Source organism: Erpetoichthys calabaricus, chromosome 4 (genome assembly GCF_900747795.2).
Source record: "Erpetoichthys calabaricus chromosome 4, fErpCal1.3, whole genome shotgun sequence".
Classification (NCBI taxonomy): domain Eukaryota; kingdom Metazoa; phylum Chordata; class Cladistia; order Polypteriformes; family Polypteridae; genus Erpetoichthys; species Erpetoichthys calabaricus.
The window spans coordinates 10,820,335-10,964,513 of NC_041397.2; positions in this window are offsets into that span (position 1 = coordinate 10,820,335).

Consider the following 144,179-nt stretch of genomic DNA (forward strand, 5'->3'; position numbering starts at 1 on the left):
ATACTTTGCCCATACTTTGTGTACAAGACAGTCAGGGAGGTCTAAAATGTCGAGATTAACATCATATCTTTGGATGATTACAATACTTTGCCCGTACTTCGTATATGAGAGAATCAGGGAGGTTTAAAACGTTGATATTCCTCAAAATCTCGACATAAAATCTTTGGATGATTACAGTACTTTGCCCATACTTTATGTACGTGACAGTCAGGGAAGTCTAAAATGTCGAGATTGACATCAAATCTTTGGATGATTACAATACTTTGCCTATACTTCACATACGAGATAGTCAGGGAGGTCTAAAATGTTGATATTCCTCAAAATCTCGACATCAAATCTTTGGACGATTACAATACTTTACCTATACTTCGTATACGAGAAAGTCAGGGCAGTCTAAAACGTTGAGATTCATCAAAATCTTTGGATGATTATAATACTTTGCCCATACTTTGTGTACAAGACAGTCAGGGAGGTCTAAAATGTCGAGATTAACATCATATCTTTGGATGATTACAATACTTTGCCCGTACTTCGTATATGAGAGAATCAGGGAGGTTTAAAACGTTGATATTCCTCAAAATCTCGACATAAAATCTTTGGATGATTACAGTACTTTGCCCATACTTTATGTACGTGACAGTCAGGGAAGTCTAAAATGTCGAGATTGACATCAAATCTTTGGATGATTACAATACTTTGCCTATACTTCACATACGAGATAGTCAGGGAGGTCTAAAATGTTGATATTCCTCAAAATCTCGACATCAAATCTTTGGACGATTACAATACTTTACCTATACTTCGTATACGAGAAAGTCAGGGCAGTCTAAAACGTTGAGATTCATCAAAATCTTTGGATGATTATAATACTTTGCCCATACTTTGTGTACAAGACAGTCAGGGAGGTCTAAAATGTCGAGATTAACATCATATCTTTGGATGATTACAATACTTTGCCCGTACTTCGTATATGAGAGAATCAGGGAGGTTTAAAACGTTGATATTCCTCAAAATCTCGACATAAAATCTTTGGATGATTACAGTACTTTGCCCATACTTTATGTACGTGACAGTCAGGGAAGTCTAAAATGTCGAGATTGACATCAAATCTTTGGATGATTACAATACTTTGCCTATACTTCACATACGAGATAGTCAGGGAGGTCTAAAATGTTGATATTCCTCAAAATCTCGACATCAAATCTTTGGACGATTACAATACTTTACCTATACTTCGTATACGAGAAAGTCAGGGCAGTCTAAAACGTTGAGATTCATCAAAATCTTTGGATGATTATAATACTTTGCCCATACTTTGTGTACAAGACAGTCAGGGAGGTCTAAAATGTCGAGATTAACATCATATCTTTGGATGATTACAATACTTTGCCCGTACTTCGTATATGAGAGAATCAGGGAGGTTTAAAACGTTGATATTCCTCAAAATCTCGACATAAAATCTTTGGATGATTACAGTACTTTGCCCATACTTTATGTACGTGACAGTCAGGGAAGTCTAAAATGTCGAGATTGACATCAAATCTTTGGATGATTACAATACTTTGCCTATACTTCACATACGAGATAGTCAGGGAGGTCTAAAATGTTGATATTCCTCAAAATCTCGACATCAAATCTTTGGACGATTACAATACTTTACCTATACTTCGTATACGAGAAAGTCAGGGCAGTCTAAAACGTTGAGATTCATCAAAATCTTTGGATGATTATAATACTTTGCCCATACTTTGTGTACAAGACAGTCAGGGAGGTCTAAAATGTCGAGATTAACATCATATCTTTGGATGATTACAATACTTTGCCCGTACTTCGTATATGAGAGAATCAGGGAGGTTTAAAAACGTTGATATTCCTCAAAATCTCGACATAAAATCTTTGGATGATTACAGTACTTTGCCCATACTTTATGTACGTGACAGTCAGGGAAGTCTAAAATGTCGAGATTGACATCAAATCTTTGGATGATTACAATACTTTGCCTATACTTCACATACGAGATAGTCAGGGAGGTCTAAAATGTTGATATTCCTCAAAATCTCGACATCAAATCTTTGGACGATTACAATACTTTACCTATACTTCGTATACGAGAAAGTCAGGGCAGTCTAAAACGTTGAGATTCATCAAAATCTTTGGATGATTATAATACTTTGCCCATACTTTGTGTACAAGACAGTCAGGGAGGTCTAAAATGTCGAGATTAACATCATATCTTTGGATGTTTACAATACTTTGCCTATACTTCACATGCAAGATAGTCAGGGAACTCTAAAAGTTTGAGATTCATCAAAATCTTTGGATGATTACAATACTTTGCCCGTACTTCATATATGAGAGAATCAGGGAGGTCTAAAACGTTGATATTCCTCAAAATCTCGACATCAAATTTTTGGACGATTAAAATACTTTGCCTTTACTTCGTATGCGAGACAGTCAGGGAGGTTTAAAACGTCAAGAGTCCTCTAAATCTCGACATCAGATCTTTGGATGATTACAATACTTTGCCTATATTCATATACGAGATAGTCAGGGAGCTCTGAAATGTTGATATTCCTCAAAATCTCGACATCGAATCTTTGGACGATTACAATACTTTACCTATACTTCGTACACGAGAAAGTCAGGGAGCTCTAAAACGTTGATATTCCTCAAAATCTCGACATCAAATTTTTGGACAATTAAAATACTTTGCCCATACTTCATGTACGATACAGTCAGGGAAGTCTAAAATGTCGAGATTGACATCAAATCTTTGGATGATTACAATATTTTGCCTATACTTCGTATGCGACACAGTCAGAGAGGTCTAAAATGTTGATATTCCTCAAAATCTCGACATCGAATCTTTAGACGATTACAATACTTTGCCTTTACTTCGTATGCGAGACAGTCAGGGAGGTCTAAAATGTCAAGAGTCCTCTAAATCTCGACATAAGATCTTTAGATGATTACAATACTTTGCCTATACTTCATATACGAGATAGTCAGGGAGCTCTGAAATGTTGATATTCCTCAAAATCTCGACATCGAATCTTTGGACGATTACAATACTTTACCTATACTTCGTACACGAGAAAGTCAGGGAGCTCTAAAACGTTGATATTCCTCAAAATCTCGACATCAAATTTTTGGACGATTAAAATACTTTGCCTTTACTTCGTATGCGAGACAGTCAGGGAGGTCTAAAACGTCAAGAGTCCTCTAAATCTCGACATCAGATCTTTAGATGATTACAATACTTTGCCTATACTTCATATACGAGATAGTCAGGGAGCTCTGAAATGTTGATATTCCTCAAAATCTCGACATCGAATCTTTGGACGATTACAATACTTTACCTATACTTCGTACACGAGAAAGTCAGGGGAGCTCTAAAACGTTGATATTCCTCAAAATCTCGACATCAAATTTTTGGACAATTAAAATACTTTGCCCATACTTCATGTACGATACAGTCAGGGAAGTCTAAAATGTCGAGATTGACATCAAATCTTTGGATGATTACAATATTTTGCCTATACTTCGTATGCGACACAGTCAGAGAGGTCTAAAATGTTGATATTCCTCAAAATCTCAACATCAAATCTTTGGACGATTACAATACTTTACCTATACTTCGTACACGAGAAAGTCAGGGAGCTCTAAAACGTTGATATTCCTCAAAATCTCGACATCAAATTTTTGGACGATTAAAATACTTTGCCTTTACTTCGTATGCGAGACAGTCAGGGAGGTCTAAAACGTCAAGAGTCCTCTAAATCTCGACATAAGATCTTTGCATGATTACAATACTTTGCCTAAACTTCACATATGAGATAGTCAGGGAGGTCTAAAATGTTGATATTCCTCAAAATCTCGACATCGAATCTTTGGACGATTACAATACTTTACCTTCGTATACGAGAAAGTCAGGGAGCTCTAAAACGTTGAGATTCATCAAAATCTTTGGATGATTACAATACTTTGCCCATATCTCGTATATGAGAGAATCAGGGAGGTCGAGAAAGTAAAAAAGAAAATAATAATTTAAAAGAATTTGTCCTCTGGCAAAAATGGGATTTGTTCTCATAATTTGCATTGCTCCTACAAGTTCTGGGTGGCACAGTGGGAAGGGGGGGGGTCTTTAAAAAGTCCTCACCCCTTGGACGTTTTCACTGTTTGTTGAATCCCAGTGAATTTCATGCTGCTGTTCTGATGCTGATCAGCAAAAAAAGTGAAAACAGACCTCTGCAATTGGTTGAAATTTGTTAGAAATGCAAAATTATTGATTGCGTGAGTCATTGGTTCTTAAACTACAGATGGCGACCCATTTTGGGTTGCGTGTCGTCTCAATTTGAGTCATAGTTCACGAAAGTGCGTCATGGGTGAGAGTCGAGAACAGTTTGTGTCGTATCTTCTGAGGGGTCGCCGCAGGCAGTTACACCAAACACCATTATGACCTGCTGATTCTTCAGCAGGGACCTCCTCCTCAGGTATGATGGTCTGTGGTGATTCTCCAAGAGGGAAATGGAATGAGAGTTGGCACCAATTCTCCATTTGGGAAACAGGATAAAGGTTGGTGGCAATTCTCCAAAGTGGGAAATGGGGATGACAGCAAATGGCAAAAGGACTGATGGTCAACGGCGATTCCCCATGAAGGCTGGCGGTGATTCAACAAGCAGGAAATGGGACAATGGTCAATGATGATTCTCCACTGGGGAAAAGGGATGAAGGTTGGTGGCAATTAAACAAGTGGCAAATGAGCTGATGGTCAGCGGTGAGGGAAATGGGATGACAGTTGGCACTAGTTTTCCAAAGGAGGAAACACAGTAAAGGTTGGCACTGATTCACCATAGGGGTTAAACAGAATGGTGGTCAATGGGGATTCTCCAAAGAGGTAAATGGGATGATGGACGAAGGTGATTCTCCAATTGGGAAATGGGATAAAGGTTGGCACCAATTCTCCAAGCGGGAAACAGGATGACAGTTGCCACCAATTATACAGTTGGGAAACGGGACGAAGGTTGGTAGCAATTCTCCAAAGTGGGAAATGGGATGACAGTTGGCACCAATTTTGCAAGGGGGGTAAGCGGGGTAAAGGTTGGCAGTGATTCGCCATGGGGGTGGGGGGGTGGGGAGCCGGATGATCATCAATGGCGATTCTCCAAAGGGGTAAATGGGATGATGGTCGACGGTGAGTCTCCAATTCGGAAATGGGATAAAGGTTGGTGCTGATTTTCCAAGCAGGTAACAGGAAAACAGTTGGCAGCAATTCTACAATTGGGATAATGGGATGAAGGTTGGCGCTGATTCTCCAAACAGGAGAATGGGAATATGATGGGCAGCAATTCAGGGTCCTGGAGACACAAAAAAGTCATAATTGGGTTGTGTGAAGAAAAAAACAACATTTTAAGACCCACTGGCGTAAGTATTCACTCCCTTGCAGTGGGTATTTAGCAGCTGGCAGGCATGACCGTGTAATGATAAGAGCTTCTTAGATGCTTATCTTTAATTCTGGTGTGTGTTTGTTTAATTGTGAAGATTTTGTTTTGGGGTTTTCAGGACATTCTGAATTATTTTATGAAAATGTATTTTTTATTCCCATCTCATTCTTTATTTACGTGACATGGCAGTCAGGATATGTCATGTGACTGCTATTGTTGCATCTACTACGTAACCAGATATGATGCTGAGAGTATAACGGCGGGTCTGTGGCACTTCATCTTTCAGATTGACAAATCCTTGAATGCCCCCTGTCAAGCCCCACCTGCTGTCATAATGTTTTGAATGAGCTGGATGCACAGGATGGTTCCGGAAGTTGGTTGGTAGCAACTGGTCATTTGTGGAGGTTGGTTTCTCTGCAATGGGGGGAATAATGGTGGTCAGTTGCATAGTGGGTGTTGATAGCTTTATGTTTGCTGAAAATGGTTTCCCTAGTGTGTGTGTGTGTGTGTGTGTGTGTGTGTGTGTGTGTGTGTGAGAGAGACAGATCATTTGCTTCTTTATTTTGCCTTTGTGGCCTGCAGAGGGCGCTCCTGCCACCCAAACCCGACACAGACAGACGCAGGGCACAACTTCAGCACCCGCTTTTTATTTTTATTCCTGTGGGAAATGCTTTGCCAGTTCACAGCACAAACACTCTTGTCTTCTTTTTCTCTCTCTTTCTCCTTCTCTCTGTCCGCCTCCACTCCTCCTACCAAGCTGTGTCTCCCTTCCTTCCGCCCAGAAGTCCTCTAAGCATCTGGTGACCTCCTTCTAGTAGAAGTGCTGTGACAAAGGGCTCAGCAGTACCTGGAGAACATCCTGGTGGTGCCCACAGAACTCAACAGGGCTGCGGTGGATTCAGAAAGTGCTGAGACCCCTTTACATTCCGGCACACTTTACTGGGTTGTAGATGTCATCTTAAATGGATACATTTGCCACTTTTGCCCATCCAGCCACACTCAATAACTCGTCATGACAAAGTGAAGACGTGTTTTATAAAAGGTTTTTTAAACTTCATTCAGAATCCCAAACTGAAATCTCTCGTTCTTTCAAGCATTCAGACCCGTTTGCTGTGGCCTGTCTGAATTGTACTGAGGTGTTTGCCTTCATTCTCGTGGAGATGTTTCTAAAACTTCATTGGAGCCCACCTGATGGCAAATTGAAATGGACATCGTTTAGAAATTTATTGTCACTTTATATCGGCAACCTGTTGTCACTTCGCAGGTCACTGGCCGACAAGACAAGGCGCTACAAACAGTCTTCATATGCTGTGGCTGCACTTGTATAACATCTATCTATCTATCTATCTATCTATCTATCTATCTATCTATCTATCTATCTATCTATCTATCTATCTATCACATAGTGCCTTTCACATCTATCTATCTATCTATTATATAGTGCCTTTCACATCTATCTATCTATTATATAGTGCCTTTCACATCTATCTATCTATCTATCTATCTATCATATAGTGCCTTTCACATCTATCTATCTATCATATAGTGCCTTTCACATCTATCTATCTATCTATTACATAGTGACTTTCCTATCTATCTATCTATCTATCTATCTATCTATCTATCTATCTATCTATCTATCTATCTATCTATCTATCTATTATATAGTGCCTTTCACATCTATCTATCTATCTATCTATCTATCTATCTATCTATCATATAGTGCCTTTCACATCTATCTATCTATCTATTACATAGTGACTTTCCTATCTATCTATCTATCTATCTATCTATCTATCTATCTATCTATCTATCTATCTATCTATCTATCTATCTATTATATAGTGCCTTTCACATCTATCTATCAATCTATCTATTATATAGTGCCTTTCACATCTGTTTATCTATTACATAGTGACTTTCCTATCTATCTATCTATCTATCTATCTATCTATCTATCTATCTATCTATCTATCTATCTATTGTGGAATGGGTGACCCAGGCACAGACAGGCAGACACGTTACAAGCCATCACCACACGTTTATTTACACAACTACTATATAGAAGTCAATAAGTGCACCTTGCTCCAATTCCCCACAGTCCCAAAGTCCAGGCTTCCTTCAGCCTCCTCTCTTCTCTTCCACACACTATTCAATGGGCCTCTCTTCGCCCACCTCCTTCTCCGACCTTGTCTGCCTCCTCACCCAACTCCAGCCTTGATTGTCGGGAGGCGGACCTTTATATAGGCAGCTGATTGCCGACCACACCCAGCCACCTGTGACACTATCTATCTATCTATCTATCTATCTATCTATCTATCTATCTATTGGAGGGTCCTACAATTAACACTATGGAATCTTGGAAAGTGAGAGGATGCCTGAGGAGTGGAGAAGAAGTGTATTGGTGCTGATATTTAAGAATAAGGGGGATGTGCAAGACTGCAGTAACTACAGGGGGATAAAACTGATGAGCCACAGCATGAAGTTATGGGAAAGAGAAGTGGAAGCTCAGTTCAGAAGTGAGATGATGATTAGTGAATAGCAGTTTGGTTTCATGCCAAGAAAGAGCACCACAGATGTGATGTTTGCTCTGAGGATGTTGATGGAGAAGTTTAGAGAAGGCCAGAAGGAGTTGCATTGTGTCTTTGTGGACCTGGAGAAAGTATATGACAGGGTGACTGAGAGGAGCTGTGGTACTGTATGAGGAAGTCGGGAGTGGCAGAGAAGTACGTAAGAGTTGTACAGGATATGTACGAGGGAAGTGTGACAGTGATGAGGTCTGCGGTAGGAGTGACGGAGGTGAGATTACATCAGGGATCAGCTCTGAGCCCTTTCTTATTTGCAATGGTGATGGACAGGTTGACAAACGAGATTAGACAGGAGTCCCCATAGACTACGATGTTTGCTGATGACATTGTGATCTGCAGCAAGAGTAGGGAGCAGATTGAGGAGATCCTGGAGAGGTGGACATATGCTCTAGAGAGGAGAGGAATGAAGGTCAGTAGGACCACCAAGACAGAATACATGTGTGTAAATGAGAGGGAGGTCAGTGGAATGGTGAGGATGCAGGGAGTAGAGTTGGTGAAGGTGGATGAGTTTAAATACTTGGGATCAACAGTACAGAGTAATGCGGATTGTGGAAGAGAAGTGAAGAAGAGAGTGCAGGCAGGGTGGAGTGGGTGGAGAAGAGTGTCAGGAGTGATTTGTGACAGGCTATCAGCAAGAGTGAAAGGGAAGGTCTACAGGACGGTAGTGAGACCAGCTATGTTATATGGATTGGAGACGGTGGCACTAACCAGAAAGCAGGAGACAGAGCTGGAGGTGGCAGAGGTAAAGATGCTAAGATTTTCATTGGGTGTGACGAGGATGGACAGGATTAGAAATGAGGACATCAGAGGGTCTGCTCAAGTTGGACGTTTGGGAGACAAAGTCAGAGAGGTGAGATTGCATTGGTTTGGACATGTGCAGAAGAGAGATGCTGAGTATAATGAGAGAAGGATGCTAAGGAGAGAGCTGCCAGGGAAGAGGAGAAGAGGAAGGCCTAAGAGAAAGTTTATGGATGTGGTGAGAGAGGACATGCAGGTGATGGGGGTGTAGTGGAGGAAGATGGAGAGGGCAGGATGATATGGAAGAAGATGAGGGGATCAGGGCTGGATGCTGGACGACTGCAACAAGAAGCACCAGCCGCCAAGTTAAAGTGAAAATTAAGCAGCAAAACATTTGTAGGTGAATTGAATGAATGCTGCATGTCAGCAACATTAAGTGACTAGACACACTACTACATTCAATAAAAGGGAAGTCCACTTTACTCGAAATTCCAACATGACACTGTCAATCTGAAATTGGATTTGTGTTCAGCGTAAAGCTGTCTGTCACAATCACCACAAATCTTTATAGCAGAGAAACCTTTGGAAAAAGAAAACGTTTTTTCATTGTTAGACAAAGAAGCAGATGAGTTTAAACAGGAAAACAAAGTAGTCAACATAAATGGAAACCGGCAATATACCAAACCAAACCATCTTCTAAGCCCACTTAATCCCGAGCAGGGTCCTGTACGGCATGACCCTATCCCAGCATTCATTGGGCACAAGACACAATCATTGGACATGGCAATCCATTGTAGGGTGAACACACACACACACATCAGGGGGCACCAGTCCACCTAACCTGCACATATCTGGACTGTGGGAGAAAACTGCAGCAACGCAGGGAGGACCCCGGACATGAGCACTGGTCTGCTTACTGCAGAGCCCCCCAACACTGGCATTGCTTGTCCACTAATTAATTGTTAAACTCTGGCCAGCTGACTATGGAGGAGATGAAAACAAAAACTCAGCAGCAACATCAAAATAGAAAATAAACCTCTGGAGAGTCCACCGTCAGTTATGAAAATGAGACTCCGTCACAGAAACGGAGACCACAGCCAGCTGGCCACCCGCCACCTTCTGGTCATTCTGCCTATAGTCTCTGCTGGACCCCCTAATCTGATGACTGAATCTTTCCATTGGATGATCCTACACTGAAAATAAACTGAGCAGAGGAGGGTGACCAGGTGCTGCTGGTGAGAATGTGCTTAATGAAAAGTCACCATTCCTTAATTTATTGGCCATTCGCTTGGTCGCTGCAGGTCAAGTGTCACGTAGGTCATCTTGTATGGGCGGGGGGCTGCAGTTTAACTGGGTATTGAGTGTCACCACGGGTGATCTGCTCTCAAAATGATGGTCAGTTCAGGGAATTACTGTTTCTGACTGCGCATTTCCAGATGTCCATTTCACCACTAAATAGGGAACATGCAACAAAGAAAACAAGGATAGCTCACGCCATCAAGAAAATCACACTTTCATTTACTCCCTTCATTTCTCATCTTACCGCCTTTCCTCCATTAAAACGGACCAAAACCCACAGCAGGGGGTCATGCAGAACAAATGTTAAAAAGCAAAATCAATAATGTTAAAGTAACAATAAAAGTATATAAAGTACACTGGGCTGGCATGTGGGGTATATACACTACTGTATAGGTAGATAGATGGACAGGAAAGGCGCTATATGATAGATAGATAGATAGATAGATAGATAGATAGATAGATAGATAGATAGATAGATAGATAGATAGATAGATAGATATGAAAGGCACTATATAATAGATAGATAGATAGATAGATAGATAGATAGATAGATAGATAGATAGATAGATAGATAGATAGATAGATAGATAGATATGAAAGGCACTGTGTAATAGATAGATAGATAGATAGATAGATAGATAGATAGATAGATAGATAGATAGATAGATAGATAGATATGAAAGGCACGATAGATAGATAGATAGATAGATAGATAGATAGATAGATAGATAGATATGAAAGGCACTGTGTAATAGATAGATAGATAGATAGATAGATAGATAGATAGATAGATAGATAGATAGATAGATAGATAGATAGATAGATATGAAAGGCACGATAGATAGATAGATAGATAGATAGATAGATAGATAGATAGATAGATAGATAGATAGATAGATAGATAGATAGATAGATAGATAGATAGATAGATATGTAAGGCACTATATATGATAGATAGATAGATAGATAGATAGATAGATAGATAGATAGATAGATAGATAGATAGATAGATAGATAGATAGATAGATAGATAGATAGATATGTAAGGCACTATATATGATAGATAGATAGATAGATAGATAGATAGATAGATAGATAGATAGATAGATAGATAGATAGATAGATAGATAGATAGATAGATATGAAAGGCACTATAAAATGATAGATAGATAGATAGATAGATAGATAGATAGATAGATAGATAGATAGATAGATAGATAGATAGATAGATAGATAGATATGAAAGGCACTATAAAATGATAGATAGATAGATAGATAGATAGATAGATAGATAGATAGATAGATAGATAGATAGATAGATAGATAGATAGATAGATAGATGTGAAAGGCACTATAAAATAGATAGATAGATAGATAGATAGATAGATAGATAGATAGATAGATAGATAGATAGATAGATATGAAAGGCACTATAAAATGATAGATAGATAGATAGATAGATAGATAGATAGATAGATAGATAGATAGATAGATAGATAGATAGATAGATAGATAGATATGAAAGGCACTATAAAATGATAGATAGATAGATAGATAGATAGATAGATAGATAGATAGATAGATAGATAGATAGATAGATATGAAAGGCACGATAGATAGATAGATAGATAGATAGATAGATAGATAGATAGATAGATAGATAGATAGATAGATAGATAGATAGATAGATAGATAGATAGATAGATATGAAAGGCACTATAAAATGATAGATAGATAGATAGATAGATAGATAGATAGATAGATAGATAGATAGATAGATAGATAGATAGATAGATAGATAGATAGATGTGAAAGGCACTATAAAATAGATAGATAGATAGATAGATAGATAGATAGATAGATAGATAGATAGATAGATAGATAGATAGATAGATAGATAGATATGAAAGGCACTATAAAATGATAGATAGATAGATAGATAGATAGATAGATAGATAGATAGATAGATAGATAGATAGATAGATAGATAGATAGATATGAAAGGCACTATAAAATGGTAGATAGATAGATAGATAGATAGATAGATAGATAGATAGATAGATAGGTAGATAGATAGATAGATAGATAGATAGATAGATAGATAGATAGATAGATAGATAGATAGATAGATAGATAGATAGATAGATAGATAGATGTGAAAGGCACTATATAAGATAGATAGATAGATAGATAGATAGATAGATAGATAGATAGATAGATAGATAGATAGATAGATAGATAGATAGATAGATAGATGTGAAAGGCACTATATAAGATAGATAGATAGATAGATAGATAGATAGATAGATAGATAGATAGATAGATAGATAGATAGATAGATAGATAGATGTGAAAGGCACTATAAAATAGATAGATAGATAGATAGATAGATAGATAGATAGATAGATAGATAGATAGATAGATAGATAGATAGATAGATATGAAAGGCACTATAAAATGATAGATAGATAGATAGATAGATAGATAGATAGATAGATAGATAGATAGATAGATAGATAGATAGATAGATAGATAGATAGATAGTTATGAAAGGCACTATAAAATGGTAGATAGATAGATAGATAGATAGATAGATAGATAGATAGATAGATAGATAGATAGATAGATAGATAGATAGATAGATAGATAGATAGATAGATAGATAGATAGGTGTTATACATGTGCAGCCACAGCATATGAAGACTATGTAGAGCCTTGCCGGTGGGTTAATGGCTCCCAGCACAGCAGACATGACAGATTGAAGCATGGCTGTCGGTTCTCATTTCTCTCTGCATACCTGTAGCAGGCAATCAGTAAATGTGTACCAACCCATATGGACCCCCTATGGGTGCACAATTTCAAGGGTCCCATATGTCCCACCCACATGGGAGAGATATTTTGTCCCATATATGCTGCTTACCTGGGATTTCAGCTGGAATTTCTATGTGGACTAACAGCCCAAGCTGCCCCCCGACCCCCCAACCGCCCAGGCCCAAAATTTAACATGGAAAATCCAAGACTGTTTTTTCCAAAGAAATATGGCAGCTGCTCGATGGGCCGATTCAGTCCCGTGAGAGGAAATCTGCAATACATAAAAGTCATGTCACATGCCGGTGACATTTGTGTTGTCTTTGCTCGTCTCGTCCTCCGAAATGACAACAAATCAGACGTGTGGCTTCTTCTCTGGATGTTGTCGATGTTTTCAGTTCTAATGTGTCAAGGAAGCCCCAGTAGCCACAGCCGGAGGGGAAGTAAGGAAGAGAAGCTCACTGTTTGGGGGTCCGTGGGCCTTCTGTCAGCTCCCAGCATCCTCTGCTCTGCCCTATCATTTTATTTTATTCCTGGTGCCCTCAACAATGTGCCACTCAGCTTTTTTCTTTCTTTGTTCTTGGAAGATGTTCCTTAAAAGCACTTCTCCAGAGGAAAGCTCGTCATCGGGGTGTTAATGGCAGGAAATGGGCGAGTAAATGCAGACCAAGGTCACGTCCTGCGCCGATCGAAGGCTCGCAGCACTGCCTGCTCGGTGGACGTCTCCATTGATTTGCTTTTTTTTTTTCTCGTGCACATAAAGATGATTTTATTTTTATTTCTTACTTTCAATAACGCTGAGTAAAGAATTCTTGAGAACAGAGACGCTCCGCACTTACGACAGCTAAGGTTTGAGAGGTGACCATCTCTTTGGGGTCAAATCCCACTCTTTCCCTTATGTAAGTTTCTTTGCAACCCACCAAGGTTTCCCCAAGCATAATCGTCTAAGTGGCTAGGGGGGAGAGTGCCCACCTTAATGATTTGAGTGACACTGTCAGGACAACTGGTGGGGAGACCTTGGTGTGACTTGAATGAGATCGTCAGAATGGCTAGGGGGGAGTGTGCCCACCTTAGTGATTTGAGTGAGATCATCAGGGCGGCTGGGGGGGGAGTGTGCCCACCTTAGTGACTTAAGTAAGATCATCAGGATGGCTAGGGGGGAGTGTGCCCACCTTACTGATTAGACTGTGATCGTCAGACCGGCTAGGGGGAGTGTGCCCACCTTAGTGACTTGAGTGAGATCATCAGGGCAGCTAGGGGGGGACTGTGCCCACCTTAGTGACTTGAGTGAGATCATCAGGATGGCTAGGGGGGAGTGTGCCCACCTTAGTGATTTGAGTGAGATCGTCAGAGAGGCTAGGGGATGAGTGCACCCACCTTAGTGATTAGAGTGTGATCGTCAGAGCGGCTGGGGGTGAGTGTGCCCACCTTAGTGATTTGAGTGAGATCGTCAGAGAGGCTAGGGGAGGTGCGCCCCCCTTGTCAAATCAAGTGTAATCATCAGAGAAAGTGGGGGGCTTGTCGCCCTCTTTTGTAAATCAAGCGTGATAATCAGAGCGGCTAGGGGGGACCGTGCCCACCTTGGGGTTTTGAGTTTGATCTTCGGGGCAGGCAGCTGTTGCATCCCCCTTGTTGAATCAAGTATAACTGTCAGAGATGAAGGTTTGGATAGGGTCCCCCCCCCCCCCCCTCAGTAAATCAAGTGTGATCATCAGAGCAGCTGGGGGGGAGTGTGCCCACCTTGGAGATTTGAGTGAGATCGTCAGAGCGGCTAGGGGGGAGTGTGCCCACCTTGGAGATTTGAGTGAGATCGTCAAAGCGGCTAGGGGGGAGTGTGTCCACCTTGGTGATTTCAGCATGCTCGTCAGAGCAAGTGAGGGGGGGTCGCCACCCCCTTTGTAAATCAAGCATGATCATCAGAGAGGCTAGGGGTTCCCCTTAGTGAATCGAGTGTGATCGTCAGAGTGGGTACGGGGGGTGTATCTCCTTTGGAGAATCAAGCAAGATTCATTGTGTAGCTTAGCCCACCATACTGACTCACCACAAGGTGAGCACATTCAGACGGCAATCAAGTGGAACACCCAACAGCTGATCTCCACTGAACTGATGGTGGGACTCCTACCACCACTGGGAGGCAACCATTGAGGATTTCTGAGACTCAGGTCTTCTGATGTGTGCAGCAAGCTGTTGGAGATGTTCCACCAGTCCATAGTTGCCAGTGTGGTGGTCTACACTGCAGTCTCCTGGTGGAGCAACCTGAGCACAAAAGAAGCACAAGGCCTGAACAAACTTATCAGGAAAGCCTGTAGATATCACGAGACAAACCCTGGACACAATGGAAGATGTTGTGGAAAAGAGGATGGGGACAAAATTGGATGCCATCATGAAAAATCCCCTCCAAGAGGCAGTCTTACTTGGAGACCTTTTAGCCACAAGCTCATTTGCCCACAGTGTGCTAAGAAGTGTCTCTGGGGGTCTTCTCTGCCCACTGCTATAAGACAATGCAATGTAATAATGAAATATTCCCTCCATGCCCTCCAGGGGGTGATTTTTCTCTCTGTCGCAGAACTTTTAGCTACAGGCTCATTTCCACCACAGTGTGCTCAGAAACATCCTCCGGTGAGCAAGTTCTCCCAACCATGCAAGAACAATTTGGTGACCAACATGATGGAGCACCGGGCCATAAGGCAAAAGTGACAACTAAGTGGCTTGGGGAACAAAACATCGAAATTTGGGGTCCATGGCCAGGAAACTCCAAAGACCTTTAATCCCATTGTGTTCCCTTGTGTTCAATCCTCAAGAGGCGGGTGGAGAAACAAAAACCCACCAATTCAGACAAACTCCAAGAATGGGCTGCCATCAGTCAGGATTTGGCCCAGAAGTTGATTGATTGCCAGCCTGCCAGGAGGAATTGCAGAGGTCTTTTAAAAGAAGGAAGGGCCAACACAGCAGATATGGACTTTGTGCATAAACTTCATGTCATTGTCAATAAAAGTCTTTGAAACTTCTGAAACGCTTGTCATTCTACTTCAGTAGACCATAGAAACATCTGATAAAAAGATCTAAAAACCCCGAAGCAGCAAACTTTGTGAACGCCAACACTTGGGTCATTCTCAGAACTTCTGGCCATGACTGTAGTTGAAGCCGAGGTCAGGCAAACATGGACGCTGTAATGCTGAACAAGGAGCCGTAGTGAGAGTCTCCCATCTCAGTTCTGTTAGAGTGACCATTGATCAGGGGAAAGGCGCTATATAAATAAAACGTATTATTATTATTGGGTTCTTGGTCACCTCCCTGCCCCAGGCCCTTCTTTGCCTAGTTATTCAGTTTGGCTTGACGACCAACTCCAGACAGAGTCCCGCTGGTCCCTGACTTCTTCCCATTCCACAATGACTGAGGCCTCCATGTTGCTGGAAACTCTCCAAAGGCTTTATAGATGGTTTGGTTCTCCTTGCCCTGCTCACCACAGCTTGACGGTGGAGGTCTACAGAGAGTTCACGACTTGGCTTTTGTCCTAACGTCCGGTGTAGATTGGGGGACCTTCTATACACAGGTGCACGTGGTCCTTTCTAAACGATGTCTAGTCATCTCAGTTTGCCACCAGGGGCCTCCCATCAAGTTCTGGAAACATCTCAAGGAGGACTAAAGCAAACAGGCAAGGCCATCTTAATGCATGGGCACAGTGGGCAGTTGCCCGGGAGAGCCCCATGCTAATCTATGTATGTTGTGACTTGCTGTTTATTACGCTAAACTATAAATATTTGTTATTGTGTTACACGTGGACATTGGCATTCACCTCTGATTTAGTATCACGGTCACCTCTGCCACCTCACATGCCCGTATGTCTATGGATCTCACCCACTGCATAATGTAAAAGCATAGATGTTAATGTCACTTCACCTCAATTCACACTTGATTGACTTGATTCATAATAAATAATTCATAGTCATCTCATGGGCGGCATGGTGGCGCAGTGGTAGCGCTGCTGCCTCGCAGGTAGGAGACCCGGGTTCGCTTCCCGGGTCCTCCCTGTATGCAGTTTGTATGTTCTCCCCGTGTCTGCATGGGTTTCCTCCCACAGTCCAAAGACATGCAGGTTAGGTGCATTGGTGATCCTAAATTGTCCCTAGTGGGTGTGTGTGTGTGCCCTGCGGTGGGCTGGCACCTTGCCTGGGATTTGTTCCTGCCTTGTGCCCTGTGTTGTCTGGGATTGGCTCAAGAAGACCCCCGTGACCCTGTGTTAGGATATGGCGGGTTGGAAAGTGACTGACTAGTCATCTCATACTGTGCCACTTGCGTCTGTCTGGTTTACCAATCGAGTGTCATTTATATGTTGAAATGTTTGTGTTCAGACGTTTGTGTTGTTTAATCTTTGCTTTTTAATGTTTAAACACAGATTTTGCTGGATGTACCAATACAAAAAAATATATGTTTTTCATTTTATCGGCCATTTGCATTTCTATTCCTGTGAGTGGTTCTGTAGGTAGGGGCCCCAGTGCACTGCTTTGGCCCCCAGGGGGTCTATAATGCTGTTAAGACGGCCCTGGCAAACAGGACAATTTGAATTGGGAATGACTATTTCTAGGAATGAGGGATTTCAGTTTTGGATTTCTGCTAAATGTGCAAACCTTTCTGAGGACACATTTTCACTTTGTCATAATGGGCTACTGAGGGTAGATTGATGGGCAAAAATGGCAAATGAGTGCAGGAGTCTCAATACTTTCTGAATCCACTGTAAATCCATTCCCATCCCAGCTAGCAGATCACCACACACAGACAGTGAGTGGGCAATGAACCCGCTTCTCTGGTGGCGAGTGGGCGTTGAACCCACTTCTCCAGAGGGTAGTGGGCGTTGAACCCACTTCTCTAGTGGTGAGTGGGCGTTGAACCCACTTCTCTAGTGGTGAGTGGGCGTTGAACCCGCTTCTCTAGCGGCGAGTGGGTGTTGAACCCACTTCTCTGGTGGCGAGTGGGTGTTGAACCTGCTTCTCTAGAGGCTAGTGGGCATTGAACCCGCTTCTCTAGCGGTGAGTGGGCGTTGAACACACTTCTCTAACGGCAAGTGGCCGTTGAACCCGCTTCTCTAGTGGTGAGTGGGCGTTGAACCCACTTCTCTAGTGGTGAGTGGGCGTTGAACCCGCTTCTCTAGCGGCGAGTGGGTGTTGAAACCGCTTCTCTGGTGGCCAGTGGGCATTGAACCCGCTTCTCTAGAGGCTAGTGGGCATTGAACCCGCTTCTCTAGCGGTGTGTGGGCGTTGAACACACTTCTCTAACGGCAAGTGGCCGTTGAACCCGCTTCTCTAGTGGTGAGTGGGCGTTGAACCCGCTTCTCTAGTGGTGAGTGGGCGTTGAACCTGCTTCTCTAGCGGCGAGTGGGTGTTGAACCCGCTTCTCTTGTGGCCAGTGGGCGTTGAACCCGCTTCTCTAGAGGCTAGTGGGCATTGAACCCGCTTCTCTAGCGGCGAGTGGGCGTTGAACACACTTCTCTAACAACAAGTGGGCGTTGAACCTGCTTCTCTAGTGGCAAGTGGAAGTTGAACCCACTTCTCTAGAGGCCCCGTTGCTCATTTTGTGTACGGGCTAAGAAACGTACGTCGATGTTGGAGTCAGAGATGGTTTGGTTTTTCGTGCACCACCCTGTATAAGTATTCACGACGAGTAATCCATCCATCCATCCATTTTCCAACCCGCTGAATCCGAACACAGGGTCACGGGGGGTCTGCTGGAGCCAATCGAGTAATCACTTAAGCAATTCAATGCTGTGCTAAGTAACGTCATTTATTGCATAAAATTGAAACTAAGTATTCAAAAACATAACAAGCACAATTATTTGTATACAACCTGACAACAGACTTGGGATGTTGTGATTGAGGTGGTTTGTTGTCCTTGCCAGCATTTCAAAATCTGTCCTTTGATGCTCTTGTTTCATGCTGCAGCTGACTTTTTTTTTGTTTGTCATACTGGGCACAAGAGGAGATCTTTTCTGGCATCTGAAAATGTGAACAAACTTGTGTGCCTTAGCAACTGGTTGACTGTTAAGAAGGACGAACAATCATGAGATAACCCTAACCCTAACTGCATGAATCTCCAAGGGGCCACCCTCTATGTTCTTCATTCCATCACTGATGTTTAACTCTGGCATTGACTCCAGGAGGGGCCCAACCCTTCTTTGTATCCAAATTGATGTATAATTCCTTTGAAATTCCAAGGGGACCCCCTCACACCCCCCACTGTCTTCATTCTGACATTCAAGAACAACTCTTGTGAATCTTCAAGTGTGGTTCCCCCATCCACCCTCATATACTTCTTTCCAGAATTGATGTTTGTCATCATCTCCAACACTGCTCCCCTACCCAACTGCTCTTTGTTCCAGAATAGATGTACGATTCACTTGAAACTTCAAAGGGACCCCACCCCTGGTCTTCATTTCAACTTCCATGTATGACTTGCATAAATCTACAAGGGCCCCCCCAATGTACTTCATTCCGGCATTGATGTTCAAGTCAAGCATCAACTCCAAGGGTCACCCAAACCATTCTTTCTTCCAGAATTGATTTGCAATTCTCATGAAATTCCAAGGGGACCTGATCCCCTAGTCTTTGTTTAGACATCCATGTACGACTTGTGTAAATCTCCAAGGGTCCGCTCCCCATTCTTTGTTCCAGCATTAATGCTTAACTCAGGCATCAACTCCACAAGGGACCCTACTGCTCTTTGTTCCAGAATAGACGTATGATTCACTTGAAACTCTAAGGGAGTAACCCCTCTGGTCTTCGTTTCAACATCCGTGTATCCACTCCAAGGGTCACCCAAACCAATTTTTGTTCCAGAATTGATGTGCAATTTGCATGAAATTTCAAGGGGACCCAATCCCCTAGTCTTTGTTCAGACATCCATGTACGACTTGCGGAAATCTCCAAGGGTCCGCTCCCCATTCTTTGTTCCAGCATTAATGTTCAACTCTGGCATTGACTCCTTGAGGGACCCCACTGTTTTTTGCTATAGAATATATGTACGATTCACTTGAAACTCTAAGGGGACCCCACCCCTGGTCTTTGTTCTGACATCCATCTACAACTCGTGTGAATCTCTAAGGGACCTCCCTCTATGTTCTTCACTCCATCATTGATGTTTGACTCCAGGGATGGCCCAACCCTTCTTTGTGTCTGAATTGATGTGCAACTCTCATGAAATTTCAAGGGTACTCGATCCCCTAGTCTTTGTTCAGACATCCATGTACAACTTGCATAAATCTCCAAGGGTCCGCTCCCCATTCTTTGATCCAGCATAAGTGTTCAACTATGGCATTGACTCCAAGCGGGACCCTACTGCTCTTAGCTCCAAAATAGATGTACGATTCACTTGAAACTCTAAGGGGACCCCACCCCTGATCTTTGTTCTGACATCCATCTACAACTCGTGTAAATCTCCAAAGGCCCCCCCATGTACTTCATTCCAGTATTGATGTTCAACTCAAGTATCGACTCCAAGGATCACCCAAACCAATTTTTGTTCCAGAATTGATGTGCAATTTGCGTGAAATTTCAAGGGGACCTGATCCCCTAGTCTTTGTTCAGACATCCATGTACGACTTGCGGAAATCTCCAAGGGTCCGCTCCCCATTCTTTGTTCCAGCATTAATGTTCAACTCTGGCATTGACTCCTTGAGGGACCCCACTGTTCTTTGCTATAGAATATATGTACGATTCACTTGAAACTCTAAGGGGACCCCACCCCTGGTCTTTGTTCTGACATCCATCTACAACTCGTGTGAATCTCTAAGGGACCTCCCTCTATGTTCTTCATTCCATCATTGATGTTTGACTCTGGCATTGAATCCAGGGGAGGGGACCAACCCTACTTTGTATCTGAATTGATGTTCAACTCTCATGAAATTTCAAGGGGACCCGATCCCCTAGTCTTTGTTCAGACATCCATCTACGACTTGCATAAATTTCCAAGGGTCTGCTCCCCATTCTTTGATCCAGCATAAATGTTCAACTATGGCATTGACTCCAAGTGGGACCATTACTTCTCTTTGCTCCAGAATAGATGTACGATTCACTTGAAACTCTAAGGGGACCCCACCTCTAGTCTTTGTTCAGACATCCATCTACAACTTCTGTGAATCTCCAAGGGGCCTCCCTCCATGTACTTCATTCCAGCATTGATGTTTGACTCTGGCATTGACCCCGGCCGAATTGATGTATAATTCCCTTGAAATTCTAAGGGGACCCCCTCATGCCCCCACTGTCTTCATTCTGACATTCATGTACAACTCATGTGAATCTTCAGCTGTTGTTCCCCCCCAAGCCATATACTTCATTCCAGAATTGATGTTTGTCTCTGGCTTCGACTCCATGGGGGATCACCATTTAAGCTACAATAATACGCCTAGCAATTGCCTTCAAGGCTCGGGTTTCGGTGTGACTTTTTCACTTTTGCCTCGTGAAGCAAAAATCAGCTAGAGCGGGCACTAGGACCCCGCGGTAAAAATCTTTATTTTTTTTTATTTGGGTTGTCTGTTAATATCCCAGAATTTCTTTTCACTCGGTTAGTGTGTCCCACGGAAACATCCAGCTATATATATGGCAAGATGATATAATATGGAGTGCACGGCACCTGGCGCCTGGGGCAAGTCGTCGATAGGTTCTGCTGCATTTAATTACGTCCTCCACGTGTGTTCAGTCAACATGGAGCTTAGCCAAAACGTGAAGCATCTGCTCTCTCCGTAAAGCGCATCAAGTAATCAGGGGCTTTGAGGTTTGTCACAAATGCATCCTGTTGCTATGGTAACCAGAAAAACTTGCTAACATTTATGAATAAGGACTCACATTAGCAGGGAACAAATTACTCGAAAATAAAAAAAAATAAATAAATAAGCCAAGAGGAAAAGTGCAAGTTAAAAAAAAAAAAAAAAACAAGGAAGGCGTTGTAAGACGGCAAACTCAAAAAAGCACAATCATGGATTATCTTATGGAAAACATGTGAAACATATGGACCTCTGGCCACATGCAGGTCTCCATCCTTGTCATTCTTGCATTCTGTATCCTGCACTTGCCACTCAGTAGATGGCACTGCCTCTTCTTCATTTTTTTTCCTTTTCCTATTATGGTAATCATCATAGGACTCTGCGATTTGCTTGACGCTCAGCAAATGTCTTTGGTCTTCTTTTTTATTTCTGCTGTGTCATTTTATTTTTCTATCACTGTGATACCCAGGAGTGCAGGTCAATTGGCTGATTTTGTTGATACCTGATTTTTTTTTAATTATCAGAATGTATCAGGTGTGATGGACGGCCGACACACCCACGACACTAGATGGCGTTTTCCCTGCAGCCTAGAGGTGCCCCGGATTCCTGCAGGGCACCATGGGAGATGAAGTTTGGCTTCACAACCCTGCTGAAGTACCGTGGGTGCCACTTAGTGTGATGCCGCAAGGAGATGCGGGGATTTTCATTTCCCATATAGCCCGGAGGTACTCCCAAGTCATGGGGACGGAAGTACAGAAGTACTTCCGGGCTGAAGAAAAATGTAATTCTCTATCTGACCCGGAAGTGCTGACAAGTAAGGTGAACAGAAGAGGAGAAGCACTTCCGGGTCAAGAGACCCAGCAAGCTGAGCCGGAGTTGGGAGGGAGTGTGACAGAGCTGCTGTGAGGAGTGGAGAATTGTATTGTGATTATTGATTATTGTGTGATTATTATAGTTACTGCCTGTTTATTGTGGTGGAGGTGCTTTGTGGTACTTTGAAGAAGAAAATTATATTATTTCTTAGTGCTTTTAAACCTATGTCTGCATCTGTCTGTTGGATTTCATGGCGCAACAGCGCCCTCAAGCGTCCATCTTTTGACACAGGTCATAAACGTTTGACCACAGGATTATCAAAGTTGAAAGACCACTACCTTATATTTACAAAAAGTTCGGTAGAAATAAGACTGTGTTGGTTAGAAAGTCCCCTATAACCAATGTGACCAAGCCGTCATGTGTCACGAGGACCCCGTGCTTCATCTTTGATCAAGATGAAGTTCAAGGCTCTTCACCACATCATTGACTGCTGCGATTCACCTGATGCTCAGCAAATGTTGATGGTCTTTTTCTTTCTGCTGTGTCACTTCATTTATCTATCACTTTGCTGTAAGAAACCCGTGAGCGCAGGTCAGTTTTGCTGTGTCTGACAATACCAGGAATTTCTTGAATCACCAGAATGTATCAGGTCATAAACTTTTGATCAAGACAAAGATCAAGGTTCTTTCTTTCTTTCTTCTTCCTGACGTTCTTCACCACTTCGCCAGCCTCTGCGATTTGCCTGACGCTCAGCAAATGTCACTTGTCTTCTTTTTCTTTCTGCTGTGTCACTTTGTTTGTCTATCACTGTGAAACCCAGGAGTGCAGGTCAATTGGCTGAGTTTGTTGATACCTGAAATTTTTTCAATTACCAGAATGTATCAGGTCAAACTTTTGCTCACAGTGTTATCAAAACTGAGAGACCACTACCTGATATTTACAACAAGTATGGTAGAAATAAGACTGTCTTAGTCAGAAAGTCGCCCTATAACCAATGTGACCAAGCCATTGTGTGTCACAAAGACCCCATGTGTCATCTTTGATCAGGACGAAGTTCAAGGCTCTTCACCACATCAATGACTGCTGCAATTTGCCTGATGCTCAGCAAATGTTGCTGGTCTTCTTTTTCTTTCCTCTGTGGCACTTCATGTATGTATCACTTTGCTGTAAGAAACCCACAAGCGCAGGTCAGTTTGTTGAGTCTGACAATACCTGAAATTTCATTGATTCACCAGAATGTATCAGGTCATAAACTTTTGATCAAGACAAAGATCAAGGCTCTTTCTTCTTCTTCCTATTATGATGTTCTTCACCAATTTATCAGCCTCTACAATTACCCTGACGCTCAGCAAATGTCACTGGTCTTCTTTTTCTTTCTGCTGTGTAACTTTGTTTGTCTGTCACTGTGCTGTAAGAAACCCACGAGTGCAGGTTGTTTTGTTGAGTTTGCTAATACCTGGAGTTTCTTGAATCACCAGAATGTATCACATCATGAGCTTTTTAACCTCAGAGTTATCAAGGCTGAGAGGCCACTTTTCGATATTTAGAACAAGTACGGTAGGAATAAGACCATCTTGGTTAGAAAGTCACCCTGTAACCAATCTGACCACACACATGCAGAACTCCTATCCAGGCAAAGTTTCAGGTAATGCCAGTCACCCCGCAATATCCCACATGGGACCCATCCATCCATCCATTATCCAACCTGCCATATCCTAACTATAGGATCACGGGGGTCTGCTGGAGCCAATCCCAGTCAACACAGGGCGCAAGGCAGGAAACAAACCCCGGGCAGGGTGCCAGCCCACCGTAGGACCCTCTTCACTTAAATACATGTCAATGATGCCGAATTCCTGTCACTCTTAATACTCTACATAGGGTCTCACTATCAGTGGCTCTCACAAGCATATGGCGGGGTCCTCGTGACACATGGCGGCTCAGTCACATTGGTTACAAGGCAACTTTCTAACTAAAGGGGTCTTTTTTCTACCGTATGAGGAGCAACCTCTCAGCCTTGATAACATTGTGGGCAAGAAAGCATCAATCTTCCCACCCTGGGTACCCTAATATTTATTTCAATCACTCAAGATATAATGCAAAGTATAGAAAACAAAAAAGCAATATATAGTAATAGCAAATAGAAGGAAGATATAATACAGTAGAAAATTGCAAAGGCTGGATGTACTGTGCACAGTAGTCATAGAAAAGCTTTCTGAAAAATAGTGGATGTTGTCCTGGGCTGTTGATTTAACATTCGGCGTGTAAGCAGTAGGGGGCACCGTTGAGCCCCAAACTTCAGACCCAACAATACACAACAGAGTCACGGGTTCAAATAATGGACTTGTAATCATTCACCATACAAACAATGAACCTCTCATCTTCTCCTTCTGCCTCAGCTGAGTGTTGCCCACCCACTACATTTCTGACTCTGACTCCCCGAGGTAAGGCCGTGGGCTCCTTTTATACAGGACCCTGAACAGCTTCAAGTGACCCAGCATGACTTGAGGGGAGAACTTCTGGATTTTTGAGAACCAGGTCAGCCCTCTCCGGACAGCACCCTCTTGCAGTATCCAGGGACCCCAACAGGGTTGCACTTCTGGACACCAGTTCCCATTAATCCCTGTGGGTGGGACACCCCCCAGCAGACCACTGCCACCTAATGTATGGAGGATGGAACTGCTCCTGGCCTTCGGTTTCTGGTTATCCATGCCCTGGCACCTGCCACGCCCTGGTGCCTGTTCTCCATGGCACTCCCAGGTGTTATTCATCAGTTACGTTCTCCAATGTCCAGGTGGAAATGGTCACACATGTCTTGATTTCTGACATGTCATTGTCATTCTGTCATTGTTTATTTTTTCTTATCGGTCCTTTGGATGAGCCTTATTTATGTTAAAGTTCCATATGGAGCTTCGGGGCAGGTGACATTGCATGCATTTGATTGGCTGGCTGTCTTTATGACGGATGGCTCAAATTCTTTGATCGCCATACTGCGTTCCACTCCCAGATTATAAACTAACTGAAGCAACTTCTGGCCCGTACTTACACTCACCGGCCACTTTATTAGGTACACCTGCTCAACTGCTTGTTAACACAAATATCGAATCAGCCAATCACACGGCAGCACCTTGTCAAGACCACCTGCTGAAGTTCAAACTGAGCATCAGAATGGGGAAGAAAGAGGACTGAAGTGACTTTGAACGTGATATGGTTGTTGGTGCCAGACGGGCTGCTCTGTGTATTTCAGAAACTGCTGATCAACTGGGATTTTCACACACAACCATCTCTGGGGTTTACAGAGAGTGGTCCAAAAAAGAGAAAATACCAGTGAGTGGCAGTTCTCTGTTCGGCGAAAACAGAGGTCACAGGAGAATGGCCAGACTGGTCTGAGCTGATAGAAAGGCAACAGGAACTCAAATAAGCACCCGTTACAACTGAGATGTGCAGAAGAACATCTCTGAACGCACAACACGTCAAACCTTGAAGCAGGTGGGCGACAGCAGCAGGAGACCACACCGGGTGTCACTCCTGTCAACTAAGAACAGGCAACTGAAGTTACAATTCACACATGGGACTCAACAAAATTGGACAACAGAAGGTTGGAAAAAGTTTTCCTGGTCTGATGAGTCTCAATTTCTTCTGCGATGTTCGGATGGTCGGGTCAGAATTTGGTGTCAACAACATGAAAGCAGAGATCCATCCTTGTTATCAACGGTTCAGAGCACTGGTGGTGGTGGTGGTGTGGTGGTGTCGGTGATATTTTCTTGGCACACTTTGTACCCCTTAGTACCAACTGAGCATCGCTTAAATGCCACAGCCTACCTGAGCATTGTTGCTGATCGTGTCCATCCCTTTATGACCCCCATCTTCTGATGGCTCCTTCCAGCAGGTTAACCCACCATGTCACAAAGCTCAGATCATCTCAAACTGGTTTCTTGAACATGACGATGAGTTCACTGGACTCAAATGGCCTCCACAGTTTTTTTTTTTTTCAGAATTTACTGTCTTAATCTTCTTTATTTATTTATCTGGTTTGTACAATGCTATATACTGTATATTCTGCCGTTCTTTATTTATTCTGTAAGTGCCTTGAGCATGGGGAAGGCGCTATATAAATAAAATGTATTATTATTTATTATTATTACAGTCACCAGATCTCAATCCAGTAGAGCACCTTTGGGATGAGGTGGAACAGGGTATGGATGTGCAAGTGTGTGATGCTATCATGTCAATATGGAGCAAAATCCTTGGTGAATGTTTCCACCACCTTGTTGAATGTGTGCCAAGAAGAATTATGGCACTTCTGAAAGGCAAAAGTGGGTCCAAGAAGCAAGGTGTACCTAATAAAGTGGCTGGTGAGTGTACAGAAAGGGCAGGTCTTTGTGCGTGTATTATTTGCAAGGAGATCAGCTCCTGAGATTTTTAAATTCCTGAGTTTTCTTGAGGCAAAAGTGTGGTGGGGGGGGTTGTCCAACCAAGGTGTACCTAATAAAATGGCCAGTGAGTGTTTTTCCATTCTCAAATTTGGAAGGTGACCCTCTGGCACGCATGCGTGCCAACCTCAAAAGTGATGAAGGTGATGCCCTGACTGTATTTTTAGTTCTCTTTTTAGAGGGCCCATGCTGCGTATTTGCCCTGAAGAGCTTTTCTAGTTATTTGTCACTTTATATCGGCTACCTGTTGTCATTTCTCAGGTGACCGGCTGACGGGTCAGGAAGATCTCAGCCAAGCTTCACTCTGTCATGTCTGCTGTGCTGGAAACCATTAACCCAACGGCAAGGCCCTACATCCGGTCTTTGTATGGTGTGGCTGCACATATGTAATACATAACAGTCAATTTGTGGCCTAACGTAATTGGAGCAGTTGACTGCACTGGTGTTACAATAAGGTCACTTAGTGACAATGAAGCTACTTTTATTAATAATAGGCAGTGACACTCCATCAACGCACAAGTCATCCAAGATGTGACTGGCTAACGTCTGGGTCAGCCTGTGATTCATTTATTTTGAGGCAAAGTAGCTCTGACAGACATTGTGGCGCTGTACGTGATGGCTGGTTTATTGGTGAGGTAACTGGCTGAACCCGTAGTGTTTCATATGGCCTGTACTATTCACGTTGTTACCTGTGACAGGTGATAGCGGCTACCCGCTCAGACGCTGGCACCTTACACCTTTCCCAGATGCCCAGAATGCAGGGGAGAGTCGCTATAATGCCATAGATGATCTTGCACTCTCAGTTGTGGAGCACAGCCAGATACAATACAATACAATACAATTTATTTTTGTATAGCCCAAAATCACACAAGAAGTGCCGCCATGGGCTTTAACAGGCCCTGCCTTTTGACAGCCCCCCAGCCTTGACTTTCTAAGAAGACAAGAAAAAACTCCCCCCAAAAAAAACCCTTGTAGGGAAAAAAATGGAAGAAACCTCAGGAAAGGCAGTTCAAAGAGAGACCCCTTTCCAGGTAGGTTGGGCATGCAGTGGGTGTCAGGGGGGTCAATACAATACAATACGCAGAACAGAACAAATCCTCAATACAGTATAAAAATAAAAATATTACAAGTACGGAGCAGATTTTAACAGATGATATCACATCATAGGATTTGGATTTGTTTAGAGTCCTGGAGACCTCGGCCATCAAGCTGCCTCCTCCATTTGGCCAGTGCTGGGCCAGCCAATCCAATGAAAGGACCCCTTTACCCCACGATTCCTGTAATCCTTCATCAGGGATAACTTTACCTTAGGCAGGCACAACAACTTGGCAGGTAGGCAATGGCACCAAGTAGCGAGAAGAGAAAGATAGTCTTGAAGGCAGGGGGCGGGGTCTCGATGCATCAGGTGGGAGGCTGCTGTACCAGCCAATGAAGTTCTGAGGCTGATTAGCATTCTCCATATATGGATGTTTCAGAGTGGCTTTGGAGGCGGGGCCACTGTGGACGAAGGTTTGAGGTAAACAGCAGGCAGACAGCAGATGTAGAATAAAAAAAGTAATTTCTTTATTCTTTGGTGAGCAGAGGAAACTATTGCAGCCCCTGTCAGCTTTGTGTCACTGACTGTTTACCAATAATAGCCCCCTCTTGCGGGAGGTGCACTTGATTTTTATAACAGAGTACAGAGACAGCTTGTCATGGGATAAGGTTACACAATTCTTTGGGGGAATTTAGTAATATTACAACACATTTGTTCAAAACAACTTAAGAAGAAGTGAAAGAACCTATTACTGTCGATTAAACAAAATTCACTGATGTTAGAACTTTAAAAAAGATTAGCAGTTTTCCTGAGTACAGACTATAAGTCAGCAGTTTGACAAAATTGTTGCAAGTTTGTTCTTTCAGTTTTGCACACTTATTAATAAACAATTAATCTTTAGTTCATTAGTTTAAGTAAGTTATATTAATAATCAATTAATCCATAGCCTATTAATACAATCTAGTAATATACTTATAGATAAAATGATTATACAGGTAATGGTTTCCCTCTTTTAACAATCGGTTAACACAAAGAACTCTTATACTTGCAAATATATATACATATATATTTTCTTAGCATCAGCTGGTTTGCATAATAATATATTTTCCATCCACCCGGATGCACACAGATAGTAATCATCAAGGCATTTTAGATTTGTTTCTCTAAGTACAAAAATAGGTCAAAAGGTCCTCAGTCCAAGATTCTTTGTTCAACTATTATTTATTATTCCACACCACAAATGCACATTTATAAGGTGACTGTATTTATTAATGGTAAATTGTTCAGAACTGTGCATACGCCCCGTTATTTTTGGCATATATGTTTTCCCGTTATTTTTTTTGCATATTTTCACCCTCGGATCCATGCAAGTGATGTCCAGGGACACTCGTCTTTTGAATTTAAGTATTTATATGAGCGAAACTTACTGTTGGGTGCCCCTTGGAGTCCCCAGTGTGTTTGTACTAATTTATGTGTTTGAAAATGAATGTGGGGGGGGGGGGGTCTCTAAATGGGAGTAGAGATAAATGTATTATGAATATCTCATCAAAGACTGAAGGGGGTGACGGGAAGATGAGTTGTGATTGCAGCAATAAACGAATGAGCCCGAGGTGCTGAGAACTTCCATTTACTTTCAGTACTTAAATCAGCGTTTCTCAACCTTTAAGTATTTGCGACCCGAGTTTTCATAACAGATTTAATCACGCCCCCACTAGCGTTTGTTTGAAAGGAGCCCACTAATACCAATTTGTTCTTTTTTAATTAATGATATATCATAGATGCATATTTTATTATACCTACCTAACTTTTATCGACATTTATCTAACTCTATGTTTATTTTTCTAGTATCAGAATGTAGTTTAAGTTCATTTGTTTTGGTTTCAATAGAAGTATTTTTCATATTTTTGATTCTTGTTTTGTTTTTTTCATATCTTCGCGCCCCTCTTTTTGTTACTTTGCGCCCTTCTAGGGGGGCCCGCCCCACAGATTGAGAACCACTAACTTAAATTAACTAAATTAAAAATTGGGCTTTTCGGTTCTTTTTCAGTATCGGTTTACAGCAGAACCCTACCACACACACACACACACACACACACACACACGCACACACACACACACACACACACACACACACACTTGTGGATACTACATAGTGAAGACACCCACCAGGGCCCAATTTCTCCTCGCCAATCCACCTAGCCTGCATGTCATTGGACTGTGGGAGTTAAGGAGGGCACCGGGGAGTAGCCAACAGGAACACGGGGAGAACAAGCAAACTCCATCCATCTCCTTATTTCAAGGTAGCAACACTACCACTGTTACACTGTGCCACACCACCAGGGTCCTTATTGTCACATGTAGTTGCTAGTTGCATGTGCTGCTCAAAATGCTAATAGGATGCCACTCACCAGCATCATGATCAGTGAGTAGAACCACCCGACTTCAAAAACGTAATAGTAATGCTTCATTTTATTTATATAGCGCCTTTCCCATGCTCGTTCCATACCTGAAAAATCTCAGACCTCAGTTTATAAGTAAAGTGAACTCCTTGGCATCCCCCTTTTCTGAACCCAAATAACTTTATTTGTGCCCACTTTGTTCTGCCCCTTGGATATTAGTAATCCAATCAATGGAGGACCCCCCAGGGACAACCCCCAACATGAGACCCCCTCAACCGCACTGAGTTATGAATATGCAAGATCCGTTCCCTGGACTGCAGCTCTTTGCCTTTTGAAGGAACCTTTTAAGTGGGCGAACCCTCCATTGCTTGGCCTTGCTGTCTTCACCTCATCAGACTAAAGCTGGCATCCTGCCCGTGTTCTATGAGAAGAAAGGCACCATGAGAGCTGACTGAGAGCCCCCCCCCCACAGACTAATCGGCTGCTTCTGTGTTCGAGTGGGAGGTCTGGCACACGACCACCCAGGGGGGTCCCGTCGTATCTGAAGCAGGGCTCTCTTTTTTGATGTGTCTGCATCCACAGACGCCTATGACTGGCACTTGCCACATCTTCTTTTTTTTGTGTCTGACGGCCGCCCCCTTGCGCTGCAGAAGCTGCGACTGAAGCCAATTGACGGTACTCAGAGGGTCACGTGCCCACTGCAGTCCCATTCCCCTCCTCGCCAGGCTGCCCCCATTGTGGGGGGGGGGCTGAACGTCTGGGACGCTACCATTCAGTCCAGACGGGGAGCGCTCATTTTTGTTGTTATTGTGGTTGTTGTCATCAGCGCAGCCCACCCTTCAACGGCCATTTGTATTCCTAGCGCGTTTGTGAAGTTACTCCTGGCAGCCATTGTCACGGAGGCGGCAGACGAGACCCCGCTCACCACTTACTGTGCATTTATTGCGAGTCTTCAGTTAGCCTTGAGTAAAAATCAATGCTGCCTCTCAAGACGAGAGGGAGCGGGGACATGGGAAACAAACATTGATGTGATTTCAGGGGGCTAAAAAGAATTACATTTACATGTATTTGCTTAGCAGGTGCTTTTATCCAAAGTGGCCTGTAAAAGAGGTCCACATAATAGAATACACATCAGTCGGGGGGGTTTACTGTTTAGGAACAAGTGTGACAGGACAAGGGGACAGAATCAATCGTCCTAAGTGAAGAGCTCGGTTATAAAATCCGAGCAGGTTACAATTCCAAAACCTCCCAAGCTAATATCAGTTAGCCAGAAACTCCCCAGACAAGAGGGTCTTCAAACGCTTCTTGAACACATTGAGGGAGTCAGCAGTTCTAGATGGAGGCGGGCAGGTTGTTCCACCAGCCTGGACTGAGATTTGATAGCCCGCAGAGGTGGCACCACCAGTGGCCGAGAAGGAGCAGAGGACCCCAAAAGTGTCTTCATATATATGGGTGCTGACCCTATTGACTGCTCTGTAGGCAAGCATTAAGGATTTGAATTCACTGTGTGGGATGGCACGGTGGCGCAGTGGTAGCACTGCTGCCTTGCAGTTAGGAGACCCGGGTTCGTTTGCATGTTCTCCTCGTGTCTGCGTGGATTTCCTCCCACAGTCCAAAGACATGCAGGTTTCGGTGCATTGGCGATCCTAAATTGTGCCTAGTGTGTGTCCTGTGGTGCGCTGGCACCCTGCCCGGGATTTATTCCTGCCTTGTGCCCAGAAATAATAATTCTTTACATTTATATAGCGGGACGGCACGGTGGCGCAGTGGGTAGCGCTGCTGCCTCGCAGTTGGGAGACCTGGGGATCTGGGTTCACTTCCCGGGTCCTCCCTGCGTGGTGTTTGCATGTTCTCCCCGTGTCTGTGTGGGTTTCCTCCCACAGTCCAAAGACATGCTGGTTAGGTGGACTGGCGATTCTAAATTGGCCCTAGTGTGTGCTTGGTGTTTGTGTGTGTCCTGCGGTGGGTTGGCACCCTGCCCTGGATTGGTTCCTGCCTTGTGCCCTGTGTTGGCTGGGATTGGCTCCAGCAGACCCCCGTGACCCTGTGTTCGGATTCAGTGGGTTGGAAAATGGATGGATGGATTTATATAGCGCTTTTCTCACTACTCAAAGTGCTCTCCACACAGGGAGGACATGGGAAGCGAACCCACAATCTCCTTACTGCAAAGCAGCAGCACTACCATGGCGCCACCTGTGCTGGGCTGGCATTGGCTCCAGCAGACCCCTGTGACCCTGTGTTAGGATACAACGGGTTGGACGATGACTGATGACTGACTCACTGTGTGCTGCTTCAGGGAGCCAATGGAGCGACTGTGACAATGCGGGTTGTGCTCCAGGCTCCCGTCTCCATTTTGGGTGCTCTCGAACCCGACACCGTCGGTAAGGTCACCGGATGAGCTGGACAGTGAAGACATCAACAACGACGCAAGGGGATGGTGCAAAAAGGTGCAAAGTGCTTTTATTTAAAATCAGTCAAAACAAAGTGTTCACGTAAATAGTGCAGTGCACTATTTTATTTTATTAAAAAAATAAATAATCCATTAAAAACAAGTGAAAAACGTGGAGGTTAAAAATCACATGAATAAATATGTGACAATGGCAGGAAGTGGTCCTTTTAAAAACAAAGCCCCGTGCCTTGTTTCTACTGGCGACACCCCTGCTTCTTCCATCCAGACTCTGCACCAGGAGAGTCACCCTACCTGCAGCTGACCTTCTCTTACTTCTGCTGGCCTGCTCGCCTTTCCGATCCCAGGCTCCGTTGGGCTCCACCAGACCGTGACTTGGGCTCCCTAGTGACCAGGGTGGTCACGCTGGGGCTTTCACTTCCCAAGTCCGAAACTCCCGCAGCCATATGCGGTGAGCCATCCACCTTCCGGTCACTAACGCTCAGTGGGAGAGACCACTACCGACTGCCCCCCGGGTGCCGGCCAAACACCCCGCTACCGACTGCCCCCCAGCTGCCTTCTTTCTTGCAGCGAGCGTGCCATCGCTCCCTCACGCACCGGCTCCTTCGCTTCCAGCTGCCTTCTTCTCTCTTCCCCTCCGTTCACTTTTTTTTTCCTTTTTCCCCTTTTCATCACTCACGCTCCTACTATATATAATGAGGACGTCGTTCAGGTGTGGCAATTAGCAGTTCCCGGCATCAATTATGGATGCAGACGACTCCCCACCTGTGCACTTAAGCGAGGACCGCCCGCATCACAAAGTGCCCAGGAACCACTCCGGCCTCACTACCGGGAGTGCGGACATTATCGATTTAAAAACTGGCCTTTTCGATTTGAGCTGTGGACCCGCTATACAACAGCGACCTGAACAGAGGAGTGACGAGTGCCCATCTCGGTTGGTGAACTACACGACGGGCCGCTGCATTCTGGATCATCTGCTGCGGCTTTGGGGGCGCATGTCGGTACTCCGGACGGCAGAGAGTTGCAGTAATCCATCGAGACGTGACGAGAGCAAAGCCAGGACCAGGAATGGTGCTGCACACTCTGTCATCTTGTGAAGACATGGTCAGTGAACAGGTGGGCAACAATCACCACCCCAAGGTTGTGTACTGACCTGGCAGGTATGGGTGATAATGAGCCAAGCTGAGTGGAGATAGACGGATGAACAAGGAAAACGAGGAGGTCCATCTTTGTTAATTCATGTATTTATTTCTAGTAGGACTGACTACTCCAATGCAGTGTTCACTGGATGTTCAAACTGTTCTTTATGCAGCGTCCAGTTAATCCAAAATGCTGCTGCAAGAATTATTACAAGAACTAGAAAATACGAACACATCACTCCAATTCTAGAGTCATTACACTGGCTCCCAGTTAAGTTTAGGGCAGATTTCAAAATCTTCCTTTTAACATATAAAGCCTTACATGGCCGAGGTCCAGTTTACTTGTCTGAACTTATCATGACTTACAAACCTGAGCGCACATTAAGATCTTAAGATGCCAGTCTGCTTCTGATTCCAAGGATTAATAAAATAACAATGGGAGGTCAAGCTTTTAGTTATAAACTGTGGAATGGTCTGCCTGCTGCTAGAGATGCTCCTTCGGTCTCAGCTTTCAAATTCCGGCTGAAGACTCATTATTTCAGTTTAGCACACCCTGACTAGAGCTGCTGATTAACTGTGCAGACTGCATCTCTGTTGTTAGTCATTAGCACTAAAACATAAGTAACATGATAGTTCCAATTTGTTACTAACCCTCACCTATTCTGTTTCTCTTCTCGGTACTCAAATGTGGCACTTGGTGCCACTGCCCACCTGCCAAGTTGTTCTGCCCTTATGCCTAAGGTAAAGTCATCCCTGATGGAGCATCACAGGAATCATCAGGTAGAGGGGTCTTTTTATCGTATAGGCTGGCCCAGCGCTGACTCAGCTGTTGAATGGCCAATAGGGGGAGGCAGCTTGATGGCCAAAATCTCCAGGACTCTGAACAAATCCGCACTCTATTACGTGATATCACATTCAGATCTCGGGCGGCATGATGTCGCAGTGGTAGCGCTGCTGTCTCGCAGTAAGGAGACCTGGTTTCACTTCCCGGGTCCTCCCTGCATGGTGTTTGCATGTTCTCCCCATATCTGTGTGGGTTTCCTCCGGGTGCTCCGGTTTCCTCCCACAGTCCAAAGACATGCAAGTTAGGTGCATTGGTGATTCTAAATTGTCCCTAGTGTGTGCTAGATGTGTGGGTGTGTATGCCCTGCGGTGGGTTGGCGCCCTGCCCGGGGTTTGTTTCCTGCCCTACGCCATGTGTTGGCTGGGATTGGCTCCAGCAGACCCCTGCGACCCTGTGTTAGGATATAGCGGATTGGACAATGACTGACATCAAGATCTCAAGATGCCAGTCTGCTTATGATTCCAATGTTTAATAAAATAAGAGTGGCAGGTCGAGCTTTTAATTACAGGGCCCCTAAACTGTGGAATGATCTGCCTGCTACTGTCAGAGACGACCCTTCACTTTCAGGCTGAAGACTCACGACTTCAGTTTAGCACACCCTGACTAGAGCTGCTGACTAACTGCACAGACTGCATCTCTGTTGTTAGTCATTAGCACTAAAACATAAGTAACATGATAGTTATAGTTTGTTACTAACCCTCACCTGTTCTGCTTCTCTTCTCGGTACTCAAATGTGGCACTTGGTGCCACTGCCCACCTGCCAAATTGTTTTGCCTGCCTAAGGTAAAGTCATCTCTGATAGAGGATTGCAGGAATCGTGGGGTAGAGGGGTCCTTTCATCGGATTGGCTGGCCCAGCGCTGACTCAGCTGTGGAATGGCCAATAGGGGGAGGCAGCTTGATGGGTGAGGTCTCCAGGACTCTGAACAAATCCAAATCCTATGATGTGATATCATCTACTCTTGCATTCTGCTCTGTTCTTGTAATATTTCTATTGCACTATTATATCCTTGTCTTCTTACAGAGTCAAAGCTGGGGGGCTATTAAAACCCATTGTGGCACTCGTTGTGTGATTTTGGGCTATACAAAAATAAATTGTATTGTATTGTATCTTTGTCAGGCTGAGCTGGAAATGGTGTTCCTTCATCCAAGTTACAATATGTCAGTGAGACATCAGCTGGCTGATACCGCGTGGTCCTCTGGAGGGAACGACGGCTGCGGCTGTGAATCAGCATAGCATGGATATGAGAAACCATAGGACTGGATGATAGGACCTACTGAGGAGTTGTATGGAGAGAGGAGGGGAGAGTCTTTGGGGCAGCTCAGTGCTGGCCTGGTGTACCCTTGACATCTCTCCATGGCGGACCACACAAACCACCGGAGGGCAGCCCCAGTGATGCCAAGGTCAGAGAGGTTGGCAAGCAAGGATCTGATGTTTGACCACTTCAAAGGCAGAGGATGAGCACAGATGACATGTTGGCCTGCCGTAACGTGTTGACAGCGGTAAGTAATAGCCATCTTGGTGGAGTGGCCTTATTCTTAAGATCAAGATCAAGATGTCACGTTCCGGTGTTTTTTGTAGAAAGCAGAGGGGAGACACCGGTCTGTAATTGCCTACTTGAGATGGGTGGAGAGTGAGCTTCTTGAGGAGAGGAGTTATTAGGATCTGTGTGATTTGGCATAAGCTGGAAATACCCCGAGGCACAGATGGGCAACACCAACCACCTGGGCAGCAAAGCACTAATTGTCCTTCAATTTGACTGGCCTTAATTTAGGCAATATATAGTGCCTTTCATGGTTAGCACCCTCACCAGATGGGATATGAAATTGAAATGAAACACCAAGTGACAGACCCCATAAGAATACATGCAGGTGGGGAGACATGACACGGGCACTTGAATTTGAACTGGGCAAATACAAATAAACAGCACAACAGACAAGACGTGACACCATCACAATGCTATATATAAACACAAATATATAAAACGATGTCATACAGTGGAATTGCACCACCATCCAGTAACATATCGATAAGACTTTAGAAAAAGAAACAGAATTTAATTTGGGTGGAGGAGTTTAGAAATCAGGAAAAGACGAAGACGACTCTGAGATGGTGTGGGACCAGGGTGACTGCAGTCGGTAAAAAACTCTTAGGGTGTCTAGTAGATCTTACCTTTAGTGACCTCTAACACTGCCCTGATGGTAATAACCAACAGAGATGGCTAACCAGGAGAGTGTGGTCTTCAGTTATATTTCTAGGACGTTTCCTGGCTTGCGAAGTACATAGTTCAGGACGTCAAGAGGGTCCACTTGTGGGTCTGCAATCTTTTCTGCTGTCCAAATAGCACACTGCAGCTTATGCTTCCAGTGAGAAGATGTATCGCCACACCAGACTGCCATGGAGGAAGTGAGGATGCTTCTTCTTCTTCTTCTTCCTCTTCTTCTTCTTCATTGGGTCCATGAGCTTGATCATCTTCCTCCATACTGCTCAGTCCTGCACCTCCTCTCCAGTCAGACTCTTTTCCTTCAAATCTTCTTTTACTTCATCCATTCACCTCCTCTTCTGGCTCCCTTGCATACTCTTCCCCATGTCCACTTACCAAGACTGGATTGAGACCCCCCCATTCAATAGGCCCCTGGATAACTTAGCTCATGAACAGAGAGCTGATTGCACTTTTAACAATGTAGATTTAGTACACTGGGTGTCATTTCTCACTCTTGATTTCGCCATGAGATTTGATTGGATTATTGTATCCAGGGTGGATGGGGTGATTGGGGTCCCCCTTGGTCATTTTGACTCCTAGATACTTGACCACTTCAACGAGTTGGAGGGTGGGGGTCCTCTGGTCATTTCAACTCTCGGACACTTGATCATCAAGTCTTGGTATTGGTGAAAAGGCCCCTTGTCGTCATGGGCCCCTGGCGGACACACAGAAGGCCCTGTTTGTCACTCTTCATTGTATCTCCTCATCCCATGTCCACACCATTTCATCCTGCTTTCCAGCACTTTCTTAGCTGTCTCTCCCACTTTTGGTTATACCTCTGATTGTCTAATTTCTTACACTCCACAACTCCATCTTCACATTCTCATTTCTGCCATATCCATCTTTTTCTCCTGCTGTGCCACCTTTACTGCCCACATCTCAGCTCCACACATCACTGCTGGTCCTACCAGTGTCTTCAAGTTCTCATCTTTAACTTTCACCTTAATTCTTCTTCTTCAAATGATACTCCTGATACCTTCTCCCGGTTGTTCAATCCACACTGCACTCTGTGGGTTGTCTCTGCATGTAACTTCCCATCTTGGTCATCTTGGTTCTTCTTCATCTTTTTCTTCCTCCTCTTCATCTTCCTACTTTTCTTCTTCCTCCTCTTCATCTTCATCTTCCTCTTCATCTTCTTCTTTTTCTTCATCTTCATCTTCATTTCCCACTTCTATGTGGAGTTGATGTAGTTGATCAGCCTCCTCCATTCAGATTGGTTCCCCAGTCAGACCCTTTACCTTTAGATCTTCTTCTATTTTATTCATCCACCTCCAAATTGGCCTCCATTGCTTTCTCTTTTCCACATCCAACACTCTTTTGCCCACATATTTATTGTGTCTCACATGTCCATACCACTCCACCCTGCTTTCCAGTACTTTCTTAGTTATCTCTCCCACTTTGGTTGTACCTCCGATTGTCTCATTTCTTACACTCCACACCTCCATCTCCACATTCTAATTTCCGCCATGTCCAACTCTCCCTTTACTGGCCACGTCTCGTCTCCACACATCATTGCTGGTCTTACCACTGTCTTCAAAACCTCACCTTTAACCTTTGAACCTGATACCTTGTTCCAATTGTTCCCTCCACACTCAAGTCTATGAGTTATCTCTGCATCTAATTCTCCATCTTGGTCTACCACTGATCCTCGATATTTAACCGTATCTACTCTTTTCTAAGCTCTCCCTGCAGGCTCACTTCTGAATCCTGATCATCACTAAACCTCAAATATTCTGTATTATTCTTCCTAGTTATGTCTTCCAAAGCCCTTCTCCATTTGTTCAAGTTCTTCTCCACTTCCACTTTCTGGTTCTACACAATGCAATCAGGTCAGGTTGGGGAGCAGGCACTGGTACAGCACGTTCCGCACCAACCACATGACCATATAGCAAACTAGGAAGCAGCAGGACTCTAAAGACTTCTTCACAGTGCAGGGCATGTGCCTCATTCGGGACTCCATGAACGAGACCCAAGGATTCTCTGAAGATACACACATGAAGGAGTCCAGTCTTCATCTCAGGTCACTGGATGGTGTCCATGTCTCACAAACAGGAAGCGCCAGAACTCTAAAGACTTGGACCTTTGTACTTTTGCAGATATCAGGAGTGCTGCACAACCCTTTCCAGCGACCTCATGATCCCCCATGACTCCATAGAAAGATTCACCAGAGATATGATTGTCGCTGCTGACGTAAGTAAACCTCTCGACGAAGTCAACAGACCCCTCCACAGACAGACACACTGCTGATGGCCATGCCTGAGTGGTCTTTAAATGACTCTCTATCTGCCGCAGCCAGGTGTTACGTGGGCGATCCCTTGGCCTGGTCCAGCCACTTGGGTCCTCAACAACAAGGATCTTACGAGCTGGATCACCCTTGGGGAAATGCGCCACATGGCCGTAGTGCCGTAACTGACACTCCTTCACAATGCAGGTCATGTGCCTCATTCGAGACTCCATGAGCAACACAAAGTCAAACCAACGATACCCAAGGATTTTCCAGAGAGACACAGGACCGAAGGAGTCCAGTCTTCGTCTCAGGTCACTGGATAGCATCCATGTCTAGCAACTATATAGCAAGACAGGAAGCACCAGCACTCTAAAGACTTGAACCTTCGTCCTATTGCAGAGATATCGGGAGCACCACACACCCCTTTCCAGCGACCTCATGACCCCCCCATGCTCTCCCAATCCGTCTACTGACTTCATAGGAAGAGTCACCAGAGACATGAATGTCACTGCCAAGTCAAGTAAACCTCTCGATGAGGTCGACACACTCTCCGCAGACAGGTACACTGCTGATGGCCGTGCCCAAGAGGTCTTTAAAGGCCTGGCTCTTTGGTTTTTATCAGGACCCTTGCAAGCCCAGACACTCTCAGTCACTCAGTCTCTTGAGAGCCCCCATTGACTCAGGAGATCCATGAATCTTTCATCACCAACAGATGTCCCACACCTGCTGGACCCCACGACCTCGCCCAACATCCAGTCCATACAAGCATTGAACAGAGTAGGAGCAGAACACAACCCTGACAGACCCCACAGAATCAACTGGGAAAAGCTCAGAGGGTCTGCCTCCACTCTGCACAGCACTCACAGTACCAGTGTACAGGCCGACTATGACATCCAGCAACCTTGAGGGGATCCTGCAAAGTCTCAGGATGTCCCACTGGGGCACAGCTCAATCAACCAAGTCAAACGCTTTACTAAAATCAATGAAGTCTGCAAAGAAGCTCTAATGATATTCACGCTTGCACACCATGAGAACCCTCAGTGCCAGGATACGGTTGCTGGTCGACTTCTTAGGCGTAAAACCAGACTGCTACAGTCACTGGTAGGTGACAAGGACCTTACCCGTTACTCACAGTACCAGTGTACATGTCGGCCATGATATCCAGCAAACATGAAGGGCTTGAGTGAAATCTTAGGATGTCCCACAGGGCCACAGCTCGATCAACTGAGTCAAAAGCTTTACTATTATCGACAAAAGTTTGAAAAAAAACTGCAACGATATTCATGTTTGCACACCATGAGACCCTCAGTGCCAGGATGCGGTTTCTGGTAGACTACTTAGGTGTAAAACCAGACTGCTTCGGTCGCTAGTAGGTGAGCAAGTCATCATGGATCTGACTGAGGACAATCCTAGCAAGGACCTTACCGGCCCTCACAGTCCCAGTGTACAGGTCGACTATGACATCCAGCAATCTTGAAGGGCTCGAGTGAAGTCTCAGGATGTCCCATATGGCCACAGCTCGATCAACTGAGTCGAACGCTTTACTAATATCGACGAAGTCTGCAAAAAACTCTAACAATATTCGCGTTTGCACACGATGAGAACCCTCAGTGCCAGGATACGGTCGCTGGTCGACTTCTTAGGCATAAAACCAGACTGCTACAGTCACTGGTAGGTGACAAGGACCTTACCTGTCACTCACAGTACCAGTGTACATGTCGGCCATGATATCCAGCAAACATGAAGGGCTCGAGTGAAATCTTAGGATGTCCCACAGGGCCACAGCTCGATCAACCGAGTCAAAAGCTTTACTATTATTGACAAAAGTTTGCAAAACAACTGTAACGATATTCACGTTTGCACACCATGAGACCCTCAGTGCCAGGATGCGGTTTCTGGTAGACTACTTAGGTGTAAAACCAGACTGCTTCGGTTGCTGGTAGGTGAGCAAGTCATCATGGATCTGACTGAGGACAATCCTAGCAAGGACCTTACCTGTCACTCACAGTCCCAGTGTACAGGTCGGTTATGACATCCAGCAATCTTGAAGGGCTCGAGTGAAGTCTCAGGATGTCCCATATGGCCACAGCTCGATCAACTGAGTCGAACGCTTTACTAATATCGACGAAGTCTGCAAAAAACTCTAACAATATTCGCGTTTGCACACGATGAGAACCCTCAGTGCCAGGATACGGTCGCTGGTCGACTTTTTAGGCCTAAAACCAGACTGCTCCGGTCGCCAGTAGGTGAGCAAGTGATCATGGATCTGACGGAGGACGACCCTAGCAAGGACCTTACCCGTCCCCGAGAGGAGTACCATCATCAAAAAGCATCACATTGGCAGTTAATCCCATTAACCTTAGTACATCCATAACCAGACCAAAGAGATAAGGGCTTCAAGAAGACCCCTGGTGAGGACCTCCTCTAAATGGGATCTTGTCAGTTACCCCAACACTACTTTTGACCTTCACTCCCTCATACCCATCCTGGACAGTACACACACACTTCTCTGGTCCACCTTTGTCTCTCCTGCACCTCCAGACCAGTCACATAAACCGCAAATGCAGGCCTTTCTGTTTCTCTCGATGAGTTGTCTCAATGTGAGGACGGTACCAGTTGTTCCTCTCCATGGCATAAAACCAAACTACATGGCATATGTAACTTATAAAAGTGAATGTTTTTGGATGCCGTCGTCCTTTAATCGTGTGGGCAGCCACTGGGAGATGGTAATACTGGCATGATCAGGAGAGGGCAGAACCACGCTGGTCACATGACCCAAGTAGTCAAAGGCAGCTGACCTGAAGCCTGCCTGCCACTCGAAGGTCACGGAAGGTTAATTCAGGGGACCACCTGCAGGAGGAGTAGAGCCATAAACACTTGAGCGCGTTCACAGATTTTTGTGCCAACTGCCGGCATTAGTGGCTGGAATGCCTGCTGGATCGAAAAGTCACGACGAGGAGTCACAAAGGTTCTGTAAAGCGGATGAAACAAAGAAAAATTAGGCAAATTAGCAAAATAAATTAAGTGTAAAACACCAAAGGGCACGTCCTGCTTCCAACACTAGGGACAGCGAGTGGGCCGAAGAGAGGTGACACGGAGTACCCAGTGGGTAAAAAAAGAGAAAAATGTGTTTGGCCGCTCGGCCACCGATCTGTGGCGGTGACACCCCACCCCCTTAAACCTGCCGCAGCAGCCCCCGCCAAGGAATGCATCAGCAATTTCATTCACAGCCGCTTTCAAACTTCAGCACACAAGAGCGCTTTCATCGAACAAAGCAGGCCGCCGAAATCTTTTTCAAATGTCACACTGAATAACTGAAAACACAACTATGCGGCTCATTTAAAGAATGCGCTCAGCCATTCAAGGTTAAGAAATAAATAAATGAAAAATAAGGCGGGCGGCACGGTGGCACAGTGATAGCGCTGCTACCTCGCAGTTAGGAGACCTGGGTTCACTTCCTGGGTCCTCCTTGCGTGGAGTTTGGATGTTCATGTTGCACCCTCCACCCATCCTTCTGTTGATGCCAGCATAGGAGAGACTTTCCCCCCACCCACAATTACAGCAGCCCAGGTAAGCAGAGAGCTGAGGAGACTTCGTGCCAGCAAAGCAGCGGGTCCAGATGGAGTATCGCCACGACTGCTGAAGGCCTGTGCGTTGGAGCTGGGGAGTCCTCTACAGCGCATCTTCAATCTGAGCCTGGAACAGGGGAGAGACCCAAGGCTTTGGAAAACATCTTGTATCACCCCAGTCCCAAAGGTATCACGTTCTAGTGAGCTGAATGACTTCAGGCCTGTCGCCCTGACGTCACTTGTGATGAAGACCATGGAGCAGCTGCTGCTTCACCACCTGAGGCCACAGGTCCACCACGCCCTCAACCCTCTGCAGTTCACATATCAGGAGAAGGTGGGAGCGGAGGATGCCATCATCTACATGCTACACCGATCCTCTCCCACTTGGACAGAGGCAGTGGTGCTGTAAGAATTATGTTTCTGGACTTCTCTAGCATCTTCAACACCATACAACCTCTGCTCCTTAGGGACAAGCTGACAGAGATGGGAGTAGATTCATACCTGGTGGCATGGATCGTGGACTATCTCATAGACAGACCTCAGTATGTGCATCTCAGGAACTGCAGGTCTGACATTGTGGTCAGTAGCACAGGAGCGCCGCAGGGGACTGTACTTTCTCCGGTCCTGTTCAGCCTACATACATCAGACTTTCAATACAACTCGGAGACCTGCCACGTGCAAAAGTTCACTGACGACACTGCTATCGTGGACTGCATCAGGAGTGGGCAGGAGGAGGAGTATAGGAACCTAATCAATGACTTTGTTAAATGGTGCGACTCAAACCTCCTACACCTGAACACCAGCAAAACCAAGGAGCTGGTGGTGGATTTTAGGAGGACCAGGCCCCTCATGGACCCCATGATCATCAGAGGTGACTGTGTGCAGAGGGTGCAGACCTATAAATACCTGGGAGTGCAGCTGGATGATAAATTGGACTGGACTGCCAATACTGATGCTCTGTGCAAGAAAGGACAGAGCCGGTTAAACTACCTTAGAAGGCTGGCGTCCTTCAACATCTGCAATAAGATGCTGCTGATGTTCTATCAGACGGTTGTGGCGAGCGCCCACTTCTATGCCGTAGTGTGCTGGGGAGGCAGCATAAAGAAGAAGGACGCCTCACACCTGGACAAACTAATGAGGAAAGCAGGCTCTATTGTAGGTATGGAGCTGGACAGTTTGACATCCGTGGCAGAGCGACGGGCGCTGAGCAGACTCCTGTCAATCATGGAGAATCCACTGCATCCACTGAACAGGATCATCTCCAGACAGAGGAGCAGCTTCAGCGACAGACTGCTGTCACCGTCCTGCTCCACTGACAGACTGAGGAGATCGTTCCTCCACCACACTATGTGACTTTTCAATTCCACCGGGGGGGTAAACGTTAACATTATATAAAGTTATTGTCTGTCTGTATACCTGCATTGTTATCATTCTTTAATTTAATATTGTTATTATCAGTATGCTACTGCTGGAGTATGGGAATTTCCCCTTGGAATTAATAAAGTATCTATCTATCTATCTATCTATCTATCTATCTATCTATCTATCTATCTATCTATCTATCTATCTATCTATCTATCTATCTATCTATCTATCTATCTATGTTCTCCCCGTGTCTGCGTGGGTTTCCTTCCACAGTCCAAAGACATGCAGGTTAGGTGCATTGGCGATCCTAAATTGTCCCTAGTGTGGGTGTGTGTGCCCTGCGGTGGGCTGGCGCCCTGCCCAGGATTTGTTCCTGCCTTGCGCCCTGTGTTGGCTGGGATTGGCTCCAGGAGACCCCTGTGTTAGGATATAGCGGGTTGGACAATGACTGACTGACTGAAAAATAAGCCGGCTAAATCACTGCATAGAGGTGTCATGGGACCAAACGCTGCCACTGCTTCTGTAGGTCTCATAGGTCACACATCCAGGACGGTTCCATTTTTAGCAGGAAGTAACGCCATACACGTGCTCGTTTCCAGCACTCCGTTAGTCCAATTCAGCATCCCGGGGGTCAAATGCAGCAGCAATGGCCGCAGGGCAGGAACTGTAGACAAAGAAGCACCAAGGGAGGGGAACCAGGGGCACCCCAGGACTTGAGGACATGTCATGCTGTGGCAGACACAGAGAAGTGGAGTGTAGACTGACACACAATTGGAAACACAGGGTGATGAGGGACCTCCAAGGTTAATAGTGGTGTCCAACGGGCATGGGTGCCGTAGTGGGTAGATGAAGGGTCCCAAGGTGTTTGGTGCCCCGAAGCCTGGAATGAAAAGTTTGGTTTTGAAGGGGAAGGGGCCCACAAAGACTATTTATGTAAAGAGCCCAAAATTCAGTGCAACACTGGCCAGGGGTCGCTGATACTGTCTCTATATCTATAAAATCCAACATCTGTCTGTCTGTCTGTCCGCTTTTCACGCGAGAACTACTTAACAAATTTAGATCGGGTTTATTTCTATAATTTGCATGAACATTCCAGTTGATTTTGTGACTTCTCTCATTGTATCATAGTTCACCACCTGCATGTCCTCTCTCACCACATCCATAAACCTCTTAAGTCTTCCTCTTCTCCTCTTCCCTGGCAGCTCTATCCTTAGCACCCTTCTCCCAATATACTCCTTATCTCTCCTCTGCACATGTCCAAACCAACGCAATCTCGCCTCTCTGACTTTGTCTCCCACATTGCGTTGTCACGATGTAATTACAAACACGGAATCAAAATTCAATGCGATATTGACAAAAAAGTAAAAGTGAAAAGAGATTGAATATATGGCCATGGTGATATGACAGAAACGTGCCATGCGAGATGAAGATCACATGGCACGGTAGCAGAAGTAAGCCAGCAGCTGATCGAGCAAAGAGGAAGTATAAAAACTGTATTTGTTTCCCATTGTGTCACCATTTAAGAGGGGGTTTCGGAAGACTGACCGCGTCTCCTTGGGGTGCATTCCGCCCCCCTCTTTACAATGTGAGTTGCAGAAATGGAAGGGGGGGGGGGGGGGGGTTGGTGATAGAAGGCTGCCTAGTATATCTCTCTATTATAATTAAAAAAATCTTGGGTCGAGACGTGATCATCTCGGAAGACACTTTGAAGTCCCACGAGACTACTTGTACATCGCACCCTACTTACAATTTCTCGAAGACACTTTAACATCCCACGAGACAAGGAAGTGAGACAAAAGGTCAACTTCTGTACAGGCTTTTAAATGATCAATGCACAGCGCGAAAAGCAGATCACGCTGCTCGGCACAAGCATAAATAAGAGAAACGTATATGAAAGGCGCTATATAAGTAAAATGTACTATTAATATTATTATCATCAAGCTATAACATGCCCCAGCAGCACATTTAACAGATGAGGTGGTCTGCTTTGGCTAAATAAGAGAGACACATATGAAAGGTGCTATACATCAAAAATTTACTATTCTTATTATTATTATCAAGCCATAACACCCCCAGCAGCACGTTTAACAGATGAGGTGGTCTGCTTTGGCTAAATAAGAGAGACACATATGAAAGGCGCTATATAAATAAAATTTACTATTCTTATTATTATTATCAAGCCATAACACCCCCAGCAGCACATTTAATAGATGAGGTGGTCTGCTTTGGCTAAATAAGAGAGACACGTATGAAAGGCGCTATATAAATAAAATGTACTATTCTTATTATTATCATCAAGCCATAACACCCCCAGTAGCACATTTAACAGATGAGGTGGTCTGCTTTGGCTAAATAAGAGAGACACATATGAAAGGCGCTATATAAATAAAATGTACTATTAATATTATTATCATCAAGCTATAACACCCCCAGCAGCACGTTTAACAGATGAGGTGGTCTGCTTTGGCTAAATAAGAGAGACACATATGAAAGGTGCTATATATCAAAAATTTACTATTCTTATTATTATTATTATCAAGCCATAACACCCCCAGCAGCACGTTTAACAGATGAGGTGGTCTGCTTTGGCTAAATAAGAGAGACAAATATGAAAGGCGCTATATATAAAAAATTTACTATTCTTATTATTATTATCAAGCCATAACACCCCCAGTAGCACATTTAACAGATGAGGTGGTCTGCTTTGGCTAAATAAGAGTGAAACATATGAAAGGCGCTATATATATAAAATTTATTATTATTATTATTATTATTGTCATCATCAAGCCATGACACCCCCAGCAGCACATTTAACAGATGAGGTTGTCTGCTTTGGCTAAATAAGAGAGAGCATATGAAAGGCGCTATATTCCCCGACGGGTCAATAGTAAGACTCTGCCAGTCATTTTCAACCGCAGTAATGTTATATTTGAAGCAAAGTGTTATCAGGTTTAATAAATCATAACAAACTTCTGAATGGATCTCATTATTCATTAATTACCTGCTTATTGCAAGTCCTCTAAGGTGCACACATGATGTATCACATCATTAACACGCAGTGGAAATATCTGTCTGTTTGTCGGAAGGAACTCTTTTAATTGCATGCAGCATAATTCATTAAAACAGGAATTTTATATTTTATTAATATTTTGCCCTCTCGGGGGTACCGCTGTAGCTGTGCGAGCAAATTGTGCACCACCCAGGTGTTTTCTGCTAAGCATTTGGGAGAAAAAAATGTAAAGGGATGGATGGGTGGGCTGCAGGCAGATGTGTGTGTGGGGGGGGGGGGGGGGTTGGCGGTAGGAATGTACAAAGCTGCCAGCTCCAGCATTCCTGAAATGTTTGTCCAAAGTAAAATGGTTTGTGAAAATCAAACGCACTCACTTCAAACGGCCCTCTCATTTTATTACCCAAGCCGCTCTCAAATTATCCACTGCATTTTTTTCAGTTTTGAAAGCAGCATTCGTTGAATTTTTGGATATGTCACACATGAGTATTAGAAGACCTCCTCCCCATTACAGTCGGTGGGTATAATATCCCACTGAGACCAGAGGGGGCGCTGCCGCTAACATGGCCATCTCCTCCTTTCTCCACAGTGATGGCCTCTTCTGGTCCAACCGCCATAAAACCCCGGGTGTCCTGGAAGGAAGACGTCATTTACTGGCTTGAGTGACCCGCCTGGCGGAGCTCCACTAGGTACGACTTGGCTACCCTGCCCACCTTGCCAACAGCTGCCTGAGTTTTCTTGAATAACAGGACATACACCGAACAGCGGACTCTTTTCTTTTGTTTCTTGATTTTGTTCTCAGACAATAAAAGGGCCAGTTGGTGCCCCAAAATTTTTTAGTGTCTCAGAACTATCATTCCCACACACGGCTGCTGATGGGGTGACTTTTGATACTCAAGTGACATGAAGAAAGGATTCTAAACGGCTGAGCCTTTCCAATGATCTTTTAATGAGGTCTCTCTGACCATTTGGAGTGCTCAGTAAATATTAGGTTAACAATGCCATTGTGCGAAAATACTTTCCAGTGTGAAGAAGTGTAAACGAGAATGGAAGAGTCGCACTTTGTTATCAAGATTAAAACAGCTCTGTTCACACATTTTATTGTTTTTATATATAATGGCCCAAGTGATTTTGGCAAGAAAATTCTAGTGGGGCCACATGGACTTGGGAGAGAGAGAGAGAGAGACAGTCATAAGGGGCGGAGCCTGAGAAAGAGAGAGAGAGAGAGAGAGAGAAAGAGAGACAGTCATAAGGGGCGGAGCCTGAGAAAGAGAGAGAGAGAGAGAGAAAGAGAGACAGTCATAAGGGGCGGAGCCTGAGAAAGAGAGCGAGAGAGAGAGAGAGAGAGAGATGCTGTCAGAAATGGGTGGAGCCAAGAGAGAGAGAGAGACACACACACACACACACTCCCACACATACTGTCGGATAGGGAGGAGCCTGAGAAAGACATATGAGGTGAGTGAGAGAGAGGAAGAAAGAAAGAGAGAGAGAGAGACAGTCATAAGGGGCGGAGCCTGAGAAAGAGAGAGAGAGAGAGACAGTCATAAGGGGTGGAGCCTGAGAAAGAGAGAGAGAGAGATGCTGTCACAAATGGGTGGAGCCAAGAGAGAGAGACACACACACACACACACTCCCACACATACTGTCGGATAGGGAGGAGCCTGAGAAAGACATATGAGGTGAGTGAGAGAGAGGAAGAAAGAGAGAGAGAGAGAGAGAGAGAGAGAGACAGTCATAAGGGGCGGAGCCTGAGAAAGAGAGAGAGAGAGAGAGAGAGACAGTCATAAGGGGTGGAGCCTGAGAGAGAGAGATGCTGTCACAAATGGGTGGAGCCAAGAGAGAGAGACACACACACACACACACACACACTCCCACACATACTGTCGGATAGGGAGGAGCCTGAGAAAGACATATGAGGTGAGTGAGAGAGAGGAAGAAAGAGAGAGAGAGAGAGAGAGAGACACAGTCATAAGGGGCGGAGCCTGAGAAAGACATATGAGTGAGTGAGAGAGGGGAAGAGAGATGCTGTCAGAAAGGGTGGAGCCAAGAGAGAGAGACACACACACGCACACATACTGTCTGATAGGGAGGAGCCTGAGAAAGACATATGAGGTGAGTGATGCAGGTTAGGTGGATTGGCGATTCTAAATTGGTCCTAGTGTGTGCTTGGTGTGTGGGTGTGTTTGTGTGTGTCCTGCGGTGCGTTGGCACCCTGCCCAGGATTGGTTCCTGCCTTGTGCCCTGTGTTGGCTGGGATTGGCTCCAGCAGACCCCCGTGACCCCGTGTTCGGATTCAGCGGGTTGGAAAATGGATGGATGGATGAGAGAGAAGAAGAGAGAGAGAGAGAGAGAGAGAGACAGTCATAAGGGGCACAGCCTGAGAAAGACATATGAGTGAGAGAGAGGAAGAGAGATGCTGTCAGAAGGGGTGGAGCTTAAGAGAGAGAGAGAGAGGATGCAAGAGAGACACACTGTCAGAAGGGGCAGTGCAAAGAGACAGAGAGAGAGAGAGATGCTCTCAGAAAGGATAGAGTCTGGGGCAGAGTGAAGGACATGTTATCAGAAGGGGCGGAGCCTAAGAGAGAGATATATTGTGAGAAATGGATGAAGCCCGACAAAGAGAAGCGCTGTCATGAAGGGGTGGGGCCTGCAAGAGAAAAAGAGAGGGAAAGACACCCTGCCTGCCATAAGAAATGGAGCCTAAGAGAAAGCAAGAGACAAACATTATCAAAAGGGGCGGAGCCTGAGTGAAAACAAGAGATGGGCTGACAGAAGGAGCAGAGCCTGAGGAAGAGATACAGTAAGTTGTGAAAAGGGATGGAGCCCCATAGAGAGAGAGAGAGAGAGAGAGAGAGAGAGAGAGAGAGAGAGAGAGAGTGAGAGTGTGACACATGCTGTCAGAAGGGGTGGAACCTGAGAGAAAGTGACAGAGATGCTACCAGAATGGGTGGGGCCTAAGACAGATATATTGTGAGAAAGAATGGAGCCTGATAGAGAGAGAGAGAGAGAGAGAGACACTGTCAGATAGGGAGGAGCCTGAGAGAAAGAGAGAGAGGACGCAAGAGAGACACACTGTCAGAAGTGGCAGTGCAAAAAGAGAGAGAGAGAGAGAGAGAGAGAGAGATGCTCTCACAAGGGATAGAGCCTGGGACAGAGTGAAGGACATATTATCAGAAGGGGCGGAGCCTAAGAGGAAAATATATTGTGAGAAATGGATGAAGCCCGACAAAGAGAAGTGAGAGAGATGGACATAGAGAGATGTGCTGTCATGAAGTGACAGGGCCTGCAAGAGAAAAAGAGAGGGAAAGACACACTGTCAGAAGAAATGGAGCCTAAAAGAAAGCAAGAGACAAACATTATCAAAAGGGGCGGAGCCTGAGTGAAAACAAAAGATGGGGCTGACAGAAGGATCAGAGCCTGGGGGAAGAGATACAGCAAGTTGTGAAAAAGGATGGGAGCCCCGTAGGAGAACACACACACACTGAAGTGATGCTGCCAGAATGGGTGGGGCCTAAGACAGATATATTGTGAGAAAAGAATGGAGCCTGATAGAGAGAAAGAGAGAGACTGTCAGATAGATAGATAGATAGATAGATAGATAGATAGATAGATAGATAGATAGATAGATAGATAGAGAGATAGATAGATAGATAGATAGATAGATAGATAGATAGATAGATAGATAGATAGATAGATAGATAGATACTTTATTAATCCCAAGGGGAAATTCCCATACTCCAGCAGCAGCATACTGATAAAGACAATATTAAAGAGTGATAACAATGCAGGTATACAGACAGACAATAACTTTGAATAATGTTAACATTTACCCCCCTGGGCAGAATTGAAGAGTCGCATAGTGTGGGGGAGGAACGATCTCCTCAGTCTGTCAGTGGAGCAGGACGGTGACTGCAGTCTGTAGCTGAAGCTGCTCATCTGTCTGGAGATGATATTAATTCTCCATGATTGACAGGTGCCTGCTCAGTGCCCGTCGCTCTGCCACAGATGTCAGACTGTCCAGCTCCATGCCTACCATAGAGCCTCCTTCTCACCAGTTTTGTCCAGGCGTGAGGCGTCTCTCTTCTTTATGCTGCCTCCCCAGCACACCACCGCATAGAAGAGGGCGCTCGCCACAACCGTCTGGTAGAACATTGCAGATGTTAAAGGACGCCAGCCTTCTAAGGAAGTATAGTAAGTATAGAAAGATAGGGAGGAGCCTGAGAGAAAGAGAGAGAGAGAGAGAAGGACAGATGCTATCAGAAGGGGTGGAGCCTGAGAGAGAGAGAGGATGCAAGAGAGACACACTGTCAGAAGGGGCAAGGGCAGAGAGAGAGAGAGAGGGAGAGAGAGAGAGTGAGAGTGTGACACACATGCTGTCAGAAGGGGTGGAGCCTGAGAGAGAGTAAGGGAGATGCTGTGAGAAGTGGGGCGGGGCCAAACACAGATATATTGTGAGAAAGAATGGAGCCCAATAGAGAGTGAGTATGTGTGTCAGAAGGGGTGGGGCCTGATAAAGAGACACCAAGAGGCAAACACAGTCAAAAGGGGCGGGGCCTGAGAAGGAGAGAGAGAGACCCGTATTGTCAGAAGGGGTGGAGCCATAGAAAGAGACACTGTCAGAAGGTGATTGGCAATGCTAAATTGACCCCTGTTCTGTGTGCCTTGTGCCTTGATGCTTGCTGGGTGGGCTCCAGCTGGTTTGGAAAATGGATGGATGGATGGATTGAATACTTCCAGAATAACAATATACAAACATACAGATAACAAAAACAATATAAACAACAAAATTGTCAAAATATTATTCAAAGGATAATAAAAAAAATGGCACCAATGCTGGCAGTTTCTTAACACCCACTTGGTCATTATTAAGACCCCCTTGATCTGCAGAAGTGGTACGTACAGCTTTATTTACCCCATCCCTGGTTTGCAGTGTTTTTCCTGTGTGCCTTTTGTTGTCATCCTATATAAAATGCAGCTTGCCCTGAAGATGGACGCTCCTGGAGCAGAGACAATTATCCAAATTGCCGTTGGGAACGAGCCTCGACTCCACATTACAAATGCAGTTCAGCAGGAGGGCAGTGGCTTCACATGAAAGCCGACAAAAGGTGAGAGGCGGAAGGCAGCGTTCCCCTTTTGACACACAAAGAGAAGTTGATGCAATGCAAATTGGGCTGAAGTCTCTGTAACTTTTGCCTCCCATCAGGCTGGAACGCTGCCAAGGGCAAGCAGCTTGTATTCCTAGGTAATCCCCTTGTCTAGACTTCCTCCAGTGAACGTGACTTTCCACATCCCATACTTCCTTATTACATTGGATTCAACTGCTGTGACTGTGATGCCACCCGCCTGGCCCAGACATTCTCAGACTGCAACATGCAAACTAAATCATCATGCCAAGATGGCAGGAATGTGGCAATCAGAAGGGAAACGGTAAAGTCTGGGAGCTTGAAAGTACAACAATAACAACAACGACAAAAATATATTTATAAAGGCACCTTAACAAACAGCCAACGCTGACCAAAGTGCTGTTCAATCTCTCTCTATATATACAGTGCTGGGGTTCATAAATTTAGAATATCATGACAAAGTTGATTTATTTCAGTAATTCCATTCAAAAAGTGAAACTTGTATATTAGATTCATTCATTACACACAGACTGATGTATTTCAAATGTTTATTTCTTTTAATGTTGATGATTATAACTGACAACTAATGAAAAGTCCCAAATTCAGTATCTCGGAAAATTAGAATATCAATTAAGACCAATGCAAGAAAAGGATTTTTAGAAATGTTGGCTAACTGAAAGGTATGAACATGAAAAGTATGAGCAGGTACAGCACTCAATATTTAGTTAGGGCTCCTTTGGCCTGGATTACTGCAGCAATGCGGCGTGGCATGGAGTCGATCAGCCTGTGGGCACTGCTCAGGTGTTATGAGAGCCCATGTTGCTCTGTTAGTGGCCTTCAGCTCTTCTGAATTGTTGGGGTCTGGCGTATTGCATCTTCCTCTTCACAATACCCATAGATTTTCTATGGGGTTAAGGTCAGGCGAGTTTGCTGGCCAATCAAGAAACAGGGATACCATGGTCCCTTAAACCAGGTACTGGTAGCTTTGGCACTGTGTGCAGGTGCCAGGTCCTGTTGGAAAATGAAATCTGCATCTCCATAAAAGTCGTCAGGCAGCAGGGAAGCATGAAGTGCTCTAAAACTTCCTGGTAGACGGCTGCGTTGACCTTGGACCTCAGAAAAACACAATGGACCAACACCAGCAGATGACATGGCACCCCCAAAACCATCACTGACTGTGGAAACCTTACACTGGACCTCACGCAACGTGGATTCTGCGCCTCTCCTCTCTTCCTCCAGACTCTGGGACCTTGATTTCCAAAGGAAATGCAGAATTTACTTTCATCAGAGAACATAACTTTGGACCACTCAGCAGCAGTCCAAAGGCGAGACGCTTCTGACGCTGTCTCTTGTTCAAGAGTGGCTTGACACAAGGAATGCGACAGCTGAAACCCATGTCTTGCATACGGCTGTGTGTGGTGGTTCTTGAAGCACTGACTCCAGCTGCAGTCCACTCTTTGTGAATCTCCCCCACATTTTTGAATGGGTTTTGTTTCCCAATCCTCTCCAGGGTGCGGTTATCCCTATTGCTTGTCCACTTTTTTCTACCACATCTTGTCCTTCCCTTCGCCTCTCTATTAACCCCTTAACCGCCCTCTGCCGGATATATCCGGCATCGTAGCTTTATTGCTGACGCCTTACTGCCGGAATTATCCGGCACATTTGCCTGTGGTTATGTGAATGCCTGGCGCGTAGTATAACTGACAGTTTGGCTTGGGTATTATTACTACGTGTATTTCGACAACTCTGCGGTTGTATTGGCCGCTCACGTGATGTGATTCGAAAGTGAAAGCTGTGAATATGGCGAAATGGTAAACTGACCTTCAAGTGAGGTTTTGCAGGCGATTTTGGGACAATAATTCTGATCATGGATTGTAGCAGTTCTGAAGAAGATTTTAGCGACAATGATGATCATCAACGTGCGGCTGCATGATTACTGTGAATGACGACGCATCGGATGATGGCGATGAGCTGGGTGTATCCCCAGCATCTCAACTGGACTGCTGCCCGTTATCTGAGCCAGATATGAAAAATCCAAACCGTGACCGCTTGTTTCAAGCTACGTCCTTTGATTGACCATTTATTTGAAACATTTCAGCAGGTATTTCAGCAGGTAAATACTGCTTGAATAAATGTAAAGTAAAAAAACGAAAATTGTTCAGATTTCTCCTGGCATGGGGAATATTAAGGGAGTTGGCGGTTAAAGGGTTAATGTGCTTGGACACAGAGCTCTGTGAACAGCCAGCCTCTTTAGCAATGACCTTTTGTGTCTTGCCCTCCTTGTGCAAGGTGTCAATGGTCGTCTTTTGGACAACTGTCAGTCAGCAGTCTTCCCCATGATTGTGTAGCCTACAGAACTAGACGGAGAGACCATTTAAAGACTTTTGAGTTAATTAGCTGATAGAGTGTGGCACCAGGTGTCTTCAATATTGAACCTTTTCACAATATTCTAATTTTCCGAGATACTGAATTTGGGACTTTCATTAGTTGTCAGTTATAATCATCAACATTAAAAGAAATAAACATTTGAAATACATCAGTCTGTGTGTAATGAATGAATCTAATATACAAGTTTCACTTTTTGAATGGAATTACTGAAATAAATCAACTTTGTCATGATATTCTAATTTTATGACCAGCACCTGTATAAAATCCAACGTCTGTCTGTCCACTTTTCACGAAAGAACTACTTCACAGATTTAGATTGGGCTTTTCTATTTGCTTGAACATTCTGGTTGATTTTGCAACCTCTCTTATCACACTAAGAATCAAAGTTCACTTGCGGTACCGATTTATTTGCACGAATCCGAGAAACATGCAGCGGGCCGAGGGGAGGGGATCGGGACCGTCCTCACTCATCTGTCTGTCTCGAGTGCATATCTTACATCCACTTAGCTAGCGAACGAAAGCATACTTGACGGATTTAGATTGTTTTTTTTTCTATAATTTGCTTGAACATTCCGGTTGATTTCGCAACTTCTCTCATCACGCTATGTATTATAGTTCGCTTGCGCTACTAATTTATTTGCATAAATCCATGGGCTGAAGGGAAGTGCCATATTCATTCACGCGCCAGCCTCGGGGCGTATCTTACATCCACTTAGCTAGCAAACGAGAGAACTACTTAACGGATTTAGATTGGGCTTTTTTCTTTAATTTGCTTGAACATTCCGGTTGATTTTGCAACCTCTCTTATCGCACTAAGAATCAGAGTTCACTTGCGGTACCGATTTATTTGCACAAATCCAAGAGACACGCAGCAGCCCGAGGGAAGGGGTGCAGGGCCCTCCTCACTCACACGCCAGCCTTGGGGCGTAACCTTAACCCCGCTTAGTTAGCGAACAAGAGAACTACTTCACGGATTTAGATCTTTTTGTTTTCTAGAATTTGCTTGAACATTCCAGTTGATTTTGCGACTTCTCTCATTGCGCTAAGTGTCATAGTTTGCTTGCTTTCCCGATTTATTTAGGCGAATATGAGAGACATGCAGCGGGCTTCGGGACCCTCCTCGCTAACACACCAGCCTCAAGCCATGTTCCTTACCTCTGCTTAAGCTAGCAAATGAGACAACTACTTAACGGATTTAGATCTTTTATTTTCTATAATTTGCCCAAACTTTCCGGTTGATTTTGCGACTTCTCTTATTGCACTACGTATCATAGTTTGCTTGCAGGAGCGATATATTCACACTAATCCGAGACAGAGGCTGCGGGCCGAGGGGACAGGGCCCCTCCTCACTCATGCATCTGCCTCTGGGTGTGTACCTTACCTCCGTTTAGCTAGCGAATGAAAGAACTGCTTAACAGATTTAGATTGGGTTTTTTTCTAGAATTTGCTTGAACATTCCAGTGGATTTTGCGACTTCTCTCATCACGCTATGTTTTATAGTTCACTCTTGCGCTACTAGTTTTATTCACATAAATCCATTGGGCCGAACGGAGGGGCCTTCTAAGCTCACGCGCCAGCCTTGGGGCGTATCTATACATCCTCTAGCTAGCGAATGAGAGGGACTACCTTAACAGATTTAGATTGGGTTTTTTTCTTTAATTTGCGTTGAACATTCCAGTTGATTTTGCAACGTATTCATCGCGCTAAGAATCAGAGTTCACTTGCGGTACCGATTTATTTGCACGAATCCGAGGGACACGCAGTGGGCCGAGTGGAGGGGATCGGGGACCCTTCTCACTTCATGCACAAGCTATCGGGGGCGTATCTTACATCCCATTAGCTAGTGAATGAGAGAACTACTTCACGGATTTAGATCGGGTTTTTCTTCTATAATTTGCTTGAACATTCCAGTGGATTTTGCGACTTTCTCATCGCGCTAAGTATCGTAGTTCGCCTGTGCTACCAGTTTATTCACATATATCCATGGGCCAAAGGGAGGGGCCATCCTCATTCATGCGCCAGCCTTGGGGCGTATCTTATATCCACTTAGCGAGGCGAACGAGAGAACTACTTCACGGATTTAGATCGGGTTATTTCTTATAATTTGTTTGAACATTCCGGTGATTTTGCGACTTCTCTCATCGTGCTAAGAATCTTAGTTCGCTTGCAGGAGTGTATATTCATGCAAATTCGAGAGACAGGCTGTTGGGCCAAGGGGGACAGGGCCCTCCTCACTCCCGCGTCTGCTTCTGGGTGCGTACCTTACCTCTGCTTAGCTAGCGAATGAGAGAACTACTTAACAGATTTAGATTGGGTTTTTTTTTCTGGAATTTGCTTGAACATTCCAGTGGATTTTGTGACTTCTCTCATCACGCTATGTATTATAGTTCGCTTGCGCTACCAGTTTATTCACATTAAATCCGTGGGCCGAAGGGAGGGGCCGTCTTCATTCACGCGCAGCCTTGGGGCGTATCTTACATCCTCTTACTAGCGAATGAGAGAACTACTTAACGGATTTAGATTGGGTTTTTTTCTTTAATTTGCTTGAACATTCCGGTTGATTTTGCAACCTCTCTTATTGCGCTAAGAATCAGAGTTCACTTGCGGTACCGATTTATTTGCACGAATCCGAGAGACATGCAGCGGGCCGAGGGGAGGGGATCGGGACCCTCCTCACTCATGCACCAGCCTTGGGGCGTATCTTATATCCTCTTAGCTAGCGAATGAGAGAACTACTTCACGGATTTAGATTGTTTTTTTTCTTTAATTTGCTTGAACATTCCGGTTGATTTTGCAACCTCTCTTATCGCGCTAAGAATCAGAGTTCACTTGCAGTACCGATTTATTTGCACGAATCCGAGAGACATGCAGCGGGCCGAGGGGAGGGGATCGGGACCCTCCTTACTCATGTGTCTGCCTCGGGGGCGTATCTTACATCCACTTAGCTAGCGAACGAGAGAACTACTTCACGGATTTAGATCGGGTTTTTTCTTATAATTTGCTTCAACATTCCGGTTGATTTTCCGACTTCTCTCATCGTGCTAAGAATCTTAGTTCGCTTGCAGGAGCGATATATTCATGCAAATTCGAGAGAGAGGCTGCGGGCCAAGGGGACAGGGCCCTCCTCACTCATGCGTCTGCCTCTGGGTGTGTACCTTTACCTCCGCTTAGCTAGCGAATGAAAGAACTACTTAACACATTTAGATTGGGTTTTTTTTTCTGGAATTTGCTTGAACATTCCAGTGGATTTTGCGACTTCTCTCATCATGCTATGTATTATAGTTCACTTGCGCTACCAGTTTATTCACATAAATCCGTGGGCCGAACGGAGGGGCCGTTCTTCATTTCACAGCGCCAGCCTTGGGGCGTATCTTACATCCTCTTAGCTAGCGAAAGAGAGAACTACTTCACGGATTTAGATTGGGGTTTTTTCTATAATTTGCTTGAACATTCCGGTTGATTTTGCAACCTCTCTTATCGCGCTAAGAATCAGAGTTCACTTGCGGTACCGATTTATTTGCACAAATCCGAGGGACACGCAGCGGGCCGAGGGGAGGGGATCGGGACCTTTCTCACTCATGCACAAGCCTCGGGGGCATATCTTACATCCACTTAGCTAATGAACGAGAGAACTACTTCATGGATTTAGATCGGGTTTTTTTTTCTATAACTTGCTTGAACATTCCAGTGGATTTTGCGACTTTCTCATTGCGCTGTATCGTAGTTCGCTTGCGCTACCAGTTTATTCACATAAATCCGTGGGCCTAAGGGAGGGGCCATCCTCATTCACGCGCCAGCCTTGGGGCGTATCTTACAATCACTTAGCTAGCGAATGCGAGAGAACTACTTAACGGATTTTAGATTGGGGTTTTTTTTTCTTTAATTTGCTTGAACATTCCGGTTGATTTTGCAACCTCTCTTATTGCGCTAAGAATCAGAGTTCACTTGCGGTACCGATTTATTTGCACGAATCTGAGAGACATGCCGTCGGGCCGGAGGGGAGGATCGGGACCCTCCTCACTAATGCACCAGCGCTTGGGGCGTATCTTATATCCTCTTAGCTAGAGAATGAGAGAACTACTTCACGGATTTAGATTGGGCTTTTTTCTTTAATTTGCTTGAACATTCCGGTTGATTTTGCAACGTCTCTCATCGCGCTAAGAATCAGAGTTCACTTGCGGTACCGATTTATTTGCACGAATCCGAGAGACATGCAGCGGGCCGAGGGAGGGGGTGCAGGGCCCTCCTCACCTCACACGCCAGCCTCGGGGCGTAACCTTAACTCCGCTTAGTTAGCGAACAAGAGAACTACTTCACGGATTTAGATCTTTTTTGTTTTCTAGAATTTGCTTGAACATTCCAGTTGATTTTGCGACTTCTCTCATTGCGCTAAGTGTCAGAGTTTGCTTGCTTTCCCGATTTATTTATGCGAATATGAGAGACATGCAGCGGGCGTCGGGACCCTCCTCGCTCACACACGAGCCTCAAGCCATGTTCCTTACCTCTGCTTAAGCCAGCAAACGAGACAACTACTTAACGGATTTAGATCTTTTATTTTCTACTAGACAAAGAGCCCGTTTCGACAACATAAGATGAAACGGGCACAAGTTTGTGTCAGCAGTGTATGAAGAACAAATGATAAGTAACAAAGAAGTTGTTTTGTAATGATTGTAGTCCGCTTTACTCATTACTGTACAGGCTTGTACTGTTAGATGATGAATTTTCCAGGCCTGTAGTATAATATTGAATGATGAATGTTCCAGTACAATATGGAATAGTAATAAGTATAAGCACCACAAACCTGATATACTGTAGGTGTACTGAATGAATGCGTAATTGCATCAGAATGCGTAATTAGGCCTCGAGCTGTAGTCGAAATCGCCTTTCAGGCCTCTAGAGCTTTAATCGAAGTCGTCTTTCTCTTTGAGCTTTTGTGGCCGTAAATCCGCCGCCTGCCCCAATGTTGGGGTTGGATGTCGGTCTCGTAAGGTTTTTCGGGCAGCTGCTCAGGAGGCGACTGCGCATTCAGCTTCAGACAGACGTGAGTGAGTGAGTGAGTGAGTGAGTGAGTGAGTGAGTGAGTGAGTGAGTGAGTGAGTGAGTGAGTGAGTGAGTGAGTGAGTGAGTGAGTGAGTGAGTGAGTGAGTGAGTGAGTGAGTGAGTGAGGAGGCAGGCGAATTATGTATTAAGATAATTTGCTCAAACATTACGGTTGATTTTGCGACTTCTCTTATTGCACTACGTATCATAGTTTGCTTGCAGGAGAGATATATTCACACTAATCCGAGACAGAGGCTGCAGGCCGAGGGGAAGGGGAAACATCACGTGAGGAGTAGGGAGACAGGTGGGACCCTCCTCACTGTCCTGTTTCACTCCTACGTGGGCGGGGCCACAGGGTACTTCTAGTCAAAAGTAACATTAATCACATAAAAATCGGTCACATAGAATTAAAAATAAAGGAAAATGGAATACATTAAAATAGCAGCAGCAAGATAACAATAAGAGAAAAAAAATGACTCACTTACACCATTGATTCATAACCCAGCGTTAAGAAGCAAGTCTTCAGTGACGACTTAAATGTGACTAAAGAGGGCACCGTTCTGATATATTTCTGATATAAACAGAGAGGGAGCAGCTATCAAAAAACCCCAGTCACCTCTCCCTTTAAACCTTGATCTGGGAACCACTAGACGACCAAAGTGCCCACTCTTTGGGGTGTAAATTTTTAAAAGATCTGAGAGGTAAGAAGGCGCCAGTCCATTAAGGCATGCAAGAACCAATAACTTATTATTATTATTATTCTTTCGGCTGCTTCCATTAGGGGGTTGCCACAGCGGATCATCTTCTTCCATATCTTTCTGTCCTCTACGTCTTGTTCTGTTACATCCATCACCTGCATGTCCTCTCTCACCACATCTATAAACCTTCTCTTAGGCCTTCCTCTTCTCCTCCACCCTGTCAGCTCTATCCTTAGCATCCTTCTCCTAATATACTCAGCATCTCTCCTCTGCACATGTCCAAACCAACGCAATCTCGCCTCTCTGACTTTGTCTCCCACGTTGCGTTGTCACGATGTAATCAAAATTCAATGCGATATTGACAAAAAAGTAAAAGTGAAGAGAGATTGAATATATGGACATGGTGATATGACAGAAATGTGCCGTGCGAGATGCAAATGTCCTCATTTCAAATCCTATCCATCCTTGTCACACCCGATGCAAATCTTTTGCATCTTTAACTCTGCTACCTCCAGCTCTGTCTCCTGCTTTCTGGTCAGTGCCACCGTCTCCAACCCATATAACATAGCTGGTCTCACTACCGTCCTGTAGACCTTCCCTTTTAATCTAGCTGCTACGCGCCTGTCACAAATTACTCCTGACACTCATCTCCACCCTACCTGCACTTTCTTCTTCACTTCTCTTCCACACTCCCCATTACTCTGTACTGTTGATCCCCAAGTATTTAAACTCATCCACCTTCACTATCTCTACTCCCTTCATCCTCACCATTCCACTGACCTCCGTCTCATTCACACACATGTATTCTGTCTTGGTGGTCCTACTGACCTTCATTCCTCTCCTCTCCTCTCATATCTCCACCTCTCCAGGGTCTGCTCAACCTGCTCCCTACTCTCCCTACAGATCACAATGTCATCAGCAAACATCACACTCCACAGGGACTCCTGTCTAATCTCGTCTGTCAACCTGTCCATCACCATTGCCAATTAGAAAGGGCTCAGAGCCGATCCCTGATGTAATCCCACCTCCGTCGCTCCTACCGCAGACCTCACCACTGTTACACTTCCCTCGTACATATCCTGTACAACTCTTACGTACTTCTCTGCCACTCCTGACTTCCTCATACAATACCACAGCTCCTTTCTCCTCACCCTGTCATATGCTTTCTCCAGGTCCACAAAGACGCAATGCAACTCCTTCTGGCCTTCTCTAAACTTCTCCATCAATGTCCTCAGAGCAAACATCACATCTGTGGTGCTCTGCTGTTATGCCCCTAAAATCTGGAATAGCTTTCCGACAGAAATTCGCCAGACTTATATGGTGGAGCACTTTAAAAAAACTGCTACAAACTCATTATTTTAACATGGCTTTCTCACAGCTTCATTTTAGTGTAACCCTGATATTCTGTATATACATTGAATTATCATTTTTATCATGGCTCCACAATCTGTACTAACCCCTACTTTCTCTGCACTTCTTTTTCTGGTTTTCTGTGGAGGTGATCTGCGCCCCCACCAGCTGATCAGGGCACCATGCAGTCCCAACATTGGCCAAAGGTCCACATCACCTTTCTAATTCTTCCATATGAAGCCTGAAAACCATGAGGACTGATTGAGATCATTTATGTGAGGGGGCTGGGTGGTCTCGTGGCCTCAGAACCCCTGTAGATTTTTTTTTTTTTTTTTTTTTCTCCAGCCCTCTGGAGTTCTTTTTGTTTTTTCTGTCCTCCTGGCCATCGGACCGTACTTTATTCTTTGTTACTTAGTTTTGCCTAAATTTTTTCTTTCTTCATCTTGTAAAGCACTTTGATCTCCAGCATTTGTATGACAACGTGCTCTAGAAATAAATGTAGTTGTTTTCATTGCGCTGAAGAAAACGTATTGCCACCGAGAACTTTGCCTTATTTTCAAGGGTAATGGGGCCATCAAGGATTTTTTTTTTCCGAAGCCCTAATACTTCTGTGCCCTACAGGTGAGCAGATGGCAGTCAAATCGCTAACTGCATGTGTGTGCATGTCAGGGATGCTCCATGGTGGAACACATTCATTTTTTTTTTCTTTTTTGTTTGGGGGGGGGGCTCTGTAAAACCTTCAAGTTCTGTGCGCAATGTACGCGGTGGAGTTAACAGCCCGAGTGTCTCCACACTCTGATTTCCTTCTAGCTCAGGTTAATGGTTATGTGCACACCAAACAATGAAATTCTTACTTGGATGTCTCCTCAGAATAATGAACAATAAAATCAGCATAATTGGAGGTTTGCTTATCCATCCATCCATCCATTTTCCAACCCGCTGAATCCGAACACAGGGTCACGGGGGTCTGCTGGATGGAGCCAATCCCAGCCAACACAGGGCACAAGGCAGGAACCAATCCTGGGCAGGGTGCCAACCCAACGCAGGAGGTTTATTTAGAATTTTCCAAAGTTAACCCTTAAACCACCGTAACCAGCTATATTCGGTTCCCAATCCAATTTGCCAGCACACTGGAGCTGATCGGTCCGTGCCGTTCATTCGTTAAGCAGCCAGCTCATGCCCACTGGCGCCCCCTAGTGAATCAGCATCACTGTCCCTGGGATTCAGCCGCTGCACTAGAGGACCCTGCCAGCATCAGCGTTGGTCTCTGTGTGCCTGCGTGCAGCCAGTTTAAGCGCAGTTGGCTTGGTGATTTACTGAATTTCATCAATGGCATCAGTTGCACACTTTGTACATATCATAAGAGATTGTTCCAGTAGTTTTTTTAAAGTTTTTACAGTTCATTGCAGTGTGTAAAATGATCCATGTTGCAGAAACTGTGATGCTCTTTGCATGAAAAAAATGTGTGCCGTTAAAATTTCACTTTTTCTTGGTGAATTGTGACATTTCTATAAATGCATTAACCCCCCCCCCCCCCCCCCCCCCCCCCCCCCCCCCAGCACACACACACACAAGTATGTGGCAGTTTAAGGGTTAATGCTTGATCCCAAAAATACATTCAGCGTCTGCTTCTAAAGTCACTAAAAACAAATTACATCCATCTGTGACACCTTTTTGCTTTTCTTGTGGGCACTGCCAGAAGTTCAATAGCCATGTTGTCCAAGTTTGATGACAATACCAAAAAAAACAAAAAACAAATTCATTTTGATTATTTTGGGAAAAAAATATTTCCCGTTAAATGACCGTGATTCTGATTCATCCTGCAGTGGTTTGGCACCCTGCCCAGGATTGGCTCCAGCAGACCCCTGTGACCCTGTGTTCAGATTCAGCGGGTTGGAAAATGGATGGTTGGATGGATTCTGATTCATGGTTTGGGTTTTGTTATCCTTCTGGTTTGACATCAATTTGGTCGACCAATAACATGGACGTGGTGGAGGCTCACATTAGAAAACGCTGACGGATTACGCCATCCACTGATGCTGCACCTTTGGATATCAGCTATGGATTTGCACAATGACTTGGGGATCCATAACAGTTTGCTCAGGATGGATACCCCAGCAGCTCCCTGATCAGCATAAGACATCATCCTTTGGTCAATTTCAGCAGGTCTCATTCCCTCTGCTCAAGGAAATCGACCATCAGCATCACATACAAAAGCACACATGAACGTGGCAAAAGCCTTCGTTGGAGAAGACCAGGCGAATTGTGTTGTCTATTGTTACTGCCCATTTGGATATCAGCTATGGATCTGAACGTGGCAATGTGCATGAGGACTTGGGGAACAGTAAGATTTGTGCAAGACTGGCATCTAAACAGCTTACCGATCTGCACGAGACAACATCATTTGGTGAATTTCAGCAAATTTCTCTCTCTGCTCAAAGAAATTGACAATCAACATAGATAGATAGATAGATAGATAGATAGATAGATAGATAGATAGATAGATAGATAGATAGATAGATAGATAGATAGATAGATAGATAGATAGATAGATAGATAGATAGATAGATAGATAGATAGATAGATAGATAGATAGATAGATAGTGCCTTTCACTCTATCTATCTATCTATGTACATATTAGATAGATAGATAGATAGATAGATAGATAGATAGATAGATAGATAGATAGATAGATAGATAGATAGATAGATAGATAGATAGATAGATAGATAGATAGATAGATAGATAGATAGATAGATATAGGGGTGTGACGGTGGTGCAGTGGGTAGCGGTGCTGCCTCGCAGTTGGGGGACCTGGGGACCTGGGTTCGCTTCCCGGGTCCTCCCTGCGTGGAGTTTGCATGTTCTCCCCGTGTCTGTGTGGGTTTGGCGATTCTAAATTGGCCCTAGTGTGTGCTTGTGTGTGTCCTGCGGTGGGTTGGCATCCTGCCCGGGATTGGTTCCTGTGTTGGCTGGGATTGGCTCCAGCAGACCCCTATGTTCAGATTCAGCGGGTTGGAAAATGGCTGGATGGATGGACTTAAGTCGTCTTTGGTTTTCGTATCGGGACTGTGTGTATTGTTCTTTTGAACCTCTGCTCTGTTTTTTGACCACGATTTTTGGATTCTGTTTGCTGCATCTGCTTTGCCTCTTCAGGCATCTCCTTGTGCTCTTTGGAGCTTTTGTGAAAATATACCTTTTATTTTGATCAATATTCCTCTCGGCCCGTTTTGTTTCTAGTTGGGGTATTTTGACAGTGTTTCCCCCCTCTAGTGGACATCCTTGGAACTGTTTTTGGTACCTGTGCTTTCAGGACTCCCCGATCACGACACCCTACGCTTTATGAAGGATGCCCAGGATATTTTATGACCATGTAGAGTCAGGACCTCAGTTTTTCATCTCATCCAAAGGATGGCACAGTTTTTACAGAACAGTGTCCCCGCCACTGCACTGGTGACATTGAGATCCACACACAGGCCACAGGGCAAGTGCCCCCTGCTGACCTCACCAAAACCTCCAGCAGCAGCAGCCCAAGTCTCCCACCCAAGTATTGGCTGGGCCAGAACGTGCTTAGCTTTAGGTGGGTGACCTCTTCTGAAGTGCAGGTGACGTGGCTACTGGAAAAGCACCCTGGCACAGTATGTGGAGAACAAGTCAAGGAAGGTTATGCTTAAGTTATATGACACACATCTGGAGTCCTGTGTGCCATTTTGGTCTCCATATTATAAAAAAGACATAGCAGCACTAGAGAAAGTTCAGAGAAGAGCGACTAGGCTGAGTCCAGGGCTACAGGGGGCTACAGTTATGAGGAAAGATTAAAAGAGCTGAGCCTTTTTAGGAGATGAAGAGCAGACCCGACTGAAGTGTTTAACATGATGAAGGGAATTAGTCCGGTGGATCAAGAACACGTGGACACAGTTGGAAACCTGTGAAGGGTAAATTTCTCACAATCATTAGGAAGTTTTTCAGCACACAAAAAACTACAGAGACGTGGAATAAGTGATCGAATGGGGGTGGTGGACCGTAGAACTTTAGGGACCTTCGGATCTCGACTTGATGCTCTTCTGCATAAAACAGATTAAGAGGGTTCATCAACTTGTTGGACGTGAATGCCCTGCTCTCTTCAAGAATGATCTAATGCTGAGCCCCCTCACAGATATGTAACGTGGCAGATGAACCGGCATCCCAGCCGGGAGGGACACCACTTCATTACCTGGCCGTGTGGCATGGATAATGGAAGACCAGGGATGGAGTGATAATATCGCCTTTCCGTGCCAGGTTGTGAAAGTGGAAGGATGTTACAGCGGCTACATTGGGAGTGACGTCCAAACAACTACTGAGGAACATCCGGGGTGGACTCTGGAACCTGAAAGGTCCACACAGTGCTCGACTGCCTCCTATGGACTGAAGCCCCCAATACAATACACTGGGTGGCAGCATTCCATCTGGAAAGCCCCAGTATTGATGCCTGCATGGCAGCATGGAAGGTGTGGACCCCTGAGCCTGCTCTAGTAGGTTCTGTGAGGGGCCACTAGGGGGAGCTCTTGGATGTTGATGTTACAAGGACTGTAGTGGTCCTTCCTGACCAGGCAGTGCTTCCTGGGGTAATAAACTAAGCACTGGAAGAACTCCCAGATTGGGAGCCCTCCACTCGACTCAGGGGGAGTTGGAGTCGGGTGTGGAGGAGAGCGTAGAGGGGCAGAAAAAGAAGAGAAAGATATTGTGCTTTAATTGAACTGGGACTGTTGGGGTGCAATTGTGTCAGGGGGTTTGGGGTGCTGGTGCACCCCCTAGTGGCCGCAGTAACCAAAAAATAAAGATGAGAAGTTATAGTTTGTAGCGGATGGAATAACTATAGGAACCATAACTCTAATTAATGCTTCAAGCCCAGTGCAGAACTCGCAGTTGTGCTCCAGTGTCCTCACGGCGCTGAAAGGCCATTTTCACAGTTCATCCTCGCCAGCTGAACAATGGAGGGTTTTGAAGGTTTATTATCTGCAGTTTAATGTGTGATAACAAGGTTTGGATGCATTAGCATCAAAAGCTTTAATTGCCCACGCTGCAGTGCTATTCATTGAACACACTAATGGGAGTGAATGTCCTTCATCAATTCAATTAATTATACTTTCATTTTTTATTTTTTTTTATTTTAATTGAGTCCATAAGTCTCCGGGCGGCTGATGTGCCACTGCTCCTCTCAAAGATGAAAAGCAAGTGTCTAATCGTATCGTGCAAAAGGAATGTTTGTATTTCTGGGGTGTCAAGTAAGGTTTACAGTCACACGCGCATTGCATTCGTGGCAACTTAAAGGCTCGGGTGATGGTCATTTCCAGCTGAAACACAGGATGGCGCCGTTTAATAACACCTTGTCATCTCCTCCCTCCGCAGATCGGAAGGTGGACAGCTTTACCACCCTTGAGGTCACTTCCGCTGTCTGTCCACTTGGACCTACCAGCCTCGTCCTGCCGGAGGTCCTTACTACAGGAGGTTACACCATCTTGAATCAGTCGCTTCTGAGACTTGCACCTGTGAATTTGTTTCTTTTCAGTTTTAGATAGATAGATAGATAGATAGATAGATAGATAGATAGATAGATAGATAGATAGATAGATAGATAGATAGATAGATAGATAGATAGATAGATAGATAGATATGAAAGGCACTATATAATAGATAGATAGATAGATAGATAGATAGATAGATAGATAGATAGATAGATAGATAGATAGATAGATAGATAGATAGATAGATAGATAGATAGATAGATAGATAGATAGATAGATAGATAGATAGATAGATAGATAGATAGATAGATAGATAGATAGATAGATAGATAGATTTTTGCAAATTTATTAAAAATAAACAAACTGAGAAATCCCATGTCCATAAGTATTCACAGCCTTTGCTCAATACTTTGTCGATGCACCTTTGGCAGCAATTACAGCCTCAAGTCTTGTTGAATATGATGCCACAAGCTTGGCACACCTATCCTTGGCCAGTTTTTGCCCATTCCTCTTTGCAGCACCTCTCAAGCTCCATCAGGTTGGATGGGAAGCGTCGGTGCACAGCCATTTTAAGATCTCTCCAGAGATGTTCAATCGGATTCAAGTCTGGGCTCTGGCTGGGCCACTCAAGGACATTCACAGAGTTGTCCTGAAGCCACTCCTTTGATATCTTGGCTGTGTGCTTAGGGTCGTTGTCCTGCTGAAAGATGAACCGTCGCCCCAGTCTGAGGTCAAGAGCGCTCTGGAGCAGGTTTTCATCCAGGATGTCTCTGTACATTGCTGCAGTCATCTTTCCCTTTATCCTGACTAGTCTCCCAGTCCCTGCCGCTGAAAAACATCCCCACAGCATGATGCTGCCACCACCATGCTTCACTGTAGGGATGGTATTGGCCTGGTGATGAGCGTGCCTGGTTTCCTCCAAACGTGATGCCTGGCATTCACACCAAAGAGTTCAATCTTTGTCTCATCAAACCAGAGAATTTTCTTTCTCATGGTCTGAGAGTCCTTCAGATGCCTTTTGGCAAACTCCAGGCGGGCTGCCATGTGCCTTTTACTAAGGAGTGGCTTCCGTCTGGCCACTCTACCATACAGGCCTGATTGGTGGATTACTGTAGAGATGTTTGTCCTTCTGGAAGGTTCTCCTCTCTCCACAGAGGACCTCGGGAGCTCTGACAGAGTGACCATCGGGTTCTCGGTCACCTCCCTGACTAAGGCCCTTCTCCCCCGATCGCTCAGTTTAGATGGCCGGCCAGCTCTAGGAAGAGTCCTGGTTGTTTTCGAACTTCTTCCACATACGGATGATGGAGGCCACTGTGCTCATTGGGACCTTCAAAGCAGCAGATATTTTTCTGTAACCTTCCCCAGATTTGTGCCTCCAGACAATCCTGTCTCAGAGGTCTACAGACAATTCCTTTGACTTCATGCTTGGTTTGTGCTCTGACATGAACTGTCAACTGTGGGACCTTCTATAGACAGGTGTGTGCCTTTCCAAATCATGTCCAATCAACTGAATTTACCACAGGTGGACTCCAATGAAGCTGCAGAAACATCTCAAGGATGATCAGGGGAAACAGGATGGACCTGAGCTCAATTTCGAGGTTCACGGCAAAGGCTGTGAATACTTATGTACATGTGCTTTCTCAATTTTTTTATTTTTAATAAATTTGCAAAAACCTCAAGTAAACTTTTTTCACGTTCTCATTATGGGGTGTTGTGTGTAGAATTCTGAGGGAAAAAAAAGAATTTAATCCATTTTGGAATAAGGCTGTAACATAACAAAATGTGGAAAAAGTGATGCGCTGTGAATACTTTCTGGATGCACTGTATACAAAGTATATATATGCATACATATATACATTGCGGCGGGTGGACAGAAATCTTACCTGGCCGGGACGCCCTGAGTGTTTGAAGGACGGGGGAGAGAATATTTTCAGGACAGTTTCTCCCCCAGGCCGACAAAGGGCAGGCCTCTTGGTTTCCAGTACAGCCACAGGTCATGAGCATGGGAGCTCAATGCTGATGGAACCCATGGCCACCGCCAGGGGGTACATGGACCTTTCCAGAGCCGTATTTGGCCACAATTCCACCACACCCGGAAGTGTGGCCGGAAGAAGCTCGTTAGGCACCTGGAGACCTTCTGGGTGATCATATAAAAAGGGGCCAGTCCACACTATTTGATAGCCAGAGTCGGGAGGAAGAGGACAAAGCCTGAGGAGGAGTGGAGGCGAATGGACTGGCAGCAAGGAAGGGACTGAATTGAGTGTTGTGTAGTGACATGCACCCTTTAAACTGTAAATAAATGTGTGTTGTGTGTGGCAAGCTGGTGTCTTGCCCGTCTGTGTCCAGGCTGGCTTCACAATATATATATATATATGTATACACATACATACAAGTGCATATTGTGGAGTGTGACCCGGACACAGACAGGCGGACACCGATAGTTCACCAACCAACACACGTTTAATTATAATTTACTATTTACAGTGCACACACACAACCCAATACTCCCCCAAAGTCCAGGCCTCTTCACAATGCCTTTCTCTGTCTTCTGACCGCCTCCACTCCTCTCCTCTCCTCTCCTCCCGAGCTCCGTCCACTTCCACCCAACTCCAGCCATCGAATGGAGGGAGGCGGCCCCTTTTATACACACCCGGATGTGCTCCAGGTGCCTCCCGATCAGCTTCCGCCGGCACTCCCAAGTGTGGCGGAAGTACCGAGGAAGCACTCCGGGTGTCCCTGGTCTTCTTCCCTCCAGCACTCCCGGGTGTGGTGGAAGTGCTGAGGGCCAGGGCTCCTCGGGCATTGGGGCGCCACGGGTCCCTATAGGGTTGAGCTTCTAAGATGTTCCCGTTGTCCCCAAAGCCACCAGGGCAGTCACCCCCTTGTGGTCTGGAGGAGGCGTAATCCCTCCTCAGGTCCTCCTGGGCGTCCCGGCTGGGTACCACCCCCAGCCACTCTCCACAATATATATATATATATATCCATTCATCCATTTTCCAACCTGCTGAATCCGAACACAGGGTCACGGGAGTCTGCTGGAGCGAATCCCAGCCAACACAGGGCACAAGGCAGGAGCCAATCCTGGGCAGGGTGCCAACCCACCGCAGTATAAATAAATATATATATATATATATATATATATATATATATATATATATATATATTCCATAGCTTCCTGTCAAATAATGCAAAGAGTACACGACACGTGTTTCGCCCTTATTTGGGCTCATCAGGCGTACACACTCTACTGCTCCCCTTGCGGGGATTGAACCTCGGACGTCAGCATCAGAGACGAAGTCCCTTTATGCTGCGCCACGGCGTGTAGTTCATTTATTTGACAGCCTGTAGATCAGAGTATTTACATTCATTCCATTTGGCAAACATCCACCACTGTGCCCTCTTCAGTTGTGAAAAACAGATCATGGAATGTTGCATAGTTTACTGACCAACCACATGCGTTACCTGGTAGGTAACCACCCATACAATCATGTCGGGACTCAAACCATGAATGCAATGAATATATATGTATATATGTATATATATATATATATATATATATATATATATATATATATATATATATATATATATATATATATATATACAGTCGAACCTCGGTTTGCGAGCATAATTCGTTCCAGAAACGTGCTCGTAGTCCAAAGCACTCGTATATCAAAGTGAATTTCCCCTTAAGAAATAATGGAAACTCAGATGATTTGTTCCACAACCCAAAACTATTCATATAAAAATGATTAATACAAAATATAAAGTAAAAATACATAAAACAAATTAACTTGCACTTTACCTTTGAAAAGAATCATGGCTGGTGTGAGTGAGTTTCTAAACTCTTGTGGGATTCCACCCAATGGGACAACACGCAGAAGAGCGTCCCAAAGCAATCGCAGTCTTCCAGCGCTGTAGCAGTTCACCGTAAAACCAAATCCGAAAAGATCGCGGACATGCTATAAGCACCTGCTGTCGATGGATGATACGAGGAACAAGGAACATTATTAATGTGCAGGGCCCTGCCTGACTGCTGTGTCTGTGTATAAATAACCGCGCTGTTGCTGTTTCAAGCTTAATAAAGCTGGTGTTGCTAAAGTACTGAGACTCAACTTTGTGTTTTAGGGTGCACGTCACAGCACACACACACACACACACACACACACACACACACGCGCACACAGTCACAATGCTAATGCTGTAGTAAACACTATACGCTCGTACGGATGTTGACTATATGAGTGAGGCACGCCAACTGGAGTGCGAGGAGACGATTGCCCACAATCCCGCAGTGAGAGAGAGAGAAGAACCATCAGCTCAGTTGTGATCACATGACGCTCAGCAGACAAACTACTCGTACTGCAAGACCTCGCTCGTTTATCAAGTGAAAATTTATTAAAAATTTTTGCTCGTCTTGCAAAACACTCGTAAACCAAGTTACTCGCAAACCGAGGTTCCACTGTATATATATATATATATATACAGTAATCCCTCACTTATCGCGGGAGATAGGTTCCAAGGCCGACCGCGATAACTGAATTTCCGCGAAGTAGGGACACTATATTTATTTAATTATTTAACGTGTATTTGGACGTTTTTAAACCCTCCCTGTATTGTTTACAACCCACCATTTACTCTATTAAAAACAGGGACAACTGCTAAGCAATATGAAATCGTTAGATAAGTTTACACTTACTGTATAGCGAAGTACACGTAGCAGCTTGTAGGCGGTCATGATGTCGTCAACCTTGTTGCAAAGATTCCTAAAGCAGATTCCATCCAGACTACTGCCTTATCACGTCCACTTGCAACTCGTTTTGCGCCCTGGTTAAAGGATACTGCGGCCGTAGATCTTATATGCTTTTCCTCCTTTTTAAATAAAAAGAATCCTGGACTCATTGATGCTGTAATGGTGTCCTGCAGCGGTGTAGCTGTTCCCTTCCTTCAACATATCCAAAACTTTTACCTTTTATGCAGTCATTTGCATCTTCTGTTGGTGCCTGGACATGGCCCCTGAAGCATTAGCACGTTAATGATGAATGAGTGAGATGAGACTTCCTGGTTAATGCAACACTCCGTCGCTGAGCCAATCAGCAGCACACAGGAACTTAACTGCGTGCTCTGATTGGGTAGCTTCTCAGCCATCCGCCAATAGCATCTCTTGTATGAAATCAACTGGGCAAACCAACTGAGGATGCAAGTAAAAAGACCCATTGTCCGCAGAAACCCGCGAAGCAACGAAAAATTATGAATTTAGATATGCTTACATATAAAATCCGCGAAGTCGTGAATCCGCGAAAAGTGAACCGCGAAGTAGCGAGGGATTACTGTATATATATATATATATATATATATATCTGCCCTCAGTTTGTGAGGAGCAGATCATAGAATGGTTGAAATAGTTTACTGTCAAATAAATGCAAAGAGTACACGACAAGCGTTACCTGGTAGGTAACCACCCATACAATCAGACTGTGACACAGACTATGAATGCCGTGAATGTAATTACCCCGATCTACATGCTGTCAAATAAACGAACCACACGCCGTGGCGCAACGTTAGGGGCATCGCCTCTGGCGCTGACGTCCAAGGTTCGATTCCCGAGAGGGAGTGCAGTGGAGTGTGTACACCTGATGAGCCCAGAATGAGGGCGAAACACGTGTCGCGTACTCTTTGCATTTATTTGACAGTAAACTATTTCAACCATTCTATGATCTGCTCCTCACAAACTGAGGGCACCATGGAGGATGTTAGCAGATTGCTGGCCAACCACAAGCGTTACCTGGTAGGTAACCACCCATACAATCAGATTGTGACACAGACTACGAATGCCGTGAATATATATATATATATATATATATATATATATATATATATATATATATATACATACATATATATATATATATATATATATATATATATACACACTGTATATGTAATTGCGCCACATGGCCATAGTGCCATAACTGATTCTCCCTCACAATGCAGGTTACGTGCCTCATTCAGGACTCCATGAACAACACAAAGTCAAACCAGCGGCACCCAAGGATTCTCCACAGAGACACACATGAAGGAGTCCAGTCTTCATCTCAGGTCACTGGATAGCGTCCATGTCTCAGAGTCAGGGTGCACCAGGACTAAAGATTTGGGCCTTTGTTCTTTTTGCAGATATCGAGAGCACCACACTCCTTTCCAGCAACCTCATGACCCCCCATGCTCTCTCAATCTGTCTACTGACTTCATTCATAGGAAGAGTCACCAGAGACATGAGTGTCACTGCCAAGGTAAGTAAACCTCTCGACGAGGTCGACACTCTCTCCGCAGACAGACACACTGCTGATAGCCGTGCCCAAGAGTTCAATAATGTCCTGGATGTTGGTTTTTATCAGGACCTTCGCAAGCACAGACACTCAGACCCCTCACTTAGTCTCTCGAGTGCCCTGATCAGAAGATCACAGCATCGTCAACAAAGTCAAGATCCATGAATCTTTCTTCACCAACAAGAGAGCCCCGATCACAAGTCAGTCTCTTTACCAACAGATGCCCCACAGCTGCTGGACCCCACAACTTTGCCCAACACCCAGTCCATGCAGAACACACCCCTGACAGACCCCCGGAATCAACTAGGGGAAAAACACTTAGTTTCTGCCCGGGGCCATCTTAACAGCATTATAGACCCCCCGGGGCAAAGCAGTGCACTGGAACCCCTACCTACACAACTACTCACAGGAATAAAAATGTAAATGGTTGATAAAATGTAACATATTTATTTTATTGGTACTTCCAACAAAATCAGTGTTTAAATGTTAAAAAAAAGATGCTATAGAGCAAAGATTAAACAACACAAACGTTTGAACAATAGAACAGGAGCCTTAAAAAACACAAATATTTCAACCTATAAATGACATTCAATTGTTAAAGCAGACAGACGGAGATCACACAATCTGAATTATTTATTATGAATCAAGTCAATCAAATGTGAATTGAGGTGAAGTGACATTAACATCTACGCTTTTACATTATGCAGTGCGTGAGATCCATAGACATACGGGCACAGGAGGTGGCAGAGGCGACCGTGATACTAAATCAGAGGTGAATGCCAATGTCCACCTGTAACACAATAACAAATATTTATAGTTTAGCGTAATAAACAGCAAGTCACAACATACATACTGTAGATTAGCATTGGGCCCCTATGCTCTTGGGGGCCCACGGGCAACTGCCAAGGGTGTCCATGCATTAAGACGGCCCTGGTTCTGCCTCCATTCTGCACTGCACTCACAGTACCAGTGTACCCGCTGGCCATGATATCCATCAACTTCGAGGGGGGGGGGGGGGGGGGGGGGGAGGGGCATCCCGAGACTGTACTGCACCCATTCAAAAAATAAAAAAAAGTGTGAGCTCGATACACGAATGAACGGGACTCCAGTTGGGAGGCCCCTCCGAGACCCTGTCCTCATCTGACATCCCCCCCACAGCCCCTCAAGCCTGCAGCTTCTGTCTTCTCGTCTTACACTTCCGATCCCGCCGCTTTGCCTTTTAAAGCAGCAGCTCCCCCGGACCGCCCCCTCCGCCGACCCCAACCTCCCTACCAAATCCTGGCTGTCAATGCGTCTTTTGTCAGGTGGCTGCTAAAAGGCTACTTGAGGTCGCGGTGAAGCCCCTGCAGCCGGTCGGCTGTGGAGAAGCAGCTGTTCTCGATGACCCGTGCCACAGATTAGCTTCTCGTGCTGGAGAGGGACATTCAAGGGTGCGAAGAGCACAAAGTCAGCTGTATCCAGTGGATCGACGGGGAATTCTCGGAAATGCTGGGCTGTGATGAAAGTACAGCTCAGGGTCAAACGGCTGCCCGCTTTGCACAGTCGTCATTCCAGCTGCGTGTTTTATCATTTTAACGTGTGTATGTTGGGGGGGGGGGTTATTTTAATGAAGTAATTTTTATGCCATGAAATGGAGTCTTCAAAAAAGGGCAAAATGGGCGTGAGGCCTCCAAACATAAGCAGGCCAGGACCTTGACTAACCTGCCCAAATACCGAATGCTATTCGCCACAGTTGGAAAGACGATTCCAGTAGTTGGCGTAAAAAAAGAAGAAGAGTTTCCAAGAAAAAAGCCATGTCTGGAATTGGCAAATAAAGAGAAATGATCAAAATGGCCAAACCTTGGACAGAAGATGACTGCAAAAGCGAATTACGGCCAGCATTGTGGAGTCGTCTTTTCTCTGTCACAGGCCACATTGGCATTTGGAGTGTATTTAATGGAGAAGCCAACTGAGGGCCTGCAAGGCGTTTGTTTCTCACCCTGCACACTTTCATGTCCTTATCCTTTAATCCAGTTGTTTCATCTGAGCCTTCCTGGGAGGAAACGCCTCACCAATGTGATACTTTCAAAGCACTTTCTTGTTAATTCTTTGCAGGCATCATCCTTATAATAAAAGAAAAAAAAAAAGGCACTTGTTCACTTACTGGTTTGTTCCTCGGGTGCACACGGAAGAGCGAACGCGTGTGTACATTCCGCGCGCCCACTGCCCCACGTACCTCATCTGGGGCCTCATGTATAACGCCGTGCGTAGAACTCACACTACAACATGGCGTAAGCACAAAAGCGGGATTGTGCGTACGCACAGAAAAATCCAGATGCAGGAATCTGTGCGCACGCAAACTTTCACGTTCTTCCACTACATAAATCCCAATTTGCGTGAAAAGTAACACACGTGCACGCGCCTTCTGTCCCGCCCCAACTCTCCCAGAATTACGCCTCTTTGAATATGCAAATCAATATAAAATAGCCTTCTGTGAAAAGACAATGGGAAAAGCACAGGGGAAAATATAAGAATTTCAGCGAATACCAAGTGGAGGCAAAGGAAAAACGTACTATTTGTTGGTTTAAACAGTGATATAATCAACAAAAGAAAGATGATCTAGTGACAGAGTGTCGGAGAAACTCGAAAGATCAAATTCACAAAGTCGCACAGTGCCCGAAATAAAAAAGAAATCACATATCAAAGTCGCTGTGAAAAGGCGAGTCGTAGCCCACCGTCTGAGTGTCATATGAAAGCTTATTAGGGTACAGAGAAAAAACATAGGCACACAGTGGGAAAAAAGCACGAAATGTCAACTTTAATCTCGAAATTTCCACTTTAATCACGTAGTTTATTTTGCCATTAAAGTAGAACATCATAAACTTCATCTTAAAATCGTTTATTTTACTAGTTTCTCAAGTAGCATGTTAAATGCTTTTTTCTGTGTTTGATCTTCTATGTGCTCTATGTGTGTGAATCACTACGTGCTTCCGTTCTTTCTCTTTCTCCGACAGGACACAGAATGCATTACATTCGAGATAGTATTTTAATTATTCAGAGAGCTGTAATGAGATGTATACGTGATATCATTTTCATGATGATAGGAATGAAAGCATGTTATTAAACATGGGAACACGGTGGCGCAGTGATTGTTCATATCTCACGCAAGAGGCTTGCTGCGCCATGTGCGACCTTCGATGAAATAATTTATTACAGAAGTACTGTCTCTTTCAAACGTACTAACCTCCAATTCCTGTCCATACTTTTCTTTCTCCAATCGCCACACAATCAGCTCTGTAATAGACGTTAAGCCATTTGTAAGCTTAGAACGCCGAGTCTTCAAAATTTTTAAGGAACATTGAAATATCTTCGTAGTACATGTTTAATTATTCTATTCGTCTATCCTTCCAGTGTCACGTCAGCACCAGCAAGAATACAGCGCAAGGCAGGAGCTATCCTTGAACTAGCTATACGCTGCGGCACCGTGTCCTCACATGTTTAATTATTAGCAATACAGATTATTTAAATGAAGTTAAAGTTTTATCTGTATACTATAAGCAACATATTTTGCTGCATTTCATCTTAAAAATGATATTGTCATCATACGCGCTCTATAAAGTAGCGCAGGTTGTGCAATATTATAACTGTAGTGCAAGTTTACAGTGAGGTGATTGAGTGCGTTTATAGTTCTTGGGATGAAACTGTTTCTGAAACGCGAGGTCCGTACAGGAAAGGCTTTGACGCTTTTTGCCGTGGTTGAGATCGTGTGTACTTGAAACTGTATACCGATAATTCTCTTTCCGGTCATCTGCTGCTGTGATTCACACTCAGACACAGTGATATAAATACTCCGAGCGGTGCAGTGAGAGTAATATGGAAAAAGATGATCCGCAGTGGCAACCCTTAACGGGAACAGCAAAAAGAAGAACAAGATGCAGTAAGCGTAACAACGCTAAAGCAGTTCTGGTATTTGGAATACTATGGCTATTCCCTGGCCCATTATATTGTAGCAGGTTAATTACAATCAGATGCATTACACTAATAAACAATATGCAGTTAATTTCAGTGTATTTATAAAGCCGCCGCCGTGGATGTGGATCTAAGAAAGAAAGGGTGATCACACAGGAACAGTAGCACTGCTTTGACACTGGGTGCCGCCAGTCTGCAAAACCGGGCGGATAAATTGCGTACGCCAAGGAATGAGTTACCGTGGAAATGTGCGTGGCTTTACGCCAAGTTTAGGTTTTATACATCGCGATTTGAGCGTGGAAACGTTCGTACGCAACATTTCTGTGCGTACGCACCGTTTATAAATGAGGCCCCTGGGGCCTCATGTATAACGCCGTGCGTAGAACTCACACTATAACATGGCGTAAGCACAAAAGCGGGATTGTGCGTACGCACAGAAAAATCCAGATGCAGGAATCTGTGCGCACGCATACTTTCACGTTCTTCCACTACATAAATCCCGATTTGCGTGAAAAGTAACGCACGTGCACGCGCCTTCTGTCCCGCCCCAACTCCTCCCAGAATTACGCCTCTTTGAATATGCAAATCAATATAAATAGCCTTCTGAGAAAAGACAATGTGAAAAGCACAGGGGAAAATATAAGAATTTCAGCGAATACCAAGTGGAGGCAAAGGAAAAACGTACTATTTGTTGGTTTAAACAGTGATATAATCAAATTCACAAAGTCGCACAGTGCCCGAAATAAAAAAGAAATCACATATCAAAGTCGCTGTGAAAAGGCGAGTTGTAGCCCACCGTCTGAGTGTCATATGAAAGCGTATTAGGGAACAAACAAAAAACATAGGCACACAGTGGGAAAAAAGCACGAAATGTCAACTTTAATCTCGAAATTTCTTAAAATCGTTTATTTTACTACCGTAGTTTCTCAAGTAGCATGTTAAATGCTTTTTTTCTGTGTTTGATCTTCTATGTGCTCTATGTGTGTGAATCACTACGTGCTTCCGTTCTTTCTCTTTCTCCGACAGGACACAGAATGCATTACATTCGAGATATTACAGCTCTCTGAATAATTAAAATACTGAGATGTATACGTGATATCATTTTCATGATGATAGGAATGAAAGCATGTTATTAAACATGGGAACACGGTGGCGCAGTGATTGTTCATATCTCACGCAAGAGGCTTGCTGCACCATGTGTGACCTTCGATGAAATAATTTATTACAGAAGTACTGTCTCTTTCAAACGTACTAACCTCCAATTCCTGTCCATACTTTTCTTTCTCCAATCGCCACACAATCAGCTCTGTAATAGACGTTAAGCCATTTGTAAGCTTAGAACGCCGATTCTTCAAAACTTTTAAGGAATATTGAAATATCTTCGTAGTACATGTTTAATTATTCTATTCGTCTATCCTTCCAGTGTCGCGTCAGCACCAGCAAGAATACAGCGCAAGGCAGGAGCTATCCTTGAACTAGCTATACGCTGCGGCACCGTGTCCTCACATGTTTAATTATTAGCAATACAGATTATTTAAATGAAGTTAAAGTTTTATCTGTATACTATAAGCAACATATTTTGCTGCATTTCATCTTTAAAATGATATTGTCATCATACGCGCTTTATAAAGTAGCGCAGGTTTGTGCAATATATAACTGTAGTGCAAGTTTACAGTGAGGTGATTGAGTGCGTTTATAGTTCTTGGGATGAAACTGTTTCTGAAACGCGAGGTCCGTACAGGAAAGGCTTTGACGCTTTTTGCCGTGGTTGGAGATCGTGTGTACTTGAAAACTGTATACCGATAATTCTCTTTCTGGTCATCTGCTGCTGTGATTCACACTCAGATACAGTGATATAAATACTCCGAGTGGTGCAGTGAGAGTAATATGGAAAAAGATGATCCGCAGTGGCAACCCTTAACGGGAACAGCAAAAAGAAGAACAAGATGCAGTGAGCGTAACAATGCTAAAGCAGTTCTGGTATTTGGAATACTATGGCTATTCCCTGGCCCATTATATTGCTACAGGTTAATTACAATCAGATGCATTACACTAATAAACAATATGCAGTTAATTTCAGTGTATTTATAAAGCCGCCGCCGTGGATGTGGATCTAAGAAAGAAAGGGTGATCACACAGGAACAGTAGCACTGCTTTGACACTGGGTGCCGCCAGTGTGCAAAACCGGGCGGATAAATTGCGTACGCCAAGGAATGAGTTACCGTGGAAATGTGCGTGGCTTTACGCCAAGTTTAGGTTTTATACATCGCGATTTGAGCGTGGAAAGGTTCGTACGCAACATTTCTGTGCGTACGCACCGTTTATAAATGAGGCCCCTGGTGCGATCGTGGTATCAAGGAATTACGGTGCAGCATAGGAAGTAACTGGCGTGTGACGTATGACGGCCACAGATGTCACGCGGGGTGCTGCCGACGGTCGGAAACTTATACACGCGCGTGCACGGGCGGCACAGCCAACATAACGTATTGTTTTGGTTAGGCGCGTGACCAGAGAGAAAAACAAAGAGAGACAGAGGGATGTTTGACTCAGGTCAGGTGATGATTAACCCGGGATAAAATCCGGGCTTTTCGTCGGCTAATTGGCTCAGTTCAGACCAGGAGAAGGTCAGTACGTGTAGGATTAAGGAGGCTGCAGGGTTAATTTACGGGCAAGGGGTGTAGACCGTTATTCCTGTTTGCCAGGGCAAGCCAGCATTCCCTCTTAACTTTTTTTTTTCTAGACTGAGAGAGAATGAGAAAGCATAATAAACATATTTTTTATTTACTACCAGTAACGGCGCACACACTTGGCTTGACCATTCCTAGTTTTCATCCTCTTTCTCTGTATGTTTGTAGAGAAAAGCCAAGCAAAGTGACTCCATTTATTGGCTAACTAAAAAGATTACAATATGCAAGCTTTCGAGGCAACTCAGGCCCCTTCTTCAGGCAAGAACTACAGAAACTGGAGTTTCCTATGTTTATATACACACTCTAGGACAAGAAACAACATTGGTAAATATTTAAATGAGAAATTTTAAATGTAAAAAATTAATAGATTCATTCAGGCTAGGGTTAATTTAACATGTTTAGCATTTGTTTTCTCAGAGGTTGATGCGCATGCTCCTTCCTGAGCAGCTCTTCTTTTCTCCACCCTAGCGGCCCACTTCTTCTCTTCTTCCGTCTGCATCATTTCGCGTTAAAACTGATTAAGTCCGTGTTTGTGTTGTAATTGCTTAGTACGTTTTCCTTAATTTTTTCAATTATGCTGGCACATACATCTTCAGTCTGCCTCAAGAATGATTTAAGATATGAAGAGGTAGTGGAAGTGATGGCACAGGTGGTAGGGAATGAGGACGACACCCTTACGCATGCGCCGCACGGCCGCTGCCGAGAGTTGATTCTACAATAAAATAAAAATTAAAAGAGTAATAAAAATTCAGTACACCGAAAGCAGACAGTAGAGGTCACGTAGTATGTGTGTACCAAATTTCAGGTCAATCCTTCAAACAGTTTGCAAGGTACCGGTGATTTAAAATCCTGGACAGACAAACGGACAGCCACGTATTATATACTGTAAGAAGATTGTTTTCTATCGCACCTTTCAAAACTGACACAGTTAGCCAACTTCTTTTCTATGATATTTTCCCGTGTTTTATGTACCCGGATAGCCACGGTAGCGTATTATATAAGAAGACTTATTTATTTACTTAAGGACTGATCTTCCGGAACTCGTTAATTTTTTTTTTTGTTTGGATGATTTTTCTTTAGGTGCGTGTCATGTGGTGAATGTATTTTTTTATGAACATTCCTTTTTTATTTTTTGTATTTTTTGGTTATTGTCTCTGGGAACTTTTTTGTTTTTAAATACACCTTTTTAATTGTTATATCAGTCGTGTCTTCCTCTCTTATTGTCCTACTCACTCCCGGTCCTGATGCTTCTTGTCCCCGAGTTCTAAGGTAGGGGCATTGGGGTATGACATTTCCCCTTCGATTTCTATCTTAGCCTCACTTGTTCTTCTTCTTCTTTTGGCTGCTCCCTTTAGGAGTTGCCACAGCAGATCATCTTCTTCCATATCTTTCTGTTCTGTGCATCTTGCTCTGTTACACCATCACCTGCATGTCCTCTCTCACCACATCCATAAACCTTCTCTTAGGACTTCCTCTTCTCCTCTTCCCTGGCAGCTCTATCCTTAGCATTCTTCTCCCAATATACCCCTCATCTCTCCTCTGCACATGTCCAAACCAGCGTAATCTCGCCTCTCTGACTTTGTCTCCCAACCGTCCAGCCTGAGCTGACCCTCTAATGTCCTCATTTCTAATCCTATCCATCCTCGTCACACCCAGTGCAAATCTTAGCATCTTTAACTCTGCCACCTCCAGCTCTGTCTCCTGCTTTCTGGTCAGTGCCACCGTCTCCAACCCATATAGCATAGCTGGTCTCACTACCGTCCTGTAGACCTTCCCTTTCACTCTTGCTGATACCGATCTGTCACAAATCACTCCTGACACTCTTCCCCACCCATTCCACCCTGCTTGCATTCTCTTTTTCACCTCTCTTCCACACTCCCCATTACTCTGTACTGTTGATCCCAAGTATTTAAACTCATCCACCTTCACCATCTCTACTCCCTCCATCCTCACCATTCCACTGACCTCCCTCTCATTCACACACATGTATTCTGAATTGGTGGTCCTACTGACCTTTATTCCTCTCCTCTCTAGAGCATATCTCCACCTCTCCAGGGTCTCCTCGACCTGCTCCCTACTCTCGCTACAGATCACAATGTCATCAGCAAACATCATAGTCCATGGGGACTCCTGTCTAATCTCATCTGTCAACCTGTCCATCACCATTGCAAATAAGAAAGGGCTCAGAGTTGATCCCTGATGTAATCCCACCTCCGTCACTCCTACCGCAGACCTCACTACTGTCACACTTCCCTCGTACATATTCTGTACAACTCTTACGTACTTCTCTGCCACTCCCGACTTCCTCATACAATACCACAGCTCCTCTTGATGCACCCTGTCATATGCTTTCTCCAGGTCCACAAAGACACAATGAAACTCCTTCTGGCCTTCTCTAAACTTCTCCATCAACCTCAGAGCAAACATCACATCTGTGGTGCTCTTTCTTGGCATGAAACCACAATGCTGCTCGCTAATCATCACCTCCCTTCTATCCTAGCCTCACTGAACCAGAATAATAATCTATACATCCATCCATCCATCCATCCATTTTCCAACCCGCTGAATCCGAACACAGGGTCACGGGGGTCTGCTGGAGCCAATCCCAGCCAACACAGGGCACAAGGCAGGAACCAAACCCGGGCAGGGTGCCAACCCACCACAGATAATCTATACATCAGGAGTGAATTTTGCTTCTAGGTGGGTAGACGGCTCACCGAGTGTCACATTTCTAAACCAAGCCAATGCCTCATGAAGGTGGCGCTCAACCGACTTGGCTGCCTTTCAGGACAGATTACCCATCTGAAGCTAATCACGTTCTTGCCCAGTAATTACCTGGGAGATCATTTAGGAAAAGGAAAGGTTTCTGCTATAAGGGGTGTTAGTGATGCCAGCAGGGGGCGCTTACCCTGTGGTCTGTGCAGATTCCCAAAGCAGTGATGAGGACACTGTGCTGTAAAAATGGTGCTGTCCTTCACATGAGACTAAAAACTGAGGTCCTGACTCTCTGTGGCCATAAAAGATCCCTGGGCATCTTTCGAAAAGAGTAGGGTGTATCCCGATGTCCTGGCTAATATTACCCATCACGGCCTCATCCATTTTAATCCCCTGTGTCAAACTGGCTCTCTCCCTCTCATCCCTTCTCCACCGAAAACCTAATGTGTGCTGAGCATACCTGGGCAATGATGACTGCCATCGTTTCATCATCCAGGTGGGTGCTAGACATTGGTGGCGGTTGAAGTAGTTCCCCTTTGTCTATGTAAAGTGCTTTGAGTAGCAAGAAAAGCACAATATAATTGTAATTAATTATTATTATTCAAGTATGGGCAGAGATTTTAAACTGCAAAGATCAGAGGTGCTCAACCTGATCTGACAGATGACAAGTGGCTGATAAACTGTCAACAGTCGAATGTCTCCTGAAAAGACCCCTGTTAAATATATACGTGTGTGTCACATGTACAGAGCGCACATCCCATGATTTAAAAATAAACGTAACCCGTTTCAAGAGGAAAAACCCTTCTGCAGCAGCGGATTACATGTTGGTGTTCGATGGCATCAATGGACGAATAATGGAAGCGAGTGATACGTTGTCTCCCACAGTTCCTAGCAGTTCATTTATATTTTGTGGGTGGTCCCCCAAGAGGCAGGACCACCCACCAATCAATGCCAGGAACTGTCCTTAACCCTAGTAAATTTGGAGGGTCTCCCACAGTTCCTAGAACTTCATTGGTGTTATTTTCCTTGTGTTTTTGGGTGGTCCCCCAAGAGGTGCAGCCACCCACATATCAATGCCAGAAACTGACCTTAGCCCTATTAAGCCAGAGGGTCTCCCACACTTCCTGGAACTTCATTTTTGTTTTGTGGGTGGTCCCCCAACAGGCAGGACCACCCACTAATCAACGCCAGGAATTGCCTTCAGCATTAAAAAAACTGGACGGTCTTCCACAGTTCCTAGAAGTTCATTTGTCTTATGTTCCTTATGTTCTGTGTGTGGTCCCCCAAGAGGCGGAGCCAGCTGCCAATCAACACCAGAAACTGTCCTTAACCCTATTAAATCAGAGTGTCTCCCACATTTCCTAGCAGCTCATTTGTGTTATGTTCCTTGTGTTTTTTGGGTGGTCCTCCAAGAGATGGAGACACCCACCTATCAATACCAGAAACTGACCTTAGCCCTATTAAGCCAGAGGGTCTCCCACACTTCCTAGAAGTTCATTTTTGTTTTGTGGGTGGTCCCCCAACAGGCAGGACCACCCACTAATCAACGCCAGGAATTGCCTTCAGCATTAAAAAAACTGGACGGTCTCCCACAGTTTCTAGAAGTTCATTTGTCTTATGTTCCTTATGTTCTGTGTGTGGTCCCCCAAGAGGCGGAGCCAGCTGCCAATCAACACCAGAAACTGTCCTTAACCCTATTAAATCGGAGGGTCTCCCACAGTTCCTAGCAGCTCATTTGTGTTATGTTCCTTGTTTTTTGGGTGGTCCTCCAAGAGAGGGAGACACCCACCTATCAATACCAGAAACTGACCTTAGCCCTATTAAGCCAGAGGGTCTCCCACACTCCCTAGCAGTTCATTTTTGTTTTGTGGGTGGTCCCCCAACAGGCAGGACCACCCACCAATCAATTCCAGGAACTGCCCTTAGCCCTATTAAACTGGAGGGTCTCCCACAGTTCCTAGAAGTTCATTTGTCTTATGTTCCTTATGTTCTGTGTGTGGTCCCCCAAGAGGCGGAGCCAGCTGCCAATCAACACCAGAAACTGTCCTTAACCCTATTAAATCGGAGGGTCTCCCACAGTTCCTAGCAGCTCATTTGTGTTATGTTCCTTGTTTTTTGGGTGGTCCTCCAAGAGAGGGAGACACCCACCTATCAACACCAGGAACTGACCTTAGCCCTATTAAACCCGAGGGTCTCCCGCAGTTCCTAGCAGTTCATTTGTGTTATGTTCCATGTGTTTTTTGGGTGGTCCCCCAAGAGAGGGAGACACCCACCTATCAACACCAGGAACTGACCTTAGCCCTATTAAACCCGAGGGTCTCCCGCAGTTCCTAGCAGTTCATTTGTGTTATGTTCCATGTGTTTTGTGGGTGGTCCCACTATTAATGGGAGGGTCTTCCACAGTTCCTGCCGGCTCATTTTGAATGCGCTAGGGAGTGGAGAGCTCTTGTGTATTTACTGTGCCTTTGCTATTTTTGCTTTTTCCGGCATTTCAACTACGTCTTTTGGATTTTGAATTGGGAATGCAGTTATGGATTTTTCAACCTGGGCTCTCTTTTTTGGATTCTGTGTTGGGACATTTGTTTGCTGTGATTGCCTTGTCTTTTCAGGTTACTCCTTTGAGCTCTTTGGAGCTTCTTGTATAGCAGAGCCTATCGATTAAATAAACCTTTTTATTTTTAAAGATTTTTCAAGGTCCTTTTTAGTTTTCTAGTTGGGGTTTAGCCAGTAATCAAACCCCCCCGATAGTGAGAAGTCTTTTGAAAGTGTTTTTGGAACTTGTGCCTTTGGGTCTCCCCAGTCACGATGTGTTTTTCAACCTGTGGGCTGTGCCATGAGAGCTACCCAGGTGTGCCATGGAAATAGTAGTGTAGGGCACGTGGGTCTGAACCTCGGAAGGTGGTCGAGATCTGTCTGAGGAGGACAGGTCTACCTGGAGAAGCTGGCATTAAAGCAGCTCTGTGATCACAGAGCTCAAATGCGTCTCCAGGCTGTCCGAGTCCATCTGCTCTGGGTGTGTGGTTGGCCAGCGAGCCTCACAGGGCTGGTGGATTGTGGGTATATGAGTTGCCTCTGAGGCAGACGATGTGGACAAAATGGGTGAAGCAACCATGGAGATGCCACCAAAGTGCTCATTAAGTGCCATATCTACGAGCGCAGATCTCAGAGCTTCTTTCTTATTGGTTTCTCTGACAGTAGCCCCCTTCAGGCAGTTAAGCGAGTGTATGAGGTATAAAGTGTATGTGGTTAGTAAGACAGTGGTGTGCCTTGGAGTGATTTTGCTTACAAAAAATGTGCAAGTCAAGTTGGGTAGCATGCACTGGTACAGCATGTTGCCACACCCACTACACGACGAAACAACTCGGGATCCCGGTTGGCAACCACCCAGGCAGACACACAGTTCAGTCCCACCCTCCGTAAATGACCCTCTATCTGCCGCAGCCAGGTGTTACATGTGTGACCCCTTGGCCTGGTCCAGCCACTCGGGTCCTCAACAATGAGGATGTTACAAGCTGGATCACCCTTGAGGAAATGCGCCACATGGCCATAGTGCCGTAACTGACACTCCCTGACAATGCAGGTCATGTGCCTCAGTCAGGACTCCATGAGCAACACAAAGTCAAACCAGCAGGACCCAAGGATTCTCCGAAGAGACACATTACCAAAGGAGTCCAGTCAGATGACAGACAGAGATGGGAGTAGATTCATACCTAGTGGCATGGATCATGGACTGTCTTACAGACAGACCTCAGTATGTGTGTCTCGGGAACTGCAGGTTTGACATTGTGGTCAGCAGCACAGGAGCACCGCAGTGGACTGTACTTTCTCCGGTCCTGTTCAGCCTATATACATCAGACTTCCAATACAACTCGGAGTCCTGCCATGTGCAAAAGTTCACTGACGACACTGCTTTCGTGGGCTGCATCAGGAGTGGGCAGGAGGAGGAGTATAGGAACCTAATCAAGGACTTTGTTAAATGGTGCGACTCAAACCATCTACACCTGAACACCAGTAAAACCAAGGAGCTGGTGGTGGATTTTAGGAGGCCCAGACCCCTCATGGACCCCGTGATCATCAGAGGTGACTGTGTGCAGAGGGTGCAGACCTATAAATACCTGGGAATGCAGCTGGATGATAAAGTGGACTGGACTGCCAATACTGATGCGCTGTGTAAGAAAGGACAGAGCCGACTATACTTCCTTAGAAGGCTGGCGTCCTTCAACATCTGCAATAAGATGCTGCAGATGTTCTATCAGATGGTTGTGGCGAGGGCCCTCTTCTACACAGTGGTGTGCTGGGGAGGCAGCATAAAGAAGAGGGACGCCTCACGCCTGGACAAACTGGTGAGGAAGGCAGGCTCTATTGTAGGCACGGAGCTGGACAGTTTGACATCTGTGGCAGAGCAGAGGGCGCTGAGCAGACTCCTGTCAATCATGGAGAAGCCACTGCATCCACTGAACAGGATCATCTCCAGACAGAGGAGCAGCTTCAGCGACAGACTGCTGTCACCGTCCTGCTCCACTGACAGACTGAGGAGATCGTTCCTCCACCACACTATGTGACTCTTCAATTCCACCCGGGGGGGGTAAACAGTAAAATTATACAAAGTTATTGTCTGTTATACCTGCATTGTTATCACTCTTTAATATAATATTGTTATTATCAGTATGCTGCTGCTGGAGTATGGGAATTTCCCCTTGGGATTAATAAAGAATCCACAGTATCTATCTATCTATCTATCTATCTATCTATCTATCTATCTATCTATCTATCTATCTATCTATCTATCTATCTATCTATCTATCTATCTATCTATCTATCTATCTATCATATAGTGCCTTTCCCATTTATCTATCTATCTATCTATCTATCTATCTATCTATCTATCTATCTATCTATCTATCTATCTATCTATCTATCTATCTATCTATCTATCTATCTATCTATCTAACCCTACACCCATCTCACCCTACAGGAACATCCATGGAAGCTGAGAGTCATCAATGTAATTAATGTGCTGTGGAAACCAGGGGTGCTTCAGCTAAGCCCAGTGAGGCAGACCGCGAGAGACACGATTTCCCACACAACACACGTTTATTTCAAAGTCCACAGTATCTATCTATCTATCTATCTATCTATCTATCTATCTATCTATCTATCTATCTATCTATCTATCTATCTATCTATCTATCTATCTATCTATCTATCTATCTATCTATCAGTCTTCATCTCAGGTCACTGGATAGCGTCCATGTCTCACAGCCAAATAGCAAGACAGGGAACATCAGGACTCTAAAGACTTGGACCTTCATACTTTTGCAGATATCGGTAGCGCCACACACCCCTTTCCAGTGACCTCATGACCCCACTATGCTCTCCCAATCCATCTACTGACTTCATAGGAAGAGTCACCAGAGACTACATAAAGAGATAAATGTCACTGCCAAGGTAAATAAACCTCTCAATGAGGTCAACACTCTCTCCGCAGACAGACATCCTGCTGATAGCCGTGCCCAAGAGGTCATTAAAGGCCTGATGTTGGTTTTTATCAGGACCCTCACAAGCCCAAATACTCAGACCCCTCACTCAGTCTCTTGAGCGCCCTGATCAGAAGATCACAGCATCGTCAGCAAAGTCAAGATCCGTGAATCTTTCTTCACCAACAGATGCCCCACAGCCGCTGGACCCCACGACCCCACACAACACCCAGTCCATAGAAGCATTGAACAGAGTAGGAGCAGAACACACCGCTGACGAACCCCAGAATCAACTGTGAAAAATGCAGAGGTTCAGTCTCCACTCTGCACAGCACTCACAGTACCAGTGTACAGGCCGGCCATGATATCCAGCAACTTCGAGGGGATCCCGCGAACCCTCAGGATGTCCCACAGGGCTACAGCTCGATCAGCTGAGTCGAACACTTTACGAAAATCGACAAAGGCTACAAAGAAACTCTGCCGATATTCACGTTTGCGCTCCATAACAACCTTCAGTGCCAGGATGCGGTCGATGGTAGACTTCTTAGGCGTAAAACCAGACTGTTCCGATCGCTGGTAGGTGAGCAAGTGATCACGGATCTTATTGAGGATGTCCTTATCATGGACCTTACCCGGCACCGAGAGTAGTGTTATCCCCCTGTAGTTGCTGCAATCCAGGCGATCCCCCTCCCCTTTCCAGATAGGGACGACAAATCCTGTTTTCCAGTCAGTTGGGATGATGCCAGTCTCCCAAATGGAAGGAAAGATTGCTTGCAATGCCAGGAGGACAGCCTTACCACCAGCCTGGAGAAGTTCACCCCCGGATACCATAGATCCCCACAGCCTTCCGCCCCCCTTTCAACTGGTTCACCACCTGTGCAATGTCAGTGAGACTTGGGGGGTTCACAGCTAATTGGAGGATCAGCCTCAAGGACCGCAGACTCGGAGATATCCAACATCCTAGCCGGAGGATCAGCTTTAAACATCTGCTCAAAGTAGCCAGCTCAGCGGGTCACAACTACAAGTCTGCCACCACAGAAAAAAATGAAGGTTGTGAAATTCTGGTCTCATTGAATAAAGCATGCAAAAAGTAGAGGATATAAGAGGGGGGCAAATACATTTTCACAGTGATTTGTGTATGTTCTCCCCCCCTCCCACATGAATTTAATTTCTGGAGCCTCCCCCCCTTACCATCTTTAGGATTAGAGAAGTGCGCAAGACAGCAGTTCACTGAAGGAGTCCACACGAATGGTCAGATGTGGTGGTCTGTAAGGTGCTGGAATTCCACAAGAATACAGAAGTAAGCCTCGGGGCCTGCAGAGGTGGGGTGGGCAGGAATAGGGAGGGGGGGAGAGTTGGGAGGGGGGTGTCTGTCCCACAACCATCAAAGGCTGCCGTCGCCCTCCCTGCTTCAAGTTCTTGGCAGCGGCCGACAACAGGAATGGAGTGTCGAGCTGCGGAGCTTTCACTCGCCGAGCAATTTGGGCTCCACTTAAGCCGCGAGAACAGGAAGGTAGTGATTTGTGCACAATACGCTTCCTGCATGCCTGTAAAGTGGAAACTGCAACCGAGTACAGGATGAATTTATTAGCGTGCCGGGTCAGCTAATAGGAAGCCTGCTGCATCCTGCCATGGTGTGTTGTTCCGGTAAACACGGCCGCTCCTCCTGATTAATTAGCGCTCTGCGGCTCAGCCCTTCCTCGCGGGCTCAGGCGATCGGCACTCGGGGCTGCAGGCAGCGTCTGGCGTCAACGCTGACATTACAGGGAGCGCAATCATGAAAGGTAGAGTATGGCTGGAGTCATCAAACAGATTTGACTCTGCGGACAGAACAAAATACGAGAAGTCCTCACCCCCTCGTAGGTTTTCCCCTTTTTATTGTTACATTAACATTGAATCACAGTGGATCTAATCTGGCGTTATGGAGGCTGAACAACGGAAGAAGACTCTTTAGTGTCAAAGTGAACAGAGATTAATTACAAATGTAAGACACAACACAAGTGTTCACCCCAGTGGTATAGCTAGCTTGCTGAAGGCCCCTAGTCTTGGGAAATGACGAGCGCATAGGGACCACACGGGGGTTGGCGAGCAAAGTAGCTTTCCAAAAGACATAGTTTTCTGAAAAGCAATGGTTTCACACGTAAATGAACATAAAATATCTATTGCTGAAGGCCCCTGTGCAGCACCCTGAGGTGGGCCCCTCCTGTCTAGCATCAAGTCAAGTCAATTTGGGGAGCATGCACTGGTATGGTACATTGCCGCACCCACTACACAACGAAACAGCGCGGGATCCCAGTTGGCAACCCCCCAGGCAGACACGTGGTCCAGTCCCACACCCCCAGAAATGGCCCTCTATCTGCTGCAACCAGGTGTTATGTGGGCGACCCCTTGGCCTGGTCCAGCCACTCGGGTCCACAACAATGAGAATCTTACGAGCTGATCACCCTCGGGTAATCGTGCCACATGGCCGTAGTGCCATAACTGACGCTCCCTCACAATTTCTAATAGGACTGACTACTCCAATGCGGTGTTCACTGGATGTTCAAACTGTTCTTTATACAGCCTCCAGTTAATCCAAAATGCTGGTGCAAGACTTATTACAAGAACTAGAAAATACGAACACATAACTCCAGTTCTTAAATCCTTACACTGGCTTCCCGTTAAGTTTAAGGCAGATTTCAAAATCCTCCTTTTAACATATAAAGCATTAAATGGCCGAGGTCCGGCTTACTTGTCTGAACTTATCATGACTTACAAACCAGAGCGCACATTAAGATCTCAAGACGCCGGTCTGCTTATGATTCCAATGGTTAGGGTGGAGTGGTGGCTCTGAGGCTAAGGATCTGCGCTGGTATCCTGAAGGTTGCCAGTTCGAATCCCCGTCACTGCCAAAAGAGATCCTACTCTGCTGGGCCCTTGAGCAAGGCCCTTAACCTTCAATTGCTACAGGGGCGCTTTACAATGGCTGACCCTGCGCTCTGACCACAAGGGGTATGTGAAAACTATCCATCCATCCATCCATTTTCCAACCAGCTGAATCTGAACACAGGGTCACGGGGGTCTGCTGGAGCCAATCCCAGCCAACACAGGGCACAAGGCAGGAACCAATCCCGGGCAGGGTGCCAACCCACCGCAGGACACACACAAACACACCAAGCACACACTAGGGCCAATGTAGAATCGCCAATCCACCTAACCTGCATGTCTTTGGACTGTGGGAGGAAACCGGAGCACCCGGAGGAAACCCACGCAGACAAGGGGAGAACATGCAAACTCCACTGCGAGGCAGCAGCACTACGACTGCGCCACCGTGCTGCCCATGTGAAAACTAACAAATTCCTAATACAAGAAATTGTATAAGGCGAAATAAAGAACAAATTAATAAAATAACGGTGGGAGGTCAAGCGTTTAGTTACAGGGCCCCTAAACTGTGTAGTGGTCTGCCTGCTGCTATAAGAGATGCCCCTTCGGTCTCAGCTTTTAACTCCCGGCTGTAGACTCACTACTTCAGTTTAGCACACCCTGACTAGAGCTGCTGATTAACTGTGCAGACTGCATCTCTGTTGTTAGTCATTAGCACTAAAACATAAGTAACATGATAGTTATAATTTGTTACTAACCCTCACTTATTCTTTTTCTCTTCTCAGCACTCAAATGTGGCACTTGGTGCCACTGCCCACTTGCCAAGTTGTTCTGCCTGCCTAAGGTAAAGTCATCTCTGATGGAGGATCACAGGAATTGTTGGGTTAGCAGGGGTCCTTTCATCGGATTGGCTGGCCCAGTGCTGATTCAGCTGTGGAATGGCCAATAGGAGGAGGCAGCTTGATGACCAAGGTCTCCAGGACTCTAAACAAATCCAAATCATATTATGTGATATCATCTACTGTTAAATTCTGCTCTGTACTTCTAAAATTTTTATTTTTATACTGTATTGAGGATTTGTTCTGTTCTGTGTATTGTATTGTATTGACCCCCCTGATACCCACTGCACGCCCAACCTACCTGGAAAGGGGTCTCTCTTTGAACTGCCTTTCCATTTTTTCCCTAAAAGGTTTTTTTGGGGGGAGTTTTTCCTTGTCCTCTTAAAGAGTCAAAGCTGGGGGTCTGTCAAGAGACAGGGCCTGTTAAAGCCCATTGTGGCACTTCTTGTGTGATTTTGGGCTATACAAAAAATAAATTGTATTGTATTGTATAATGCAGGTAATGTGCCTCATTCAGGACTCCATGAGCAACACAAAGTCAAACCACCGGTACCCAAGGATTTTCCGGAGAGACACACATGAAGGAGTCCAGTCTTCATCTCAGGTCACTGGATAGCGTCTCCATGTCTCGTAACCATATAGCAAGACAGGAAGCACCAGGACTCTAAAGAGTTGTACCTTCCTCCTTTTGCAGATATCAGGAGCACCACACACTTCTTTCCAGCGACCTCATGACCCCCCATGCTCTTCCAATCCGTCTACTGACTTCATAGGAAGAGTCACCAGAGACATGAATGTCACTGCTGAGGTAAGTAAACCTCTCGATGAGGTCGACACTCTCTCCGCAGACAGACACACTGCTGTTGGCATAACTCTTAGTAATTTATTCTCAACTCGATGCTATTGGCTGGCTGTGCAGTGGTGTCCAGGACCGTGTCACTATCAGATCACACACTCGCAACAAACAAACTGGCTCTCTAAATGGAGTTTGAAATAACTTTTTTTAACTCTCTGAGGGCTGAATATTTCTCTCTTTTATATCAAAAAAATCTTGGAGTGAGACAAGACTTTTTCAGAGAGATAATTTCAAGTCCCGCGAGACAAGACTTTGTGCCAAGAGATGAATTGAAAACCTAATAGGTCCAAGCAGGGGGCGGAAATAAAAGACAAAGAGTAGAAGAAGAAAAGACAAAGAGTAGAAGACAAAGTAGAACATCGTTAATGAAAGTACCGGGTGGCGCACGAAAAACCGAACCATCTCCGACTCCAACGTCGACGTATGTTTCTTAGCCCGTACACAAAACGAAAGATATGCAAATACAAAAATCTGTACTTACTTGTTTGAGGAGGTGCTGGAAATGATTTCCTTGTGCGTCAATACACTTGCGACAATAGACGCGACGCAGCTCACCCGCTTCAGTTTTTCCAATTTCACTCCAAATATTGTCCTTCAGTTCCTCTAATATCTTTGGATTATTGACATATACTTTTCCCTTCAGATTGCCCCACAGGTAAAAGTCACAAGGGGATAGGTCCGGTGATCTTGGTGGCCAGAAACTTTTGCTGACTGTTCGTTCCTCTGTGAAGACGTTGTGAATTTGAGAAAGTGACTCGCGAGAAGTGTGACATGTCGCTCCATCCTGCTGAAAGACGGCGTACTCACGTTCCTCGGGGGGTCAATTGTGTGCAAAATTCCTCAAAGTATTTCCATATACAGGTGCTGGTCATAAAATTAGAATATCATGACAAAGTTGATTTATTTCAGTAATTCCATTCAAAAAGTGAAACTTGTATATTAGATTCATTGATTACACACAGACTGATGTATTTCAAATGTTTATTTCTTTTAATGTTGATGATTATAACTGACAACTAATGAAAGTCCCAAATTCAGTATCTCGGAAAATTAGAATATTATGAAAAGGTTCAATATTGAAGACACCTGGTGCCACACTCTAATCAGCTAATTAACTCAAAAAAACCTGCAAAAGCCTTTAAATGGTCTCTCAGTCTAGTTCTGTAGGCTACACAATCATGGGGAAGACTGCTGACGTGACAGTTGTCCAAAAGACGACCATTGACACCTTGCACAAGGAGGGCAAGACACAAAAGGTCATTGCTAAAGAGGCTGGCTGTTCACAGAGCTCTGTGTCCAAGCACATTAACAGAGAGGCGAAGGGAAGGACAAGATGTGGTAGAAAAAAGTGGACAAGCAATAGGGATAACCGCACCCTGGAGAGGATTGGGAAACAAAACCCATTCAAAAATGTGGGGGAGATTCACAAAGAGTGGACTGCAGCTGGAGTCAGTGCTTCAAGGACCACCACACACAGACGTATGCAAGACATGGGTTTCAGCTGTCGCCTTCCTTGTGTCAAGCCACTCTTGAACAAGAGACAGCGTCAGAAGCGTCTCGCCTGGGCTAAAGACAAAAAGGACTGGACTGCTGCTGAGTGGTCCAAAGTTACGTTCTCTGATGAAAGTAAATTTTGCATTTCCTTTGGAAATCAAGGTCCCAGAGTCTGGAGGAAGAGAGGAGAGGCACAGAATCCACGTTGCGTGAGGTCCAGTGTAAAGTTTCCACAGTCAGTGATGGTTTGGGGTGCCATGTCATCTGCTGGTGTTGGTCCATTGTGTTTTCTGAGGTCCAAGGTCAACGCAGCCGTCTACCAGGAAGTTTTAGAGCACTTCATGCTTCCTGCTGCTGACGAACTTTATGGAGATGCAGATTTCATTTTCCAACAGGACCTGGCACCTGCACACAGTACCAGTACCTGGTTTAAGGACCATGGTATCCCTGTTCTTGATTGGCCAGCAAACTCGCCTGACCTTAATCCCATAGAAAATCTATGGGGTATTGTGAAGAGGAAGATGCAATACGCCAGACGCAACAATTCAGAAGAGCTGAAGGCCACTATCAGAGCAACATGGGCTCTCATAACACCTGAGCAGTGCCACAGACTGATCGACTCCATGCCACGCCGCATTGCTGCAGTAATCCTGGCCAAAGGAGCCCCAACTAAATATTGAGTGCTGTACATGCTCATACTTTTCATGTTCATACCTTTCAGTTGGCCAACATTTCTAAAAATCCTTTTTTTGCATTGGTCTTAATTGATATTCTAATTTTCCGAGATACTGAATTTGGGACTTTCATTAGTTGTCAGTTATAATCATCAACATTAAAAGAAATAAACATTTGAAATACATCAGTCTGTGTGTAATGAATGAATCTAATATACAAGTTTCACTTTTTGAATGGAATTACTGAAATAAATCAACTTTGTCATGATATTCTAATTTTATGACCAGCACCTGTACACGGTAGTGTTGACTGTTGTCTCAAAAAATATGGGACCCACGATCCGTGTAGCAGATACCGCACACCAGACACTAATTTTTTCATCGTGAAGGGGCTTTTCATGAATTCCATGGGGATTGTCTACTGACCAATATCTGGTGTTCTGCAAATTTACATGTCCTGACAGATGGATCCATGCTTTGTCACTCATGAAATACAGCAGGGGATCCAAAAATCCAATTGCAATTGTTTGAAAGAGCCACATGCAATAAAATACACGTTTTTATCCTTGTCGTCATCTTTCAGTTCTTGGACACAAGTCATTATGTACGGCTTCATCTGTAGTGAGTGCAACACACGTTGACAAGGCCTGCGCGAAACATTCACTTGTTGTGCCAATTTACGTCTCGATTTTCTAGGGCTCCTGGCCATCCGTTCCTGAATATCTGCTACGACCACGGGTGTACGAACGGATGGGGCCTGATTCTTTTTGCAGTTTGCAACTGACCAAGTCTTATGCCACTTCTTCACCAACTCGTGAATACTGCTCTGTGCTGATTCCAACAATGATGGATGGATTAAAAGCCAGAAGTCTGTATGACCATCAGCATCAAGTGACTCCGTGAAAAACCCGCACTACAAAGAGGACTATTTCATTTATGTTAGGTAGAATGCCCAAAGGGGACTGGGCGGTCTCGTGGCCTGGAACTCCTACAGATTTTATTTTTTTCTCCAGCCTTCTGGAGTTTTTTTTTTGTTTTTTCTGTCCACCCTAGCCATCGGACCTTACTCCTTTCTATGTTAATTAATGTTGTCTTATTTTAATTTCTTATTTTGTCTTTTATTTTTCTTCTCTTCATTATGTAAAGCACTTTGAGCTACTTTTTGTATGAAAATGTGCTATATAAATAAATGTTGTTGTTGTTGTTGTAGCTTCCTTACTAATGCACAGTTGGGGCTGCTGACCCCGTCTGCCTGTATAATAGCTCGAGCCAGCCGGTCAGAGACAGTTCGGTTTTTCGTGTGCCACCCAGTACTAAAATTCTAAAGTCTCAAAAAAATGATAGTAAAGATCGCATTTGCGCTAACGGACGGAAATTATTACTCGGTGAAATTACGGAACAGCGAAAATAAATCAAATATATGAACATTTAGATATTGTTCGGCTTTAAACTTTAAGTCAGAGACTTGTAGATCGTCTAATTCATGTTACCATCATGGAAAAGTAGTGTTTCTTCTCAATGAAGAGGCCTATCCACGAGAATTAGAACATTTGGTGAAAGTTAAATCCCATGAGAGATTATTTCAAGCCCCATGAGACAAGACTTTATATCCTAACTACAGGGTCACGGGTGTCTGCTGGAGCCAATCCCAGCCAACACAGGGCAAGGCAGGAAACAATCCCCGGGCAGGGTGCCAGTCCACCACAGGGCACACACACACTAGGGACAATTTAGGATTGCCAATCCACCTAACCTGCATGTCTTTGGACTGTGGGAGGAAATTGGAGCACCCGGAGGAAACCCAAGCAGACATGGGGAGAACATGCAAACTCCACGCAGGGAGGACCGGGAAGCGAACCCGGGTCTCCTTACTGCGAGGCAGCAGTGCTACCACATGTCCTGTGTGTTTATTCTCTTTTCCGCAGTTGAAACTGAAGCTTGTCACTCCTTCCGATTTTCTCCGAGTTCTCTGGGTGGACGTCTCATTAGGACATTGTCAGGCCTGCATTCAAGCATGGGGGTGGGGGGTGGGGGTGGGCTATACAAACTACTGAGTACGATTTGGAGTTACTGCAATGAAATTTTGGCCAAATGGACTCACCTGCCTGCCTGCCGCTGCATCATTTTTTCTCTTTGATTTTCGGGATGTCTTTAAATTCAGCCCTCTGTAGGTTGGTCATTTTAATTTCCATCAGTCGATGTGTCATCCTTTCATTCTAACACATCACCATATCGGTCCATAGCAGTAGAGACAGCCAGCAGGATTTGTTTTTTCCCATTGAGATCTGATGTGTTTTCAAAGTGTTCCTTTAATTTTTTCAAGCAGTGTATATACAGTATATACAGTCATATGAAAAAGTTTGAGACCCCCTCTCAGCCTGTATAATAATTGACTCTCCTTTCCACAGTAAAGATAACAGTGGTATGTCTTTCATTTCCTAGGAGTACTGCGGTGTTTTCCGAACAAAGATTTTTAGTGACGCAGTATTTAGTTGTATGAAATTAAATCAAATGTAAAAAACTGGCTGTGCACAAATGTGGGTCCCCTTGTCATTGTGCTGATTTGAATGCCTGTCACTGCTCAATGCTGATTGATTGGTTGATGAGCTCATTAAGCCTTGAACTTCATAGACCGGTGTGTCCCATCATGAGATATAAAGGTATTTAAGGTGGTCAATTACAAGTTGGGCTTCCTTCCCTTTGACTCTCCTCTGAAGAGTGACAGCATGGGATCCTCAAAGCAACTCTCCAAAGATCTGGACACAAAGATTGTTGAGTCTCCTGGTTTAGGTAAAGGCTACAAAAAGCCATCTCAGAGGTTTAAACTGTCAGTTTCTGTAACTGTAAGGAATGGAATCAGGAAATGGAAGGCCACAGGCACAGTTACTGTTAAACCCAGCAGGTCTGGCAGACCAAGAGAAATACAGGAGCGGCATATGGGCAGGATTGTGAGAATGGTGACAGACAACCCACAGATCACCTCCAAAGACCTGCAAGAACATCTTGCTGCAGATGGTGTATCTGTACATCGTTCTACAATTCAGCACAATTTGCACAAAGAACATCTGTATGGCAGGGTGATGAGAAAGAAGCCCTTTCTGCACTCACATCACAAACAGAGTCGCTTGTTGTATGCCAATGCTCATTTAGACAAGCCAGATTCATTTTGGAACAAAGTGCTTTGGACTGATGAGACAAAAATGGAGTTATTTGGTCAGAACAAAAAGTGCTTTTCATGGAGGAAGAAGAACACCGCATTCCAAGGAAAACACCTGCTACTTCCTGTCAAATTTGTTGGAGGTCCCATCATGCTGTGGGGCTGTGTGACTAGTTCTGGGACTGGGGCCCTTGTTAAAGTCGAGGGTCAGATGAATTCAACCCAAAATCAACAAATTCTTCAGGATAAGTTCAAGCATCAGTCACAAAGTTGAAGTTACGCAGGGGTTGGATATTCCAACAAGACAATGACCCAAAACACAGTTGGAAATCTACAAAGACATTCATGTAGAGGGAGAAGTAGAATGTTCTGGAATGGCCGTCACAGTCCCCTGACTTGAATATCATCGAAAATCTATGGGATGATTTGAAGCAGGCTATCCATCAAATTGAACTGAACTGGAGAGATTTTGTATGAAGAATGGTGAACAATACCTCCATCCAGAATCAGACACTCATCAGAGGCTATAAGAGGACAGCGTCTAGAGGCTGTTAGATTAGCAAAAGGAGGCTCAACTAAGTATTGATGTCATATCTCTGTTGAGGTGCCCACATTTATGCACCTGTCTAATTTTGTTATGATGCATATTGCATATTTTCTGTTAATCCAATAAACTTAATGTCACTGCTGAAATCCTACTGTGTCCATAAGGCATGTCAGATATTATAAGGAAGTTGCTACTTTGAAAGCTCAGCCAATGAGAAACAAAAATCTAAAGAATTAAGAGGGGTTCCCAAACTTTTTCATATGACTGTATATATTTATATGTATACAGTTTCTTCACATACCTATTTACATACCCATACAATATTATCAGATGGCGCACAGGGAAGTTGCCCACAGGTTATGCAGTACATACCAACATTACCTCCACGTCACACTTGTCATTCCTGATAATCATCGTGTCGTCATATGAAGGTTTTCCCCATTCTATCTGCAATGTCTGCCTCGACCTGTGGGTTTGCATGTTTTGGGCGTTTGGATTGTGCAGAACTCACTTTTGCTCGTGTTCTGTATTTATATTTTCATTTCAATTCTGTTCTCTAATTGCAAGTTTTCTCTCATTTACATGTTGCCATTTTGCCCTCAAACTCCACACAGATATCCTCTATGGGCGCCAGAAGTAATGAACCCAAGGAGGGGCACGCGGTAACCCCAAGTGATGGACCTCTGTGTTTATTTAAGGTGTTGAAGGCGGCGCGCAGATTTCAGTGACTGATGAGCCTCACTGTCAGATGGAGGAATGCCTTTGTCTGCCATCTGCTTCACACCAGCGACGGCAGACTCTCCCAGATGGGTTATTGTGTGAGGGACCCCTGACGTCGCAGATCCATCATTAAAAGCAGCTATTCAGCGCGTCTCTGCTGTGTGACCTCGGCTTGCATGGTGGGGGAGGTGCGAGGAGGGGGTGTTTGTGTTAAACGGGTGGACAAAAGGCGCCTGCTAAAAACGGGAATACATGAGCCATGAACACGAGAGGAACATTTGGTCGAGGCCGCGGGATTGTCAGTACATGCGAGAGCGAGTGCCACCCCGCCCGCCAGGGGCCTGAAGCTGTCAAACAGATTGGATGGGAGCTGTTGATTTAATGCCTAGATTTTTTATAGTGCCTTTCTAAAGCTGAGTGTCACCCCAAGTCCAGGGTCCCTAGTGCAGTGGCATACATCTAGTTACCAGTATGGGGGGACACGTTCAGGGTCACACAGCGAGAGGCAGCTTTACAAGTCACGGCTGTCTGTCGATAATGCTGTCTATCCACTTGTCCATTTCTGTCACTCCCTCTTCTGTGTGTACGCTGGTGGGAGAGCAGCCCAATTCGGCTAAGGCACACCCGGGATCACAACGGGCAGGTGGAATTGCCCACTGAGTGTGGAAGGTTAACATCAATAGACATGTCATGCCACTCTCTTTATCTCTCATTGATGGGCCCATTGTTGTTCAAAGTGACAAAGTCCTCTGCTGATGGTACCCAGCTGCCCATGTAGAATTGAGCCGACCCTGAGAGGAAGAACTCTTCAAGTGGTCTTACAGGCATGTCTTTGGGTCACTTAGACATAGGGATCTTTAGGGGAGTTCACCCTAGCAGGACGTACATAGTACTCCTTAAAAACTGATCATGTAAGAGACTCGAGTGAGCGGCCATCCATCTGTCTATCTATCTATCATATAGTGCCTTTCACATCTATCTATCTATCTATCTATCTATCTATCTATCTATCTATCTATCTATCTATCTATCTATCTATCATATAGTGCCTTTACCATCTATCTATCTATCTATCTATCTATCTATTATATAGTGCCTTTCACATCTATCTATCTATCTATCTATCTATCTATCTATCTATCTATCTATCTATCTATCTATCTATCTATCATATAGTGCCTTTCGCATCTATCTATCTATCTATCTATCTATCTATCTATCTATCTATCTATCTATCTATCTATCATATAGTGCCTTTCCCATTTATCTATCTATCTATCTATCTATCTATCTATCTATCTATCTATCTATCTATCTATCTATCTATTTATCTATCTATCTATCTATCATATAGTGCCTTTCCCATCTATCTATCTATCTATCTATCTATCTATCTATCTATCTATCTATCTATCTATCTATCTATCTATCTATCTATCTATCTATCTATCATATAGTGCCTTTCCCATCTATCTATCTATCTATCTATCTATCTATCTATCTATCTATCTATCTATCTATCTATCATATAGTGCCTTTCCCATTTATCTATCTATCTATCTATCTATCTATCTATCTATCTATCTATCTATCTATCTATCTATCTATCTATCTATCTATCTATCATATAGTGCCTTTCCCATTTAACTATCTATCTATCTATCTATCTATCTATCTATCTATCTATCTATCTATCTATCTATCTATCTATCTATCTAACCCTACACCCATCTCACCCTACAGGAACATCCATGGAAGCTGAGAGTCATCAATGTAATTAATGTGCTGTGGAAACCAGGGGCGCTTCAGCTAAGCCCAGTGAGGCAGACCGCGAGAGACACGATTTCCCACACAACACACGTTTATTTCAAAGTAGGAAGCCCTCTTGTCTCGATCCCCACGGCAGCACAATATAAAGCAGCACCAAATAAGCAGTTCCTTCTCATGTCCATTCCTCCACGGCAAGCTTTGTCCCTCTTCCTCCCGCCTCTGGCTCTCTGAATGGAGTGAGTCGGCCCCTTTTATGTTGCTCCAGGTGGCTCATTAGCCCCCATTGAACCCAACAGAGCTGTACCAAACTCCAGCTCCCAGCATGCCCTGCGGGAAACCGTGGTGTCACAGCCACCAAGAAGGGCTGCCTGCTAGTTTCCCAGGGAAGGCAGTGCCATGCGGGTGCTCTCTGTCTTCCCTGGTCCTTCCATCCAGCTGGCATCCGGGCCATCACAGTGCCCGGTCCAGTTTAGTAGCATGGCCTCAATGCTGATTGATGAGCAGCATTCCATAATTTTAGTTTGTAATATCCTGTCTTCCCAAGTGATGCTCCAGATCTTCTGGATGGAGGAGATGTGGAACACTTCTAGGATGTGGGCTTTGGACTCACGTCCACAGATCTCCAATAAACCATACACAATACACAAATCACAATAATCCTCCACTCTCCCAGACGCTTAGCCACCCTGCCTCCCAACTCAGCTCAACCCTGGGATCTCCCACTGTCCTTTATATAGTCCGTGACCCGGAAGTGCTTCTGAACCCCTGTCCCATGTGACTTCTTAGCACTTCCGGGTCAGATAAAAACTCTTCTCTTTCATCCCAGAAGTATGTCATTCCCTCTGTCGCTGTGACTAAGAAGCACTTCCGGGTTATAGGGCACGTAATAGTCCTTGGGCCTCCCTGCAGCGACTCCTGGTATCCAGCAGGGTTGTGCATTAAAAGTCCACTGTCCATAATTCCCTGCTGACATTCAGGGCACCTCCATGCTGCAAGGAGGGCTCCATCTGGCGGCCTGGGGGTATTGGCCGGGATGAATGGCCGGCCATATCTTACACTGTGTATTTGTAAATGCACTGTTTAGTTTTGACAGCTTTCATGTTTTAATTCAATAGTGTGAGATACACTAGAAAATGCATACAGACATACAAAATGCACTTGCAGGTGAACTAAATATATTTTGTGATGTTCCATCCATCCATCCATTTTCAAACCCACTGAATCCGAACACAGGGTCATGGGGGTCTGCTGGAGCCAATCCCAGCCAACACAGGGCACAAGGCAGGAACCAATCCCGGGCAGGGTGCCAACCCACTGCAGGACACACACAAACACACCAAGCACACACTAGGGCCAATGTAGAATTGCCAATCCACCTAACCAGCATGTCTTTGGACTGTGGGAGGAAACCGGAGCGCCCGGAGGAAACCCACGCAGACACGGGGAGAACATGCAAACACCACGCAGGGAGGACCTGGGAAGTGAACCCAGGTGTCCTAACTGCAAGGCAGCAGCACTACCCACTGTGCCACCGTGCCACCCTATTTTGTGATGTTTTAATACAAAATGTGAGTTGTGGACACCAACATTTTATAAATGTTCAGACAGAAAAAGCTTATTCAGTTTGTTTGGGTTGACAAATGCTATGAGAATAAACGTTAGAAAACAGGAGGAGCTCTCGACCATTTTCATTTTGTAAAAGTAGCTCTCAGGGGGAAAAACAAGTTGGAGACCCCTGCTGTAAACAGACACTGGATCCACCGTGTCAAGTTTTTCAATTATAACTCCCGATGTTTATGTGCACGGACGCACATTTTGAGCCTCTTTCTGTGCCCTTGGACCGTGAGGGACTATACTGCATTAAGAGAATAAGAACACAGCTGGACAGTCCCTGCAATCACCTTCAGGGGGCGCTCACTTTGCTAAAGCGCCTATGGAAAGTCTTCACCCTCGTGGATGTTTTCATATTTTTATTGCTACTCAACATGGAATCACAGGGGATTGAATTTGGCTTTCCTGACACAAAGACTCTGTAATGCCAGCATGACAACAATGGGCAGCGTCTTAGAGTTGGAAAACGACCCTAACCGTTGTTCTGGTGTGGAATACGCTATCAGCAGCCTGTGTGACCCCAAAGGAGTCTGGCTGTAGAACTATGGAAACCATTGTAGTGTAGTAGAACCATCAACAATAGTAATGTCCCATTTGGTGACCATCATACCTGTCTTTCACCACCCACACTTGTACATTTTATTCTATATCTTTACACATAGCATAACAGACATGACTTAACATAGTGACAATGTGACTTAACATGACATAACATAATGTGACTTGAAATAGATAGATAGATAGATAGATAGATAGATAGATAGATAGATAGATAGATAGATAGATAGATAGATAGATAGATAGATAGATAGATAGATAGATAGATGCGAAAGGCACTATATGATAGATAGATAGATAGATAGATAGATAGATAGATAGATAGATAGATAGATAGATAGATAGATAGATAGATAGATAGATAGATAGATAGATAGATGCGAAAGGCACTATATGATAGATAGATAGATAGATAGATAGATAGATAGATAGATAGATAGATAGATAGATAGATAGATAGATAGATAGATAGATAGATAGATAGATAGATAGATAGATAGATAGATAGATAGACATGAAAGGCACAATATGATAGATAGATAGATAGATAGATAGATAGATAGATAGATAGATAGATAGATAGATAGATAGATAGATAGATAGATAGATAGATAGATAGATAGATAGATAGATAGATAGATAGATAGATAGATAGATAGATAGATAGATAGATAGATAGATTCTTTATTAATCCCAAGGGGAAATTCACATACAAAATGGCATGACATGAGACAGCATGGTGTGACATCGCATGAATCCATAACATGACATGTGTGATGGACGGCTGACAGCTCAACCCGGCTGGGACGCCCCGAGAATGAAAGGGTGGGGGAAGACAGCCACTTGCCGACACTGCCTCCCCCATTACGCTAGATTGCAGCTCCCCTGGAGTATAGCAGTGCCCTGGATTCCAGCAGGGCATCCTGGGACTTGGAGTTTTGGTTTCTCAGCCCTGTTGGGTACCATGGGTGCCACCAGGGGCAGCTGACCTGGGGAGTCATACTTTCTCTATAGCCCCGAAGTACTAATGGATTGTGTGGACGGGAGCCCCAAAGTATTTCTGACTAAAGAACTTGGATTCTCCAGCTGACCTGGAAGTGCCGGCAAGTCATGTGGGAGGAAGAACAGAAGCACTTCCGGGTCAAGGACTATTTAACGGATCTGTTGGGAACCCAGCAGGTGAGCTGGAGTTGGGATGTAGGTGATAGAGCTTGCTGGGAGGTGTGGTGGAGAAAGAGAGATTTTATTATTGTATTTGGTGTTTCTCTTGCCCGTTTCTTTGTGGCTGTGGTGCTTGTAGGCACTTCGTAGAAGGAAAAGAAGAAATGAAATAACTTTGTGGTGCTTTTATCCTGTGTCCTGCGTCTGTCTGTTGGGGTTAAAAGGGGCGACAGTGACCCCTAGTGTCCACACATTTACACATGAAATGACTTAACATGACTTAAAATCAAATGATATGAATTTACATGACACCGCATAACATGATAAACATGATGTGACTTATTATGAATTATCATGAGACCCACCAGAGTGTGACCTAACATGAATCCATAACATGACCTGACTCAACATACTTTGACCTAACATGAATCCATAACACTGCATGGAGTCTGTGTGCAAGATGAGGAGGTTCTAGAATCCCAACTCCCATCTGCACCCTGCATGATCCTCACCTACAATAACATGATACCTGTGCTTTCCGGCCCCCCTCCACTGCCTGGACTGTGCGTCTCTGCTGATCTAATAAGAAATCAAATCAAAACTCTGCATAAACAAGGCTTCAGGGCCGGATGGAATCGGCCCACATGTGCTGAAAACATGTGCCAGCCGGTTCTGTTGGGGTCCTTCAGCAACTGTTATCCCTTTCCCTGAATTTTCAGAAGGTTCCCCAGCTATGGAAAACACTCTGTGTGGTCCCAGATCCAAAGAAAGAGCATTCCAGTGATCCTGAGGATTTCAGACCAGTTGCTCTTATTTCAAACATCATGAAGACCTTTGAGAGGTTGGTCCTAAAATATCTATGACCCCTCATTTCAGAACATCTCCATTCTCTGCAGTTCAGACACATAGAGAGAGGTGTGGAGGACCCTCTGATCTCCATGCTCCACAGAGTCTGCTCCCACCTGGACAAACCACAGTCAGGCTCATGTTCTTGGATTTTTCCAATGATTTTTAACGCTTTGAATCTTGAGGCCTCCACAAACTCCTGGTTCTTGGACCACCTGACCAACAGACAGCAGTTTATGAGGCTGAGAGACTGTGTGACAGAAATGGTGGTGTGTAATACTGGAGCACCTCAGTCCTGCCTCCCTTCTTCTTTACCTTTAACACAACAGACTTCCAGCACAATACCAGCGCATGCCATCTACAGAGATTTTTTGAAGACTTGGCCATCACAGGCTGCATTAATGATGGAGATGAGTCAATGAACAGGAAAATCTTGGAGGACTTTGTAATGTAATGCATTGAGAGGAGTCAGATGAGGTGGCTCGGGCATCTGATCAGGATGCCTCCTGGACCCCTCCCTGGTGAGGTGTTCCGGGCACGTCTAACCAGGAGGAGGCCCCGGGGAAGACCCAGGACACGCTGGAGGGACTATGTCTCTCGACTGGCCTGGGAACGCCTTGGGATTCTCCCGGAAGAGCTAGAAGAAGTGGCCGGGGAGAGGGAAGTCTGGGCATCTCTGCTCAAGCTGCTGCCCCCGCGACCCGACCTCGGATAAGCGGGAGACAATGGATGGATGGACTTTGTAATGTGGTTTGACCCTGCATCAGCAAGACAAAAGAGCTGGTGGTGGACTTCTGATGCACCATGAAGCTTCTGGGACCAGTCATTATCCATTAGGGATGTGGAAGTAGTGCACACCTACAAGTACCTGGGGGTCCACAACCAACTGGACTGGTCTGACAACACAGTGTTCACTAGACAAGAAGAGCAACCACAGACTGGATTTGATAAAGAGACTCCCAGGTCTTTTGATGTATGCAGCAAGCTGTTGGAGATGTTCTACCAGTCCATAGTAGCCAGTGTGGTGGTCTACACTGCAGTCTCCTGGGGAAGTACAAAAGAAGAGCAATGCTGAACAAACTTCAAAAAATCAGGAAAGCCTGTAGAAATCACACAGCCAACCCTGGACACAGTGGAGGTTGTTGTGAAAAGAGGATGGGGGCAAAATTGGATCCCATCATGAAAAGTTCCCTCCATCCCCTGCAGGAGGCGCTGTCTTGGAGCACTTTTAGCCACGGGCTCATTTCACCACTAAGAAATGCATCTGGGGGTCTTTTCAGCCCACTGCTATCTGCTATTCAATGCTTCCACCCAAAGTACTCGTAAAATGTATTTATTTATTTGTTTGTTTGTTTTTTGCTTGTTTATTGATTGATTGGTTGTATTATCCTTCCTGTGAGTCTGTATTCTTGCTTTTTATTTTTCTGCTGCTGTATGCATTTGAATTTCCCCGTGGGATTAATAAAGGTTATCTAATGTAATCTAACATGACATGTGATTCTAAATACCTTAACAGGTACCACAGGAGTGGAAGGTAGCAAAGCAGAGAATTCACTCGAGTTCTATATGCGCAAAGCATAGAATTATTCAACTAAAAATTATATATCGAGCTCATCTGTCTCGCTTAAAACTGTCCAAAATGTTTCCAGGGCAAGATCCAACCTGCGAATGCTGCAACCAAGCTCCTGCCTCACTGGTCACATGTTCTTGGCCTGCACCAAACTAACATAATTTTGGACAAAAATTTTTAAGTGCCTTTCAGACAGCCTTGGGGTCACAATCCCTCCTAACCCACTAACAGCTGTGTTCGGTGTTCTTCCAGACGGACTTGAAGTGAAGAAGGACAAGCAAACGGTGATTGCATTCACTACACTCTTGGCACGCAGACTTATTTTGTTAAATTGGAAGAATCCTAATTCTCCTCTTATAAGTCAGTGGGAAATCGATGTTTTATATTATTTGAAATTGGAAAAAATCAAATTTTCAGTTAGAGGATCTGTACAAAATTTTTTCAAAACATGGCAGGATTTAATCAACATTATTTTAGAATAAGAGAAATAACTATTACCGCATTTAATTCCCTTCTCCATCTCTTATTTACATATATATTTACTTCTCCCTTTCTTTTGTTTAATGTTGCCTTAGTAAAAAGCCTTAAGCAATTTTCCTTTAGCTAAGCTCTCCTTCTCAGGGGTGGGGTTTGATTTGTCTTCAAATTTGTCGGGTTATAAATTGATCTGTTTGTATGGAATGATTACAATGAAAATTAATAAAATAAAAATATTAAAAATAAATAAATAAATAAATACCTTAACATGAAAGAACATGGTGTGACTTAACATGAATCCATAACATGACAAAGCATCATAACATGAGATGACATAAGATGACTTACCATTGTGACTTAACATGACATCACACAATGTGACTTGAAATGGCTTAACATGACCTAACATGACACGACATGCTGTGACTCAACATGAATCCATAACATAACAAAGCATCATAACATGACATGACTTAACACAGCATGACATGACATGATGTGACATAATGGCGATGACAAAACATGTGACTCTAAATAATTACCATGACACAGAATGGTGTGACTTAACATGAATCCATAACATGATATGATGTAACATAATGACAATGTGACTTAACATGACAAAACATGTGACTTTAAATAACATGACATAAAATGGTGTGACTTATCATGAATCTATAACGTGACATAGCAACTTGACATGACGCGGCATAACATGACTGAAGATAATGACAATGTGACTTAACATGACATCACATAATGTGACTTGAAATGACTTAACATGACATAACATGACACAACATACTGTGACTTAACATGAATCCATGACATGATATGATGTAACATAATGACAATGTGACTTAACATGACATCACATAATGTGACTTGAAATGGCTTAACATGACCTAACATGACACGACATGCTGTGACTTAACATGAATTCATAACATAATAAAGCATCATAACATGACATGACTTAACACAGCATGACATGACATGATGTAACATAATGGCGATGACAAAACATGTGACTTTAAATAAGTTACCATGACACAACATTGTGTGACTTAACATGAATCCATAACATGATATGATGTAACATAATGACAATGTGACTTAACATGACAAAACATGTGACTTTAAATAACATGACACAAAATGGTGTGACTTATCATGAATCTATAATGTGACATATCAACTTGACATGATGCGGCATAACATGACATGACTCAAGATAATGACAATGTGACGTAACATGACATCACATAATGTGACTTGAAATGACTTAACATGACACAACATGGTGTGACTTAACATAAATCCATGACATGATATGATATAACATAATGGCAATGTGACTTAACATGACAAAACACATGACTTTAAATAACATGACACAAAATGGTGTGACTTATTGTGAATCTGTAACGTGACATAGCAACTTGACATGATGTGGCATGACATGACATGACTCAAGATAATGACAATGTGACTTAACATGACATCACATGACACGACATGCTGTGACTTAACATGAATCCATGACATGATGTGATGTAACATAATGACAATGTGACTTAACATGACATTACATAATGTGACTTGAAATGACTTAACATGACACAGCATGACATGACATGATGTGACATAATGGCGATGACAAAACATGTGACTTTAAATAAGTTACCATGACACAGAATGTTGTGACTTAACATGAATCTATAACGTGACATAGCAACTTGACATGACGCGGCATGACATGACATGACTCAAGATAATGACAATGTGACTTAACATGACATCACATGACACGACATGCTGTGACTTAACATGAATCCATGACATGATGTGATGTAACATAATGACAATGTGACTTAACATGACATCACATAATCTGACTTGAAATGACTTAACATGACACAGCATGACATGACATGATGTGACATAATGGCAATGACAAAACATGTGACTTTAAATAAGTTACCATGACACAGAATGTTGTGACTTAACATGAATCTATAACGTGACATAGCAACTTGACATGACGCGGCATAACGTGACATGACTCAACATAACGACAATGTGACTTAACATGACATCACGTAATGTGACTTGAAATGACTTAACATGACATAACATGACACAACATGCTGTGACTTAACATGAATCCATGACATGATATGATGTAACATAAAGGCAATGTGACTTAACATGACAAAACACATGACTTTAAATAACATGACATAAAGGGGTGTGACTTAACATGACTCCATAACATCATGACATGACGCAACATAACATAACATGACATGACTTAGTATAATGACGATGTGACTTAACATGACAAAACATAATGTGACTTCAAAGGACTTAACATGTCATAATTGACAGGACATGCTGTGACTTAACATGAATCCATAACATGACATGACTTAGCATGATGTAACATAATGTGACTTAAAATGACACTTTTGATTTTTCTTCCATTATGTTTTGTTTGTATATTTTTGCCCCTGACTGGGACCCATTAAAGGGACTGTTCTAAATAACACTTCTTTTTAGCCAACTTCCTGCCACCTCAGAACTGTCCCAGTCGGCCCCGACTATTAGCGGCACATCTGCTTCTGTAGGTGCGTTATGACACCCCGATGTCTCCTGACTCACTCGGCCTTAGCAGAGGATGACCTGTCTTTTATCAACCCTTGGGTGGGTCCAGACGTGCTTCAAAGATCAGAGATGCATTTTAAAAGCTGTTAATGTCAGCTCAATAAAGCTCTGTCTGGTGGACCCTCTTCAGAAGAGCTTCCCCCTGCCTTATAAGATGCCTGCCTTACACCACAAGCAACAGGCACCAATAGTCCCTTGTTGGTCTTAATGTCTAGCAAAACAAAGCAATTGCCTTTTCAAATCAGGGCTCTCCCACTGGGACTGGCGCCCCCTAGTGGCATCCTCCTGTCCCCATTGTCTTCAGCAGAGCTCCTCTTACAGTGAAGGTTTCTGCTCTCCCGTCCTGAGCCAGTGATTTTCAAACACCAGTGTGCATATTAATTAATATCCATTAGCATATGCATCTCATTAAGCTCCATGCGGTATGCAGCAACAGATTGAACAATTAGTACTGTGCCATCTTCCAAACCATCGAGAGTAAATTGCTCAGAAAAGTGACCAGATTGGAAAAATTTCCTTCCTCACCCGGGAGACGTCGGGTTTGTGAGGCTCGTTGCATCCTGGCTCAGGTGCATCCGCCGACAAAGTGCTAATTGTTCACGTCGTGAGCCAGTGAGCGAGGAGGCCATGCCTACGTGAGTGTGGGGCAAGGAGCCAGATGCCAGGTGCTGAGCTTGCCACCATCTGTCGGCACTGAGAGACGGTGGCATTCTCAGCAAGGGCTGGCCCATGGCAGACAATTTCAAACTGGTAATGTCCAGCTCCCGATGTAAGACAAAAAGAATTCTTATCAAGTTCAATCGATTTGCCATGCAATCGGCATGAACATCATAAAGTGTGCACGAAGATAAAGAGCTTTGCCAAGCAAATCAAGTGTGCGGCATAATCTGACAAGACTAACCAAGCAGTCAAACCCACCTAAATCGATTCAGGCTATGCATCAGGTGCAAGTCAAAAACAGAGTGCCAGACCATCGCTGACAGATATACATCTTTGAGATGTAGGAGGAAAACCGAAGTACCCAAAAAAATGCCCCACACAACCTTTATTCTATATAGCGCCTTTCATAATGGGCAGTATTAGTAAAGCCTTTATAAAACATAAGAATAAAAAATAAAATGGGACAGTGATGAGCAAATTACATAATACTTGTGCAGTGGTACATTCAGATGGCTTTAGCCACCACCACACAGGGCAGTCTTAATGTACGGGCAAAATGGGCACTGGCACCAGGAGCATAGGCGCCCACGATGTTTCTGATGCCCATGTATGTTTCTGTTTTACTATAAAAACAGGGGTCTCACCTCACGACTCTGCCCGGAGGTCTATGATGCTGTTAAGATGGCCCTGCACCACCAACATGGGTCTGGAGGAGTGTGAGAGAGAAAGGAGGACTAGAGAAGGATGTGAGGATTGTCCAGGAAATGCATGAAGGAGTGAGGACTCGGGGTCAAAGTAGTGATATATATGTGTACCAGCCATCTCTGGCGGCTTCGCCCACATATTAGTGAAATAGGACAGTGAGGAGGGCCCGCCCAACTCTCTACTCCTGACGTCACTCTTCCCCGTCCCCTTGGCCCGCAGCCTCTGTCTCTGATTAGCGTGAATATATCGCTCCTGCAAGCGAACTCTGATTCTTAGCGCAATGAGAGAAGTCGCAAAATCAACCGGAATGTTCCAGCAAATTATAGAAAAAAAAAAGATCTGAATCCGTTAGTTGAGTAGTTCTCTCATTCGCTGACTAAGCGGAGTTAAGGTTACGCCCCGAGGCAGATGTGTGATTGAGGAGGGCCCAGCAGCCTGATGAGTCTCTCTCGTGGATTCGTGCTAAGCAAGCGAACTACGATACTCGGCGCGATGAGAAAGTCACAAAATCAACGGAATGTTCAAGGAGATTCTAGAAAAAAAAACCCGATCTAAATCCGTTAAGTAGTCAGTCATTGTCCAACCCGCTATATCCTAACACAGGGGTCTGCTGGAGCCAATCCCAGCCAGCACAGGGCACAAGGCAGGAACAAACCCCGGACAGGGCACCAGCCCACCATAGGGAATACACACACACATCCATACACCAAGCACACAGTAGGGACAATTTAGGATCGCCAATACACCTAACCTGCATGTGGAGGGAAACCCACGTGGACACCATGCAAACTCAACGCAGGGAGGACCCGGGAAGCAAACCCAGGTCTTCTTACTGCGAGGCAGCAGCGCTACCCACTGTGCCACCGTACTGCCTAATCCATAATCATCCCTCCATTATCTAACCCGCTATATTGTAACTACAGGGTCACAGGGGTCTGCTGGAGCCAATCCCAGGCAACACAGGGCGCAAGGCAGGAAACAAACCCCAGGCTGGGCACACACACCAAGCACACAGTAGGGACAATTTAGGATCGCCAATGCACCTACCCTGCATGTCTTTGAACTGTGGGAGGAAACCCATGCAGACATGGGGAGAACATGCAAACTCCACGCAGAGAGGACCTGGGAAGTGAACCCTGGTCTCCTAACTGCAAGGCAACAGTGCTACCCACTGCGCCACCATGCCACCCGGCTAAGTCATAATCAGCAAAATGAAAAGAAATAAACCTGTGTATAATGAATCTGTATAATACTAGGGGACTTCGCCCCCTGCTCGCTTTGCTCGTCAAACCCCCTGCCTGCGCTACGCACAAACAACTTCGCATCTATGCCGCTTGCAAACAACAAAACTTTTCATTCTCGCGCATACGCCTCTTCATTAGGAAGAAACACTACTTTTTCCCCGATGGCAACACGAATTAGACGATTTACAAGTCTCCGACTTAAAGTTTAAAGCCAAACAATATCTACATACTTCTGTCATATCACATATGTCCATATATTTGATCTCTATTCGTTGTTCCGTTATTTCACCGAGTAATAATTTCTGTTTGTTTGCGCTAATGCGATCTGTACTATCAGATTTTTGAGAGTTTTGAATTTTCGTACGTTCATAATCTCTAACCTGCTCTGCATGTGAATCACGCCAACGTTTTTGAATTCTTTACGACATTCTGCTTTGTCTTCTACTCTTTGTCTTTTATTTCCGCCCCCACTTGGAGCTGAGAGCGCAGGAACTGTGCCTGATAATAGCATTCACACGAATGAGAAGTGAGTGGACCGTGGGCAGCGCCAGCCATTTCGTGTCTCTGCCGCTCACGTATGTGGATTTCACCTTCACCAAACAACAAAACTTTTAATTCTCGCGGATACGCCTCATCATTGGGAAGAAACACTACTTCTCCGTGATGGCAACATGAATTAGACGATCTATGAGTCTCCGACTTAGTTTATAGCCAAATAATATCTACATACAGTGATCCCTTGCTATATCACACTTCGACTTTCGCGGCTTCACTCTATCGCGATTTTTTCTCATACACGCTTACGTCACTACGCATGCGCTGTCTGAGAACTTTTATCTAAGCCCCACGATGGCTCCTACACGTGATGCTTTTTCCAAGCCTTCTGACAATGAAACTAAGCGCTGGAGGAAGATGCTTACCATCCAGGAGAAGGTGAAACTCTTGGATATGATCAAAGATGGCAATACCCTACAAAAGCCTCCTCACGCATATGAAAAGACAGCGCCAGCAACTGCCTATCAAGATGTTCTTCAGCCGCACACCCAGACACCCACTGCCTACTCCTAGTACTCCTTCAGCGGAAGAACACAACGACGCACCTGCTGAAGATACTGCACCACCTGAAGACTCTCCTACTGAGGTCGTGCCTTCATAGGTTAGTGGTTGTGTGTAAGAACTGTGTGTGTTTTTGTAATTAAATGTACAGTACAATAATAATATAATATTTGTAACGTCTAATATGTCTTATTTTCTCTTATTTTGTCTAATATATTGGGTAATACGAGTGTAATGGTGACTAAAGGGTGTTATTTCATGTCTAGAGGGCTCTAATAATGTTAAAAAACGTATTTAGAAGGTCGTAAACAGGTTTTCTATACTCTAACTGCGAAAATATTCGATTTATAAATAAAGAATCCTACTTCGCGAAAATTCATTTATCACGGTAGAGTCTGGAATGGATTAACCGTGATAAACAAGGGTTCACTGTACTTCTGTCCTATCACCTATGTCCATACAGTCGATCTCTTTTCGCTTTTACCTTTTCGTCAAAATCGCATTGAATTTTGATTCCGTGTTTGGAATTACATCGTGACAATGCAACGTATAACTGCCCGTACGTGAATCTCGTTTCTTTCTCTCTACACGAACTGCGTCTGACAATAGCATTCACACAAATGAGAAATGATTGAGCCGTGGGCGTGGCTGTAAATGTTTGAGATGTGGGTGGGACTTTTACAAATCTCTCTGCATAAAGTCTCGTTTCACGGGACTTGAAATTTCAATTTCATTTTCACCAAACGACAAATCTTTTAATTCTTGCGGATACGCCTCTTCATTGAGAAGAAAAATTACTGCTCCCTGATGGCAAAACGAATTAGATGATCTACAAGTCTCTGACTTATAGATCAAACCAGATCCCGGGAGATTACATTTCATAAGTAAGGCTGAACAATATATTCAATCTCTTTTCGCTGTCCCGTTATTTCACCGAGTAATAATTTCCATTTGTTTGCACGAATGTAATCTTTACTATCATTTTTTCTGAGACTTTTAAATTTTCATACTTCCGTTATCTCTAACCTGCTCTGCGTTTGCACCGCGCCAACATTTTTGAATTCTTTATGACGTTCTACTTTGTCTTCTACTCTTTATCTTTTATTTCCGCCCCCGCTTGGACCTGTTAGGTTTTCAATTCATCTCTTGGCACGAAGTCTCATCTCGCGGGACGTGAAATTATCTCTCTGAAAAAGTCTCGTCTCGCTCCAAGATTTTTTTTTTATATAATAGAGAGAAATATTCAGGCCTTAGAGAGTTACAAAAATTATTACAAACTCCATTTAGAGAGCCGGTTTGTTTGTCCCCAGAGTGTGATCTGATAGTGACGCGGTCCTGGACGCCACTGCCCAGCCGGCCAATAGGATCAAGTTGAGAATAAATTACTAAGAGTTATGCTAGACATCTATATTACTAAATAAAGGTTGTATATATGCACGGACGCTGGATGCTGGACGCCAGACGCCAGACGCACCGAAACGCATGTGCACTGAGACTCAGTGCCCTAGACCCAAACCCGGTGGCTTCCCAGACTCAATAGGTAGCACCCTAAAAAACACAACACAACATGTAAACTAAACTTCAAGTCACAATACAACCGCGCCCGAACGCACACACCACCGCGAAGGTATGTATATATGCACGGACGCCGGATGCCAGACGCCAGACGCACCGAAGCGCACATACACAGCGACTCAGCGCCCCAGACTCAAACCCAGCGGCTTCCCAGACTCAGTAGGTAGTGCCCAAACAACACAACACAACCTGTAAACTAAACTTCAGGTCACAATACAACCGCCGCCCGAATGCGCACACCACCGCATATAACACCTTCATTTAGTAATGTTTACAAAGGTTGTAAATATGCACGGATGCCAGACGCAACCCGTGCCAAAAGCGCACGCACACTCACACAGCGCCCAAGAGTCAAACCCAGCGGCTTCCCAGAGTCAGTAAGTGGCGCCCAAACAACACAACACAACCTGTAAACTAAACTTGACGTAAAGCGTGTACGCCAACAAGTTGCCATGGTGACATATTTAAACATTGACATAGAATAACTAGACGCCTCATGACTAGCAGAATCGTACGTCAACGTCGCCGCCATATTGTGAGTGGCACTGCTGTGGAGTGAAGTAATGAATAATGTGCTGCTTGGGATGGCACAAACCGCTGTACGCTCCAAACCAGATCCCGGGGGATTACATTTCATAGGTAAGGCTAAACAATTGTTTTGGTTATATTTGGTCGTTAGAAAATCCCGTTTTATAATCTTTACTTTAGCTAAGCCAGGCTATGCTAGCAAAGATATTCATTTATGTGCTCAAGTGAGCCTCCAAACAACGTTTTGGCTAAACGTATTTAGTCACTACCTATGTAGATTGTTGTTAGCTGTTAACATGTCTCAAACTTGATGATGTTTTTTCTCAAGGAGCACATCGAGGAAACACAGTTTGAAATTGACAAACATCATTTTATGCTCATGTCTTTAGTTGTGTCTGTCTTCCACAAACTAAGGCTGCACCATATTGCCAGACTGAATACTCTCAAATTACAGGATCTGAGTGAGCGAGAGGAGTGTAAGTCTGGAGGAGATCAGTGAGGTTGTGGAGAGCTTTAAATGTTAAGAGCGGTATTTAGTATTGTAATCGGTAGTTAACAGTGGAGAGAGAATCGGTGTAATATGTTCAGTGGATTTACAACAGCAGGATATTATGCTGGCAGCAGAATTTTGAAGAAGTTGTAAGTGATGGATACGTTTTTGTGGGGTGCCAGATAGAATAACATTACAGTAATCTGTATGTGAGGTGACTCGGGCATTAAACAATACTTCGGTACTGTGTTGCGTAAGAACAGGACAAAGTCTGGAAATGTTTTGAAGATAGAAGAAGGCAGTCCGAGAAATGTTACTTATATGGGAGGAATGGTTAATAATAATAATAATTATAATTATTATTATTTAATAATTGCCATTATTAGTGTTTAAATGGATATAAATAATTGCATTTAAACGATTCGCCAAAATCTGTTGTATGTAAACGATACTGTTTTAAACATTGTTTTTTCATCAGAAAACCCAGTTTCCATGTCTACCTGTATTAGTTTAAATGGCACTTTTGCCACTCGCAATAAGGCTGACGCGCTGACGTATCGTGTCTACTGGGAAACACGGTGAATGCGGCGTCTATCTATATATGTCTATGTATTTAAACTTGAGGTAGTGGTGACTACTGACAGTGCCAGCAGTCAGTTACTCCACAGTGCCAGCGGTCAGTGTTCTCCACTCCACAGTACCAGCAGCTACTCCACTACACAGTGCCACCAGTCAGTGTGCTCTAATCCACTGTGCCAGCACTCAGTGTGGCAGCTGTCAGTGTGGCTTATTTGAATCAAATTAAGGTAATTCAGTGTTAAAAGGAAGTTCAATTATGATTCCTAACAGCAAACGACTTCTAGCTAACAACACACCCATAGAAAAACAAAAGCGAGACTGCATGGATAAAAACAATGAACGAAGGCGCCTACAACGCGCTTCTGAAACACCACAACCAAAGGAGTCACGGCTCCAAAAAGAAACAGCTTTACTTCAAATATATTTATTTCATTAAATGAAAACTTTCCCAGGACGCTCCCACCCTCCATGATTTTTCATCCCTACAAAGAGGGAACAGAAAATAATTGCCATTCTTGGATTTGCGATTCTTTAGAGAATCGGGGGTTTACTGGTTACCTCTAATCTGCTGCGCATGTGTACCGCCCCAACGTTTTTGAACCTCTTTACGATGTTCTACTTTGTCATCTACTCTTTGTCTTTTATTTCTGGCCCCATTTGTGGTTAAATCTCTTGGCACAAAGTCTCATCTCGCGGGACGTGAAAGTGTCTCTCTGAAAAAGAGTACGTCTCGTCGCAGGATAAAAAGTCTCGTCTACCAAGATTTTTTTATTATAATAGAGAGATATGAGTTTCACTTTTTGAATTGATTTACGGAAATAAATAAATTTTTCAATGATATTCTGGGCAGCACGTGGTGCAGTGGGTAGCGCTGCTGCCTCGCAGTAAGGAGACCCAGGTTCGCTTCCCGGGTCCTCCCTGCGTGGAGTTTGCATGTTCTCCCCGTGTCTGCGTGGGTTTCCTCCCACAGCCCAAAGACATGCAGGTTAGGTGCAATGGTAATCCTAAATTGTGCTTGGTGTGTGTGTGCCCTGCGGTGTGCTGGTACCCTGTCCGCGGTTTGTTTCCTACCTTGTGCCCTGTGTTAGCTGGGATTGGCTCCAGCAGACCCCCCGTGACCCTGTGTTAGGATATAGCGGGTTGGATAATGACTGACTGACTTTTAGGCTTAGCATTTTATTTTTATAGAGTAGATGTAGGCTCACCTCAGAAGCACTAAAGTTATAAGTACAAAGCAGCAACAGTTATTCCAAGAAATCTCTACACACTTTATAACTTTATAACCCCAGCTGAATTACTGTTATAAAGGCTGGGTGACTCAATTCATTCGCTTCCCGGGTCCTCCCTGCGTGGAGTTTGCATGTTCTCCCCCGTGTCTGCGTGGGTTTCCTCCCACAGTCCAAAGACATGCAGGTTAGGTGCATTGGCGATACAAAATTGGCCCTGGTGTGTTTGCGTATGTCCTGCAGTGGGTTGGCACCCTGCCCGGGGTTGGTTCCTGCCATGTGTCCTGTGTTGGCTGGGATTGGCTCCAGCAGACCCCCGTGACCCTGTGTTTGGATTCAGTGGGTTAGAAAATGGATGGATGGATGATATTCTAATTTATTGAGATGCACCTGCAGAGTTCCACTCGTTGCACACGGAGTGAGGGTTAGCTGTCCATGACCTGCCCGATTAGGTTAAGGACCCAAACCCAAACTGGCTGGGGGGCTTTGCAGTGGGTTTCTATTAGTGACGGCCATTTTAATTTACTTTACTGAATCGATTTCTTCCAACTCCCCATCGCCCCATTCATCGCTCCTATCGGGAGTCCAGTTCCCTCTGATCTCATTGCAATTATCTAATCAAATAATTCATACACTATTGGATATAAAAAAATTATACATTGAATCTGCTGATAATTCATATCACATGCCGGGGTTACTCCTAGAGGTCCACAGCAGCTGCAGATTTTCATTCCAAACCGTTTCGTAATTAGAAGGCTGGCCAAGCAGACAATGAAACTTGGAATTTAATCAAATGGCGTCAAAGTGCTTTCGTTTTCCCAAGACAAACCTCTATCACATTGGAGACATTTTGATTAAATTCAAATATGTTGCCACGCATGTGTTGTCGGAGGAACGCCTTGCCGGGCCCATCAGAGGTCCATCATACCACCCCGGGATGAGAATGGATGCTGTTGCTATCCGTGGCATCTCGCTTCTTCCTCCACAGATCTGAGAAGACACCCCAGGATGGACAAGTGACTCCGCCCCTTCCTGTTAAGAGTCCTAGAAAGTCCCCGAAAGTGGGTGTCTAATTTTGTACTGACCTGTCCACAAGATGGCGCTCCATGTCATTCAAGAAGAAGATGTGCCGACCCTGGCTGTTTCGTTTTCCTTTTCTTTTGGACGTTCACATCGAGATCGTGCCATCGCATGCTGCTTTTGTTTGCAATGAGAGAAGGTGAATGGGACAACCCCGCTGGCATCCCAACTTTTCATATTTTGGGGTTCTGCTATACCCCCGTTCAATTGCGATATAAATATTTTTAGGAAGTCACCGCATACTCGGGAAATTCCGAAGGACTGGAAAATGGCAAATTTTATCCTGTTATATAAAAAGGGTGACCGGGCAGATCCAAGTGAACCGGAACCCAAAAAGCTTAACGTGCATCACAGGAAAATGAATGGAAGGAATTATTAAGGATAAGATTGAGCAACACATGACAAGAAGAGGAGTTTGGCTGATCAGTCAGCATAGGCTCAGAAGAGGGAAGTCATGTTTTACCAACATGCTGGAACTCTATGAAGAAGCAACAAAAGTATACGACCACAGTGCCCACCTCGGGGGTCAGGGGCAAACTCCATCTTTCACACGTTTCCCAGCTCCATGAACCTGAAGCTCTTCCAACGACCACACAAACAATTTAGCAGAGGAAGACTGCGCTCACTGCTCAGTAGTAGGTCTTATCCTCATCCCACTTCTGACACCAATATAGCAACTGCACCAAATGGAATTGATTGGCAGCTTTGCAGGTTTGCAATTTCTTTGGCCCACCTGGCTTTGAATCTGCTCAGCAAGGCCATTTTGGGGTCTTCATGGCACGCAATACTTTGTAGAATTGAACTGTACGTTTTTTCCTCATCCCACTGCTGACACCAACACACCGAATGCCAATATGGATTCTTTGCTATTTCTCTTTTAAAGGAACGCTTGCTGTTGGTTCACTCATAGGAGTTAATAATAATTCTTTACATTTATTTAGCACTTTTCTCACTACTCAAAGCGCTCGCCACACAGGGAGGACCCGGGGAGCGAACCCACAATCTCTAGTTGCTTCACATCTTGCCATTTTTATAGGCTCCTCTGCAGCTGCCAATGTACTTGCATGATGGAATGCCAGCTCATTGCAGTAGTGGCAGCATTATAGTATTAATTTGATAAAAAAAAAATAATAAAAGCAATTTTTTTTCTGCCTGGAAAACGCAGATGTGGCGCCACCCTGGCCTCCATAGTGGACAAAGAAAGCACCACAAGATTTAACTCTGAGCCCCAAATGAGAGCTGTGAGGAGGAACTGGCGGGAACCGACTCTGAAGGCCACCCAAGAAGTTAGTGGCAGAAGGGAGCAATGAGAAAAGATATAGCGGAAACGATCCTGAGATCTGATATAGCGCCTTTCATTCTGAACACAAGTGTCAAGATAGCTTCCAAGCCCAATGTTATTATTTTCACATTTAGATAATGGGAGATTAGGTAAGTAAACTGATTCTCTGATGGCCACCCTGGAAGTCAGTGGTAGAGACAGAAAAAAGTGTGCTTGAGCTATAATATAGCGCCTTTCATTTTGAATCCCAGTGTCATGGTGTTTTACAACTATATATACTTTCACATTTAGATGGTGTCAGCTCAGACAAGTGAACCAACTCTGTGATGACCAACAAGGAATGTAGCGCCTTTCATTCTAAACATGAATGTCAAGGGGCTTTAAAAGTGCAGTGCTTTGGATAATGTGAACTCAGGCAAGTGAACTGACTCTCTGATGCCCACCAAGAAAGTTAGTGGCAGAAGGGAGCTTTGAGATCTTATATAGCACCTTTCATTCTGAACACCTGCTTGAGGTGCTATTACTAATCAATGAATTTATTACTTTTACATTTAGATAACGTGAGCTCGGGCAGGTGAATTCACTCTCTGATGGTCACCCAGAAAGTTAGTGGCTGAAGTGATCCCTGATATAGCACCTTTCATTCTGAACTCTTTCTCCAAGTGCTTCCAAAGTACTGTGTTACTATTATCCATCCATCCATTATCCAACCTGCTATATCCTAACTACAGGGTCACGGGGGTCTGCTGGAGCCAATCCCAGCTAACACAGGGCGCAAGGCAGGAAACAAACCCTGGGCAGGGTGCCAACCCACCGCAGGGCACACACCCACACACCAAGCACACACCAGGGACAATTTAGAATTGCCAATGCACCTAACTTGCATGTCTTTGGACTGTGGGAGGAAACCCACGCAGACACGGGGAGAACATGCAAACTCCACGCAGGGAGGACCCGGGAAGCGAACCCAGGTCTCCTAACTGCATGGCAGTGCTACCCACTGTGCCACCATGCCACCCAGTGCTACTACTAGTAAATTCATTTATTACTTTTATGTTTAGACAACGTGAGCACGGGCAAGTGAATTCACTCTCTGGTGGTCACCCTGAAAGTCAGTAGTGGATGCTGAAAAAGAGAGATCTGATATAGCGCCTTTCATTCCGGAACCAATGTTGGTGTGCTTTTTGTGTAGAATGCTGTTCTTTTCATGTTTCTGTAAGGTGAGCTCTGGCAGCTACACACCAATGGACAAGCTGAAAGTCGGGGGGGGGGGGGTTTAAAGGAAAGGAGGTGTGGCTTGATATAGCGCCTTTCACTCTGAATGGCTCCTCGAGGTGCTCTACACATATATTATGGTGGTTTTCATATCTTCACAATGTGAGTTCTAGAAGGTGAACTGACTCTTTCATGGCCACATAGGCGGTCAAATGGTGGAGACTGAATAAGATAGATAGATAGATAGATAGATAGATAGATAGATAGATAGATAGATAGATAGATAGATAGATAGATAGATAGATAGATAGATAGATAGATAGATAGATAGATAGATAGATAGGAATGGCACTATATAGATAGATAGATAGATAGATAGATAGATAGATAGATAGATAGATAGATAGATAGATAGATAGATAGATAGATATGACAGGCACTATATAATAGATAGATAGATAGATAGATAGATAGATAGATAGATAGATAGATAGATAGATAGATAGATAGATAGATAGATAGATAGATAGATAGGAATGGCACTATATAGATAGATAGATAGATAGATAGATAGATAGATAGATAGATAGATAGATAGATAGATAGATAGATAGATAGATAGATATGACAGGCACTATATAATAGATAGATAGATAGATAGATAGATAGATAGATAGATAGATAGATAGATAGATAGATAGATAGATAGATAGATACTTTATTAATCCCAAGGGGAAATTCACAAAATATTAATTGGATATTTTACTTGAATAAGTAAGCTTGTGGTCCAATATAGCGCCTTTCACTCTGAACAGCTCCTCAAGGTGCTCTACACGTATATTATGGAGGTTTTCATAACTTCACAATGTGAGTTCTGGAAGGTGAACTGACTCTTTCATGGCCACGTAGGCAGTCAAATGGTGGAGACTGAATAAGTAAGCTTGTGGTCCAATATAGCGTCTTTCACCCTGAACGCTAATTCTATGCGTTGCTGTTGCTCTCATGTTTCTGTGAGGGGTGTGCAGATTACTAGGATGGGCAGCGGAAGGTTCATGCCAAATGAATGGGCAACCCCTTCGTTTGGCCAGAAGAGGGCGTCACTACCGACACATGCACGATCCTGACTTGCACCTCTGATCGGCAGTTCGTTGCCGTTATTGTAATAAACCTGAAAAGCAGCGCTTGAAGTGTAGTCGGATGAAAAATCAATTCACCTGATGGCTTCTTCCATACCTAACAGTGATCTACCAGTGAAACATTCACTGGAAAAACAAGTTGCACAACACCAACAGACAGAACGCCAAAGGGACCGCCGTTCGTCCAGACATTCTGACGAGGCTCCACAATACACGACATTGACGTCGCTAATCGGAGAGACAGAGGGCGAGAAAAGAAAAACGGGCCTCGTCAGAAATGCCACGCCGATAACTTTCACATCAACGGAATATAAAGTACCAAATAGTAAAAAAAAAAAAAACAAAAACAAAGAAGGCGACACAAATTGGGGTCGATTGCGGAAGTACACCCGTGACGTAATTTGTTGTCCCGCCTACTGACGCGCGCACAGAACGGCGGCCACGCCTCTTCGTTACCCTCCCAGAACGCCGTTCTCGATAGTCGGCCTGCTGCTGACTGACAGGTGGTGGTCCTCCGCGAGGTCACAAGAGATCACGGGGCTAATTTAGCGATCAAAGGGTCTTCTTTCTGTCTGTCAAACTTCTATATGTTTCGGTATGGCACTAAACCACCCTTTATGCCAGTCAGAATTCGACTGCACGATGCCCGGCTCACAACATATCACCAGTAGCTCATTTTTGTATAAACCTTCAACAATAATATCTTCAGTTTATATAGCGCCTTACACAGATTGCATCTGGCGCATACAGTTTTTTTTCTGTATTCACAGTCCAGCCCTCTTAATGGGCGAGCTCAAGTTCGCGCGAGGTTTTAACGCTCCCGTATCTTAGTACATATGTTGAATTTATATAGCGCCTTAATCTACCACTAATACACCATTAATATATTCTGATTGCAGTAGCCCAAATAGGTGAGTTGAAGTGACGTGAGGTCGACATAATTCCATGTCTAAATACATATGTTGAATTTATATAGCGCCTTTGACAAATGGCACCCGGTGCATGCAGATGACTATCGCCTGCCCACTTCTCTGTCTTAAGGCCAGCCCTGTAAATGGGTGACCTCGAGGTGTTGTGATTCCATGTCATAACACATGTATTGAATTATATAGCGCCTTTCACAGATGACACCTGGCACAACAGATGCCTATCGCTTACCCATTTCTGTATTCTATGTCCAGCCACCAAAATGGGTGAGCGTGAGAAGATGCAAGGGTGATGTGATCCTATCTCTTAATATGCATGTTGAACTTATATAGCACCTTTCACTGATTGTACCTGGCATGTACAGATGACTATCGCTTGATGATTTCTCTTTTCTGTGTCCAGCTTCCCAAATAGGAGAGACTGACGTGATGTGAGGTCTTCATGATTCCATGTCTTAATACATATGAATTATATAGCGCCTTTCACAGATGGCACCTAGCACATGCAGATGACTATCACTTGCCCACTTCTCTGTTCTGAGTTCAGCATTCTTAATAGATGAGCATGAGGTCATATGAGCCTGAAATACTGTTATATCTGAGTACATACTGTACGTTGAATATATATAGTGCCTTTTACAGATAGCAACTGGCACATGCAGATTGCTTTTGCTTGCCCATTTCTTTATTCTGATTCCAGTAACACAAATTGGTGAGATGAGGTGACATAAGGTTGGCATGACTCCATGTCTTAATACATATGTTGAATTTATATAGCGCCTTTCATAGACGCTCTACTCTAAGTCTGGTCCCCAAAATGGGTGACCTCGATGCGATGCGAGGTCAGCATGATACCATGTCTTAACACATGTCTTGAATTATATAGCGCCATTCACAGATGACACCTGGCACATGCAGTTGACTATCACTTGCCAAATTTGTTACTTTGACTGCAGCCTCCCAGCTGGGTGAGCTCGAGGTCAACGTGATGCCATATCTTAATACATACAGTATGATAAACTATATAGCACCTTTCACAGATGGCACCTGGCACATGCAGATGACTATTGCTTGCCCACTTCGCTACTCTGACTGCAGCCTCCCATCTGGGTGTGCTCAAGGTCAGCCTGATGCCATATCTTAACACATGTCTTGAATTATATAGCGCCTTTCACAGATGGCACCTGGCACATGCAGCTGACTATCACTTGCCCACTTTGCTACTCTGACCACAGCCTCCCAGCTGAGTGAGCTCGAGGTCAACGTGATGCCATGTCTTAATACATGCAGTATTATAAACTATATAGCACCTTTCACAGATGGCACCTGGCACATGCAGCTGACTATCGCTTGCCCACTGTGCTGCTCTGACTGCAGCCTCCCAGCTGGGTGAGTTCAAGGTCGACGTGATGCCATGTCTTAATACATACAGTATGTTAAATTATATAGCGCCTTTCACAGATGGCACCTGGCACATACAGCTGACTATCGCTTGCCCAATTCGCTACTCTGACTGCAGCCTCCCATCTGGGTGTGCTCAAGGTCAGCCTGATGCCATATCTTAACACATGTCTTGAATTATATAGCGCCTTTCACAGATGGCCCCTGGCACATGCAGCTGACTATCGCTTGCCCACTTTGCTACTCTGACCGCAGCCTCCCAGCTGAGTGAGTTCAAGGTCGACGTGATGCCATGTCTTAATACATACAGTATGTTAAATTATATAGCGCCTTTCACAGATGGCACCTGGCACATACAGCTGACTATCGCTTGCCCAATTTGCTACTCTGACTGCAGCCTCCCAGCTGAGTGTGCTTGAGGTTGTGCGAGTTCGACGTGATGCCATGTCTTAACACATGTCTTGAATTATATAGCGTCTTTCACAGATGGCACCTAACACATGCAGCTGACTATCGTTTGCTCACTTTGTTACCGGGTGCACTCGAGGTGGTGCGAGGTCGACGTGATGCCATGTCTTAACACATGTCTTGAATTATAAAGCGCCTTTCACAGATGGCACCTGGCACATGCAGCTGATTATCACTTGCCCACTTCGCTACTCTGACTGCAGCCTCCCAGCTGAGTGTGCTCGAGGTGGTGCGAGTTCGACGTGATGCCATGTCTTAACACATGTTTTGAATTATATAGCGCCTTTCACAGATGGCCCCTAGCACATGCAGCTGACTATCGTTTGCTCACTTTGTTACCGGGTGCACTCGAGGTGGTGCGAGTTCGACGTGATGCCATGTCTTAACACATGTTTTGAATTATATAGCGCCTTTCACAGATGGCCCCTAGCACATGCAGCTGACCATCGTTTGCTCACTTTGTTACCGGGTGCGCTCGAGGTGGCGCGAGGTCGACGTGATGCCATGTCTTCGCGCTTTCCATCTGCAGAGATGATTCAGTGTTTTCCATCAGCTCTCCTCCTCCTCCTCCTTCTTCTCCTCCTGACTCACAGCTGATCCAGACACGCTGTTCCTCTGAAATTAGGTAACAATAAAAAAAGAAGAATTCCAAACAGAACTATTAAAAAACAACTTCATATTGATTTTTTTTTTCTTTTTTCAAACACTAAAATTGTTTTTGGAACTCATTCAGAACAGATGATAAGTTATGAGAAAGGGCAAAGCCTGCTGGAAACACATCCATAATGCCTGCGCTAGAGGCTGGGAAGGAGCAGTCGGGAATGTTCCTTCCGTAAACAAACAGGAATAGCATTTGGGAGAGAGGCTGGCAGCACCAGGGGCTCCAATCCCACCGCTGACTCAGTGAGCGAGTCCCTTTACCAGCCTCCCCTTAAATAACACTTGAGTGTGTCGATTGTCCAATGCCATGCCAATGTCTAAAATAAAAGATACTATCCTGCACAAAAAATGAAAGGCCCGCTTTTTAATGAGAGTACAGCATCAAGTCAATGACACTTGTGGGCTGTTGATCTGCTCAGTGAAGTAGCAGAGGGGCTTGTTCATCAGTTTCAGCTGCTTTGGTGCACTAGAGGGGCCACAATGAGACGACCCCCAAAACAGGAATGAATGGTTTAACATGCGGAGGGAGGCCACTGACATTTTTCCCGCCTCATCTGTTTTGTCACTCGTTTTGCATTTGGCTACTGTCATTGTCACTACTGGTAGCATGAGGCCCATACCTGGACCCTACCGAGGTGGCACAGGCAGTCCTTCTTCTCCAGAATGGCACATCAATATGTGTCATTGCCAGAAGGTTTGCTGTGTCTCTCAGCACAGTCTCAAGGGCATGGAGGAGATTCCAGCAGATGGGCAGTTCCTCTAGGAGATCTGGACAGGGCCCCTCGTAGAAGGTCCTTAACCCATCAGCAGGACCCACTGCTATCTGCTCCATTGGGCAAAGAGGAACAGGATGGGCACTGACAGAGCCTACAAAATGACCTCCAGCAGGCAGTCAGGCAGGCCACTGGTGTGAATGTCTCTGACCAAACAATCAGAAACAAACGTCATGAGGGTGGCCTGAGGGCCTGACGTCCTCTAGTGAGCACCGTGGAGCTCGATTGGCATTTACCATAGAATACCAGAATTAGCAGGTCCACCACTGGTGCCCTGTGCTTTTTCACAGATGAGAGCAGGTTCACCCTGAGCATATGTGACAGACGTGAAAGGGTCTGGAGAAGCCATGGAGAACGTTATGCTGCCTGTAATATCATTCAGTATGACCGGTTTGGTGGTGGGTCAGTGATGGTAAATCTGGGGAGGCATATCCATAGAGGGACGCACAGACCCCTACAGGCTAGACAACGGCACCTTGACTGCCATTAGGTATCGGGATGAAATCCTTGGACCCATTGTCAGACCCTATGCTGGTTCCTCCTGGTTTACCACAATGCCTGACCTCATGTGGTGAGAGGATGAAGGAATTGATCCCATTAACTGCCCCACCCCACGTTCACTCACCTGACCTCAATCCAATAGAACTCCTCTGGGTGGGACATTATCTTTCAGTCCATCCGACACCTCAGCCTGTCCAGGAGCTCAGTGATGCTCTGGTCCAGATCTGGGAGGAGATCCCCCAGGACACCATCCGTCATCTCATGGGAATACAAACTACTGAGTACGATTTGGAGTTGCTGCAATGACATTTTGGCCAAATGGACTTGCCTGCATCATTTCTTCACTTTGATTTTCGGGGTGTCTTTCAATTCAGCCCTCTCTCTGTCGGTTGATCATTTTCATTTCCATCCTTTCGTTCCTCACACATCACCATATCAGTCCATCGCAGTAGAGATCTGATGGGTTTTCAAAGTGTTCCTTTAATTTTTTTCAGCAGTTTATATATAGTAAAGTAAAGGTGGGCTAATTGAGATGGTCCAGCCAGACCTAAAACAGAAGAGTAGCAGAGCTAAAATGGAATGAAAAGAAGAGACCCCCTAGAAACCTGATTGGTGGCTTCACCTGTCTGGGTCCTTCTTTTGTCTTCCCCGGCTAAGATGGCGGCTCTTCCAGGATTGGTTTATGTGAGGAGAAGTTTACACCGTAAAAAGGGTAACACCGACTGGCTGCCCTGGTCCAGTCCACCATGAAAGTTGCTATTTAAGAGCAAAAACAGGCCACATTAATATAACCCTGTAATTCTTAAAAGGCGCTATATACATTGAGATTGATTAGCTTGTATAACTCTACCGGTCTGAAAAGACGTCTCATAAAACAAAGGTATACTGTGCTGACTGATATAAGCTGGACTGTCTTTGAAAGTGCTATATAAGTTTAAATAAAGTGTTAAAAGGCGCTATATAACATGAAACACTATATAAGATAGCTTGACTAACTTTACACTGAAAGGCGCTATAAAATGTATTAAGAAGATTAAATTATTTACACAGCCTATAGTCTTGACTGGTACTTTCTAAAAAAAATACAAAAAGATATATGAAATATAGAATGACGTAATCTTGACAATCTGGAAAGGCGCTATATAAAATAACGGAAAGTGTTATTTAATGACAAGCGCAACATTGAAAGGTGCTACACACAATATTATGAAATGGCATATATAAAGTAAACTGGCAGGCATAAAGGTGCTCAGTAGAAGGCCGCATATAAAACAGTCGAACTGACCGTATTGATTTTTGTCGGGCTTGAAAGGCGCTCTATAACACAATATAAAAGGAATACAACCTAAAGAGGAATTTCTACCATTTTGCCAATCTGCCTTACAAAACACAGGAAAATATTATAGAGAAGAAGTTGGCTGTGTCAGTTTTGAAAGGTGCAATAAAAAACAATATATGATAAAACGGACAGTCAGGTCCGGAAGTATTTGGACAGTGAGACAGTTTTCATAAATTTGACTCTGTTCGCCACCACAGTGGATTTGAAACAAAGCAATCAAGATGTGACTGAATGAAGTGTCAACTTTCAGCTTTAATTTAAGGGGTTTAGCAAAAATATCGTATGAGCCGTTTAGGAATGACAGCTGTTTTTTATACATGGTCCCCCCACCCAAATTTCCAGGGGCTCGAAAGTATTTGGACATTTGCATGACAAGCTACTCCATAGCCAGGTGGGAGCAGGACCCTCATTATTTCATTAACTATTAAGCCGGTAGAAGGTCCGCAGTTGATTCCAAGTGACAAGTGACAGCTGTCACTGTGAACTCTCAAAATGAGGTCCATGCAAGTAAAAACAGGCGGAGAAAACGAAAGAAACCCACCAGAGACAGAGAGCAGAAACACCAGGAGTGGTCAAGTCAACCGTTTGGTAGATTCTTGAAAAGAAGGAACACACTGGTGAGCTCAGCAACACCAGAAGGTCTGGATAACCACAGAAGACAACTGTGCTGGATGATTGCAGAATTCTGTCCTTGGTGAAGAAGAACCCCTTGACGAAATTTACCCAAACCAAGACCACCCTCTGAGAGGTAGACAAATCATTGGCAAAGTCTACAATCAGGAGAAGACCTCATGAAAGTAAAGACAGAGGGTCTACCACACAAGGTTGCAAACCACTGGTGATCCTCAAGCATAGGAAGGGCAGATTAGACTTTGACAGAAAACATTTTTTAAAAGCCTGTCCAGTTCTGGAACAATCTTTGAACAAAGGAGGCAAAGATCGATATGAACCAGAATGATGGGTAGAGACGAGTATGGAGAAGAGAAGGAGCAGCTCATGATCTGATGAATATCACATCAACATGGTGGAGGCCGTGTTATGGCCTGATTACGCATGGTTGCCAATAGAAGCCGGTCACTGATGTTTATTGATAATATGACTGCTGGCAGAAGTTGCAGGATGAATTCTGAAGTGTAGAGGGCGCTATACTGTCTGCTCAGAGTCAGACCGATGCTACAAAACTGACAGGACAACACTTCACAGTACAGATGGACAATGAGCCAAAACTTACTGAGAGAGAAAACCAAGTGCTTCTCAACACAAAGTAGTGGACTATTCATCAATGGCCGAGTAAATCAACTGACCTCAACACAACTGGACACGCAGATCACTTACTGAAGACAAAACTGAAGGCAGAAAGTGCAACGAACAAGCAGCACCTGACGACAGCGACAATGAAGGCCTGGCAGAGTATCACTGGGGTGGAAACCCAACACTGGGAGATGGCCGTAGGTTCAGACTTCAGACAGTCATGGACTGGAAATGAGTTTCAAACAAATATTAAAAATGGTTTTTATATTCAGGATTATGTTAGTTTGTTCAAATACTTTTGAGTCTCTGGAAATGGGGTGTTAGGGCAATGAAGAAAAATGGCCGTCATTCCTAAATGGCTCATGTAATATTTTTCTTTAAATATGAATTCTACACTTCAATCTCATTTTGATGGCTTTATTTCAAATCCATTGTGGTGGCATACAGAGCCAAAATTATGAAAATTGTATCACCGTCCAGATACTTAAAGACCTGACTTGATTCCACCCCTTAGACCCATTGGAAGGAGATAATTGAGGTTCTTCTCTTCACCTGCCAGTGGTTTGAATGTTGTGGCTGATTGTTTTAAGTATCCTGGAAGAGGGTTAGTGGTAAACCCTAACCCTAACCCTAACCCAATCATCTCCCTAACAAAAAGAACCAAAATGACAATGACGCAATACAATCTGCAATGGACGGGACATGTCATCCAGATGGCTACCTCATGCCTTCCCTTCCAACCACCTGTGTCCTCACACATGGACATGCGCATACACTTGTGTTCACACACACACACACACACACACACACACAGACACTAGCAGCTTTGGATTTTTAATTAAATACTGAAAATGATCATTATATTTATGATTATGTTAGTTTGTCCAAATACTTTTGAACCCCCTGGAGATGTGGGGACACGTGTATAAAAATGGCTGTCATTCCTAAATGGTTTGTACAATAATTTTGTTAAATACCTTAAATGAAAACTGCAAGTCGACACTTCAATCAAATCTTGATTTCTTTATCTCAAATCCATTGTGGTGGAACACAGAGCCAAAGTTACAAAAATTGTATCCATATACTTGTGGACCTGACTGGGTATATGAAGAGGACTTAGTAGGATCTTGACAATCTGTATAAAACAAGAAGAAATTCTATATAAAATTGACTTTAGCAACATTGTCAGTTTTTAAAAGTGCTATATAAGACAATATAAAAAGGTATAAAAAAGAAAGAATTTATATCATTTTGACAATCTTGAAAGGCACTATATAAAACAATACAAAACTCTAAAATAAATTGACTAACTTTAAAGCTTTGCCAGTCTTGCTAAGTGCTACCTAAAACAATATAAAAAGGTATAAAAAATAAAGAATTAATATCATTTTGACAATCTTAAAAGGCACTATATAAAACAATACAAAACTCTAAAATAAATTGACTAACTTTAAAGCTTTGCCAGTCTTGCTAAGTGCTACCTAAAACAATATAAAAAGGTATAAAAAATAAAGAATTAATATCATTTTGACAATCTTGAAAGGCGCTATATAAATCACTGTTAAAGCCTAAATAAGATAACTTGGCGATCTTTAATACGGCAACTGGCCATCATGAAAGGTGCTATATAAAACAATATAAAAAGATATACAGTATAAAATAAAGAGGAGTTTATATCATTTTGACAGTCTTGGAAGGTGATACATAAAACAATATAAAAAGGTATGAAAAGTAAAGAATTTATATAATTTGGACAGTCTTGAAAGGAGCTATATAAAACACTGTAAAAGCCTATATGATATAACTTGGTGATCTTTAATACTGTAACTGTCCATCTGGAAAGCTGCTATATAAAACAATATAAAACGATATGCAGTATAAATAAAGAGGAGTTTATTTTATTTTAATATTTTTCATATTTTCTATTCTTCTTTTCTTTTTTTCACATCTTCGCACCCCCCTTTTTGTTACTTTCGTGCCCCGCTAGGGGGGCCCGTCCCACAGTTTGAGAACCACTGCACTAGGGCCAATTTAGAATGGGCAATCCACCTAACATTGATTCATATAATCTAGAAAGTTGCAATAGGAAACAACATAAAATGCTATTTAAAATAAACTAACTTTAATAATGTATCAGTTTTGAAAGGGCTGAGTAAAACATTATAAAATACTTCATAAAATACAGACTGACTGTCACTGTTGATGAGGTACAAAAATCAAATCAAATCAAAATTTATTTATACAGCACAATTTTAAAACACCATAAGTGTAAACCAATGCGCTGTACAATAAAATAAAAAAATATCAATAATAAATCAGTAAACAAACTACAAAAATTACATAAATACTAAAACAAATAAGTTAAAAGAACCAGTTAGAATTTACAGAAAAACAATGGATATGAAAAAATTAATAAATTATTAATAAAATTGATACCAGAGTTACTCATATACAGTTCAAAGCAATCAAAAACAAGTGTGTTTTAAGTCTTGATTTAAACATTTGAGTTGAAGTGCCAACCTAATTTCAATTGGCAGAGCATTCCATAACTCTACAATGGCACAATCAGCCCTGGTCTTCATCTTAGACTTTGGCACGACCAACAATTACTATTGAGAGGAACGTAAAGAGCGGACTGGTGTATACGGGACCAGCAACTCGGCCAGACAGGATGGGGCAGCACCATTTAGTGACTTATAAACCAAAAGTAAAATTTTAAAATGAATCCTAAATTCAATTGGGAGCCAATGAAGTGACACAACTTTCTGAGACCGAGTAAGAAAGCAAGCAGCAGCCGAGAAAGATGAAATGTACTGATTCCAGAATAAAGTGAGTTACAATAATCGAGGCGTGATATAATAAAAGCATGGCATACCTTCTTCAAATCAGAGTGCCCCAGAAACAGTTTGACTCTAGTAAGCAGTCTAAGCAGCTCTTAACGATGGACGAAATCTGTTTATTAAAATAAAGATCGGAATCAAGGATAACCCCAAGACTTTTGACGTGAGGTTTGCAAAACCCAGCTAATGAGCCGAGCTGATCCCTAACAGTCCCATCAGAAGCCGTTGGCCCAAATACAATAACCTCAGTCGTACTCGGATTGAGATTCAAAACATTTACGGCCATCCAATGTCTGACTTCATCATAACATTCATGTAGTGACTTTAAGGACTCCTTAGTCATAGGTAAATAAATCTGGGTATCGTCAGCGTATATGAAATGAAATACCATATTTGTGAAATATGGACCTAAGGGGTAGCAAAGACAAAGAAAATAACAAAAGGCCCAGACGAGACCCCTGTGGAACACCATATTTCACTCTAAAAAGAGAAAAAGGGCTCTTTTTGATTTAAGGTAATTTTAGTAGTTGTAATGAACTATATTAATATGTTTGTTCACCTAACATAATTTTTTGCTTTACTTCAAATTGAAAAACTTTGCTGTCGCTTAATGTAACTTCTTCTATTTGGTCTAAAGCAAAAAATCGCTTTGGAGACCCTGCCGGCTCCGCCCCATGTGATGTCACGTCCGGGCACGCACCAATGGCAGAAGACCTACATGAGCCCGACCCCTTTGACCTCACTTCCTGTCTCCCCCTTTAAAAGCCTCCACCTTTTCCCAATTCCCTCAGTTCTGTTTGGACTCGGTTTTGTGCACATCAGTGTTGTGTTATTTTGAAAAGCAACTTTGCAGCCAGGAAACCAAATTATACGGGTGGCTGCCCCAAACCTTTATATGACTCTGTCTCGAGTTTGTGACTATATATATATATCATATATTTTATGTATATTATATAAAGTTATGTAAAGTTCAAAATATAATGTGTATTTAATATATGTATATATAATTATGGGCGGCACGGTGGCGCAGTGGGTAGTGCTGCTGCCTCGCAGTTGGGAGACCTGGGGACCTGGGTTCGATTCCCGGGTCCTCCCTGCGTGGAGTTTGCATGTTCTCCCCGTGTCTGCGTGGGTTTCCTCCGGGCGCTCCGGTTTCCTCCCACAGTCCAAAGACATGCAGGTTAGGTGGATTGGCGATTCTAAATTGGCCCTAGTGTGTGCTTGGTGTGTGGGTGTGTTTGTGTGTGTCCTGCGGTGGGTTGGCACCCTGCCCAGGATTGTTTCCTGCCTTGTGCCCTGTGTTGGCTGGGATTGGCTCCAGCAGACCCCCGTGACCCTGTGTTCGGATTCAGCGGGTTGGAAAATGGATGGATGGATATATAATTATTTCAAATAGATTTCATGTATAATTTATAAACATTTTTTGTGAAAAGCTTATAAAATATATTGTGTATTTAATATGTATATATATGTATTTTTAGTGAAATGTTTGTTCTGAATATTTACAGAAAAAACATGTTCAAGGAATGACCAAAAAATTGATTTTTGTGTTGCAAATATTCAGTAATAAATCTAAGAGTTTTGCTATAGCTGGTGCAGTAACATTCACCACCATTAGATCAGTTTAAAAACATGTTTCATGTTTGAAGGCACTGTACAAAATGTAGCACTAATTTTAAAATAAATTTGCTTCCATTGTTTAAAGCTAAACATTGTTGTGGTTTGTTTTATTAAAAACAATTTCACCCATATAAGGAACATATTTAGCTGAGTTCAATTAAGAATTTAAGTTGGCATTACAGTGAATTCAATAATGGACAAAATTTTAATTTGAGTTCATCCATCCATTATCCAACCCGCTATATCCTAACTACAGGGTGACGGGGTCTGCTGGAGCCAATCCCAGCCAACACAGGGCGCAAGGCAGGAAACAAACCCTGGGCAGGGCGCCACCCCACTGCAGTTAATTTGAGTTTTTAAAGAAATTTGGTTTGAGCTAAATATATTTTTTTGCTTTTATTCAAGTTTTTGATAAGGTTAAAACAAACTCAAATGGATTAAGTTTACTCAAATACTTTTAAAAATTTGAAAGAAATCAATTAAATTGCTTGTTACCTTGTGAAGTCATTTATTTAGGTTGATCCAACAAAACATTTTTTACAGTGTTCAAATGAGCAGTAGAGGAAAGTACAGACTTGTTATCACCAGATAAAGGTCCTATTTGTGAAATATGATTTAAACCAATCTAGTGCACCCCCTCAAATTCCTAACCACTTGTCCAGCCTTGACAACAAGATGTTGTGATCAATGATATCAAAGGCTGCAGTTAAATCCAAAAGCTCTAAAACTGTTGAAACCCCTGAGTCAGCTGAAAGTAAAATATCGTTAACAACCCTGAGTAAAGCCGACTCAGTGCTGTGATACGTTTTAAAACCGGACTAAAAAATTTCTTGACCACCATTACAATCCAAAAAAGTCAGAAGCTGCTGCAAAACAACTTTCTCAAGTATTTTAAATAAAAAAGGTAATTGAGAAATCGGTCTAAAATTGTTTAAGTCCTCTTTACTAAGGTTAGGTTTTTTCAATAAGGGCTTCTAGACTTCTCTAGCGCCTTCAACACCATCCAACCTCTGCTCCTTAGGGACAAGCTGACAGAGATGGGAGTAGATTCATACCTGGTGGCATGGATCATGGACTATCTTACAGACAGACCTCAATATGTGCATCTCAGGAACTGCAGGTCTGACATTGTGGTCAGCAGCACAGGGGACTGTACTTTCTCTGGTCCTGTTCAGCCTATATAGATCGGACTCCCAATACAACTCGGAGTCCTGCCACGTGCAAAAGTTCACTGACGACACTGCTATCATGGGCTGCATCAGGAGTGGGCAGGAGGAGGAGTATAGGAACCTAATCAAGGACTTTGTTAAATGGTGCGACTCAAACCACCTACACCTGAACACCAGCAAAACCAAGGAGCTTGTGGTGGATTTTAGGAGGACCAGACCCCTCATGGACCCCGTGATCATCAGAGGTGACTGTGTACAGAGGGTGTAGACCTATAATACCTGGGAGTGCAGCTGGATGATAAATTAGACTGGACTGCCAATACTGATGCTCTGTGTAAGAGAGGACAGAGCCGACTATACTTCCTTAGAAGGCTGGCGTCCTTCAACATCTGCAATAAGATGCTGCAGATGTTCTATCAGATGGTTGTGGTGAGCGCCCTCTTCTATGCAGTGGTGTGCTGGGGAGGCAGCATTAAGAAGAAAGATGCCTCATGCCTGGACAAACTGGTGAGGAAGGCAGGCTCTATTGTTGGCATAGAGCTGGACGGTTTGACATCTGTGGCAGAGCGACGGGTGCTGAGCAGACTCCTGTCAATCATAGAGAATCCACTGCATCCACTGAACAGGATCATCTCCAGACAGAGGAGCAGCTTCAGCGACAGACTGCTGTCACCGTCCTGCTCCACTGACAGACTGAGGAGATCGTTCCTCCCCCAAACTATGTGACTCTTCAATTCCACCCGGGGAGGTAAACGTTAACATTATACAAAGTTATTGTCTGTTTTTACCTGCATTATTATCAATCTGTAATTTAATATTGTTTTTTGTATCCGTAAGGTGCTGCTAGAGTATGTGAATTTCCCCTTGGGATTAATAAAGTATCTATCTATCTATCTATCTATCTATCTATCTATCTATCTATCTATCTATCTATCTATCTATCTATCTATCTATCTATCTTTACCACTGCATGTTTAAAATAGGCAGGCACAATTCCAGTGGTAAGAGATAACATGTTATATAAAACTTATTGATTAATATAATCTATCCATCCATCCATCCATCCATTTTCCAACCCGCTGAATCCGAACACAGGGTGACGGGGATCTGCTGGAGCCAATCCCAGCCAACACAGGGCGCAAGGCAGGAAACAAACCCCTGGGCAGGGCACTAGCCCACCGCAGTAAAACACTATGAAATGCTATTTAAAATAAACGGACTGACTTGAATGATTTGTCCGTCTAGAGAGATGCTGGTTATATATACTGCTTCACTTACATAACATCAACGGGGTGTTATAAAAAGATTCGGCCATGAGCGTCAAGTTGGCTTTCAGAACCAAATGACCCGAAGTGTTCTCTAACACTTCTGTGATTATTTACCGCTCTGATCTTTCTGATCATATAATAGGTCATTATGTGAGCAACTGACTAGAAGAATTCAGAATCAATTGCAGAATTACGGTATTTGAGGGTCCTCTAGGGGGGCCTCTTTCTCTTGGCTCAAAAGCTAATCGGCGCATCGTCAGCTCATAACGGGGCAGAAGTTTCGAGTTTGGGATTTTTCCCGTCCAGCTGTTTTAGCTCGAGACCGTCCTCAAGATACTGTGACACACACACCCATCATTGACATATCGATGTTTTCGGTATCAGGGGACCTTAAAAACGTCGAGATCCGTCAAACTTTTGAACGGATCTAAACAGGGCCGGATTTTCCTATAGGCTAACTAGGCTTCAGCCTAGGGCCTCAAGATCAAGAGGGGCCTACATTCAAATTGTTAGCAAAATTTTATTATCTCTCATGTAATTTACAAACTTAAAAATGGAAGGTGAAAGGGCCTCATAAGTGGAATAGCCTAGGGCTTCTTTTCATATAAATCCGGCCCTGGATCTAAAGCTGTCGCTCCTCTCCCACAGGCGATTGGTTATGAGGCAGGGTTGGGGGGGTCGCAAAGCAAAAAAATGAAAATGCATATAAGCTGACTGATCGTTTAATTCTTGAAAATCACATTCTTTAAATATTAGCAAAATAAAACAGATTTACTAATACAATCTTGGCAGCTTTAAAAGGCGCTATATACGCGATGATCTATAAAGCTCAGCTTGACTCGTCTAATCCCGTCAGTCCTGAACAGAAATGGACAGACTAACATAACCCAATGGCACCTGAAACAACATGCTGTGTTTAAACATATAGCGCCTTTTTTCGGCTCTGGGCCCCCGAATAGGATAAAATGGGTGTCACCACGATAAAGAGGATCGAGCAGAGATAAGCGTCATATGAAAAGAATGAATGCAAGCCTTCCTAAAACAAAAGCGCCCCCCCCATGAAGCGAGGAGATAAGAATCGGTGGGGGTGTCGGGGATTGGGGGCGGGGTGCCGTGGTCTCGGGCAGCTGGGCTTTAAGGGGTTTAACCATCTGTTGGTGTTAATTATCTTCTGCCAGAGCTGAGGCACAGACAATAAAATTCGGAGGGGGTGGGTGTAAGGGGTCTTTTCTTCTTCTTTTACATAAGAATGCCATAATAAAGGAGCTCGTCCAGCTAATTCTCGTGGCATTTCGCCTGGAGGTCTGACTGTGATAAACACTGGCATTTATTTATTTATTTATTTATTTATTTTTCTCAATGAAGCCTTCTCGCCTGCCTCGGCCACGCCCCCTTCCGCCCTCTGATCCTACTCCGGTTCCACACACACAACAAACAGAACACGAGCGCAGTTCTCAACGAATCCAGCAATGTGCCTGCCATCTGCCTATTGCCGCCCCTCCCTTTGCTGGTGAGTCACGTTCCAGGTAGCTGCAGGCTGTTCTTTCGAGCCTGGTCGACTGTTCCGGTGCCAAACGACCCTTTGGCATGTAAATCGCCTTCATTTGACATTCAAAGCGGACGGCACATCTGGCAGCGCTGCACTTACTTTAAAAGGGTCAACATGATGGGATACGCAAGTGCCTGAGAGGAGGATTCCAGTATAGGACCTTCCACCTCCCCCTCCCCGCTGGCGTCTTTCTAGTGGTAGGAATGAGGGCGTCAGCGCAGTGGGCCCCGCCCACTCAAGTACACAGGTGAAGCGGCGGAGCGCAGACGTCACAGCTCACCAAGCCGGCTGCTGATTGCGCAGTGTGAGGACAAACACCGAGCGGCCAGGTGCGTAAGTGCTTTAGGAAGCATCTTTACCAAGGGGGCGCTGCCACAAACCCATTTACGTGATAACTGTACTTTATTTATTCAAAAGTCACTTTACACTTTATGCTACAGTATGCGTCAATATTTAATTTTCATTAACTTTCCAGGCTCGGCGCTCAGTGCTGCCAGGCTGCCCGCGATCCGCAATTGGAGAAGCAAAATGAATGAATGAATTCTGTACGCTCTACCAAAGCACTTCAGCAAGTAAATCACATTCCAGATTTATTTTATATATCGCATTGCTGAAATTGCTTTGGCATTAAAAACTGCAAAGCAGGTCCTCCAACTTGCAGGGAAAACTTGGTGGTTGGTGGCAGGATTGGCACTGCAGCCACCATAAAAAAAAGCCCTACCCTGTTCCAGTGTGGTGTTGAGGTGGCACCAGTCTAGGTGCTTTGTCGTGTGGTGGGTGAGGCACTGCACTGTAATCAGCGCCTGCTCCCAACCTCCCTCTCCTCCTTACCCTTTATTGGGCTATCCATGAGTCTTCACATTTCAGTACAAGATGTCCATCCATCCATCCATTTTCCAACCCGCTGAATCCGAACACAGGGTCACGGGGGTCTGCTGGAGCCAATCCCAGCCAACACAGGGCACAAGGCAGGAAACAATCCCGGGCAGGGTGCCAACCCACCGCAGGACACACACAAACACACACACCCACACACCAAGCACACACTAGGGCCAATTTAGAATCGCCAGTCCACCTAACCTGCATGTCTTTGGACTGTGGGAGGAAACCGGAGCGCCCGGAGGAAACCCACACAGACACGGGGAGAACATGCAAACTCCACGCAGGGAGGACCCGGGAATCAAACCCAGGTCCCCAGATCTCCCAACTGCGAGGCAGCAGCGCTACCCACTGCGCCACCATGCTGCCCAGTACAAGATGTGATTGAGTATTTTCTTTTTTATAGCACTTTGAGAGGAAGCATTTCACATTATGGTACAAGCATTACTATATACAATGCCTCCAATACAACCACTTGTCCTGAAATGGACTGGTTTTCCCCCTCCATATTGTTCTTGCCTTATGTCCATGTGTCCCCATGGCCCTCCTCAGGATAAGTGAGGTCAGTGCCAGCTTTATCTTTTTTGCTGCCCTAGGCGAAGGTGAAAATGTCATGCCCAAACCAAGGACTCTTGAAGGACTCAAGAGCTTTACATCTGTAGCATCTATTGTGTTTTGAACATGATGTTAGGTCAAAACCCAGAGTTGATTGGTCCTTTAGGTGACACAGGTGGCTACTTAGGGCACCGTTTACCAAAGTTCAGTGAGGATCTCCATTTTACGTAACTCAAGTGGTGTGTGCTCCATGCTTTTCCATTAAGTCTGTGCTGTAGACAGCAAGGGGAGACATTTTGGTAACTTAAAAGACACGTTAGAAACATGGAGGAAGAACCCAATTGTGTGCAAATGCTGTTTTTAGACTATTGTTCTACATTTAACACAATAAACCCCTCGAAGTTCATCACCAAGCTTGGGGTCCTCCATCTGAACACTTGACAGTGGAGCTGGGGTTTGAACTTCCTGACAGACAGACCCCTAGGTGGTTACAGTGGGTGGCCACATCTCATCATCCCTCACCTGCAGCACAGGGGCTCCACAGGGCTGTGTCCTGAGTCCTCTGCTGTACTCCCTCTAAACATACGACTGCACGACTGCATAGGACTCTAACATCATGGTCAAGTTTGCCAGCGACTCTGTTATGGTGGGCCTGATCTCTAACAACAATGAGCACTTGGATGAAGTGGAGAGTCTGTCACACTGGGGTCAGGACAACAGTCTACCGCTGAATGTCAGCAAGATAAAGGAGATGATTGTGGATTTTGGGAGAGAACAGCAGGGGGCACAATTGGCTCCTCAGAATAATTAGCAGCAATCAGGTGGAGAAGGAGGACAGTTTCAGAGACCTCAGTGTCCACATCACAGAGGACCAGATCTGGTCCAAACATATAGATAGATAGATAGATAGATAGATAGATAGATAGATAGATAGATAGATAGATAGATAGATAGATAGATAGATAGATAGATAGATAGATAGATAGATAGATAGATAGAAAAAGCACTATATAATAGATAGTGTTACATGTGGTTGGGGGGGGGGGCGACCCGGCCAGGACACCCCAGAGTACCAGAAGAGTGCTTACGCCTTCCCCAGACCACGTGGGGGTCACCATCCTGGCGGCTGTGGGGACCACGGGTACAGAGCTTGGAAGCTCATCCCTGTAGGGGCCAGTTGCTACTGCCTGGGGGAGCCCAAATGTCTTGGGAGCCCTGGACCTCAGCACTTCCAAGGAGGAAGAGGATCGGGGACACCCAGAGTGCTTCCGGGTATGCAGCCAGATAGATAGATAGATAGGGCGGTTTGGACTTCATTCTCTCTTCCACTACAACCTCCAGCAGGTCCAGGAGATGTCCCATAATTGAGTCTGCCTTCTTAATCAGCTCGTCCATTTCTTTGTTAACTATTCTCACAAATGGATAAAGAGATCTTCTATCTGGTTGTATTTTTGTCTGACTTTCAGGTTATAACAAACAAGAAGCTCTCCAATCGGTTTGTTCTCCGGAAGGGTCCCGAGATGTTTCGTCGTGTAGTGGGTGCAGCTATGTGCTGTACCAGTGCATGCTCTCCAACCTGACCTGACCTGATCGGGTTGGCACCCCAGCATTTTTCCAGTAGTGACGTGCAGTTCCTTTCTCCACCACAAACCTGTATTGACAACAGCATCAACCCCAGCGGAAGAGAAACTAAGCACAAGGTGCGTTTTCAAAAGACGCCTCATTATGAGTAAATTGGGAGCAGTTCGAATACACAAAGTGAGATCATTCCACTGGATTTGGGGCAAGAATGGTGAAGCTGTGTCCAACCTTTGCACACCTGGAAAGAGGAGCAGTGTGGCCTAAGAACGGAGACGTCTTGATGGGACATACGGAACAACCAGAGACTAGAGATATTGCGGGAGCAGAACCATTTGGAGGACCATAGGTCAAGACAAGAGTTTGACCACAGTAGAGAAGCAGGAGGAGATAAGCAAGGAACAAGGAGTTGGAGAGGTCAGGCAGCAGTTGAAAGAAGCTCCGCCAGGACAGATTTGCAATTGTCCAGCCGAGAGACAAGCAGTATCTGAAGAAGGAGTTGTGCAGGGTAATTAGTGAGGAAGGGTTGGATCCCATGAATATCATGAAGAAACAAATGACGGGGAGGTCAGAGTCTCACAGAGAATTCTCACCATAGCTGATAGAGAAAGGGGAGCATCTTCAAGTGCAAGGCTTACAGACAGATCTGAAGGAGGAGAATCAGAAGAACAGTAGAAGACGTCTGGTTTTGAAAGGTTTAATTTCAGGTGATGAGTATTTCCTCCAGGGTGAGTGGGCAGAGTCAGCTGGAGATCTGGGCTGAAACCCAAGGGGTGTGAGGAGACAATGTGTGCAGCGTCAGCTTACAGCAAAGACGCTAGGAGATGCCAGGAGAGTAAATAAACATTGCCAAAGGAACGAAGGCTATGGACCCCCAACACTGACCCTTGAAGCAACACCTGTGGAGAAGACAAGGAGTTATGACCGGGAGACGCAAAAAGGTGCAGTCCTAAAGGTGGGACTTGAACCAGTCTGGGAGGAGGGCATCTAAAATAGGCAGGGGATTGAGTTGTGATTTGGGCCATCGCTAGCTTTAGCACTTATTAAGGGCTTGGACCCCACATCCCCTGACTGATAAAATGGATGAAATAGCTGGGTGGAATATGGGGGGGGTTCCCCCTTGGAGTTTTTCATAAAATCAACTGGGAAATGGTGGGGGTTCCCCTTGGAGTTTTACTGCTAACACCAAAACATGAGGAGCAAGGGCTGAGCTTACAAACATTGGGGGGCTAGAAGCCTATGTACATTGGACATGTGGGGGAGAGGTGGCTCTCAATGATCAGGGGCTGGCCTCCTGAAATCAGGGGCTGCATGTGCCCGGAGGAAACCCACGCAGACACGGGGAGAACATGCAAACTCCACGCAGGGAGGACCCGGGAAGCAAACCCAGGTCCCCAGATCACCCAACTGCGAGGCAGCAGCGCTACCCACTGCGCCACCGTGCCGCCCCTTTGCACAGACTAACAAACCATAAAATTAAATAAGGTCTAAGATTGGCAAGGATTGGTTTCCAGTTAAGCAATTGGGTTGGAATGAAAACCTGTAGCCACTGTAGCTCTCCAGGACCGACATTGCCCACCCCTGCTTTACGCGATTTTGAGGATGCTGCGCTACGATGGCCAAGATGGCGAACCCCATCAGACAGACAGCAGGACAGGAGTCACTGAGCTCCAAACTGAACTGCAGCTAGCAGGGGAGCTCAGATTTAAAGTTCCATTTCTGGAGGAACTTCTGCCGATGCTCTCAGGCTATAATGTCTACATCTGGCTACCGGAAACGCCTCCTGACGAGTTTACAGCTGCGGAGCTCTCTTAGGTCTCAATTACAGAGCAGCACTCGAGGTGCTTGTTATTCGTGTGTAGCGGGCGTCACCCGAAATACCGGCACCGAAAACAGGCTTCCTGTGGGATGGCGCTGCGGACTTCTAGCTGAGTGATCAACACTCGGAGGTCTGAGTTGAACTTCGTTAATTCAGCAGCCCACCTCTACTGTACTCGACATTCACTCCCGCCGCAGGTAAGACTTGGAAAACCCCGCCCATAACCGACCCCCACCCCTTCAGCTCTCTCTCTCTCTCTCTCTCTCTCTCTCTCTCTCTGCGGGGAGGCGGTGACGCGGTGACGTCAGCCGGGTAGGGGAGACGCCTGCACCATTCACGCGTTTTCACGCAGCTGCTCTTTCATTCTCCAGTTAATTTCTGACCTCCCAAGTCCCGTCGGATTCTCAGCGGCACGGAGCCAAAGTCAAGTGAACGCCTTCTTGTGCAAAGTCGGACTTTTTTGTTTTTATGATAAAATACCACGCGTGTGGTAATCGCCCACGGCCATTTCCTTGGCTTTGAAATCGATTAGTCTTCGTTCTGACGATCGCACTAGTGATTTTTTAAAATCTTTTCTATACATACATAAATATGTGAATTTATATCGGGGGCG